Source organism: Eleginops maclovinus, chromosome 17, assembly GCF_036324505.1.
Source record: "Eleginops maclovinus isolate JMC-PN-2008 ecotype Puerto Natales chromosome 17, JC_Emac_rtc_rv5, whole genome shotgun sequence".
Classification (NCBI taxonomy): domain Eukaryota; kingdom Metazoa; phylum Chordata; class Actinopteri; order Perciformes; family Eleginopidae; genus Eleginops; species Eleginops maclovinus.
In genome coordinates this window covers 842,939-986,142 of record NC_086365.1, presented here as the reverse complement: position 1 = coordinate 986,142, position 143,204 = coordinate 842,939, and the positions used below count along the sequence as shown (strand labels likewise).

The following is a 143,204-nucleotide window of genomic DNA, read 5'->3' as shown; positions in this document are numbered from 1 at the left end:
CTAGTTGCCATCCTCACTGCTCTGACCTGGATAGAGGGGAATAGACCAAGGAGTGGAGTGCTAATTGCCTCAGATTCTGCTTCTGCCTTAATGAGTATTGAGAGTAACATGTCGGAGTCCAGACAGGACATTGTTTTAGAAATTGCACAGATGGTGAATGGAATTATAAGTACAGGCACTGATATCAGCTTCCTATGGGTACCAGCACACTTTGGGATAAGAGGGAATGAGTTGGCGGATACGTACGCTAAGAAAGCATGTGTGATCCCTGAGGTCACCTTAGAAATAGCCCACAGCAAGTCAGAGATAAAAACACTTGTTAAGGCAAAGTCCAGGGAGATCTGGCAGAGTGAGTGGAGTGGTGCAGCTACTGGGAGAATGTACTTTGCCATCCAAGGGGTGGTTGGTCATGCTAGACCAACAGCAAGATCCACCAAAGAGGAGGACATTATATCAAGGATGAGGTTTGGGCATTCTGGTCTGAACAGTACGCTATTTGTTTTTAAAAAGCATGCAGACGGAAAGTGTAGTGTATGTGGTGCTACTGAGACCGTGGAGCATGTATTAGAGCATTGTGTTAGGTTTGACCAGGAGAGGCAGCAACTCATCCTTGGACTGGATTCTGAAAGTGTGCAGTTAAGCAGGAAAACAATTCTGCAGATGAGCTCAAGTCAGATGTGCTTTAAGTACCTTTTCCAATATCTAGAAGCCACAGGACTGATTAAAAGGATATAATACCTCCTTTTATTTATTTTTTATTTTATTTTATTTTATTCATTTATTTATTTTCTAGATTAGAGCATTTTCGCCCAGACTCACACTCCAATACGGTAGATGGCGGTAATGCTGCTAAAAAGTTGTTTGCCAACCGCCAATCAAATATATAAGAAGAAGAAGAAGAAGCGGGTCCTCTTATGACGTCACCGTCGCCATCTTGTTAGCGAAGTCCTGGAGCTCTCATCTACGATATTCTATTATGCAATTCTTAGGAGGTTTATCAGTTATTAAACAGGCAACATCAATGAGTGAGAGGTAGAGGCGGTGTGTTTAGTATGTAACTCCACGCGTCCTTCTCCCTCTACTCATATATACAATACAATATTAGCTTTATGCTATCTGAGGCTAAAAACAACATCCTGTAATACTACCGGAAGTGGACAAATATGCTCCGTCCAGAAACAGTGAATTATCTTTTAAAGTTCCGCTCTAATATATTGATAATTTTTCTTACAACTCATAACCTGCTGATATTGCAAATGGTATTGTTATTTAGAAGAAATGTGAATACTGTGGAACGAAATGCTAAGCAATGGTCGGCTAATTCAGCTAACCTGAGCAGACACCGTTAATGTTATGTGGTTAATGCATTGTGTCAATCTGTTCTCTGTAAGCTACTTTATTAAGCTTGGTATATGATGCAAAGTTAAAGTGTCTGCAAGTGAAATGTTATTATGTGTGTATGAGGGATTGTTATAGGATACTGTGTGTAACTCTGTTGAGACAAGAAAAAACAACACTCAATGTGGACTAGTAATAAGGACAATTAATGATTTCCCTGCACCTTTTGTGCAGGCTGGTTTTTTGTTTGAGCTACAGATTGGATTGAGTTGTGCAAGCTGCCTCTGTCTCGCTGCCTTCTGGTTTCCACCTCATCATTCCCCTTCTTCACTACTCACTGGATCTTCAGTCATCATCTCCAATATCTTCAGTTCCCATCCCTCCAACTCACTACAGTCTTCTTCACCTGTCAACCAGGATGGACAGTCTTTCCCATAAAGGGCGGTAGGAAACTTGAGTGCTCTCAAGGAAAAAACTGAAACGTTCACAAACTTTGGGTTGAGTAACCAAAGACTGATTAATACTCACCTTGTTAACAGTGTATACCTTGATGTTTATTAAGATCTCTTTTTCTGTTGTTGTTGGTGTGAATTATTACGGGAAGGATTAGAGGTTTTTATGTACTCTACTGCTCTAACTTAATGCCGGTCTCCTCTTAGAGCCTAGATCATAGATATACCTACAGGGTTGGTGAAACACACACCAGGTGGGTTACATAAAGTGGCGAGCTAGCCAGGAGCCGGGGACTGCTGCAATTAAGTTAGGTTCTACCCAAAATAGAGTCCAGAAAAAAACACTTGAAGTGAACAGATACACTTGTATAGACTTTACAGTTGACTTTTTGTGTAAATTATTGTTAAGACAGATCATAAAGCTTATTAAACTTAAGTATATGATAAAATGGATCTTTGCAACCAGTTTGACGTACATGGACCTAGTTGCCTTTATGTTACAGGCATAAATGAACAGTGCACTGATATAGAGATAACTGACTTCTTTAAGGCTAATGGGAACATTAGGAAAATAGTCAGGGTTCCTGATGTGCCTGATCAGCCAAGAGCCAGAACCCTTGTAGAGTACTCATCAGAGCGGGCAATTTCAAGACTTGATCCTGTAAACCATGGCCAGCTGCCTAGCCCTTATGACCCCAACATTACCTGGCATGTGACAACCATTTGTGAGCTGTGTCAAGAGGAGCTTGGGAGAGAGTTAGCCCAAAAATGCTTAGCTGAACTGAGCACTCTTGCTGGGAGTAGTAAAGCTGGCTTTTGGAATATGCTTCAGCGGCAGTTAAGATCTGTCCAACCTGATGCTGTTCCCCCACTGAGCCCTGATACTCACTTCCAGTTGTCAGATCAACATGTTCCTACCCGTAGTAGTGACAACAGAGCAACTGATGAAGGTCAGCTTGACAATGCTGAGCCAAGTCTAGCTCATCCAGCTTCTAATGCCCCCCCCCCCATCAGCTCTCCCACAAGTCCCCCATTCCTGAGTGAGAGCACAATTAATCCACCTCAAGTCCAGAAGGTTATTGTTGAACACTTCATTCGTAGTGATGCAACACCGTCTAGCTTCAGTCAGAGCAGAGTCAGGACCTTCTCAGGCCGACTTCCAAAGCCAAACGGCGAGGTTGACTATGACGCCTGGCGCACCCAGGTAAACCTTCTCCTACAGCAGGGGTCGGCAACCTTTAACACTCAAAGAGCCACTTGGACCCGGTTTTCACAGAAAAAAAAACACTGAGAGCCGCAAATACTTTTTGACATCTAAAATGAAGATAAGACTGTATATAGTTTGTTATTATTATTATAATTATTATTACTATTATTATTTTACCTTTCCGCTTTGTATAAACAAGTATAGTGTGTTGCTTATGAAATCCATGAAGTGCCGCAGAGAAAAAATAATTGTATTCATGTAATGAACACCTTTTGATTTCTTAAACACTAATAAAAAAACACAACAAGTTAAGGGTCTCTTTCAAAAGAAATGAAAGGTTGAACTTAAATAATACAGCATATATGGCATTATATTATAATACAAACAAAAAATGCCGTGAGCCGTCATCATATCGCCATTGGGCTTTTGGGGTGTGTATCGGAGCCTTGACCTGAATTTTAAAAAATGGAGAAAAAAAGCACTATTTCACTGAACAATGAAAAATAAATATTTTCTAAATGTCTGCATAAATATTTATTTTACCTGGTTAATGGGACTTCTGTTCCTGAACCTCTGCGCACAGCGTCTCCAAATCAGCGCTGTAGGAAGTCACTTTCATCTTTACGCAGGACTGGAAGCTGTCATCAGTGAGGCGTGAGCGGTGTTTGTTTTTAACAAAGTTCATGGTGGAAAATAGCTGCTCACATACATATGTGGATCCGAAGACAGACAGGACTCCAAAGGCATATTTCTTCATGTTTATGTAGGTGTCGGGGAGGCTATTCCATGTTTCAAACACAAGTTTGTCCAGTCTTGGAAGGTTCTCAATATCACTCCATTTGTGATTTTGAGCAAGAGTGGCCTTCTGACGGGAAACATCTTCGAGATCATCTGTCAAGCGTTTGAACTTGGACACCCATATATCTTTGTCGGCTATGTCAGCCAGCTCCAGCTCAAGATCAGGTTGACTTACACCTGCAAATGCAGTCACATTTAACGGTTGGATCGACGGTCAGGGGAGTGACCCGGAAGGACAATGTGTTTTTTTCCTCTCTGAACTCACAGAATCGTTTCCCAAACGATGCTTGCATTGTGGTGATTGCAGAATGCAAATACTCATAATTTATCACCTTGTGAGCTTGTCTGAACTCTCTTAAAGAGGGGAAGTGAAGCAGTGTGCCTCTCTGTAAATCTCTGGCAAACACTGTCAGCTTGCGCTCAAACGCCAACACCTCCTCCAGCATGTGTAGCGCTGTGCCTCCTCTCCCCTGAAGAGTTGTATTTAGCGTGTTCAGGTTAGCTGTCATGTCCACCATGAAGTGCAGCTTTTCCAGCCACTCTGGCTGTTCCAATTCAGGAAAGGTGAGCCCTTTGCTGCTCATGAAAGTTTTCACCTCTCCCAGACATGCAGCAAAGCGTTTTAGCACCTCTCCTCTGGACAGCCACCGGACACTATTATGCAGCAGGAGATCAGAGTACGTGCTTTCCACCTCATCCAGTAATGATCGGAACTGACGGTGATTTAAACCTTTTGCCATTATTTTATTGACAATCTGAATGACAACATTCATGACCTCTGTGCATTCTGGAGGAAAGGTTTGGGCACACAATGCCTCTTGGTGCAGGATGCAGTGAAATGTCAGCAGCTTTCTGTCCAGTGACTTCTGCAGTAAGGCCACAAAGCCCCTGTGTGCTCCAGTCATACTCGGCGCGCCATCAGTAGCCGCTGACACCAGGTGGGTTGTTTTTATTTCTTTGGCTCTTAAACAGTCAAGCACAGCCTCACAGATGTCTTCCCCCCCTGTCTGGCCTTTTAGTGGTATCAACTCAACCATTTCTTCCGGTGGTCCATCGGTGTTCATATATCGACAGAACAGCGCTATTTGCTCAATGTCACTTTTGTCTTTGGACGCATCACAGGCGATTGAGTACGCTGCAGCTGAATTGATGTCTTTAATTTGCTGTTTTGTCATTTTTATGGTCCTGTCTTTGACAGTCTTCGCAGAGAGAGGCATCTCTCAGATTTTCTGCATAATTTGGCTCTTGTTTCCAAAGTCCGCAAAAAGGTGATCTGAAATCTTAATGATTGACTCTTTCATGCATTCGCCATCTGTGAATGGCTTTCCACGCCTGACTATTTCCTGAGCGGCCACAAAACTTGCATAGGTAGTTGAATTTGTAGACTTCATCCATTTCTTGAATTGATTTTTCCTCAGATCAGCTTTTCGCTTCAGTTCCAAAACAGCTTGTTTTCTCTCTTCTCCCTCTGGATATTTTTCAGCAAAGGCAGTGTGTTTAATTTGGAAATGTCTTGCGACATTTGATCTTTTATTGTTGGCAAGTTTCTCACCACAAATTAGGCATACTGGTAAGCCACTCTCGTCTGAGGTAAATGCAAATGAATCTGCCCAGGCATCATTAAATATTCTATTTTCTTCAGATATTTTTCTCTTCTTAGATTTCTCCATAGCCTACCTGGGGTTGAAAGTCTCGATAGATGCACAGCGTCTGGGCGGGCACATAGGCTACCGACTTCCGTGCGTGATGCATATTTTGAGAGACGAAAACTAAAAATAATAATAATAACATATTAATACAATAAAATAATTTTATTTTAATATTTCACGATCACAATAATGTTCAAATTTAGAACTACAATAAAAACGTATCCCTGAACCGCCTCCAAACGCTCCTTACCAAAGCCATCTCTAGAGGGGGAGTTTCGCCTGCAGAATCGGATAAGTATTTACTCAGGCAATTTTGTCGAAGGTGTTGGGACCAGAGTTTGATCATTGGCCTTCAGCTTGAACAAAGGAAAACTAGTCCTCCATCTTTCCCAGAATTACTGTTGCTATTGAGAACGGAAGAGGACCGGCGGTCCGCCAAGATTGACACAATGAAAAAACATCTCGGAGGCACAAAGGCTGCAGCACATGTTCATTCAGTCTTGAGCCTGCCTGAATTTGATGGGGAACCAATTGTCACACTTCCCAAAAAGCCTGATGCAAGCTCCAAACTTGAAAGGGAAGTCGCAGAACTTCGGAAGCAAGTTGCACAGCTAATACACAAAGAGAAAAAATAATTCAAGCGTGAAGAGCCTCCAAGCAGTTAAACAAGGAAGGAAACACCCTTGCAAAGTGAAAGTTTAGCAGCCCTGTGTCACAAATCCCTTGATGTCCCAAACTCCCACTCAACCAAAACCGTAGTTCTGCTTTAAGTGCGGAGAAGATGGCCACATTGACGTAAATTGCACCAATGAACCTAACCCTGGCCTTGTAAGGAAAAAGAATGAAGAAATCCGAGTCAAACGTGACAGATTCTGGGCACGACAGGGAGCCCCCGACGCATCTTTAAACTTGTAGAGGCTCCTGCAGTGGGACAACCAGGAGCTGAGGATGTCAATCAGACAAGTCCCGTAGCAATGACCCACAATTTGGAAAAGGAAACAGGATTTAAATCCCCCGGAAGCGGTGATGGGTTTTCCCCACACCCTACCTCCTGGGCTGGTGTGGCCCACGCTGTGTCTCTACCGTCTCTCTAGGGGACACAAAATGTCAATCCATCCTTGACACCGGATCTCAGGTCACCACCATTTCCGACACTTTCTGTTCCAAATACCTGGGATCCTTTCCCATTTGGCCTATCCATCATCTGCTCGAGGTTGAAAGGGCTGGAGGTCAGTCTGTACCTTATCTAGGCTATGTTGAAGTCCCTCTAACTTTCCCCGACAGTGTTACTGGTGCAGAGGAGCAGCTAACTGCCTTAGCGCTTGTTGTCCCCAAGTGCCAGTTTAACAGCCAAATTCCAGTGTTGGTTGGCACAAATGTTCTGCTGCAAGTCTACCAACGCGGGATGGATCGTGACAGTCCGACCTTCCAGAGGAGGTCAGACAGGTTTGCATCACTCCTCCAATATGTTGCCAAAGCGCACGAAAACAAAAACAAACCTTGTCCTGTGAAGTTGCATGGGAGGAACCCCGTCACCATTCCAGCGGGGCACAGGGTGTGTGTGGTTGGAGATGTCAGGGTTGGGAAAGAACATTCTAGCACATCTTTTGTCTTTGAACCCCCTGAGTCTTTTTCCCTGCCTGGTGGGCTGTTCCTTGAATTTGCACTTCTGAACATCACCTGTAAGGCCTCCAGCAAGATCCCTGTCTTTATCAGGAACACAGCAGACCACAGTGTCACTCCAAAAGTGTATCATAGGTGAAATATCTGCTGCTCAGAGTACAATGCACCTGAACGCCATGGCCATCAAGACAACTTACCCATTGGAGTTGGTCTGCATGGACTACCTGTCCCTCGAACCTGATAGCCATGACACCCGGAACATTTTGATCATCACTGACCATTTCACGAAGTTCGCGGTAGCAGTACCAACGAAGGATCAAAAGGCAAGGACGGTTGCTAGGGCCCTTTGGGAGAACTTCCTTGTCCATTACGGGTTTCCTAGTCGCCTTCACAGGGAAGGGATTTTGAATCCCACACAATCAAAGAGCTGTGTTCACTGATTGGAGCACAGAAGGTCCGTACTACACCCTATCATCCCCAAGGAAATCCTGTTGAGCGCTTTAATAGGACCCTGTTAAGCATGCTTGGAACCTTGGAGGACAAGGACCAACAACATTGGAGAGATTGTGTTAAACCCCTTGTACATGCGTACAATTGCACTAGGAACGATACAACGGGGTATTCCCCATATGAATTGATGTTCGGCCGGCAGCCGACCCTCCCAGTTGATCTCATCCTGGGCACCAACCCTCCCACTGAGACCAGCAGGACACATTCGGAATATGTGCAGAACTTGCGCCAATGTCTCCATGAGAGCTACACTCTGGCAGCTGAGAGCTCCAAGAAAGCAGGAGAGAGGAACAAGCTGCGGTTCGATGCCAAAGTCAGGGCTACTGAGTTAGTTGAAGGTGACCGTGTCCTGGTGAGGAATGTCAGCGTGCGCGGGAAACATAAGTTGGCCGATGGGTTTGAGCTGCCTGTTCACATTGTTGTGAAACGGATTGATGGTGGCCCTGTGTATGTTGTCAAGCCTGAGAGGGGCAGTGGGCCGCACCGTACCCTCCACAGAGATCTGCTTTTGCTCTGTGGGTTTCTGCCTGTTGAGGAAACTCCAGAGCAGGGACCAGGGTCAAGCAAAACAAGGAAAATGGATTTGAGAAGTAGTAAGGTAAGAAGTCAGCAGGCGTAATGTGATGATTCAGAGGGAGATTTGACAGCTGAAGAGGAGGTTGGGCGCTGTTTTGAGGGACCACCACAAATAACTTTGTGGGGGCCTTTTGTTCAGGAAATAGAATATATGCCCAGGAGGCGACCTCTGACCTCACTGAACCCAAATGCTCCTGATTTTGACTGTGGGACCGATAAAGGGATTCTGATTCTGGTTCTGATGTTAATTCTTTGAAGAAAATAGGAAAGTCACAGAACTGGTGGGAACCGCACTTTGAAAATGAAGAAGCCCATAAGCAAAGAAGAGGTTACAATGAGGCACTGTAAGTCTTTGAAATTAGCCCAACGTAAGCATTTGTCTGAGTTTGAATACAATAAGTGCGTCTTGTTGAATTTGTTTTGGAGACTTTAGTTGAATGTGCTTTCTGAATTGGATATTCATTGCCTGAGCTTCTTTGCCTTGTTTAAAGTATTGCTGATGGTGCTGCAAGTGGGGGCCACTTTGTTGCAAAGAGTTGCACCTACACATATCAATGACTGTGATAGACCACTTGTTGAGTGATAGCAGTATATATCAGGTGATGGTTGAGAGTATGATTGTTTACTACAACAGTCATTGAAAGCAATCAAAAATGAGGCGGGGTTGGGTGGATATGTCTGCAGTCAGTCCTTAAGAAGGGTAGGACTTGGCAATAAACAACACTTCCAGTGAGACACAGCAAAGAAGATGTTGGGAAGGAACCCCTTGGAACTCAGGAAAAATCATGACGGAAGAGGCCTTTACTGTAGGATATTGAAGTCTTTGATATTGACCCAACTTGAGCATTGGTTTGCAATTGAATTCAGCAAGTGCTTTCTCGTTGGGGCGGTTGAACGGGGCAAATACTACAGACCATAACTAAACATGTCATTTTGATCACATTCAGATAATCTCTAAGGAAGACACTGATGATGTTTGTCTTCATAAGTGCTTCTCTTTGGGGTTGTCTTGGTTGTGAATATGCCTACAGAAATATTCTTTTACAAATACTCTCCATTAATTTCATGTATTTGTCACCAAAATGATCCAAACAAAGGCACTGACTTGAGTTTAATGCAGTAAGTGCTACTTGTTGGGGTCGTTTTGCTGACCCCTGAAAGCCCCTCAGAATTCATGACTTCAGTCAGCTGGTGTGTTACTTATTGAAAACTTGAGATTATTCTGATTTGGTCCTCATAATTACCTTTACAAAAACACTAACTCTTGTTCATATTGCAGTAAGTGCTTTTGTTGGGGTAGTTTTGCTGACCCTGCATCATCCGTGTGTATTCTCTGTGTTCATATGCACAGTTTGATCTTATGTTATGTCTTAGAAGAAAATAAGAAAGTCACAAAAGTGGTGGGAACCGCACTTTGAAAGTGAAAAAACCCATAAGCAAACAAGAGGTTACAATGAGGCACTGTAAGTCTTTGACATTAGACCAACGTAAGCATTTGTCTGAGTTTGAATATAATAAGTGCTTCTTGTTCAATTTGTTTTGCAGACTTGAGCTGAATGTGCTTTCTAAAGTGAATATTCATTAGCCTGGTAATACCAGCCTGTTTGACTTGGATTCTCTCCGGCATACAGTCTGGAACAGCGTCATTGGATTTGGATTACTCTAATGGTTGGAAACTTGTCTGAAGTTTAAAATCGTTGGCGTTCCCTTAACCAATCACTTACGTTTGGTAATGACGTATGTTATCCGCCGAAGGGCAGGCTCTGACCTGACGCATCCTACTTCCGCTTTCACAGTACAAAACAAATCGCTACCTGCTAGGGTGGTTGTCAAAAGGGCTGTCAATGACATGTGTCGATGTTGTCAATGTAACCTAAGGATTCAAGGGACAAATTGTAACTCGAAACAGTTATTTGGAAAAAAAAAAGGAAGAATTCCTTCAAGCATTGAAACAACCAAGTGGATACCTAGTAGCTGCTCTGCCTCGGTCACCATTGTTGAACTACAGACTAGACTACAGTTCAAACTCGGCACCAACTTCGACGTTATCGCTCTCAACCCCTCCCCCTGTTTACTGATTGGACCAATAGAATTCTGAGTTCCAGTAATCGTACGTAATGAGTTTTTGCCCAGTCTCACTTACAGGAACAAAATGAATCGGGCGGATTTCAGTCTACTGTTGGGTCGTTTGCTGACCCTGAAAGCCCTCAAACATGCTCAGTCAGCTGGTGTGTTATATTGAAAACTTGAGATTATTGATTGGTCCTCAAATCCTTTAAAAACCACTTTGTTCATATGCGTAAGGTTTTGTTGGGGTAGTTTGCTGACCTGCATCTCCGTTTATCTCTGTGTTCATATGCACAGTTTGATCTATTTAGTCTTAGAAGAAATAAGAAAGTCACAAAAGTGGTGGGAACCGCACTTTGAAAGTGAAAAAACCCATCAGCAAAGAAGAGGTTACAATGAGGCACCGTAAGTCTTTGACATTACACCAATGTAAGCATTTGTCTGAGTTTGAATATAATAAGTGCTTCTTGTTCAATTTGTTTTGCAGACTTGAGCTGAATGTGCTTTCTAAAGTGAATATTCATTAGCCTGGTAATACCAGCCTGTTTGACTTGGATTCTCTCCGGCATACAGTCTGGAACAGCGTCATTGGATTTGGATTACTCTAATGGTTGGAAACTTGTCTGAAGTTTAAAATCGTTGGCGTTCCCTTAACCAATCACTTACGTTTGGTAATGACGTATGTTATCCGCCGAAGGGCAGGCTCTGACCTGACGCATCCTACTTCCGCTTTCACAGTACAAAACAAATCGCTACCTGCTAGGGTGGTTGTCAAAAGGGCTGTCAATGACATGTGTCGATGTTGTCAATGTAACCTAAGGATTCAAGGGACAAATTGTAACTCGAAACAGTTATTTGGAAAAAAAGGAAGAATTCCTTCAAGAGTTGAAACAACCAAGTGGATACCTAGTAGCTGCTCTGCCTCGGTCACCATTGTTGAACTACAGACTAGACTACAGTTCAAACTCGGCACCAACTTCGACGTTATCGCTCTCAACCCCTCCCCCTGTTTACTGATTGGACCAATAGAATTCTGAGTTCCAGTAATCGTACGTAATGAGTTTTTGCCCAGTCTCACTTACAGGAACAAAATGAAATCGGGCGGAAGTATGTAGGCTGGTATAGACAGGCTAGATATTAATTGCCTGAGCTTCTTTGCCTTGTTTAAAGTATTGCTGATGGTGCGGCAAGTTGGGGCCACTTTGTTGCAAAGAGTTGCACCAAGAAACATCAGTGACTGTGATAGACCACTTGTTGAGTGATAGCAGTATATATCAGGTGATGGTTGAGAGTATGATTGTTTACTACAACAGTCATTGAAAGCAATCAAAAATGAGGCGGGGTTGGGTGGATATGTCTGCAGTCAGTCCTTAAGAAGGGTAGGACTTGGCAATAAACAACACTTCCACTGAGACACAGCAAAGAAGATGTTGGGAAGGAACCCCTTGGAACTCAGGAAAAATCATGACGGAAGAGGCCTTTACTGTAGGATATTGAAGTCTTTGATATTGACCCAACTTGAGCATTGGTTTGCAATTGAATTCAGCAAGTGCTTCTCGTTGGGGCGGTTGAACGGGACAAAGACTACAGACCATAACTAAACATGTCATTTTGATCACATTCAGATAACCTCTAAGGAAGACACTGATGATGTTTGTCTTCATAAGTGCTTCTCTTTGGGGTTGTCTTGGTTGTGAATATGCCTACAGAAATATTCTTTTACAAATACTCTCCATTAATTTCATGTATTTGTCACCAAAATGATCCAAACAAAGGCACTGACTTGAGTTTAATGCAGTAAGTGCTACTTGTTGGGGTCGTTTTGCTGACCCCTGAAGGCCCTCAGAATACATGACTGCAGTCAGCTGGTGTGTTACTTATTGAGAACTTGAGATTATTTTGATTTGGTCCTCATAATTACCTTTACAAAAACACTAACTCTTGTTCATATTGCAGTAAGTGCTTTTGTTGGGGTAGTTTTGCTGACCCTGCATCATCCGTGTGTATTCTGTGTGTTCATAAGCAAAGAAGAGGTTACAATGAGGCACTGTAAGTCTTTGACATGAGCCCAACCTAAGCATTTGTCTGAGTTTGAATACAATAAGTGGGTCTTTTTGGGGTTCTTGAACATGACTCATGCTATAGACTGTAAAGGAAGATACATGTATTTGAAATCACATTCAGATTACCCTAAAGCAAGACACTAATGATTTGTGTCTTCATAAGTGCTTCTCTTTGGGGTTGTCTTGGTTGTGAATATTTCAACAGAAATATTCTTTTACAAATGTTCGCCGTTTAAAACATGTATTTGTCACCAAAATGATCCAAACAAAGGCACTGACTTGATTATAATGCAGTAAGTGCTACTTGTTGGGGTATTTTAGTTGGCCTTTATGTGTAGTGTGTTAGTTGTACATCAGTAGTCAACTTTAGTAAAAATGCACATTTCAATTTTAGTCTATGTCTTTCCAGATAGAAAGACTGTGTTCACCTCCAAATTGGATCATTATTCTATACTATATTATTTAAAAAGCCTCATAAGAATACATTTTAGAGAAATTTAGTGATACAAATTATCTGCCAATATGTTTTGGAGACTTTAGTTGAATGTGCTTTCTGAATTCGATATTCATTGCCTGAGCTTCTTTGCCTTGTTTAAAGTATTGCTGATGGTGCTGCAAGTGGGGGCCACTTTGTTGCAAAGAGTTGCACCTACACATATCAATGACTGTGATAGACCACTTGTTGAGTGATAGCAGTATATATCAGGTGATGGTTGAGAGTATGATTGTTTACTACAACAGTCATTGAAAGCAATCAAAAATGAGGCGGGGTTGGGTGGATATGTCTGCAGTCAGTCCTTAAGAAGGGTAGGACTTGGCAATAAACAACACTTCCAGTGAGACACAGCAAAGAAGATGTTGGGAAGGAACTCCTTGGAACTCAGCAAAATCATGACGGAAGAGGCCTTTACTGTAGGATATTGAAGTCTTTGATATTGACCCAACTTGAGCATTGGTTTGCAATTGAATTCAGCAAGTGCTTCTCGTTGGGGCGGTTGAACGGGACAAAGACTACAGACCATAACTAAACATGTCATTTTGATCACATTCAGATAACCTCTAAGGAAGACACTGATGATGTTTGTCTTCATAAGTGCTTCTCTTTGGGGTTGTCTTGGTTGTGAATATGCCTACAGAAATATTCTTTTACAAATACTCTCCATTAATTTCATGTATTTGTCACCAAAATGATCCAAACAAAGGCACTGACTTGAGTTTAATGCAGTAAGTGCTACTTGTTGGGGTCGTTTTGCTGACCCCTGAAGGCCCTCAGAATACATGACTGCAGTCAGCTGGTGTGTTACTTATTGAGAACTTGAGATTATTTTGATTTGGTCCTCATAATTACCTTTACAAAAACACTAACTCTTGTTCATATTGCAGTAAGTGCTTTTGTTGGGGTAGTTTTGCTGACCCTGCATCATCCGTGTGTATTCTGTGTGTTCATAAGCAAAGAAGAGGTTACAATGAGGCACTGTAAGTCTTTGACATGAGCCCAACCTAAGCATTTGTCTGAGTTTGAATACAATAAGTGGGTCTTTTTGGGGTTCTTGAACATGACTCATGCTATAGACTGTAAAGGAAGATACATGTATTGAAATCACATTCAGATTACCCTAAAGCAAGACACTAATGATTTGTGTCTTCATAAGTGCTTCTCTTTGGGGTTGTCTTGGTTGTGAATATTTCAACAGAAATATTCTTTTACAAATGTTCGCCGTTTAAAACATGTATTTGTCACCAAAATGATCCAAACAAAGGCGCTGACTTGATTATAATGCAGTAAGTGCTACTTGTTGGGGTATTTTAGTTGGCCTTTATGTGTAGTGTGTTAGTTGTACATCAGTAGTCAACTTTAGTAAAAATGCACATTTCAATTTTAGTCTATGTCTTTCCAGATAGAAAGACTTTAGTTGAATGTGCTTTCTGAATTGGATATTCATTGCCTGAGCTTCTTTGCCTTGTTTAAAGTATTGCTGATGGTGCTGCAAGTGGGGGCCACTTTGTTGCAAAGAGTTGCACCTACACATATCAATGACTGTGATAGACCACTTGTTGAGTGATAGCAGTATATATCAGGTGATGGTTGAGAGTATGATTGTTTACTACAACAGTCATTGAAAGCAATCAAAAATGAGGCGGGGTTGGGTGGATATGTCTGCAGTCAGTCCTTAAGAAGGGTACGACTTGGCAATAAACAACACTTCCACTGAGACACAGCAAAGAAGATGTTGGGAAGGAACCCCTTGGAACTCAGGAAAAATCATGACGGAAGAGGCCTTTACTGTAGGATATTGAAGTCTTTGATATTGACCCAACTTGAGCATTGGTTTGCAATTGAATTCAGCAAGTGCTTCTCGTTGGGGCGGTTGAACGGGGCAAATACTACAGACCATAACTAAACATGTCATTTTGATCACATTCAGATAATCTCTAAGGAAGACACTGATGATGTTTGTCTTCATAAGTGCTTCTCTTTGGGGTTGTCTTGGTTGTGAATATGCCTACAGAAATATTCTTTTACAAATACTCTCCATTAATTTCATGTATTTGTCACCAAAATGATCCAAACAAAGGCACTGACTTGAGTTTAATGCAGTAAGTGCTACTTGTTGGGGTCGTTTTGCTGACCCCTGAAAGCCCCTCAGAATTCATGACTTCAGTCAGCTGGTGTGTTACTTATTGAAAACTTGAGATTATTCTGATTTGGTCCTCATAATTACCTTTACAAAAACACTAACTCTTGTTCATATTGCAGTAAGTGCTTTTGTTGGGGTAGTTTTGCTGACCCTGCATCATCCGTGTGTATTCTCTGTGTTCATATGCACAGTTTGATCTTATGTTATGTCTTAGAAGAAAATAAGAAAGTCACAAAAGTGGTGGGAACCGCACTTTGAAAGTGAAAAAACCCATAAGCAAACAAGAGGTTACAATGAGGCACTGTAAGTCTTTGACATTAGACCAACGTAAGCATTTGTCTGAGTTTGAATATAATAAGTGCTTCTTGTTCAATTTGTTTTGCAGACTTGAGCTGAATGTGCTTTCTAAAGTGAATATTCATTAGCCTGGTAATACCAGCCTGTTTGACTTGGATTCTCTCCGGCATACAGTCTGGAACAGCGTCATTGGATTTGGATTACTCTAATGGTTGGAAACTTGTCTGAAGTTTAAAATCGTTGGCGTTCCCTTAACCAATCACTTACGTTTGGTAATGACGTATGTTATCCGCCGAAGGGCAGGCTCTGACCTGACGCATCCTACTTCCGCTTTCACAGTACAAAACAAATCGCTACCTGCTAGGGTGGTTGTCAAAAGGGCTGTCAATGACATGTGTCGATGTTGTCAATGTAACCTAAGGATTCAAGGGACAAATTGTAACTCGAAACAGTTATTTGGAAAAAAAGGAAGAATTCCTTCAAGAGTTGAAACAACCAAGTGGATACCTAGTAGCTGCTCTGCCTCGGTCACCATTGTTGAACTACAGACTAGACTACAGTTCAAACTCGGCACCAACTTCGACGTTATCGCTCTCAACCCCTCCCCCTGTTTACTGATTGGACCAATAGAATTCTGAGTTCCAGTAATCGTACGTAATGAGTTTTTGCCCAGTCTCACTTACAGGAACAAAATGAATCGGGCGGAAGTATGTAGGCTGGTATAGACAGGCTAGATATTAATTGCCTGAGCTTCTTTGCCTTGTCTAAAGTATTGCTGATGGTGCGTGGGGCATTGAAAATTCAGATCGTCTTATAAACTGTTGTGTTTCGTGGTTGATGTTATAAAAAAAGGAAATGGTTGAATGTTGACTATCAGATAACAATCTGGAAAGATTGAAGTTGAATGATTCAAGCTCTAGTATTAAGCTTAATACTTGGATGTTTGATTGAATTCAATCTTCTTGCGTTTGGGGGGACCATACTAATGACACTAATAACCGACGATGTAGTTTTTTTCTAAACTGGTTGGTGGAATGCTCTTATTAATCATTATATTATCACCAATGTCAAACTGACAGAAGCATATGTGGCTTCTGCTGAAGAGATTGACTGTGTGTTTCTTTTGGTTGTTTTTGATGCCAAATACTACAAAACATATTTCATTGCAAGTGGATTTTTATGTTGGTTTTGGTTGATGTAATGCTAATCATACCTTATTTTCTATGACATAAGGTCTTTTCTTGAAATGCTTTCTGAGTCTTTGATCTTGTTCTGACTTATTGTGTTTATAGTTTGGTTTCTGTATTATTTAATTGCGTAAAATGTTTTGAAATTTTGGACGATGTTATTCTTGTGGTTTTGCTTATTGTGTTATGTGTGTAAATGACAAAATTGTAATGTAGAAAGTTTACTAAATAAATCCTTATTTAATAAGTCTTATTTTGAATTTGGTTTGAATTATCTGATGATTTATTATTCCGCACTCTGATGTTTATTGGATTCAAGTGGCTTGAGTTAATGCCTAACTTTTGAGTGAGATGGAGCCTTAGTATGTAGAATTTTCTACAAGGTTATAAAATGCGTGGTTGCAGTACTAAGAAGGGAGTTGAAAAAAAATTTGAAAAGAAATTGGGAGAACCAGACGACGAGGCTTTACTTGATAGAGTGAACGCCACTGGTTTGCTTAAACCTGTTTGGGGTTGAACGACAAATTGCCATCTACTGGAATAATGATCTAGGAACAGGTTTTGTTTCTAGTGTTTTTGGTGGTATTTAAATAAGTATCAGTATTTTAATTTTCATGACAGAATACATGATTATATGTTTGTATAATTGATTATCGTTGGGTTACTTCAAGCAATGTAATGCATAATTCTGTAGTGAGACTTTGTGGTATCTGATGAATTCGTGATTTTTTGAAAGATTGATGTCCAATTGGTGGGCCACTTTGTTGCAAAGGAAACACCATACAATGAGGATGTATATGATGATAGCGTAATTAGATGTTAGTATATTGTATTTAAAACATTGAAAGCTTTAAAATAGGGGGTTGGTTGGGATTGTCTGATAGTCAAGAAGTAATTGCATAAAACACTTCCATATATCACAGATATTGGGAAGGAACCCCTTGGAACTAGGAAAAATCAGAGGTGGGCCTTTGTGGATTTGAATTTGCTACCCTACAGTGTTGAATTGTTAGCAATGTTGCTATGGGGAGTTTGAACTTGACAAGCAATACCATCAAACAAACATTTGTCTATTCTAACTTTTGAAGACTGTGATGTTGTCTTTATGTTCTTGGGTTAGTGGTTGTGAAATAAGAAATTATTCTTTACAAAGCCATCATTATTTAATACCAAAGATTCAAAAGGTCTGCTTGTATTGATGAGTATAGGCGATATGACTATCCATCGACCCAAAACTTTATGTTGTCTTCAGTTTAATTGGGATTTTTGATTTTACATACTTTTCAAAATACTCGTTCTTAAAGTTTTGTGGGGTATTGCTGACATCCGTTTATTGCTGAGTGTTCATGGTATTTTGTGGACTAGTTGGCATTTACTAATGAAGAAATATGTCATTTTGGCTGTCATGACTGAATGTATATAATGGATTAATTTATATACTATCAAAAGCATAAAATGGTTTAGGTTTCTAGGTAGTCTTTGCAAGTTTGGAATATTAATATGCTTTTAACATTTTGCAGTTCTTTAAAAGGGATGTAAGGAGACTTGTTATTGGTTTGATTTGTTGGCCTTAGCTGGTTGTAGTGAATAAGTAATTATTGAGTTATTTTGAAGCTAATAAGTTACTCGATTTGTCTTCAGCATTTAAGACAGTATTCAAACTTTGGTATTGGTTGAATTTGGAATACTTTTGAATTATAATTCTAGATCTTCTTGTACAAAATCCTATGTTGTATTGCTGTTACGCAAGTGCACTGTCTGTTGGAGCACTATAGACTAACAGTGTACTTATGTAGATTTATAATCTATGAGCAATATATGCTTTTAATCTTGATCTTAAAGTAAGGATATGAATTCTCATAGTATGTAAGGTTGACAATTGAACATAAATCTGAGGAAGAAGGTAGTAGGACTATTGAACTGACATCTGCTTGTAATCGTAATTTACTTGGTTTATGGTCAAATCTAACATATAACATGTCTATTGTATACTTAGATCATGTACTGATTCGTGGCATCTTGTTCTAGTGAAGACAAAACTTATTTGCTTAATTGATTGTACATTTGAAAAATGTCTTTGAAGTTTTTAATGACCATTAGTGTTGAAGATCTGAAGTCAATTCAGTTTGCAGATACTTTGTCTTAATTTCTGATTGTCATGGATCTTAAAAATATTTTTTCATGTTCTTTGGGGTATTTTTCTGACCACAAGGTGTTTTGATATGCATTTTTGTTGTTTAAGATAAAGGAGTTGAGCATTTAATGTAAAGATCAAATTTAATATGCTTAGATAATAAAGTATGTTTTCTGAATTGATATCTTGCTATTTTGCTTTAAATAAATTGTTATAAGGATTTGTTGAAATTGCTAATTCTGTATTGATTGATTTGATTAAGTAAAAGTGAAGTTAAAATGTAACCTATAAGCCAAATGATAAGGGTTTGTGGTTGTGCTATAATTATGTTAAAAATATGTTTAACAAAAGTGTTAAGAATAACTTGGAAGGAAATGATCACTAAAGGTAGATAAATATAACATTAGAAATAAGATTTTGAGATTTACTCAAAACTTGGTAGGAATGTTTAACAACAATGTTTTTACAGTTCTCAAGGCCACTTGAATTCTCAATCATTTGGTTGAGAAGATAAAAATACTTTAAATTAATCAAATTAAAATGACAAATGATAAAAAAGGTGTTATTAGAGATCTTGGGGTTTTACAAAACTTCAAATACCAATCAGTATGTGAAAATATAAAACGGGAAATATTAGGTAATTAAAAGTTTTATAAATAATGCTTAGATTAATTATACGTGATACATCTTGAAACTGAGTATATGAAATATTATTAAAAAAAAAAAATTCTAAAATAAGTGTGTAAAGTTGAATGAAATTTGAAATAAATTATTTACATTATAATTAATTTAGAAAAAAAAATCAAAATTGAGACGCTTAAAGTGAAACTAAGTAGGTTAATACCTTATTGTTGACTTCGCAGATGTCTATGTTTGAATATTATCTTTGTTGTAATTGTTTGATTACTTGTTCTTAATATACTTTTGGTAATAAGCTGTTTGCTGGATCTCGGCTTACTAAGAACCTTATTTGTTTAAATTTTAAAGAACTGGTTGTAAACGGCTTCCTACATCATTGTTGGAATAATAGTTAGAAAGGTGGTCAACTGACTTTCCCCTTTAAGAACTAAATTCCAATGTACGGTAAAATGCAGCAGGTCACTTGTAATGTAACAAGTTCAAATTGTCAACTAACGTATTTGTATAAACATCCTTTCAGTTGACACAGTATTCTTGCATTCTGTATCGATTGTTCCATACCTCAGGACAAACGTAATTTGCGTTAACAGGTCATTTTTCCATTTTGGCCTTAATTCTAGAAAATTTTAAAAGTGCTTTTTTTGGGGGTATTTTTTTTGCTGCCCTTGCTACCGTGTGATTCCGTGTTCAAAATCACAGTTTGATTTATTTAGTTTTGAAGAAAAAAAAAAAAGTCACAAAAGGGGGGGAAAACCGCACTTTGAAAGTAAAAAACCCATAACAAAGAGAGGTTACAATAGGCACGTAATTTTTGACATTTAGCCCAAACGAAGCTTTTGTCGATTTGAATAAATAAGTGCTTCTTGTTAAAATTTTTTTTTGCAAAAACTTGGCTAAATGGCTTCTAAAGTAAAAATTTTTCATTGCTTAATACCACTTTTTGATTTTGGATTCTCTCCGGCTACATTGGGAAAAACGCTTTGGTTTTGGGATTACCTAAGGGTTGGAAAACTTTTGAAGTTAAAATCTTGGCTTCCCTTAACCAATCAATTATGTTGGTAATGACGTATTTTTCCCGCCGAAAGGGCGGCTCTGACCTGACCACCTATTTCCACTTCACAGACAAAACAAATCGCTACCTGTAGCGTGGTTGTCAAAAGGGGCTGTAAAGACATTTCGTGTGTCAAGTAACCTAAGGTCAAGGACAAATTGAAACTCAAAACGGGTTTTTTGGGAAAAAAAAAAGGGAAGAATTCCTTCAAGATTGAAAAAACCCAAGTGATCCCTATTTAGCTGCTTCCCTCGGTCACCATTGTTGAACAAGACTAGACTACGTTCAAACCGGCCCCCAATTTCGCGTTATCGCTCTAAACCCCCCCCCCTGTTACGATTGGCCCAGAAAATTCGATTCCGTAATCGTATAATGAGTTTTTTGCCCAGTCCCCTTACAGGAACAAAATGAAATGGGGCGAAGTTGTGGGGCGGGTAAGACAAAAAAGATATTAATTGCCTGAGCTTTTTTTCCCTTTGTCTAAAGTATTGCGAGGGTGCGGCAAGTTGGGGCCACTTTGTTGCAAAGAGTTGCACCAAGAAACATCAGTGACTGTGATAGACCACTTGTTGAGTGATAGCAGTATATATCAGTGATGGTTGAGAGTATGATTGTTTACTACAACAGTCATTGAAAGCAATCAAAAATGAGGCGGGGTTGGGTGGATATGTCTGCAGTCAGTCCTTAAGAAGGGTACGACTTGGCAATAAACAACACTTCCACTGAGACACACCAAAGAAGATGTTGGGAAGGAACCCCTTGGAACTCAGGAAAAATCATGACGGAAGAGGCCTTTACAGTAGGATATTGAAGTCTTTGGATATTGACCCAACTTGAGCATTGGTTTGCAATTGAATTCAGCAAGTGCTTCTCGTTGGGGGGCGGTTGAACGGGACAAAGACTACAGACCATAACTAAACATGCATTTAGATCACATTCAGATAACCTCTAAGGAAGACACTGATGATGTTTGTCTCATAAGTGCTTCTCTTTGGGGTTGTCTTGGGTTGTGAATATGCCTACAGAAATATTCTTTTACAAATACTCTCCATTAATTTCATGTATTGTCACCAAAATGATCCAAACAAAGGCACTGACTTGAGTTTAATGCAGTAAGTGCTACTTGTTGGGGTCGTTTTGCTGACCCCTGAAGGCCCTCAGAATACATGACTGCAGTCAGCTGGTGTGTTACTTATTGAGAACTTGAGATTATCTGATTTGGTCCTCATAATTACCTTTACAAAAACACTAACTCTTGTTCATATTGCAGTAAGTGCTTTTGTTGGGGTAGTTTTGCTGACCCCTTGCATCATCCGTGTGTATTCTGTGTGTTCATAAGCAAAGAAGAGGTTACAATGAGGCACTGTAAGTTTTTGACATGAGCCCAACCTAAGCATTTGTCTGAGTTTGAATACAATAAGTGGGTCTTTTTGGGTTCTTGAACATGACTCATGCTACAGACTGTAGAGGAAGATACATGTCATTGAAATCACATTCAGATTACCCTAAAGCAAGACACTAATGATTTGTGTCTTCATAAGTGCTTCTCTTTGGGGTTGTCTTGGTTGAGAATATTTCAACAGAAATATTCTTTTACAAATGTTCGCCGTTTAAAAACATGTATTTGTCACCAAAATGATCCAAACAAAGGCGCTGACTTGATTATAATGCAGTAAGTGCTACTTGTTGGGGTATTGTAGTTGGCCTTTATTTGTAGTGTGTTAGTTGTACATCAGTAGTCAACTTTAGTAAAAATGCACATTTCAATTTTAGTCTATGTCTTTCCAGATAGAAAGACTTTAGTTGAATGTGCTTTCTGAATTGGATATTCATTGCCTGAGCTTCTTTGCCTTGTTTAAAGTATTGCTGATGGTGCTGCAAGTGGGGGCCACTTTGTTGCAAAGAGTTGCACCTACACATATCAATGAGTAGACCAGTTTGTTGAGTGATAGCAGTATATATCAGGTGATGGTTGAGAGTATGATTGTTTACTACAACAGTCATTGAAAGCAATCAAAATTGGTTGGCTGTAAATGTCTGCAGTCACTACTTAAGAAGCGTAGGTCTTGGCAATAAACAACACTTCCACTGAGACACAGCAAAGAAGATGTTGGGAAGGAACCTCTTGAACTCAGGAAAAATCATGATGGAAGAGGCCTTTACTGTAGGAAATTGAAGTCTTTGATATTGACCCAACTGAGCATTGGTTTGCAATTGATTCAGCAAGTGCTTCTCGTTGGGCGGTTAAAACGGGACAAAGACTACAGACCATAACTAAACATGTCATTTTGATCACATTCAGATAACCTCTAAGGAAGACACTGATGATGTTTGTCTTCATAAGTGCTTCTCTTTGGGGTTGTCTTGGTTGTGAATATTTCAACACAAAGGTTGTTTTACAAATGTTCGCCATTAATTTCATGTATTTGTCACCAAAATGATCCAAACAAAGGCACTGACTTGAGTTTAATGCAGTAAGTGCTATGGTTTCGTTTTGCTGACCCCCCGAAGGCCCTCAGAATGCATGACTTCAGTCAGCTGGTGTGTTACTTATTGAGAACTTGAGATTATTCTGATTTGGACCTCATAATTACCTTTACAAAAACACTAACTCTTGTTCATGTATGTAATGTAATACACTGTTTTATAGATTGTGGTATCTTTGCTTTTACTATTATTACATAGGCTATTGTATTTCTCCATCAGGGGGCAAACCTTTGTAATAAAGGAGCCTTACAACCGGTTCGATAATGCTAATGTAGCCTGCAATGAAACTGAGTTTGACACCTGCTAGAGAGACAGAATTACCCAATTTGGACACTAGATGTCATCCAGACCTATAAATACAGTCTATGATCCCGACGTCATAAGTTGTTGTGTTTGCGGTAAGCTACTTTTGGTGCATATATGAACATAAAATAAAAATTCAAACACTGATAAAAGAAATATACACCTCAATGTGCAAAAAAGTATAATACATTGTGTGCATTAAAGTAATAATAATAAAGCCTTATTTAACATTTCATACACCTGGTGCTGCTCAAAGTGCATTAATTTATTGGCACACAATACAAATTAAAACAGAACTATAAATTCTCCTCAGATCAAACGGTAAGATAATTTTGGAGACACAAGAGAGGAGAAGCTATGATCAAAACAATTAATACAATAAAATATATAATGATCCGTATTGAAAAAATAAAGGAAGACAAAATGAATAGCTATAATAAATTAAAAGACACTTTAAAATAAAAAAGTTTACTAAAATAATAAAAATGTAATTATAATTTTAGTAATGATTAAAAGATTAAAGGGCCATTTTAAAAGGAAATGGCGCCAATAAAACTGTAAATAAATAATATTAGTATACATCTATAATAAATAAAACAATACATAATAATGACAACAACAACAACAACAACAACAATAATAATAATAATAATAATAATAATAATAACAATAACAACAACAATAATAATAATAATGACTAAATGACCATTTAAAAAGGGGGGTGTCTAATAAAAAGATGTGTCCTTAGCTGTCGTTTGAAAACAATTAGCTGTATAACCGAGTCACAGATAGTCTGACGTTTTTGAAAGCTGGTTATCGAACCTGAAGCCTGTTGCTTCAGCCCTGGAAGACTGCAGAGTCCTCCTGTATTCCTCCAATATGGTCAGGGAGGCGAGCAAGAAAGTTTAACACCAGTTCGATCGTCTCGCTGGTTCTGTGGAGAGAATTTAACTGTGGTTTACTCTATTTTAAATCACAAATGCCAATTGCAGCTGTAATGTTGCAAAACCATATCTCAGAAACAGTTAAAAAGTCTTAATTTTCGGTTTCGCTGAACTCGCTCCCTCCCACTCTCAGCACTTCTCCTTTCAGGCATTGCGCTTTTACGCACAGCCTCTGACACTGTGGAGGAGAGCAGAGCGCCATGAGGACAGTCAGTGTGTAAGAGTGCTGCTGCCACCCCTGCAACAAGATGATCCTGTTGCCTTTTCTGTTGTCTACTCTCTGGGGAGAACCGAGTTGGTGCCTGGAGGAGGACGGAGGCTTCACTACTGACACACACATCCGCCACTTCGCCGTGGCCACCAATACGGTTTACATTGCAGCAGAAGACAGGCTGTACCAGCTGAACCACGACCTGACTTTGGTTCAAAATCTGACCCTCAGAGGGATCCTGACAGGTGGGCGTCAGACGAACGATGCGCAATTTTACCGGGATTCTGAGACAAAGGAATTGAATGCATCTTTCAGCGTCAACATATTGTTGCCGTTTGTTATAAATGGCACTCTGATCAGCTGCGGTGTTATCGAGTGTGGGTACTGCGAGGTGTTGGAACTGAACAACATTTCCAATGTTCTGTACAGCGAGCACATCCAGGTGGGGTCTCTATTGCGCAACAGTTCGTCTGTCGGCTTCCTGGTGAATGAGAAGGAAACAAATCCTTACATTCTGGCCGCCTTACAGCAAGACGAAACAAAATCCACAGGGAGCAGCTGTTCGTCTGTTGCAGAAGAGGTGAACCTTCATAATACCAAACAAAGCCAGCGAGGATTTATTTTTTCTACTGTTGGCGAGCACAATACCCATGTGATCAAACGGGAGGGCAGTGTGCAGTTTGTAGATGGATTTCAGATCAATTCCATCATTTATATTTTCTCCAACTTGCCCTCAAGCAACACAGTCCGTCTCATTTGGCTCGAGGGTAAAGCAACCAAAAAGCAGACTGTGGAGTCTCTGCGGGGCGCGAGACTCAGCCTCTCCAATAATACATGGAAAGGCGGCAGACTCCTCTCCTCTTCTGTGATCCCGGGGGGGGCTCCAGTTCTGTGGAGCGGCGTGTTCAGTGTAGACGGAGGACAGACCAACACCGAGCTGCTTCTGTTTGACATCAGCCCGGATCTAAGCATAAAGGCGGATGAAGATCCGGACTTCTGCAGTGTGTGCAACACAATGAAGTCGGGGAAGTCGGTGGGTCCTTATTAGAGAGGAACGGGGTATCAGTGTGGTACATGTTTCACCCCTGGGAAAAACAATATAACACGACTACTACTATACAACTAATACTAATATTACAAACAATAATGATAATATTAGACATTCATTAGGGAAAGGAACGTTTGGGGCTCTCTGCTGGAGCTGTTACCTCCGCGACCCTGACGGATAAGCGGGAGAAGATGGATGGATGGATATTGAATTAAAGACTTCAAATGTTTTGAGGGCAAATGAAAGATGTATAAGACGCTAAAAAAAACAATGCCAGATTTAATCACATAAGTCAAGTTTCTACTCGATCTCAAGTATTACCAAAAGTAACGTAATACAAAAATATGATTATTTAAAAGTATTTTAAAATGGCATTCTATATAAACTGTATAGGAAGAAAGTACTACAGGTCGTCCTGATCTGATTATTTTATGATTTTATGTTATTAAAGGAAAGTTGTAGATTTGTGAGGCTCTTATGGAGTTGACTGCTTACTGCCACTGCACTCGTTTCACCTACAAAGGTATTAATTCATTATCAGCACATTAGTTAGCATTCCATTTATATACTTAATAAGATACAGTTAGCGGTAACAGTGGCAAATATAGTGGCGACTTATTGGAAATGTAAATGTTAACACATTCTTGTTGTCCATTATTTGTTGCAACATTATTTATTTTTCTTAATTTGTCTCCAAGTATAATCCAAATTCATTTAATCTATAAAATGAATTGTTTTTTGGTGAGCAAACAAGTTTGGGGTATGTCAGCTTCACTCTTTGGACCTGGTAGATATTTAAATAAAGGTAATGTTGAATGGGATATGTACCCAAATAAATGATATGTCATATACAGATCATATACACTTGTTGCAGCTCATGTTCAACGACACTATGACATGTTAACATTTCAAATACATACATGTGATTTACTGCAACTACACCTAGTGACCTAGCAATGCATTTAACTGAGATTGATCGGCAATTTCAAGTGTATATATTCAAAGCTCTGCTCTTCATCAATCAATAAACACCTGTTGGATTCAAGCTTGATGATGAATGTCTTTCAGGCAAAGACATTGACGCCAAAGATGTTGCGGTTCAGGCAGAAACACATGACCTCTGTGCTGGCAGTGAGAGAGAAGGCCTGGATAGTGTTCTTCATCGGGACGGGAGATGGTCAGCTCATGAAGGTGTGTACAACTACTCATATCTATGCTTAGAAAAAGTTCCATCAGGAGAGACTTGTTTTGATGTAACAATATATATTTATTGATAAGAATACACAGATGAAGTAAAGGTGTTTGGTTGTTGTGCGGGAATATCAATCGGGAGGGGGAAAACCGAGCCGTTAAACCCCCCCTGTCGGTCTGAAGACGAGTGGTTTAAGCTTGACGTGAAGCCTGGATTCAGAGGAACGGGAGGTGGAAGGGGTGGAGGTGGGCTGCGTCGAGTCACCTGCAATGACAGCCGTGAGGAGGGGAGATTCAAAGGTTTAACAATGCGCTGTCATTCACTTGTGGGAATAGAGGCGAAGTGATAGGTTTAGCTGGGGAGTGAACGCCCCTGATTTGCTGATTGAGATGGTGAGCGTAGTGAGATGGAAATGCAGTCAGTTCCATACATTTTTGGACATTTCCACAATTTTCATTATTTTGGTTCTGTACACCCTTACAATGGACTTGAAATCAAAAACTCCATATGTGCTTTAAGTGCAGACTTTCAGCTTTATTTTGACACATTAAAATGTGTTGTAATACCTACACCATTCACCTGATCTGGATGTAAATACCCTCAAAATAAAGCTGAAAGTCTGCACTTAAAGTACATATTTATTGTTTAATTTAAAATCCATTGTTGTGGGGTACAGAGCCAAAATAATGAAAATGGTGTCAATGTCCATATATTTATGGACTTGACTGTATGTGAATGACAGATATAAAGACGATGTTCCTGGTTGAACCTGCGCTGAGCTTCAATACTTCAGCAGCACAGATGATAGAATGCATTTATTGTTCTCTTAAACTAACCAGTGTGTTTGCAAATTTACAAATAAACGTCATACATATATTTCCTGAACAACAGTGTTTATTTAATGACTTTACAACTTTGACTATGACCCATACTGTGATTTATTTGATGGGATTGAGTGCAGAAGACATTGGTAATTGACATTTCAGTCTGCTTAGTGATAAAAAAAAAAAAAAATCCCTCTCCTTCATGTGGTCCAACTCCTTGATACAACTATTGTTACGCCACATAAACTCTGTATGCTCCCTGGCAGGATTAAAGACTCAAACATAAGTCTTGTAACACCCCACTGCAACCCGCTGCTGGACACAATACACCCTTTCTTTCTGAGTTTACTTTTGCAAGTTTACGTTAAACCCCCTGGTTTTTCTCCCAGCTATGCAGCTAAGAGAGAAGAATTGCTTTTCTATTGACTCAATGACGAAAATAACACATAAGGTTAAGACCTCTAATACTTATAGAAGATGTTACCAGTCTATCCTTTGGTGTGATTTTAAGCGTAGTGTATAGCTAAATAGAAACCAGAATTGTATGACACAAATACCATATTCAGTTAATTAAGCATTATTTGTATTTATTACACGGCTTAGTTGAATTCTCGATTCTTATTGGTCAATTTGAACATGTGACAGATTGTTAATACAGTAGTACTGACGTCTGTCAAGGACTATAATGACCGTTGTTAAGGAGGATCAAGAAAGAGAAAGGAAAAGAGGTAAAAACACCAGAAGAACACAGACAGGAAGTAAACACTAACAGGAACAGGGTCTGTGCTCTGTAGGGTTTCAGGAATTGTTAGTGGAACAGAAACTGTGAACAGACTTGAACAGTCACAAAAAACCATGTGGGTTTTGCTTCTTGACTCACACATGTACAAATAAAGCTCTGCATGCACTGATTTCTTTTGCCTTCCTTTGGCAGATTTACTTTCCTTTTCCACAAGTTAAACAAACAAATACAAAAACTATAAGTGTACCGCGAGGTCGAAGACTGTCCCGATTCCCCGTTTCCGAGGCTCAGTCCCACCTCTTCCTTATGTAAGGTCTGGTCCCGCTAAATCCAAATTATTCTTGGACTATTGCATTTAATTCAAGTTATAAATAGAAAGAATGTGTTAGGACCTAAATGAATTATTAAATAATAATTTATAATTAAACACAGAAATGGCTCTAACACTGATAATGAGCGTGTTCTTTTCCCCATAATGACCGCCTCGCTGCACATTATCCCTTACATATTTATAATCACAATGTTCTTCAACAAAACACAGGAAAAGGTATAATTAACCAAAACAAGAGTTTGCATAATCCTCATCTCGCTCAGTATATTCATCATGAAATCAAATCTGATGCAACACATCCTGTGCAGGGACAGCACTCTCACTGACATACTACTATACAGAGTTGAGCTGAACTAATCCCTAACCAAACTTATGAGTAGAAAGTCACTTATTTACTCCAGAACAAACCCACCCCCTGCTCTTTCCCTCAAAATATCTTTAGATCCATATCGTTTAACCGTTCAGCAGAAGCACAGCTTAACTGCAGACACTCTGAGAGGCAAGCAAGTGTTAAAGGGCCATTTTACTGCAGTATTTGTCTGTCATTCTCAAGCGATGGGGAGTCAGAACAGGCTAAATAGGTTTACAAATCCAACTTAAATTAAGCAATTTTAAAATGTGAATGCACAACACATAAAAAGATGCTCTTGTCTCTTATCTCAAAGACACAACCAAGAGTTGAGAATGGTGTCGCATCACACACTACAGGGTGTTATCAAACCAGAGGGGGCAAGCAACACCTAATGATATTACGTGATGTGATAGGGAATCAAATGTAAAAAGAATGGAGACCGGCATGGTGCAATAATATGCTGTAGTGATACTTTGCAGCATGGATAAAAAGTAGGAGGCTCAACTAATCTGACTGAGAAAAGTGGTTGTGGAGACAGCCAACATGAGTGGTCTATACTTCAGCGAGTTTAGATATGTGTCAGTACAGTAGCATGCCAGCTAACTATCGCTTGGCAACAGCGCTAACTGCTCCGGCTTATCTCTCTTATTGGCTATTGTTGTCAAACATGTGATGATGTGGTGAAACATGTTTGACATTAATGGAGCACACTCGATAAAACAACTGCAAACAGACTGGGTCTGTTCTCACACCACCAGATCATCTGAGACAAACATCCATACTGTTCTGGGTCCTAGACTAGAATTCCTATGAGGTGTGGCTGGCCTGATCAGGTGATTTCCATAGCCAAAACATAGCTGCATCATAACCTGTGTATGTGTAAATAGAAAAGTAGAGCATCACAGTGGAAGTGACCTGAGGGGACATACTGACAAAAAAAACATACTTTTTCTATATGGGTGTGAGATATTAGTGGTTTCAACACAGCACCACCATTAGGACTAAAAGCATAATGGATGATGGTTTCCCTCAACAACCTAAATGGTTTGGTTATTAGCAAGTGGCTGGAAATGTAAGAGAGGCCTAAACCACAGACCCGCCAGGAAATGCATCTCCTGAAACACCATAGCTGATACAGCCTGCACAGTTTTCTGAAGAAGCTGTGGTGTGAAAGCTGTAGAGCTGAGTAGAAATTCTGGCTTCAAAGAAGAAGCTGAGGAAGTATGATTTTCTGGAAGAAACACCCATTATATAAAAACAAGTTGTATAAACCTCCCAATGTGTGAGGATGTGACAGTTTTGAATAGATTTAAGTTACATGGGAACAAACAGCTGAAGCAGTATGACCTCGGTTAAGATACAGGCTTTTATTTTTGCAGAATCCTGCTGTACATAGTTCGAATTGGAGGCTAAGGTTCAGACAGTTCAGGCAGGAGTGTGTAGAGAACAGTATAGCAATGGAACAGGGCCATCATTAATGTTAGTGATTACACCTACTTTCCATACAAACACTTGCAGAGATTGTTTTATTATAAACTCCTGCGCTTTTCCTCACATGTCGAAGCAAAATGTACATTTTATGAAGCTCAACCTTTTGTCCTGACAATGGTCCAGGTTACCTGGTCAGTCCATGGATGTATAATAAGAACTGGATACAGCGTTGGAGGCGGGGCCTCGTTCATTCCTATGAGAGCTGCTCATTGGCGCATGAAGACAAAATGTCCTGAGATTCTCGAGAGCAAAACGCCACAAATTACCCATCATGCCTGGCTGTCGAGAGCATAGAGCATGAGCCGTTGAGTTTCCCTTTAAGCCCCGCCCCTGACCTCCCAGTGTCGGCTCAGTAGAATGAATGGAGAGAGAAAATAAATCTGGACTCAGCTTTTAGTGCATTTTACAACTTTAAGGACCTACTGTTTTTAATAAGGGCTATACAAGGGTTCATACTGGTTAGTTTATTTAGTTTTAAAAAATGATCCACCGATTTACAGATGTCTTTTTACCAATGTAAGTCAATGGAAAAATTCTTTCTGGCCCGGGTGACGTCACGGACTGACACGGAACTTGTAGTACCCAGAGTTTGTCCACTACCAATATTTTCCTCAAGCTGACAGCTGGTTGCTCTTTGAACATGAATGCCATGGTTTTAAATGAAATACAATTTGTTGCCATTTGTTTGTTTTATATTTTGAGTATTTCCTTTTCTCCAGCAAACAATAAGGAAAATGTTTTAATCCACTCAGTATGGTAAAGGTATGGTTTATACCTTTGATAATTAACAGCACCTCTGTTTGTCAAAAACCTGACAAAGCTGTGTTCCTGTTGTTCAGCTTTCTGTGGACCAGCACTATCGGAGCTCCTGTCCCACGGTGCTCTACAGGGCCGATGACGACCGCAGAGTGTTTCCCAAAATGCATCTTGATCCAGTGGATCTTAAACATGTGTACATGGCATTCCAAAACCAGGTAGGGGCTTTCACATGTATGATGTGTTAAGTGAGCACTGGAGATTATCTGTGTTTAAAAAATGTTGTGTGTTTTGTCCTAGCTGAAGCGTGTAGCCGTGTCAAAGTGCGGCACATACACAGATGTGCAGGCCTGCTGGTCTGCACAGGATCCACACTGTGTCTGGTGCGGGTCTAGCAAAAGGTCAGGAAACACAACACCTGCTCGCAGTCTTGCAAACAAACATAATTATCGTTCTCTTCATTAAAATGTCATTTTCTCTGCCTAGTTGCACATTTGAAGATGACTGCACAGATTCAGACTGGTTATCTATCCCTGACGATTCTCACCAGAAAATGGTTACCTACAAAGTTGTGAAGGACAGCACTGGCCAGGTTTAGATTCTATTCATATTGAACTATAATAATGATAATAATAATCATAATAATCATAATAATCATAATAATCATAATCATAATAATCATAATCATAATAAATCATGTGTGAATCAGTTATTTCTCTTACATTCACATCCTTCTTCTCTCAGGTCATGCTACACATCCACACACACCTGACTGTGGGACAGAATGTGCAAGATAAATTTACCTGTAATTTCTCTACAAGTTCAACTGAGCTTTGTAGCAGGGAGAGCCCCCCTCCAAAGTTCCCACAATGCACCTGCATTCTTTCAAATAGCTCACTTCCTGCTGAAGGTCAGTGACTTTTGATGTAAACATAATTGCAGTGAATTAAAAACCATGATTAATGACAATTTTACAAGATTCCTATAAGATAGAAAGTTAACAATCTGTCTAATTCTTACATAAAAATGTGTGTTGCTGGGACCTACAACCAAGACTTTAACCATTACTGTATAATATTCCCCCAACAGGCTGGCATGTTACAGTTTGGATAAGACTTGGGACGACAGAATTGAGGGAACAACTGAGACTCTCCAACTGCCCTGACATCAGGAGACTGCCAGCGTACGTCCTGTAAGTCCACTGCACACACTTTAGCATATATATAGAAAGATTATTCAATCCTAGAAGATATAGCCAAGAAAGCAAAGAAAAAACACATACAGTATTGCTATGTGTTGTGTCAGGAAAGTATGATTCATATCTAAGTTAACCACACCAGCTTAAAGCCTTTGTCTTCTCTGCAGGTGTCGAGCGTGTTTCAGGGTTGGGTGTGATTGGAGCGGAGACAGCTGTACTTGGGCCAACCAAGGAGTGGGGGATGTAATAATGCATGTTTTTCTTTAACTAAGTCTCCGCCTTGCATTCTTGCATTTGTGCAAGTGATTCATTCTAACAACAATTCACTGAAACCACTGATTTCAAATTATTATAATAGTTTAACTAGTTCGGAAATGCTGTTATTTACTTAGCTCTAACCCAGCCTGAATGAACTTATCATCAAAACAAATTGTCCAATTTTTGTTCATTTTAGTGGAAAACATTATAGTTATTGGAAGCAAGCTGCTTTCGAACTTAGCTATTGAGCCCAGCTAACATTAGCAGGTGCTAAATTCACTGTGCCATCCTTTCCCTCTCTTGCTCTTGTAGGAAAGTGTTTGCCAAAAAATGGAGTCAATGATGAACTTTCCAGTGAGTTTGATGTGTTATAACACATATTCTTCCTCTCATAATACCCTCATGCACATTCAGTGAAGCATCTTAAAGGAATGCAATAAAACAGATTTATCTTTGTGTGTGTTTCCCTGTCAGAGACCAGAGATCTCCTCCATCACTCCCGGCAATGTGTCTTTCTACGGCAGGAACCACGCCGTGCTGTCAGGCTCAAACCTCAGTGATGTGATCAGAGTGAGGATTCAGGGCGACATGGAGTGCATTCCACAAGAGTGAGTCAGTTCAGGAGGGGTATTATGAGCAGAATATTACACACTGATCTGCTCAACAGTATTGGCGGTTCATTGAATAATTATCAAGTACTTCCAGTCCATGTGCACTGATCTCTCCTACAGCGAGGGAGGGCATATACGTTGGTGTGCAATACTGTTTTGCTCCTCATACTTATTCAGGAGATTTCCTCTGAGGTTTTAAGAGAAAATAGGCTTATGTTGGGGTTCACACGCTCCTGCCAATCTGGATTAATTTGGTGTTACAGTCACTCAGAAACCCATTCCTTTACAGTGGAGCAGCTGCTGATCTGTCAAATGTGTGAGTTTTTTGGCATCAACTTACAACCTCTCAGGTTTCGAAAATACTTGAATCCCTGTTATGTGCAAGATTTTAGTTTTTAAGCTATGTTAAAGGCATTATCCATTTCATTGTTCTTTCACCTAAGAAGTCTTTACCATACTTACAAAAGTAGTTATAATTGGAATGGCAATGCCTGAGAGTTTGGGTAATGGTTTTGTTTGGTAACACAGGAAGTGAAAGTGAGTTTGGAGTGAGTTGAGTGTTGAGAAGAGGTATAAAAAGTTGCAGAGGAAAGGGAGGAAATCTGCCTCAACATAAACTAACTGCTCTCTCTCTGATCAGATCTCCTGTGTGGAACAACACTGGCGTGAGCCTGACGTTCCACATTCCCAGTGCAGAAAATAAAGGTGTGGTCAAAGTATGTGCTGTCCTTCCAGATGGTAGTTGCCATGGCAACGCCACAATCACCTACCAGTCATCTCCATCATGCACCGACATCACACCAAGCAGCTCCTGGATCAGGTAAGCCTGGATTGGTTTGCATGTTTGGATCCCAACACGAACATTGATGAGAATCTTCTGGAATCCATTCAAAAATGTTATGATCAGGGGACTCATTTATTAAGCTTTGCGTAGGATTCACGTGAAAAGATGGCGTACGTACAAACAAAGGAAGTGAATATGCAAAAAATATTCTAATTTATAAAACAGTGCGCACGCAAGTCCTACGCCCAGTTTCTCTTTATTTATATAATCAATGAACTCAAAATGCAGCGTAGCTTTTGCAGACTGCAAGTAACGGAGATATTTGCCTAAAAAAAGGCTGTACATTTTTGTTTATTTGGTGGTTTGTGGTCCGGCTGTCGATCAGCTGTGAGCAGCGTCTCCACTGCACCCTGTGCGTCTCACCCCCCCAGCAGAAACTCCATCAACCAGTTAGAGCAGGTGTGTCCAAACTATGGCCCGGGGGCCACATTTATAAATAAGTCCCTGGAGTCATTCTGTTTACTGTCACACACTGCTTCTAAAACAAGCTTTCCTGTTTGCATCTCTAATGGAGTTCAGCACTCTTTACAGTTTTAACATTTACTCACCTCCACATTATTCCTGTTCAACTTACATATACTCGACTATGTTTAACAGTACACACACACATACACACACACACCACACACACACACACACACACACACACACACACACACACACACACACACACACACACACACACACACACACACACACACACACACACACACACACACGTATGTATGTAGTTAATTTGGAAGGTATTTAAATAACAATCAAAGTAATCATTATTGAGACACTAGAATATTAACTATGAACAAAAAAGACCATCGCTGTATTCAGCTCCGTTCAGTGGAGAGGAGTGATGAGGCAACACGGGGTGATAGGAAACATAATGGTAACATCATGGTAATTATAAAGATATAACTATTGATGACATACTTAAAAAAACATTGTGATGAAGTGAGAATAAGTAGGCTATTTTAAGATCTCTGCGAGTGAGTTGTCAGTAGCTCAACAGGGCTAAAACTTATTCTAAGAAACAATGTTTACGGTTCATGGGTCATTTCGTAGTTAAGGACAGCCACTTCCCAAAAACAACGTCTTTCACCATGAGAACACTTCCCTCTGTAGTTGTACTTACTGAAAGTGCCACTTCTGCTTTTGTTATAAAATGTCTTTCCAAACTTTTGCTTGGGTGCAAAAAAAGTGAATTTACTAAAGCTGGAACATAGACATAAATAATATTATAATAATAACAGGACAAAATGTATGTATCTGTCTCTTTTATGTTCAAATCCAGAGGAGATAAGCTTCAATTTAATTTGAAAAAAGACAGAGCTTTTTCCTCCATTATTATTTCACCATCCAGCCATTGAACCAAAACTCAGCCCTTCCTCATATCAAGAGTAAGTGGATGGCATTAGAAAAGAGCTTTTCCTGTGTTAGCGAGCAGTCAAATCACTTCCCAACACACACAGAGGCTGTGTGTCACTCTGCTCAGATAAACTTTCACCACACACACACATTTCGGGGGCAGTCTTTCGTTCTGTTTCTTGTAATGAGGAACCACCATACAGGTTTGTATACATGTAAATGGTCTGCAAATCCATGTGTTCCCTCCAGAGGGAGTTTATCTCCCCTACATACTGATATACACCTGAACATCAGTGGGAGAGGACTCTTTAAAGTAGAGACGCTACATACTGATATACACCAAAACATAATCAGGAGTGGACTCTTTAAAGTAAAGACGCTACATACTGATATACACCTGAACATCAGCAGGAGAGGACTCTTTAAAATAGAGACACTACATACTGATATACACCTGAACATCAGCAGGAGAGGACTCTTTAAAGTAGAGACACTACATACTGATATACACCTGAACATCAGCAGGAGAGGACTCTTTAAAGTAGAGACACTACATACTGATATACACCTGAACATCAGCAGGAGAGGACTCTTTAAAGTAGAAACGCTACATACCAATATACACCTGAACATCAGCGGGAGATGACTCTTTAAAGTAGAGACACTACATACTGATATACACCTGAACATCAGCAGGAGAGGACTCTTTAAAGTAGAGATGCTACATACTGATATACACCTGAACATCAGCGGGAGACGACTCTTTAAAGTAGAGACACTACATACTGACATACACCTGAACATCAGCAGGAGAGGACTCTTTAAAGTAGAGATGCTACATACTGATATACACCTGAACATCAGACAGAGACGACTCTTTAAAATAGAGACACTACATACTGATATACACCTGAACATCAGCAGGAGAGGACTCTTTAAAGTAGAGACACTACATACTGATATACACCTGAACATCAGCAGGAGAGGACTCTTTAAAGTAGAGACGCTACGTACTTATATACACCTGAACATCAGCAGGAGAGGACTCTTTAAAGTAGAGACTCTACATACTGATATACACCTGAACATCAGCAGGAGAGGACTCTTTAAAGTAGAGATGCTACATACTGATATACACCTGAACATCAGCAGGAGAGGACTCTTTAAAGTAGAGACCTACATACTGATATACACCTGAACAGCAGCGGGAGAGGACTCTTTAAAGTAGAGATGCTACATACTGATATACACCTGAACATCAGCAGGAGAGGACTCTTTAAAGTAGAGACACTACATACTGATATACACCTGAACATCAGCAGGAGAGGACTCTTTAAAGTAGAGACACTACATACTGATATACACCTGAACATCAGACAGAGAGGACTCTTTAAAGTAGAGACGCTACGTACTTATATACACCTGAACATCATCAGGAGAGGACTCTTTAAAGTAGAGACACTACATACTGATATACACCTGAACATCAGCGGGAGAGGACTCTTTAAAGTAGAGATGCTACATACTGATATACACCTGAACATCAGCAGGAGAGGACTCTTTAAAGTAGAGACACTACATACTGATATACACCTGAACATCAGCAGGAGAGGACTCTTTAAAGTAGAGACACTACATACTGATATACACCTGAACATCAGCAGGAGAGGACTCTTTAAAGTAGAGACCTACATACTGATATACACCTGAACATCAGCAGGAGAGGACTCTTTAAAGTAGAGACTCTACATACTGATATACACCTGAACATCAGCAGGAGAGGACTCTTTAAAATAGAGACACTACATACTGATATACACCTGAACATCAGCAGGAGAGGACTCTTTAAAGTAGAGACACTACATACTAATATACACCTGAACATCAGCAGGAGAGGACTCTTTAAAGTAGAGACACTACATACTGATATACACCTGAACATCAGCAGGAGAGGACTCTTTAAAGTAGAAACGCTACATACCAATATACACCTGAACATCAGCGGGAGAGGACTCTTTAAAGTAGAGACACTACATACTGATATACACCTGAACATCAGCAGGAGAGGACTCTTTAAAGTAGAGATGCTACATACTGATATACACCTGAACATCAGCGGGAGACGACTCTTTAAAGTAGAGACACTACATACTGACATACACCTGAACATCAGCAGGAGAGGACTCTTTAAAGTAGAGATGCTACATACTGATATACACCTTAACATCAGACAGAGAGGACTCTTTAAAGTAGAGACGCTACGTACTTATATACACCTGAACATCATCAGGAGAGGACTCTTTAAAGTAGAGACCTACATACTGATATACACCTGAACATCAGCGGGAGAGGACTCTTTAAAGTAGAGATGCTACATACTGATATACACCTGAACATCAGCAGGAGAGGACTCTTTAAAGTAGAGACACTACATACTGATATACACCTGAACATCAGCAGGAGAGGACTCTTTAAAGTAGAGACGCTACATACTGATATACACCTGAACATCAGCAGGAGAGGACTCTTTAAAGTAGAGACGCTACGTACTTATATACACCTGAACATCAGCGGGAGAGGACTCTTTAAAGTAGAGATGCTACATACTGATATACACCTGAACATCAGCAGGAGAGGACTCTTTAAAGTAGAGACACTACATACTGATATACACCTGAACATCAGCAGGAGAGGACTCTTTAAAGTAGAGACTCTACATACTGATATACACCTGAACATCAGCAGGAGAGGACTCTTTAAAGTAGAGACTCTAAATACTGATATACACCTGAATATCAGCAGGAGAGGACTCTTTAAAGTAGAGACCTACATACTGATATACACCTGAACATCAGCAGGAGAGGACTCTTTAAAGTAGAGATGCTACATACTGATATACACCTGAACATCAGCGGGAGAGGACTCTTTAAAGTAGAGACACTACATACTGATATACACCTGAACATCAGCAGGAGAGGACTCTTTAAATATATTGGTTTGTCACCAGTATACCTACATATATCCACTAGTGTATAACCACACACCTGCGAGTACCTTCATGTCACACCCCATGGTAAGAAAACGCTTTCTCTGGTAGTGAATGTGTTTTATATGTCCTCTTCTCTGATTGGCTGCTGCTCTGTTTCATGTAGTGGGAAGAGGAACATCACTCTCATGGGTTCCCACCTGGAGCTTGTGGAAGGGGTCCTGCACAGCCACCGTCTGCAGGAAGTCATGCTTCCCAGAAACATCCACTCTCAGGTGGGTCTCTATGTGATGTTCTCTTACTTTAATTATGTCATATCACATCATGTTACATTACACGTCATGCTATAATGTGTTATGTTTGTTATGCTAAAGTATGTCATGTTGTGGTGTTGGTTTACATCAACCAGTGTCACATTGTTTCATGTTTAATGTAGTATAATCCTTATGTCACATTACATTGCTGCTGCAATATTATCAGCATGTCATGTTATGCCCTATACAGATTTTCTTATATTATACTGTGTACAACACAAAATGTGTTTTTAATTGTGTTCAGAATCTCACATATGACGCTCCTGCAGCCGAAAAAGGGATTTCTGCTGTGACAGTGTTTCTGAAAGTAGCCAATGAGAGCTTGGCCTGCTCCAAAACAATTAGCTACCATCCGGATCCCGAGTTCATCAGCTTCACGTCCACAGTGACAGGAGATGGTTTGCGCATCACCATACAGGTAACGCATCTTTTTTAACACGCTCAAACAGAGGACATGAATACACAACGGTCAATGTGTGTCTAATGTTGTCCTTACAGAAAAAGGCGGATGAACTGGCGATAAGGGAAGCAGAGTTATCTGTGTGTACTGTTCAGGGCGAACACCCCTGTGTAATGAAGGACAAAGAGACCAGTAATGAGACGGACTTCTTCATCTGTGAGATCGAAAAGACACCCTTTCCTAAATTTCAGCAGTTAAGGGTAAATCTATTAATACTGAGCCACAATTGAGAAAAAAAAAAAAGAGTACACATGTACTGCTCTCCAAAGGTTCTTTGAAATATATACATATTTTTTCTACAGATAAATTATGGACACAGGAGAGTGATCCTGAACGGCAGGAATTCAATCCTTCAGTACCTGATGCTGCTGGTCCTTCTGCTGATACCCTGCATTTGTGTTGGTAAGTATAGGGTTGAATAATTGACCCACCACCAGCCTCAGAAGCATTGACTGGTGTATCTGAAGCGGAATAAAAACTTTTCTTATTTAATGCCTGCCGCACCAGAGGCATTTTGTTTCTGTGATGTTCGTCTGTCCATCCCATTCTTGCCAACAACATTCCTCAGGATCGCCTGAAGAGAATTTCTTCAAACTGTGGACGGACGTCTCTCTGTTTCAGTGGTGGTGATCATCTACCGAAGCCAACAGAAGAAGCTTACTGCTACGATGAACAGGCGTATGGAAGACCTGGAGCTGGACATCAGGAATGACATTAGACAAGGTCAGAGGCAAACATCACAGAGTCTGTGGTTTAACGTAAGAGAGGAAAAACCAGGTGCTTTCTAAAAACGTTTTCTTTATTACTTATTTTCTCACATTCCCCTTTACATCCAATAGCACTCCAATTTAGATGAACGGTTTCTTTGAAAAGGGGTCACAACATGTATAAGGTATCAATATGAAAACTAAATGTATAATAACACAGTTATATCAATATATCAATAAAATAAAATATGGGTTATATGTAAGGTCATCCTAAATATTACAATAATACAGTCCAATATACTTAGGAAAAATATCCATATACCAGAACATTAAACAAATTACCATACTATATTATTTTGCACACAGTCCAGTTCCTTTTTATGCAGCCTTTATAATCCTTCCATTTCTAATCCCAGTTTCTTCCTATTACATCCACCAACGGTGTCCATCTTTTTTTTAAAGTTTCCCTCTGTAATCGTAGCATATGTGCAATTTTTTCCATTGTATGAATATTTCTTAAAATTTCCAGTCATTCATGTGGGTGGATCTTCTCAGATACCCACATTTGAAGAAAGATAGGTCTTGTGCTTGGCAAAATGACTTTGCACATGTATTACATGTAGATTCGAAAAGGTCTCTTTGGACCATGCTCTGAAAGTAGCTTTATTTTATTAGAAGCTTTTTCTGAACTGTGTTTTTTTAAGACATCTTTGATACCTAGTTAGATTGATACACAGGGTTGGCCGATACTTCTGTGAAGGCTTCTCTTGGTTCCTCCTCTAATTTCACTTGTCCGGGACTCTACCTGTCTGACTCGTTACCTTTTGTAAGCTCCATCCAGTCGAACAGTGTGATTGGTAAACCGGTGGAAGACTCTTATAACTTTTCATTTTGCTCCATCATAAGGTCAAGATTGTTGATGTTTATTAAATTATTTGGTTTATTAACAAATGCCTGTAAAAATAGTCCTCATCACATCTGGCTCATCTGTTTGTATCAACAACTTCTGAATATTCTCATGCTCTCACTCAGACTAAGATAGTGAGCGTGAAGTGACCTGAGGTGACTCAACCTTATGAGACTCTGGTTCCTATGTTTAACCACTTCAGTAAACACACAAACATGCAGTTCCTCTTATGATGTCAGATACCCTTGTTCCCTTTTAAAGTAAAACATGTTGATCCACTGTGGTTGATGTTAGACACCAGTATGTGCTTAAAAGGCCTCCTCTGTATCAGTGATGAAGTGTGAGACCAATGAGTGAGCGGCAGCAGCTTCGGTTCTCTTTCCCTCTTTTAATTTTCGATCTGTTAACTAATGCTCTAACTGGCACAGTGACATATGAATAATCTGTCTCACACACACATACACACACACACACACACACACAACTACACACACACACACACACACACACACACACACACACACACACACACACACACACACACACACGTCTAAATGCGTCTGAGCAGCCTCTCTGAACCGTCCTCAGGTTTTGTGGATCTGCAGACAGAGAAAGCTGACCTGATGGAAAATGTCGGAGCCATTCCTTTCTTGGACTACAAGCACTTTGCCTCCAGAATCTTCTTTCCCGAGGTACATTGTAAATTGTAAAACATGAAACTTATGACGATGTTTCCAGATTTCCAACGTAATGCTTTGTCCCTCAGGACGACTCTCTGATGAGGCTGTGTATCAAAGACATGGGCCAGGTAAGGTTCTCCCCCCCGGCTCTGATTGATGTCGGCACCATGTGTAGCTCTGTCAGTGATGGGTTTTTGTGTGTGACCTGAAATCAGGATGTTGTAAAGGTTCACCTTGACGACTGTTGCCAAGGCTTGTCCAGGCTGCTTCAGGATCAGCTCTTCCTCACATCCATGGTGCACGCTTTGGAGGAGCAGAAGCGCTTCACCATCAAAGACAAGTCAGTGTTTATACTGTGTCAGTCAGCTAGAAGACTCATTGTTTTTGGTTTACAGATTTCTTTAGTCCATTAGTACTTTTTCCATGCTGAATGACTTATTACCCAGAACCCCTTCATGAGCATCCTGCCTGTCACAGTCTCTTCACTTTCATCCTTCTGATGATTCATGGTTTTCTTGTCAGTTGGTAAGTCATGACAGCTGGGTCGAGAAAATAAAAATAAAACCCTTGCATGTTTTTGTAGCTTGTCTATCCACCCAACAGTCCAGAACCGTTAGATCCATCCAATCAGAGGAGCTGAAAATTCAAATACCGCATTGGTTTTGAAAATAGTTCCAGGTTTTTCTGAGTAATTGCTACATCGATGAACATCCTCACCTATATATATTATTTTATATATTTTATCAGATGTGCTCTGGCATCATTGCTAACCGTAGCGCTCCACCATAACCTGTCGTACCTGACGGAGGTGATGGAGGCTCTGCTGAAGGCTCTGACGCAGCAGAACAGCAACACACAACCCAAACTCCTGCTGCGTCGCACTGAGTCTACCGTGGAGAAACTGCTGACCAACTGGATGTCCATTTGCCTTTATGGCTTCCTCCGGGTGAGCTGCTGTTACCTTTTCTGTTCCATAAAACTCTAGTTGGATTTCATTTCCAACAAAAGCTGTCCTTGTCTGTCCTGTGATTATTCATATATTGGTTTCCAGGCCTTGGAGCCCTTTTTTTAACACATATGAAGTTGAGTTGCATATTGATCTGGGCCTGCAGGAACATGTAGGGGGACATTGCCATGCATCAACATATAGCTTAAGGGAGAGTGGGGTAAGATGAGCCAACTTTTACTTATGTTGTCCTCTAGACAATGAAAAACAAGATAGAAGTCAAATGTCAACAGCCTTTACTTCAGGATGTCTTCTCTCAATCAAAAGGATAGCAAAGGGCCATGCAAATATGAATTATATTAAAAAAGTGGCTTAACTTGCCCCAGCTAGGGGGTAAGGTGGTCCGAGTCAAGGGGTACATTGAGCCATCTGGGGGTAAATTGACCAATTGACTGTTTCAAGTTTAAACCTGAAAAAAATATATTCAAGATTCATTCAAGAAGCTTTATTTATCCCGAGGGAAATTTCTCTGCCACTGCCTGCACTGTAGTGACACCTCATCAACATTATAAATCATGTTGCAGGGAATTAATGCCTGTGAAACAAACCTTAGCTGAGCCACTGGATCCTGTGATCTCTTACCTGCTAAACTCTTCTCTCTCCAGCTGTTTGCTACAGGAATGTTGTTTCTGTAATTCAAAGGCCAGTTCACAGATTTCTCTAGAGGAGGCCATGGAACTGGTCAGCAGTTTTTCGATCTGGTCTGAACCTCCTTCTCTCTCCTCAGTGAAGACCCTCTCTGCCTCTGCTGTTCCACTGTACTGTGCCCACTTCCTTTCCTCCTTCCTCTTTATGTCTCTACACAGGGTTGACCTGTTGATATATCTGTCTTTAGCCACTGCTCTGATGGATTCTCCAGCCACGCCATCAGTGGCTCCTCTCTCTCTCCTCAGACTTTCTCTTGGACTTTCTTGGCATGATGCTCTTCTAAGGAGCCAATCTCCTTCTTCAACAGACTGCTCCAGCTCCGCTGTCAAAAGGACAGATACTGGAAAAAAATTCTTGTCTACTGCCATAAAACTTTATAACAACTCACCTCTGGCTGGCAGAGAACTCACTGCTACACTGAAAAAACTAAAACGTTGACTTTTATTAAATGTATTATGTCAACACATTTCTCATAACTGTATGTTAGTTTAAAGCAATAATATTGAGTTTAAATAAAAAATGGTTAGGTTCAACTTAATATTACTGCTTTCAGCTAAACTAATACAGGTAAGTGACATTTTTGGACATAATACATTTAATTAAAGTCAACGTCTCGCTTTTTTCAGTGTACATAGTTTTGGTTTCTCCTCTCCAGTACCATGAACAACCATGAAGATTTTGGCACAACTGCTGCTTATATACTACCATATGTATAAAGGTTTCCTAGACTTGCTGCAGTTTATTGTTTCATTGTTCTTATAGTTCATTTATTAAATGTTTATACTTTCTTCCAGCTTTAAAGATGTAAAGATTGTAATGTGTGTACATCAATAAAGTACCTATCTATCCATCTACAATGTTTAAAACATAAAAACTAAAGTGTGTTAAACTACCGTGAAATAGCATTTTCTACCACAGAAACATAACTTAACCGCAGTGCCTCATGGGGGGTTTAGTTTAACCACTGGCTCACTTTGCCCACAGCCAACAACTGTCTATCTTAGTCCTCATGCTAATCTTTAGCTAACATAACCATGGAAATGGACATCAGCGCTTCACAGCTCTCATAGAATTAGAGTCCTTCATGTTTCACAGTTTTACTCAGCTCTGTTACAATGTTTAAGATATGTACTTTACATCTTGATTTTATTTAAATTTGCTAGTGCTACTTTATGGTAGCGTCTGACCTCCAGTCTACCTGCCATTCATTACCAGGCAGTTCAAACCAGAAAGGACTCAATGTAGAATTGACACAAAGCAAATGTGTGTGTGTGTGTGTGTGTGTGTGTGTGTGTGTGTGTGTGTGTGTGTGTGTGTGTGTGTGTGTGTGTGTGTGTGTGTGTGTGTGTGTGTGTGTGTGTGTGTGTGTGTGTGTGTGTACGTGTGTGTGTGTGTGTGTGTGTGTGTGTGTGTGTGTGTGTGTGTGTGTGTGTGTGTGTGTGTGTGTGTGTGTGTGTGTGGAGACCCTCTCAGTTTCTGTTTTCTGGCTGTGTGCAGGAGACGGTCGGCCAGCACTTGTTTCTGATGGTGAGTGCCATCACGCAGCAGACCGCTAAAGGACCTGTGGACTGCGTGACCGAGAAAGCTCTTTACACACTGAGTGAGGACTGGCTGCTGTGGCAGGCTCATGACTTCCGCTGCCTGGTACACACACACACACACACACACACACACACACACACACACACACACACACACACACACACACACACACACACACACACACACACACACACACACACACACACACACACCAAATTAAATGTGTCACAGGGTGAGTCAGAAGTGATCATTTAGACTTCCCTATTCTTAGTTCTTTTTTTGTCTACAGGACACGCTCTTTTTGTTATCTACAAACTGCATGTTTTCTATACATGCTCACACTTTCTGGAAATGTGCTGCTATGATTTAGCATTTCTAAACATATAATTTTTAGACATCCTTAGTGGGGGGTTAGGGTGTTATGTCAGTGCACGGCGGCTGGTGCTGAACCACTTCCTCCTCCAGATTATATTTTGGCCCTCTGGAACATGGAGAGTACAGCTTTAAGTGTTTGACATTGCTTTATTTATTGCTTTTATTGCAAAAGATGTTGCACAACAAAGACGTTTTGAAATAGTGGACACCACAAAAATATAAATACACATGTCAGATTGTATTGCAGAATAAATCTAAATTGCAGGTTATTCACGTTCAAACATATCAAGCAGAGTTATAAATAACCTCTTATGAATTCTGTTCATCTGACAGCAGGTCAAACAAAAGGTTGTAAATGAGAGATGTGAATGCTGACAAGAAACTAACTATTGGAAAGGCCTGGGTTAGTCCACAGCCTATCGCTCATTTGTATCTATGCCCAAACTTAAAACAAATGTCCAATTTTAGTAGTAGTAGAGCAAGAAGGCTCGAGTAAATAGGTATTGAATAGTTAATAAGAGTACATTTCATAAGTCTTCTATTCACTTTAACGCACTATTTCTGAAGAGGAATAAATGCAGACAAGATATAAACCTGGGACATCAATCTCAGGACGAGGACAAATGTCAGTAGACCTGATTCTTGACGAAACACAGAAACGTTTTTACATATCAGTTTTTTTGGATAAGGATTTCGGTTTTTGTGTTTGAAACTCTTATTCAGTAGGACCTATGCATGCATTTCCCCCACCTTTTAACTGTGACTCCCTAATCTACTGTCTTTAAGAGACTTTAGCAGTGTCAGTCTAAAGCTAGAGTCAGGATACTGCTATCATAGCAAACCTGTGGGATCCAGTAGCACTGTGTCATGGTAGCTTGCCGCTAACAGAAGCTAACTAATATAACTAAGTTAGGCTGAATTTAATCAGTTATTTTTATTGTAACTCAAATTTGTATTGAATTTTCATTCAGAACAAAGAACACTGGTGGTGTAGTGCAGTGATTCTTAAACTAGGGGTCGCGACCCCAAACGGGGTCGGCAAAAACTTCCGTGGGGTCGCAAAATTATTTGTTACTTCAGTCGGAAATTAGCTGTTATAACACCTGGTGAAACAACGAAAAATAAAATGTCAATACAATGAAAATCTGCCTTTTTCTCATTCCTACACGCTGTTAAGAGGGAGAGAGAGAGAGAAAAAAAAAAGTTGCCCAGCTTTAAATGGCGTTTCGAATCGTTTATTGGTCCTATGATAGAAACAATGTAACAATCTGCGCCCACTGTTCAAACTCAATTTCTTCCCGGTTTTTTTACAATACGTCATAGTTAACTCGCCACGTTACTAGCCACGTTTGTGATACTAGCCACTTTTTTAGCCACTAGCCTAGTTATAACTTTCATCAAAAATGGACAGGTGGCTGCTAAAAAACAATGATTTGAGCTCAGAAGTGCCATCTACCTCCAGTTGTGCACCTACTCCTCCGCGATCCTCAGATGGGACAAGTTTGGCCGGTGGTGAGAATAAAAAAGACCCACCAACGAGGCGTCGCCGATACCTGAAAGAATTTCTTAAATATGGATTCACGTGCCAGGTAAAACATGAGCTCGACCACCCACAGTGTGTTATTTGCGGCGATGTTCTGGCACATGAAAGTTTAAAGCCCACAAAAATGAGACGACATCTCGAAAGCCGACATCCAGATGATGCTCAGAAACCCATGACATTTTTTTTACGAAAAGAAGCTGCGCTGCATGGGCAAAAGACCGTTGTGCATAGCCAAGCTACTGTGCCCACCAAAGCCTTGGCAGCGTCATACAAAGTGGCCCACCTTGTAGCCAAAGCACAAAAGCCACACACAATTGCTGAAAGCCTCATCCTTCCTGCAGCAATTGCGATGACCACAGCAATGCATGGTGAAAAGATCGCAAGTGTGCTTAAACAGATTCCCCTCTCCAATGATACCATGTCCAAACGCATTAACGACATCGCTAATGATATGAAATGCCAGCTCATCGAGAGAGTGAAAAACAGCCGGTTTTCTTTGCAGTTAGACGAGTCTACTGACTTGACTAATGTAGCCCATTTAATGGTTTTCATTCGCTACAGTCATGACGGGAAACTGCATGAGGACATGCTGTGCTGCTCTCCGATGGAAGGAAGATGTACTGGTGGAGACATTTTTAACTGTCTTAATGGTTGGATGGAGGAGACAGGCCTGGATTGGGATAAATGCATAAGCATATGCACTGACGGTGCCGGGGCTATGATGGGAAAACACAAAGGGCTGAAAGCCAAGGTCCTTAGCGTTGCACCACATGTCAAGTTCACACACTGCATTATCCATAGGGAGGCCCTGGCATCCAAGACACTTGAACCCGAGCTTAACAATGTTCTTCAAACAGCAATCCAAATAGTGAATTCGATCAAATCGCGCCCTTTAAATTCACGACTCTTCGCCCTTCTCTGCCAGGAAATGGGGTCTGCACATGAATCCCTTCTTTTTCATTCAGAGGTAAGGTGGCTTTCACGGGGCAAAGTTCTTACACGCCTGTTCGAGTTGCGAAGCGAGGTGCGCACCTTCCTCTCAGACGTGCATTCCCCTCTTGCAGACCATCTCACTGACTCGAGATGGTTATCACGTCTTGCATACCTGGCGTGCATATTTGACAAATTAAATAGTCTCAACCTGTCACTACAAGGCCCCAGCACAAACATCCTGACCCTCTCAGACAAAGTGAATGCTTTCACAAAAAAATTGCAGCGTTGGGCAGCCCGTGCAGAGAGTGGGGACTTTGAAATGTTCTCGGAGCTGCACGACTTTTTGGAGAGTGACATGAATGCCAATTCATTGAAAGAGTCAATAACCTGTCATCTTCGTAGTCTCCTCGACAAATTCAATAAGTATTTCCTCACGGAGAATGTAGAGCCTTTTGACTGGGTACGACAACCATTCACCAACTGCTCCTCAAACAACCTGCCATCTGAGCTCGAGGATGCGCTGATTGAGCTGTCCAGCGACCGCACATTGCAGGCGTCGTTTGCCTCAAAAACTCTAGATGAATTCTGGCTGTCAGTTGTGCAGGAATACCCCGGGTTGTCCAAGGCTGCCATGGACATCCTCACGCCGTTTGGATCAACCTATCTGTGCGAAAAGACATTTTCGTCCCTGGCCTACATAAAGAACAAATACAGATGTCGTCTCAACAGCATGGAGGAGAATCTTCGTGTTGCTGTGAGCAGCATCGATCCCCGAATTGACCTGCTATGCTCGCGGAAGCAGGCCCATCCTTCTCATTGACATGGCGTCCGTATAAGAGGAAGTGAGATCGTTCCAATCATACACACTCTCTGTTGACTCTTGACTCCCGTTTGATTTGGACATTTGTTTCATTGCTTTGTTTGTTCCAGTTCTTGTTTGCGTTAATAAATTGTTGCCGCCCAGGCCTTTTCTTACACATTGCCTATTTGTTTTTGCTTGATTGACAGTCGTTACCATGGGTTTGCAATGCATAACGTTGTCCTGGCAACGCGATTTACAGCCCGCCCCCAAACAACCAAACTGCAGATGGCATTGCTGTTTCTTTCAAAATGTATGACTATCACTCAAATCATTGGAGACGCAAACTCGTAAATTAATTCACACAAAATCGTTCCTTTTCCATAAAATAATCGTCATACATTGTTAATTTGTTTGGATTGGAACAAAAAATCGGTTGCTACGGAAACGTGACGTCACACTTACACACTTTTGGGAAAGTGGGGTCACCAAACCTCTCCAGTTTTTTTTGTGGGGTCGTCAGACAAAAAGTTTAAGAACCACTGGTGTAGTGCATAAATAAATCCCTCTCCCCCAGGGTCTTGTCATTGACATTAAAAGACATGGCATGGGAAAAGTTCAATAATAATGATAACACAACAGGAATTAGGTCAGCAATGGGCAATAAAAAGTGTGCAATTCTTGGTAGACATTCAAATTAAATCGAGTCTCTATCATCTTTTATGTGTGTCCAGAAACGCTCCCAAAGGACTATCCTGAAATGATTCAATTCTCGATTCACAATTCTAAAATCAGAAATCTTGAAATATCAACCTATAAATTGCATCAACAACTTATGACACATAGAAGAAAGAGCCTAAGAAATGCCATCATATAATTAATCATGATCTAAACACTTTAAACTTGAATGAGCACTTCACCTAAACAATGTGTTTCACAGATGAATGACTAGAGAAACTCGACACACACTGGACCGTCTCACACTGCAGAGTAACTGTGTCTCTGTGACACACACGCACACTCAAGTGTTATCTTGTTATGTAACACTCTGTTCCATCCTGGGCACTTTGTGTTCCTCCCCTCCCCCACACAGCACTCACTTTATCTGATCTAATAATACACCATCTAACTTACTGCACATTTCCAAGGAAATTAGATGCTGTCCGACGACACTTTGACTGTTACACTCTGCCACCTCAAAGATCCTGCTCTACGATCTCACAACGGAAGAAGAATGACGTCTAAGGGCCCTTATTATTTCCCATGTGACACCGTACATACCATTAGTGCTTATTTCAGTTTTTTTGGACAAATGGAACATACTGGCAGCTGATGATACAATCCTGCCGGTTAGAAGAGAATATCTCGGCACATATACTTAGAGTAGCTTAGGACCTTTAAGACACACTTTTAAAGCTGCTTGTTCAAAGGGGTGCCCACTCTCAGAGTGCACAGCATAGACTCTGGTGTGTGTGAGCTGCAGAGACTATGGTGTGTGTAAGCTGCAGAGACTCTGGTGTGTGTGAGCTGCAGAGACTATGGTGTGTGTGAGCCTCAGTGAGCTTTTCTCTGTCCAGAGGCTGAAGGTGCTGTTTGCTGTGGGTAGCGACGGAGAGCTGAGCGAGCCTCTGGAGGTCAGCGCGCTCAGCTGTGACTCGGTGGAGCAGGTCAAAGAGAAGATCCTGAACACCTTCAAGGCCAAGTTCGGGTTCCCCTACAACACCCCCCTCAGGGAAATCCATATTGGTGAGTGACAGACCGGCTCCTCAATCCTTTATATATTTAAAGAACCTACTAACATCCTTGTCTTTGTGGATGACGCCTGATATTTAATATTCCTCTGTGCGCCGTTCTTGTCCAAAAACGTGAAATACATCACACATCGCACAGTGGGACATATCTTTCAAGAAGCGTCAGAATACTTCCTCCGGAAACTTTAACTACAAGCTATAAAAAAGAGGCCTTCTAGATAAGTGACTGAGCCTCTGATAAAATCTAACTATTGATCATTGATCAAGACACATTTTCTTAAAGTTTATTCCAAAATCAAAAATACATATTTAGCTTACCTTCCTGTGGTGTTATAAATCGATCTACTTTGTTTTGTGTCATTATTTGGAATGAAGTGCTAAAAATATTATTTTAAATGAGCTACTCACACTGTTTAACCGTAATGTGCTTCCCCTTTTCCTCCCAGAGTATGAGAGGGAGGGGTCGTTCATTCCTCTGGAGGAGGTGGATGCGAGCTCTGAGGTCATCGGGGAGGTGACCATGCTGAACACACTCACGCACTACAAGGTGAGGAGCGGGAGGAAAGGGTTATTAAGTGTCCCTGTTGGTGTAGAGGGAACAGAGCTCACTGTTTCTCAGACTCATCTCAGTGAAGGAGAGCCGCCTGCATCAGCTGCTCCTGCTTCCTCCTACAGGAGAGGAGCATACGGGTATTTCCGGTGGTGGATTTCTTTAAAAATGTAAATGATGGCTCGACAAAAACTGGATCCAAAATGTGAATAACTAACCTGTCGTGGCTTATTCTTGTAGGGTATTTAAAACTGTGCCACATTAACAGGACTCTTGACTCACACGTTAAGTAAAACTCTGCATTTCTTTGCCTTCTTTCCGCTGATTTATTTACTTCTTACACAAAAAAATAACTAAACAAAATGATCAGGGTAACGTCAGGTCAAAGACTGTACCGATTCCCTGCTCCGTGCTGAAGACAGTTTTGCACAAGGCTCAGTCCCACCCCTTCCTTATTTAACAGCTGATTGATCACAATAAATCCAAACTATCCTCAGAATATTGAATTTCTCATGCAAAGAATAATGAATATGATGAATTCATTTCAGTTTCAGTTCTACACACGAGTGTGGTTTATTGGTATTTAGGTCACCTGTCTTAGCCTCTCAGTGGCTTAACTCATAGGGAGTTATTGCCGCTACAATTTGTATTAATGGGTTTTACTTTCTCTGAATTTGCTGTATATTTCTTGTAGCTGACTGAGTGTGCTGCGTGTTATTGAGAGGGGAGGTTTCTTCCCCCCGCTGTGACAGTGATGGCTGCAGAGGAAGCAGGCTGTTTCACTTACTCTTGAGTTCAGGCCCTCTGCTGAATGAGGGTTACCAAAACCGAGTGTGTGGCAAACTTATAGGCAATGATTATTTCACAAGGACCATGTGCGATACCGGAGACTTGATTATGATGAATTCATTTCAGTTTCAGTTCTACACACGAGTGTGGTTTATTGGTATTTAGGTCACCTGTCTTAGCCTCCCAGTGGCTTAACTCATAGGGAGTTATTGCCGCTACAATTTGTATTAATGGGTTTTACTTTCTCTGAATTTGCTGTATATTTCTTGTAGCTGACTGAGTGTGCTGCGTGTTATTGAAAGCAGAGGGGAGGTTTCTCTATCACGTTCTCGTTAAAGCTAACAGAGAGCGTTCTACACAAGAGAAGAGAAGTACTGGAGGAAGTGTGGTTCATAATGGCTTCAAAATGAATCGTTTCTACTCTGTGGCTATCATCAGAGAACCATCACAGCAGGAAAACTTCTGCTTGAGATCATAGTCAGGCAAACTGAAGTACAGAGCTGTCTGAAGGAATCAGTGTTTCATCTCATTCTGAGAAAGTAAAGTATTAATTCAAGTAGAATAGAGCAAATGTCAATTGAAGATATTTTCCTAAGTTCCTGAAAAGAAGATGTCTCTGCAACATCCAAACACCTGGACTGGCACACTGGACTGCATCGGGGGGTTTCCTGTTGCTAACACACATACACAAATAAAAACAGACAGTCAAACATAAAAACGACAGCGGCTATGATGTGAATTCATGTTTTCATTTGTACTTTAATTGCCAAAAGCATTTCTGGCCATTTCCCCACGCAGTTATTTGTTCTCATCTCAAGCTGTCATACAGACTTTCCCTTTGTACAAGATGCTGAATGATCATGTTCATCAACCTGTGTGTGTCGGTGTGTGTGTGCTCCTATAGGTTCCTGACAGAGCGACTGTTAAAGTTCTCTCCAGGAAAACACATCCTCCGCTGAGCCCGCAGGGGAGTCTGAAGGGTAAGAGCAGAGGGGGAAACACTGCATGTCTTTCTTAATGCTCTTAATGTCTTCAATTGTTGTAAAGCACTTTGAATTGCTTTGTGTTGAAAGGTGCTTGATAAATAAACCTGCTTTGCTAACACTTCGAACCGTTTGTTCGCACGCTCTTGTCATCATGAGAGATAAGTGTGAAAGTTATACCTCTGAGACTTGACACGGAGAAAACACGTTTATATTTAGTTCTCTTCTATTCTTTTCAAAATGCTTATGCAAAATTAAAAAAGGCTTATGAGTAACTGTTGCAAAACTAAAAATAATATAGTTATGTGTGATTAGTAAGAGAATCAAAGCATATATTTAAATGTATTTCCATTGTATGCTACTTTGTACTTTTACTCCACTACATGTATTTAGTACCTTTAGTTACTTTACAGATCTGGATTAATGATGGTAAATAATCAGCCCTTAAATCAGACTGTAGTTCAACTGGAGTAAATCCAGCAGCTACCCTGCAGTATACAAAGCCATTCAAACTAGCTGCACCTTTACCAGCTCTGAGAACACTTTAATGATCAATAATTATAAAACACATCAGAGATATTATTCTGAAATGGACCAATCAAACAATGACTACTTTTACTGTCGCTACTTTAAGTACATTTAGATGAGAGTACTTTCTACTTTCACTGGAGGAACATTTAGAATACTTTTACTGTGACAGAGTATTCCTACACTCTGGTACTTCTACTTTACTCAAGTACAAGATCTGAGTACTTCTACTTTACTCAACACACCCCCACTCAACACACACGTTCAGTAACTCATGAAGGGTGGCTGATAGAGGATTTGTTTCTTCTGCACCGGATTACGGTTTATGTCTCTTTTCTCTCCTTTAGATGATGAGAACTTCTCTGGGAAATACTTTCACTTGGTGAGTAGCGTGTAGTGTGTGAGCTGCGGTAGATCATTTGAACACACAGACTTAGTGTTTTTAAACCGCAACTTTGTGCAGATCGATCCTGATGTGGACGAGGACCAGAGGAAGAACCCAGGGAGGAAGAAGTTAAAATTAAAGGAAGTGCACCTCACCAAGCTGCTCTCCACCAAGGCAAGAGGAACCGTCTCCTTAACGCCCAATTTAACTGACATCTGAGTCTGTATCGCACACCACTTCCCCCCGCTGTGACAGTGATGGCTGCAGAGGAAGCAGGCTGTTTCACTTACTCTTGAGTTCAGGCCCTCTGCTGAATGAGGGTTACCAAAACCGAGTGTGTGGCAAACTTATAGGCAATGATTATTTCACAAGGACCATGTGCGATACCGGAGACTTGATTAAAGAAGTAACACTGTACACTATATAGACAAAAGTATTGGGACACCTACACATTACACCTACAGGAGCTTTTATGACATCCCATTCCAAATTCTTAGGCATTCATTTGAAGTTAGCCCCCCCCTCCCTTTGCTGCTGAAACAGCCCCCACTGTTCTGGAAAGGCTTTCTACAAGATGTTGGAGTGTGTCTGTGGGAATTTATTTTATTATCATCCAGAAGAGCATTTGTGAGGTCAGACCCTGATGTTGGACGAGAGGGCCTGGCTCTCCGTTCTAGTTCATCCCAAAGGTGTTCAGTGGGGTTGAGGTCAGGGCTCTGTGCGGACCAGTCCAGTTCTTCCTCACCAAACTCATCCAGCCAGGCCTTTATTGTCCTTGCTTTGTGCACTGGGGCACAGTTACGCTGGAATAGAAAAGAGAATGAGTTGGTAAGATGAAGCATTAAGAATCCCCTTCACTGGAACTAAGGGGCCAGGGCCAGGCCAACCCCAGAAGAACATCCCCATATACCCGAGTGTCCCAATATTGTTGTCTATAATGTAGCTCTGTAATCTGTTGGTCTGGTCTGGGAGGAGATGCTGTGGTTCAGGCAGAGGGTGACTCAGAGTGGGGGTTCTTTCACTGGAACATTTCTGTTCGGGCTGATTACGGGCCCCCCAGATGGTTCCTAGAATAACCAATTAAAAGAATGGATGGGGAGACAGGTAGAGAGGATGATGGGATTTAAGGGATGGGGGAAGGAAGGGGATGCAGGAATATGGGGACTGGTGGATGAAGGGATGAAAGAGTGAGGACTGAATGGATGAAGGGGGACAATGGGAGGAGGGGTGAAGGGGGTTTGGGTCGGGATAAGGTACATGTATGTGTGGACGGAGAGGGAGGGTGGGTTGAGAGAACAGAGACAAACGGGGACTGAAAATAAAGACTCAGCAGTGATTAGAGACGGGGGGAGGTGTGCTCCTGAAGATAACAAATTAATTCAAAAGGAAACAAAAGACAGTTTCATTGCTTCTCTTTTATTGAGGATGGGAAATGAATGATTGATGGTACAGCGTTATGTTGGAATGTTCAGTTATGACAGAGGAGAGGGGATCTGAACATCTCTTTCTACTGATGACAGCAGGAAGTGACATCACATGCTTCTCTCTCTCAGGTGGCCGTGCACTCGTTTGTGGAGAACCTGTTCAGATCTATCTGGGGGACGACAAACTGCAGAGCCCCGCATGCTGTCAAATACTTTTTTGACCTTTTGGACGCTCAAGCAGACTGCATGAAGATCAGCGACCCAGATGTCCTGCACATCTGGAAGACCAACAGGTATTGTTTCAAGGTTTCCAGGTTTTATTGGTCATATGCACAGCATATACAACGTATATGTTGGCAATGAAAATCTTATATCCCATGCTCCTCCAACAACTCAACATACATGGTGCGAATAAGATAAATAAAATAGTGCAAAAAGAGAGAAGAATATTTACAATATCAACAATAAAGATTTGAGGATGTGAAATATATACATATGTGGAATACATTGAAAGTATTTAAATACTTTACACTGTTGAATGAGGAGGTATGGACAGATGCATATATTATGTATAACAGATGTATATGGCAGATATGTATAATATATAGATATATGTGTACTACAAATAGATGTGAGTAGACATTCACAGAGCCCAAGAGTTCAGCAGGAGGATCCGGTGCTGCCCTGTGGACCGGGGGAAAAGATGGAGCTTTCCTTTCTGACATGTCCTTTTGCTGCTTCGCAGTTTGCCTCTGCGCTTCTGGATCAACATCCTGAAGAACCCCCAGTTTGTGTTCGACATGCAGAAGACTCCACAGCTGGACAGCTGCCTAACCGTCATCGCTCAGGCCTTCATGGACTCCTTCTCCCTCAGTGAGACCCAGCTAGGAAAGGTAAACTCATCATTTACCACCTGACACCTTCCTTTGCCTGGTGAGCGTGGCAGAGGTGGAAGTAACCCTATATAAAGACAAGAGAGGGTTTGCATCTATGAAATCATATCTTTAATACCATTGTGTTCCAGCATACACCAATCAACAAGCTCCTCTACGCAAAAGATATTCCCAAGTTCAAACAGGAAGTAAAGGCTTACTACAAGCAGATCAGAGACCAGCCATCAATCACAGACTCAGAGTTCAGGGAGTTCCTGCAGGAAGAGTCAAAGGTAATGTCCTTTAGTACAGAATCGTGGCAGCATAATGGCCAGTAGAGAATGGATGATTCACCAGTTTGTTTTTATCGTAGAAACACGAGAACGAGTTCAACGAAGCCGTCGCTCTCAGAGAGCTCTACAAGTACATACAGTGCTACTTCACAGAGGTGAGTGCATCAGGCGGGCTATCACTCAGTGCCATATCATTTCTTTGTATATATGATCTGTTATATTAATAAATGGCTAAAAAATAAAAATAAATAAAAGGTTTTAAAAAATAAAACATTCTTTATTGTTTTTCAACACTGACAGTAAATATGACGGTACACAAACAGCACAACAAAATGAAGTACATTAAAAGTCACACTACTAAGTTCTTTTGATGCGTCAAATCTGTATTTATGTTAGGGTCGTATACGTTTTAAAGCCTCACTTATTTCCATATGATCGACTATATTATCTCCCTTATTATTCTGTATGGACGTAATGGATCTTTCAGTTTGGAATTGTTTAATGCGACACATCAATATCTTTCCAGGCCTCTGCGAATGGAGTTCTTAGACGATGCCACACTGATGATGTTGAGGATGTTAAGTGTGACTCGTAAATCAAATGTGACGTCAAACAAATGAACCCTTTATTTTCTAGTTTTCTGTAATGTATTTGAGAAAGGCTGGAAGTAAACCATCACAGCAAATAATTTAGCCAGCTCAGGCATAAATGGTACACTTCTGATCAGATGTTTTATTTTCAACAACGCTCAATAATGGGCTAGAACTTTGAAATCAATTTTTAAAATGTCTATGATGTTAATCCAATTATAATTTAACACAGTTGTGTTCATTTTGAGTTAATTGATGAGAACAAGTTTAGGCTACTTGGTGCAAAAACAAAAAAAAAAGGAATTCATATTCTGGGAAAATACAGTAATACATTTAAACTGTGTATACGTTTTATATATAATCCTTTAAAGATAATCAATTGTACTGCAGGAAATACAACAGTTATAATTCAGATTATAGTAACAGGGTTGGAAATCAATGCTTATGTTAGCTTTACCTGCAGAATGTGATGCTACTGTCATGGTGAGGAAAACCCCTCGATATTCAACTTTGAAATGAACCCGTTTTATTCTGATTATTTTATATGAAAAACAAGGAGATGGCTTAGCTTTAATTTGATTTGATGATGATGTCATTTCCTGTTCGCTATTTGCATCAAAGTGTTTTCACTTTCACTTCCGCCAACCTCAGCAGTTTGGGACAGGGTTGGGCACACCACCACTGTGAAGTTACTGCTATTTATAATATGTTTATCATTTACCACTCTGCTTTGACCATTACCAAATACATTTATCAACATAATAATAGCCCAAAAAAGATGGTCGCCATTAGGAGAGCTATTTGATATATTTTGAAAACACTTTTTCTACAACTGCATTTCACTTCGAATTACATGATATGTCCTAGGTGGGACAGAAAATGTCCTCCAATTCTGGAAGGACCCTTTTCCACAGGGGGGTTCTGCTTCATGTGCATCACCACTGGCTCTAGTGTTCTCACTTTGTTGTGGGATGTATCGTCGATGTTGCAGTTATTTCACACTAGTGCAACCAGAGGTCCCAGGAGGCGGAGTGCAGGAAGGAAATGAGATTTCAAAGCTTTCTTCTGCTTTTTTTTTTTAACACTGTTGTTTCCTGCTCTCATGAGCAGAAAAGCACAGCGCTGCTTTATACGAGCTCTGCAGTCAGCTTTCTTACTATGACTTGACGGATCAATAGTCTGAAAATGACTATGACCCAGAGAATTTCCAAGAAAGAGACACTGTAGTGGTAGAGAATGTAAATAGGGGGAGGTAAAGGGGTGTGACAGGAAGTAAAACATTACATGGTTGGAATTGAAGCTGGGATGTTGCTGTAATTTGGAGTCAGAGAAGCCCCGTGGCTAAGAAAAGGTTTTTAATACTTCTTTACTGTCTTTCCCACAGATCAAAGAGAAGCTGAACCAAAATGGAGCCCCTTTGGAGACGATGGAGCAACTATACCATGTTAAGAACTCTTTTGACAGACTGAAGAGCTGCTCCTGGGACTGAGCCACAGCCTTCTCTCTCTCACATGAAATAAAGCCCTGCTGGACTCTGCGAGGTTCTTGCCATCTATGAAACGAAAGTGATGTGCAGACAGCTCAGTTTATAAAAGAGGTGCCTTTACTGAAATCAAAATCTAACCAACACTGTTACCCTGTCCATAAGAACCATTCTGTTCTGAGGTCCAGCACAGAGCCTGCTCTTCGTACACAGATTTGTTGCCACACAGTTGTGTGGTTTTTAGATCCTGAGTCATCTTGAATAAGTCAGAACCACTGATGTCAGAAAAACTTTATCTTCAAATCATTATTTTCAGTACAATGAATTGGCAATTCACAGCTTGAGGAGCCTTGTTATATAAACCGCTGTATAAAAAGCTTCAGAGCAAAGTGTGTAAACAACAAACTGTTATTACAAAATGCAACCCTGAGGAGTCATGCTCACCTCTGCATGAAGCGGCATTACCACGACAGAAACACACCTGGCATCTCTCTCTATTTTAAATAAATAATGCTTCCATTAATATAAAACTCTGCTGGAGTCTGTGCTGTGACTCAACATGTCTCACAAACGCAGTTCCAATGGGGAGTAGTGTAGGGGGTCAGAGGTCGAGCTGGGGGGTGGGGGCCCTCTGCACCAGAGAGCCCAGGTCCTGCAGCTGCTGCTGTTGGGCGCTCTCCAGGTCCTCCAGCCGGCGGCGCAGCAGAGACAGCTCCCTCTGGTGCTGCTCCTCCTGCAGAGCACAGTTTGCTGTCACTACTTAACCACATGAAGCCCCGCCCCCCCCCCCCCCCACACACACACACACACACACACACACACACACACACACAGTGCATGCATTGTTATTATGCAAGGGTCATTGATCAAATTTGATTTTCACTTTTGGCTTCTAACGTTTTTAAAACTAAAAGCAATTCTTGTGCTGAGTGCCCCCATGCTTCCTGTTCACTCATTTGTCACGGCCCGTCTCTGTGTCGGTGCTGGCATAGATCAGCCTCTTCATTCTGCACTCATACTGAGCCACAGATGTTTTTAGGTTTGGAATGTACAAAATGTTCAGCTTACGCTACATAGTAACTTTATCGTCAGAAATGTTTCTTGCATCACACAGCTGCAACATGAACACATATTAGAGCTTTCCAATCACTGGAGACAGAGACCCTTCAATGCTAACTTGAGCTGGAATGAACAGTGGGGCTTTCTCCAGGATGCTGCACAAAAGAATGCTTCAGCCTGACCTCATTGGGTCATAATTAACCCTGCATCTGGATCTGATAGACACTATTCGCTGCTCAGGACCTGGCTAGGCGACACGTGGGACAACGTTATGATTTAAAGTGTGACGGTTGGCGGAGTCAAAGTTTCCCAAATGGTTGATCCACAGTCTTTGAGCTGATTTGCATGAGGAGGAGTAGTTTGGACTTAAAAGTCACGGACAAACACGTAACAAATCACATGTTAAATTCTGCAGTGCTGTAGTAGAATCTTGATCACAGGTCTACTGCCAACAGACATCTGGCTTTTATTGATATTATATTCAGTGAGGTTTTACGATCATGGATAAGAACCAAATACGTCACACTTACGTTGGAGGGGAGAGATTCACTTTAATGTCGAGCATGGTAAATAAAAATTGTAACAAGCAGTACCGCTGAGCAAAGGGACTAGAACCACACACTTGTAAAAAACACACTTTATAAAGTCAGTCCACACTAAACACTTTATTTGACCTTACTTTAATGACCATCTGTTCTCTGTTATTGATCACTGTGAAGAGCAGGCTGACCATGGATGTATAATAAGAACTGGATACAGCGTTGGAGGCGGGGCCTCGTTCATTCCTATGAGAGCTGCTCGTTAGCGCATGAAGACAAAATGGCCTGAGATTCTCGAGAGCAAAACGCCACAAATTACCCATCATGCCTGGCTGTCGAGAGCATAGAGCATACGCAGTTGAGTGTCCCTTAAGCCCCGCCCCTGACCTCCTGCTCTCGGCTCAGTAGAATGAATGGAGAGAGAAAATAAATCTGGACTCAGCTTTTAGCGCATTTTACAACTTTGAGGACCTACTGTTTTTAATAAGGGCTATACAAGGGTTCATACTGGTTAGTTTATTTAGTTAAACAAAATGATCCACCGATTTACAGACGTCTCTTTCCCAATGTAAGTTAATGCAAAAAGGTCTTTCTGCGCCGGGTGACGTCACAGACTGATACGGAAGTTGTAGTACCTGCTGTTTTGCCACTACCAATCTAGGGCGTTTCCCAAAGTCAAGGAAGCATGCTCAACTGCCGTCCTGTTAAGGACGCTACGTCATAGAGCACCGCCAAGCACCGTTCCAATGTCGAGAACACTCAAAAACTTGCGCCCTTTGTTTTTGAGAGTTCTGAGAATTTTAAAGGATGCATCGATGGATCCTCAGTGAGCAAGAATACCCACAATCCTCTACGTTCACGCTGCGCGGTGTATTTGAAATGGCGGAATCCAGGCAGTACACACTCAAATGTAAGTGAAGTTAGTTTAAAGCTTTCACAAATATTTTGTGCCGTATTAAGTTATTCATATAATGTAAATGCAAAAAATGCATTAAGCTGAAAGACCTGTGCGATTACGTTTTTGCAACGTATGGATATGTATTTTACATGAATTGTATGCAACGTAGCTATAAAGAAACTACTGTCGCCAATAACAATTTCAACAATTAAAATATTAACATATTTACCACTGGCAGTGCCATGATTACAACTTAGCCTCCTGATTTTGACGCAGAGATGTAAGGATCGCGAGTTAATGAAGAGAAAGGAAAGGATTTACAGTGTTAAAGACGCTTGCCCGCCACTGTTACTCGATTACCGATTAGTGCGCATTTCCTGACGGTGTAACATAAACTAATGATTATTTACGTATATATATGTATGTTTGTGTTTACTCTTTTTTTAGGGACAGCCCAGCAAACTGAGACTTTTGTGCGCCTGAGGGTGGGGCACAATCATTTGTTTACGGGGGGGGGGGGAAAGATACGGCCATTAATGCTATCGGTGAGAAGCTCTTGCGGGATTAAATGTTGTTAGACAAATGCACCAATAATTTGCAATGTTTGTAATGTACCTATGTAATTGTAATGTATATCATTTACTTATATGTTGATAGCACTTTGATTGAGCAAATGAGCTTGGAAGACCAGGTCACTCCAGTGCAGGCAAAAAAGAAATAGGACAACCTGAAGAGTAAATATAAGGTGAGGAGCAAGATGGAAGCAATCATTAAAACATATATTTTACTTTGAGGTGAATATTGTTTTACATGAAGTGCCTTCTTGCTGTGCCACTGTAGGTATAACAGGGAAATGTTAGATTGCTGGTAGACTAGTTGTTTTTTTATTGTAAGGAATGCAGGACGGCAAACGAACCGCGGGGTCATGGCGTTGGTTTGCCATCATGGATGAGCTCCTCGGCCGGTCAGCGGCAGTCCCCATCCCTTCCTCCAACTTCTGAGACCGTTCGGACCATTTTCTCTCTCTCCTTGAGCGCCTTGTTGAAAGGCAATAGAGTAATAGTATTATAGAGTAATAGTAGAGTAATAATATTATAATAAATATATACGTTTATCCAAATTGACACGTTCCTTCTTTGTCTTTTTCCTCCTGCATAATAGTCATTTACCAGTGTATGGTTAGAAGCGCGTAGTTTAAAAGCGGAAACGCAGAATTAAAAAAAAAAAAAAAGTAGTGTAGTGAAGTGTGACATCAACACGTCACCTGCTGCTTCTGATTTGACTTGAGAGTAAAGAGAGATCTTAGGTGTTCTAAACCCTTTGCTGTTGCTGCATGGCATTCTGGTCTACTTCCTGTGTGCTCTCTGAGTTTTGTCGTTCATTAGCTGGCTGCTGGTAATGCTTACTGGTATGTTGGTCTGCTGCCCCTCAGACCCGGGGGGGAGGAGAGGGGTGGATGCGGAGGTCAGGAAGGCGGGGCCGGCGCTGTAGGGAGCCTGGACACCCAATAGGAGGCGTCGGAACTCGTTGTGTCGTCGCTGCAGCTCCTTCAGCCGTCTGCTGAGGGGAGGCTGCTCATCTGAGGAAGAGGAGCGTCTGACACAGGAGGGGACATGACACACACACACACACACACACAAAACACACACACACACACACACACACACACACACACACACACACACACACACACACACACACGTTAACCACGCCTGCCAGCCATTAAGCCGGTCTGCATCTGGAATTCTCAAACGCTTAATTACTTATATGGATGGTTCAGAAGAAGAACAATAAAATTTCACCATAAAATAAACTAATAAATAACCTTTGTGAACCAATAGTTACAGGTAAAAAAAACAGTCTTCATTCATCCAGATCCTGGCTGCCTGTTGCTTTTAGAATCAATTTTCAGATTTTATTACTGACTTCTCAGACCTTGAGAGGCCTCGCCCCAAGCTATTTGTCTGACCTTTGAAAGCCCTACGCCCTATCCCACACTCTGAAATCCTCAGAGGCATCGCTGCTGGTCTATCTGAGGTCCAGGTCCAAACACAAAGCAGAAAGCAGAAAGAGCCTCTGCCGTCAGAGCTCCTGGACCCTGGAGACAGAGGAAACCAGGGCTGTGTGTGTGTGTTTAACTTACTGTTGATAATTGTCGCTCTCTGTGTATTTGTATGTGAAAGCATGTTGTAGCTTTGTTTTGAAAGGTGCTATATCAATAAAGTTTATTATAAAAAGCTGTACTTGTTGGCTGCAGCAGCCCCCAGCTCCAGCTCCTGGATCCTGGCCTCTCGCAGCTGCAGCTTCTCCTGCAGCCTCTTCTCTCTGTTCTCCGTCTGCGCTCTCCTCTGAACACACACACACACACACAGTTATTGTCTAACCTCTTATGAATTCAGAGGAGGTGTTACACAATTAGGATTCAAATGTTGTAACTGTAATACATTACAGCTACAGAAAAAAGATGTAATCAGATTACAGTTTCATAAAAATAAAAAACTAGGGATTACTTCCTGGGTTACAATATTAAAATGCAAAAATTAAGAACGATATACTACAGTGAGCACACCGTTAAACACTTCACCAAGAGACGCAACCGGAGCTAATCCTCCAGACTCTGGTTCACCGAGGGGGACAAACCGAGGTGGACATCTAGCCAGTTATTGACCTCGGGGGGCGGATCAGCATCACTGTGAAGTGCCAGCTTTCTCTGCCAGCTGTGAATATACCCTCTTAATACAAGGGATCTACGCTAATGTTAGCTAACTAACATCAGCTAACCCATCTACTACTACTGATGTCAGTTTAGGACCATCTAAATTAAGTTTGAGTGTCAACTGTGGATAGCATACTTAAAGTATATCTATGTGTATAAATACCGCTATTAGTCTGACAAGTGATTATCATAACAGAGGACCAGGACAAACATTATAGCCCAACAGACATGACATTAGGCTGACAATGTTAGCCACACAGATATGAGTTAGTAAAGTAGCGGACGAAACATTGCTTGCTTTTATACTTATATATATATATATATATATATATATCAAATTCCGTATTGGAGTCAAACACTTATTAATATGTATTGCAGGGTTTCCGTTAGAAAAAAAATCTGCCGGTCAAAGTGACCGGCCGAGGTTTCACCTTCCGGACATTTTGATAACACCACGGTCAAATATTCCATCGTTCCTAATTAGGCTAGTGTAGAAACATTTGAAGTAGACTAGTAGCTTACAAAATGACAATTTGACACACAAAAATAATTTAACACATTTATTGGCCTTACTTTCAAATAATTACGTGAACACTTATTGCGCAAACGACCCCATGCGTTATTTGCACGAGGTGCGCGAGTTAATTTTAAGAGACGTATCTGATGAACCAATCATCCTTCCATATATATCAAACAAATAAAAAATAAATACAAATATTTCTATTTAGTTTAATAAACTAATCCCCCTTACCCACATACAATTAAGACTTTTAACAGCCCAACAATAGGCTACACGTAAGTTATATCAACGGTCTTGACGTGCACCTGATATGGTGCGGTTTAAGTAACATTTTAAATTAATAGGCATGAGGCCATCAAATTATTCATAGGCCTACACTGCCTCGTAGCCTATAATTACACTACTTTTTACGGTTTTTGGCAGTGTTGAGATTGGCAGCTGCCGACATGAAATCGAAAGTTTGTAATGTCTCTCCACAACTTGCGATGCGCATAAGGCTACTGTGTTACTACATTAGACTTAGCCTAAATGGTAGTATTATTCTGAAAATCAAATTGAGTTAGATAGAGGGATTATTAGTCAATTTCAAACGGACACTTTGACCGGTGAGATTTCATTTTCTCGGACATTTATTTTTTTTCCCGGCCAATGTCCGGTAATTACCGGACAACGGAATGTCTGATGTATTGGTACTTCCTGAACTGCCCTAGTGAAAGGCATGTTTATCATTTTAAAAACCCTGAGAACACCTGGTTTCTTCTCTTTTAATGTTACATTGTTGTGTTTTCTTCTCTGTTATCACAATACAATTAGTAAAAGCAATCTTATTGATATTTATTTTCTATTGTCTTTATTTGCATTGTTGGAGCTATAAATTGCGCTGTATTATCTTATGGTTAATCATTTGTTTAATTGCTGTTTTGTTCATAGTGAATATATTGTTTTTTTATGATATTTAGTGTTGTTATAGAAGTTAGTTAAATGAGCTTCTATGCTTTTATTTTGAAGGCATGTCTGAGCACCTGGTGTAATTGTATATATTGGAGACAGGTGGTGGTGGGAGCAGAGCACCAGGTGGCACATCGATTTTTACCAGGTTGATTCAAGCGACAAGGAGAATCATAGGAAAGTTTTAACAAAAAGAATGATTGGAAACTGTGTTCTTTCTTAAATGATACTGGATAATGCAGATAAACGCACACATGGTGACTCTTGCCTGGACTTGGATCCTTTTCCCAGCATAAGTTTCCCTATCCGGTGCAGTTTACTTTTAAGTTAATTTCCTGTTACAGCTTCTAGGATTTTTGGCTGCTACATACTTGATGACATAGTTTCAGTCACCTCCCAGACCCTGACTACACACAGCAGCAGTACCTTCTTCTGAGCGGCCGCCGCCCTCTGCAGCTTCTCTTTGACCTGAGAGTATTTGTGCTGCAGCTCAGTGTCTCGCTCCTGCAGATTGTGCTTCTCCTCCAACCACTCCACCCGACGCTCCTCTACCAGCCTGGAGGTGTGACGGCACACAGGGAGACCACACATAAAAGTGTTTGTGGAGAGGGGGCATCATCTACATTACATTTCTATATGTTGGTAACCCTCTATCCAAAGTAATAATAATAAAAATACACTTTATTCATATAGCACCTTTCAGGCAAGATGCAGCCCAAAGCGCTTTACAGAGCAAGACAAGATACTAAATAAATAGATTAAAAAACAGTGATAGCACTAAAATTACCCCACATTAAAAACATGGGTCTTTAATTAACTTTTAAAAATTCCAATGGAGTCTGCTGTTCTAAGATCCAGTGGGAGGCTATTCCACAGTTCCGGCCATAGAAACAGAAAGCAGCCGTACCTCTCTGCCTCCTGCTGGCTCCTTTCGGCCTGAGCTCGAGCCGTCCTCACCTCCTCCCTCACTCGGTCCAGGGTCTCTCTCAGGCGCTGGTTGGCCTCCATCAGGTCGCTTTCAGAGTGAGACAGATTGCCAAGTTGGACTCCTAGCTCCTGGTTCTGCTGTTGGGTCATAAAAAATAAATTAAAAAACACATTTATTTCAGTCAGAGCCCCCCCCCCGTGGTTGTTTAGGCTGGTTACCTGCTGCAGGTCAGCCAGTTCTGCTCTCTGTCTCTGCAGCTCTTCCTGCTGGGAGCTCTGCTGCTGGAGTCTGCCTCTGAAACACACAACAGTTCATATGGCACAGACTGTTAGAATGAGAATAAACTTTAAATGACATGCCATAACAAAGAAAAACAATTCTTTGTATGACTTGAAAAGGAACATCGTATTCAAACAATACTCACACTGTGTTTTTCATTTAAAAGGTCTCCTATTATACCCTTTTTAGGGATATATTTCAGATCTAAGAAGAGAGTTCTCTACCGGGAGAAACTCAGCTAAACGCTGCCGTGATTAAACGCCATATTATGTTCCAAACCACATCCAGCATTATCTCTGATACAGTATGGAGGTCAAACGTTTCTCTCTCTCGGTTTACCACAAGGACAGGACCTTTATATTACACACAGTCTCTCCAGAACAGCATTAGCTCTGAGGGTTAGCGATGCTTGCTAATGTAAACACAGACTATATTAGACAACTTCCAGAACACGTAGCGCATTGTTCCTGATACAGCACATAGCTTGTTCTTTCTTCAGTGTTTACCACTAGAACAGTGACATTATATGTATTATATATAACAACTTTACTCTGAGTCCCTGCAGACATCCTGCTGAACACACAGACACACAGCTGGAGGGGGGGATGATTCAGCTCCAGACTGTATATGGGAGACGATAAATTGGGACGTGTCACGTGGGCGGGACATTGCCAGGAGTTCAATGTAAAGCCAGCGATGTGGGTAAGGGGGAAAAGAGAGAGGGTTGTATTTTCTGACACTTGTGAGTCTCCTTACACACCGGGGACACATATTTATGTATAAAAGACATCAAAAAGTGCACTTTGCATAATAGGGGATCTTTAAATAAAGTATAACACTGCAGGAACATGCTCACATGTTATTTTTAGGAGCAATTGAACACAAAACGTGTATGTGTACAGACATTAAGGATAAAAAGGCAAGTGGGAGATTATACAACACTTCAACGTACACACAGTGATGGATTAATCTCCCAAACTCCAGTTTACGTTCTTCTAAATGTGTTCCAGAAAATAAACCGTGGCCTGTACATGGATGTTTATTGCATGTGAAAGATAAGTAAACCTTTAGGAAGGCCATACTGTCCCCTCTAAGCTAGAGAACATCAGGTGGATGTAACATAGAGGATCCTGCTGACCTGAGGCTGTGCAGTTCTCTGCGCACAGATTCCTCTGCCTGCTGCGCGCTCCGGATACGCTCCTCCCATTCCTCCTGCTGGCCGTGCTCTGCCGCAGCCTGCAGCGCTCTCTGCTGCTCCAAAGATGCAAGGCGGCTCTCCACCTCCAGCCTCATGACAGAAAGCACAGATGAGTTGCGGAGAGCAAGAGTAGAAATTAGCTTTCTGATTTTGTACCAATAAGTCATTTATTATTTCTGTATTGACGGCGGCTTCTCACTTTTCCTCGTGCAGGACGGCAGCTTTTCGGAGCTCCTCCTCACGGGCAGCCTGCACCCTCCTCACTATCTCCCTCTCTTTCTCCACCAGCATTTCTTTGTGTCTCTCTGCAGAAGCCTTCAACAACTCCACATCTGCCTGCAGACCTGAGACACACATGTTACCATGACAATCTGAGGGTGGGGGGCAGGCAGGTTGATGTTAACAGTCATACTGATTATGGATCCTGTGTTCTTCTGCGGAAACACATCTGATCTAAGTTCAGGGGGTCTGAGAGATAAATACACTCTTACCCCCGTGATAAAAGGAAACAAATACTGAGCGCAACTTTAACTCTGGCTGCAAACATTCAGGACTACAGGACTGCTTTCCTTCCTGAGACAGGAGGACAGATGAAGAGACAGAGGCGCAGGGTTTTGCTCTCAGACTCCCTGCTGATACAAACGCTCCCACTTATGAAATCAAATAATGGTCTGAATAAAAACAATCATTTATACCTGTGTGTGTGTGTGTGTGTGTGTGTGTCGTACCGTCAACCTGCCCCAGCAGTGTCTCTCTCTCTCTCTCCAGCTCCCCTTTAGAGCGAGCACACTCAAACCTGGTGCTGTCCACCTCCAGCTTGTGGGAATGCTTCAGGCTTTCAATCTGAGAACCAAAAAAAGCTCATATTAATTAATCCACTTTCTCATGCTTCATCACGTGTGGGTGGAGAAAAATTGGATCTTTGGATTTCAAAAATAATCTTTGAAAATGTCACCGGGCACAAATCATTCCCACTAAACACAGATTTGAATTCACAGTTGAAAAAAAGGGATTTTGATTCATATCAAGGTTTCAAGTGCTTAGGAGCCCAGACAGTGCTGTGTGATGACATGTGGGGGAGTCAGCGTACCTGTCCGCTCAGAGAGGTCCCCTCCCTCTCGGCTCGGTGCAGCTTCCCGCTCAGCTGGCTGTTTTGCTCGTGTGTGAGGTGAATCTCGCTCTCCATCCGCTCCAGCTGCAGACGCAGAGACTGCCGCTCCGCCTGTCACACCGGCAACAGTTAATCACATCCAGCAAGCAAACAAAAAGCTCACAATTATAGGTAAATACAACACAAAATGTCTTTATCTTACCAATAAACAAAAAGATAAATACATAAACAACCTCAAACTAAATCTTTCATTGAATAAAGCTGTTCATGGGGTTAATATTTCTTAAATAAATTTAACTGGTCTACATAAATACTTGTAGTGAAAGACAGATGGAGAGAGAGGATCCCAAAGAAGCGGAGAGAAGATGGGCTACTGCTCATGATATTTCTGTAAGTTATGAATGAATTACTTTGTCATTCCACCCTATCAAACTATTTGGAAGAGCGTTAACAATCAAAGCAGAGAGCAGCGGCCTCACCTCCAGGGACTTGACGGCTGCCTGACTCTCCGTCAGCTGTCTGATCTGGATGCGCTGGACATTCTCCGCCTGCTGGCCCGAGTTCTCTCTCTGGGCACGGAGCTCCGCCACCTCCGCCTCCAGGCCCTTCAGCCGCAGGTGGAGCTGAGCCTTCTCCCTCAGCAGGGCTTCCACTCGTTTGCCGTCCCGCAGCGAGTCTGAACCGTGGTACTGAGCAAGCAGCTCCTCTCGCTCCTTCTCCAAACGAGACATCTGACAGCAGGAGGGGACCATGGAGAGCATCATCTTCTGATCATTCCACACTAAGACTATTTAATAAGAGCACAAACAACACACTGACCTCTGCCTCATAGCGGATCCTCCTCTCCTCCAGAGTGCGAGCGTGTTCCTCCCTCTGATGGTCGAACTGGGACTTGAGGAAAGTGAAGTCATACCGCAGCTTGTTGTACTCAGACCTGTACTTCTCAGATTCCTGGAAGGGAAGTGTGTGCACAGATTTAATCACACGTCTCATCAGTGAGAGGAGGAGGAAAGCCATCAGCAGACCACATGGAAATCAGCTAAATCTATCCGTCAAAAGCCCCTCTGTGTCAGCCTCCTCACCATTGCTACTGACTCTGGCTTTTCGTTCTCCAGGAGAAGCCATTTATCTAAAAACAATTTCCATACTGACATGATCTATAAGAGTACACATGAAATAATTTGTTTTTAGCACTATTTCACTGTTTAGTGTTTTATTCAGTGTATGGTTAACCACACAATGTAGAGTCTAAAAATTGGAAAAACATGATTTGATCTGCATACAATTTATAATGACGGGGGGACTCGTACACTAGACATACTGTTAGGGAAATAAGTGTTCGATCCCCTGCTGATTTAGTTTATTTTAACAGGGAGAGACAGAATATCAAAAATAAAATCCAGAAATGTACATAAAAAAAAAAAGATATACATTGATTTACGTTTAATTGTGGTATAAGTATTTTATCCCCTTGCAAAACATGCCTTAGTTCTTGGTGGAGAAAACCTTGTTGGACAGCACAGAGGTCAGATGCTTCTTGTAGTTGGTCACCAGGTTTGCTCACATCTCAGGAGGGATTTTGGTCCTCTCCTCTCTGCAGATTCCTCTCAAATCCTTAAAGTTTGGCGGCTGATGCTTGGCCACTGGAAGCTTCAGCTCCCTCGACAGATCTTCTATGGGATGGAGGTCCGGAGACTGGCTAGGCCCCTCCATCGCCTTAATGGGCTTCTGATTTATTGACTGTGGACAGGTGTCTTTTACCCAGGTAATGAGTTGATATGATAAGTTTTTTCTTAAAGCGAGAGGACTTATTTAACTGTCCGTGGCAGCCAGAATTCTTGTTGGTTGCAAGGGGATCAAATTCTTATTTCCCCCAATTAAATGCAAATTAATGTATATCTTTTTTTAATCTACATTTATGTATTTTTTATTTGATATCCTGTCTCTCACTGTTAAAATAAACCTACCATAAAAACTACAGACTGTTCATTTCTTTGTAAGTGGGCAAACTAACCAAATCAGCAGGGGATCAAATACTTATTTCCTTCCCTGTACCTTGTAGTAAGGCTGGGGGACTCCCTCCTAGGTCGATGTTAATACAAAGAAGCTGGATTTTTTTCCCAATCATGCAGGAACCGTAGTGCTGGTAGTACCATCAGGGCTTGAGACTAAAAGGGTCCTTTAGTAAAAGAAAACGTGTTTGGTATGCAGCAGTCTCACTGTGATAACTGGATGTGTTGTAATTGGCAGAAGGAAAGCTAGTTAAAGTTAGCTGTTAGCAGCCACTAAGGATTTTGCCTACTCAAGTTTGTAGACCCTGACATTGCTACAATACATCTGTTCAGAAAGAGAAAAAATGACTGACCTCCTCGAGTTTATTGAACCTCTCTCTGACCGGAGCCTCCATCTCCTGCTGCACCTGAGCTCTGAGCAACTCCAGCCGCTGGGGCGTCATCACCTACTCGGTAAAAAACACACACACACACACACACACACACACACACACGATTACAGTTCAGTTGCAGGGAGGTAACAAGAATGACATCCGCACCGAGGAGCGCCACAGAACGCCTCAGGAGGTCTTTTCTTCCTGTGGCCATCAAACTTTATAACTCCCCCCCTTATCCAGGAAGAATAATTCAAACACCATGTGCAGTAGTAGGTTAATGTCATCATTTCATACCATGAACAGTTTTTCATTTAATTTAATCCAGTACGATGTACAATTAGTATTAGTATTTAGTATTTTACTGAATGTGCAATATGACTTGTCACCATCACAGCTACTTATTCTCTATGTGGGGCACTGTTTCACTTTACACTTAGGCCTAGTATTTTGTATGTTTGACTCATTGTGTATTGCATATTTTACATGTATCTGTATTCTCTGTTTTGTCATTCTGGATCAACCTGGCAAAAAGAATTTCCTTCGGGACGAATAAAGTTCTATCTAATCTAATATTGTGGTTCCTTCCGCCAACCAGTGAAATTGCAGCTATAACCCATGAGTCATCACTTCATCATTTTATTCTACAAGACATTTGTGTGAAATTGTCAAATTACTAAAATATGATTCTAGTCATTGCCAAGGACATGTTCCGTGTGGTTACAGTAAACTTGACTTTTGAAAATTCTTAATGATACATTAACGGCTGTCTCCAGCACAGAGTATTTCAACCACAACACACACACACACACACACACACACACACAGACACACACAGGTTTCCATCAGTGAGACCCCCAGCCTGTTCTTGGATCAATCAAACAGCAGGAAAAAATCTCTCATTCAAACAGGTTTCAGTGTGTGAGACTCCTTCACAGGCTGAGTGTACCTGCAGTCGAAGTTCCTCCAGCTCCCGGGTTTTGTCAAGCAGGTCTCCTCGGAGCTCGGCCAGCAGCAGCTGCAGTTTCTCCTGCTGAGCCTGTCGGTCAGTCAGCAGGCGCTTCAGTTCTCCCTGCGCCCGGGTCAACTCCTCCTGCAAGCTGCGAGCAAGATCAGTGTCAGTGCTGTTGTTGATGGTTATGGAGAGATGGTTTCTTTACTACTGCAAACACACAATGTTCATAAAGTAATGATATATGTTCTCCTGCGTTTTTATTCAGTGTCTTCTCTCATAATTCTTACTCAATTAAATTCAAGTACTGTCAAAAGGTCTTAACAAGTTCATATTAGATCAGTTTTACCTGGTGTGTTCAGCCTTCAGTGTTTTGTAGTTGGTCCTGTGATTTTCGGACTTCATCCTCTCATCAATGAGCATCTTCTGCAGCTCCATCTCTGCACTCCCCAGCCCTGCAGACAAGCCCAGCATGGCTGCAGACGTCCCCATCGCAGGCTCCAGGTCTGGAATGAATGGTGCCGACTGGCCAAGGGCGGAGGAGGTCATTTCGCCTCTGCAGCAAAGAGCCAGAGACAGGAGGAGATAAAGAAGGCTTTCCAAACCGAGCAAGAGAACTGCTGTGTCTTTATTCAGAAAATAAATAGGGTTGTTATCAGTCACAAACACTCCCTGCCAATGTGGTGAGGTGCTTATAGAGGGCAAAATTAGGCTTGCTTTGTTGTCAGTAAGTTTCCATGGTGGCATTAAGAAGAGTCCCCTAGCTACTTGTTCATAATCACAACCTCTCAGCAGAAAGAGAGGCTCAGAATCCTCTCCAGTGATTAGTCTGCTCCCGGCTGCTGTGGATAAGCAATCTGTGATTGCAACTTTTGAACCACTTTAGCCACTTAACATAAAGCACCCTGTCTCATTAACTGTATAAAGCTCTATCTCTTAACACAATGAAACTACCGTCAGCGTCCTATTATCCCAGTGTAACCGTATTACTGCTATAATTGAACCTGTTACACCAGCATACACTATAGTGTCATATATACACTTCAAAACAATCCGACAATAAAGCTGGGTTATGTTAGATTCCCAAAGTAGAGATATGGTAGCCTATTTAACTTAATGTGCACTGACTGTTGTTATCGGGCTCCATACATTTGTATGTCAACCCAGCAGCGGTCCGTTAGCCTGAACTACACACAGACACACAGCAGCCGGTGGATCATCAGCTGTGATGTGCTTATTGTGACTACGGGTGTATCTTAGTGCAGTTATAACTGGCGTCCCAAATTCGTCTCAAGCGTTGAGTTGTTTTTAAATGTCCCGCGACTTTATGCTAACTAGCCAGCTAACATTAGCTACTTACGTGCGTTAGTTATCGGACAGTCCCTCCTCCTGACGTTTCTCATGCAAAGTCTGAGCAGTGTACTTTAGACGCCCACCTATAAACACAATTCAGGCATAAATTCTTAATAAAAGACTCATGAAATCCATCCACAGAACCTAAACAGCTACCCAAACCGGAAGTAGGCTGGAGTTAGTAGCATTAGCCTGACACGGCTAACGCTGTGTAACTCATACTGTTACAGACTCCAGCAGCTGAAAGCCTCTTTCCTCTGTTGAACTATCTTTTCTGCTTTTTGCCAGCCAGTGTTATATATCCATGGTGTTTGCTAGCTAATCTGTAAACTACAAACTGTGGGATGATGGGAATTTTTTAAGTAAAGCAATTTATATCTATATTTATGTATTAACTGATAAATTGCTTATTGTAAGCATTAACCTCCATGTCTCTACATTGACTGAATTCATTCAGCATTCAAATTATTCATACATTTTAACTATGTTTCAGTAACCATAATTTCTAAAATGAAGTTGCAAAGCCATCCTGTTAATTTTAACTCGTATTTATTGTACACAAAAACTGTGCATCCTGCACCCTCCTCAGTAATAAACAGCATAATACTATCTAAAACTGCATGTAAAACTTTTGGTTACTGCTTAAAAAAGACTTATTCCAAGACATATTTTTCAACTTTACAATGTATTTGTCCTCGCTTCAAACACACTCAGCTGCTTACAGAAACTACTTTTAAAACGATTATCTGTGGCTAAAACATCATCCAATTTCATTTTATGGACAAGATTGATACAAGTTTACCTCCAACACAATTCACCTCTTAAGGTTGCTAATAAGTCTGCAGCCTAACCAAGGAATGTTAAAAGGTGGAAAATGTGTTATGTGCATGTTCTGACCATGTCCTTCAGTCTCAACTTTAAATCTAGTTGTTTTCATCAGAAAACGTGTTAAATAAGTAAGGGAAATGGTCCTTTATGAAAGTACAAGAAAGGAATACTTTTTTTGCAACTAACATGAAGAGATAAAGCACTGCTCAATAATGTGAGGTCCGGAGGAGAGGCCTGTAATAATCCAAAATGCGGGCTGATGGAGAAGGGCAGGGAGGAAAATAATATTGATACTTTGTGCCAACTAAAAAACGAGTTGGTCAAGCCAAAGACAAAAAAGGTTAATTACAAATCTCTGACATGAAATGTGACATTTTGTATACCTTTAATTAAAACCAGCAACATAAGTTGTGCTCTGCTCTTTAGCTGCAGTCAATGTCATTTTTTAAATTTACAACAGACGTAGAAAAAACATCCTTAACATTCTGGTGGTGGTGGTGGTGATGAATACATGTTAACAGATCTTATAAGATCTTAAACTCAACCTGAATCATAGAAAATGATCCGATTAAAAAACCAGGGCTAAATAACAACAAGATGTTCTTTCCGATGTACAGCTGATGCTGTCAGTTTTAAATCTTTTACTCTTTTGGTTGGGTTAACATCTTATTTCTTATTACAAAATAATTCTTTAACTAAAATACCCAAGTGGTCAAACTTCCTATGAAAATGTATTTACAGGGAATAATTAAATACATACAAAATAAATTAACAAAACAGTTTAGGAAATATACAACAACGCAGTGACGTACAATCGCCAATTTCCTGAGTAAACATACAGTCTTTCCAAAAACGGGTGTCATTGGTCCTCACACTCAGCTGGAGCTGTAAGAGAAAATGGAAAAAGCAAGAAATAATTGATTAAAAATGTCAAATTTAGCAAGAGAAATGAAGAGTCTTGAGCTGACTGGTTACCTGTCAGCAGCATCCAGGTCAGCCTCAGCATTGATGTCCACTTTGGAGGCAGACCCTCGCAATTTAATGGGATCTAAAACAAAGAAACAGGTTGAATAAAGATGGAAAAACACATCATTCAATTTCAAAAATGAGTAGGAAATAAGCTCCAGACCCTGCACCTTGGATCCAGCGGATCTGCGTGGCGGGGCCGTAGCCCTGCTCGTTCTTAGCAGCTATGCGGAAGACCACCGCTGGCCGGTTGGAGGCGGAGCAGTCGATCTGTGCATTCTCCAGGTGGGTGGAGCTGACCGAGCAGGATGTCTTGGTGCCGCGGTATATCCTGATGAAGGCCATCTGACCCGGACGCTCAGAGCTGGTCGAGCGGCTCTTCCTCACTGCCATGTACATGGAGTACTCCAGGATCCGGCCTGATGGGGAGGGGGGGGCGTCCCACGTGATGTGGACTGAATCGTTGGCCTGTGCAAAAACAGTGTTTAAGGGGGCAGCTCTGTCCTAGTGTATGCAGGGTTTCAGTGCGAGTAGGACTGTCACGATAACACATATTGCTGGACGATAAATTGTCAATTATTGCGATAAATGATAATATTGTCGTTTTGAGACCATTTTTCAACTAATATAACATAATGGCATAATAATGCAAGTACATCCTTTCAAAGACCAATACATTTTTATTTCTAAAGAATATTTAACATTGGAATACGAAGACATTTTAAATATCCAAAATAAATACATTCTGTAAGCAAAAATTGCACTGAATTACACACAACCAAAAACAATAAATAAAATGGACTCTCAGTCTCTGTTAGCAAAAATTGCACTTCAATAAATATTGGGCTATTAGGCTCAGACGTAAAGACTGACACATTCCTTAACAGGCAAAACTGCCAATCCATTTAGAACCTTTGTAAACTAAAAGTGCAAACTAACAACAAAAACACTCATATGAATAAAAGCATATGCATCAACCTGCCATATGCAAATCTGTATATCCGTAGTGGCAGAGTAAAATGGGATGTCTTTGCTCTCCTTTAGTATGTCGTCTTTCACGCTGTTGTACAGTTGTGGAATTGCTGTTTGTGACACGTATGTTCTCCCAGGCAATTCGTACTGGCTGTCAAATGTTTGCCGCCGGCCTTTCGATGATATGAAAGGGCAGCATCTCTTTAGCGAAGAAGCGAACTACACTGGCTGTGAGTGCGCGCCACTTTGCACTGCCCTGTTTGAATTTTGGTTGTCGACTAAATGCCCCAGTGATTGTGGACTGTCGGGAAGACTGAGACTCTGTAGCTTCAGTTGTAGTTTTTTTTCCCAGCTGGGAAAACTGCATCGGATGATTATGCTTTAGGTGCAGATGCATGTTTGTTGTATTGGCGCTGCTACTGTTTTTACAACAAATGCAACTGGCTCGTTTAAGTGTTTCACCACGGTCATTCGGTTTGAATCCGAAGTGCTCCCACACTGCAGCTGTCGCATTCGGCTTTGAAACCAATTCCATCTTTGTTTTTATTCTTCCAACTCTCAACTAGTGTTTCCTCTGGCTTGCTACTCCTCACGGGGCTGCCATGCTGCACTCTGTGGTACGCGCAAGGGGCGGGACCCCGCCTCCCCACACAGAAACAGACTGACTGATGAGAGGGTTCACGTGAGAGACACGAGGTAAAACAAACAAGCATGCAAATAGAACTTATCGAGCTCATATTAATTTATCGTACGATTAATTGATTTATTGATTATCGCGACAAGCCTAAGTGTGAGTATCCCAGATGTGTCACCTTAGTGATCCTGACAGCAGAGGGTGCTCCGGGGAAACCCGGCAGGCAGGTCTTGAACTCGCTGACCGGGCTGAGGTCTCCCTGGCCAAAGCAGTTGATGCCTGCAACTCTGAACCTGTAGGTCTGCCCTGGAGCCAGCTCCTGCTTCTCTCTGCTCTGGTAGTCCTGAGGCCCAGGACACTTCTTCTGGAGGGAGGGCTGATGGGAAAGCAAAGGATATACAGAGGCTGTGTGGTGAGACCTCTGGGGTGTCCCTGAGAAACTAAACATGGTGCAGGTGCCCTACAAGAGCTAGATTTTGCGGAAACATTTCTGTCAAATAGTATCCGTGTTTATTGAGCTTAAAGAGAATTGAAAAACGTTTATGAATGTTGCAGCTGCAGTCCGAGTAGAATAGTATTAAAAACTATGTAATGATTTAGGAAAGAAGGCTGACTGGTAAAACAAGAATGTGCTACATTCATGTCAAGAAGAATTTTCTGTCCACTACTAGCGATCACACCATATGGAAGTGAAAGCCGCGCTATGGTTATTAAAATGTCTTTATTGAATTTGCAATAAAATGTCGATTCATTGTGATGAACAATTGTGAGCTCAATGTGATTACCATTTGAAATTGTGCAGCCCTAAAAAAATCGCCTGGTCTCAATTTAAATGTGTCAGATTTCAACAGATGTAAGAGAAAAAAATGTTTTGTATATTGACAGGATAACAAAAGCCATGTCCACAATATACAGTGGTATGCAAAAGTTTGGGCACCCCTCTGAGATTTCATGACAATTTGCTTTTCCTTTATAATAGAAGATCACAGCAACAACATTTGTTTTCCTACAAAGATGTAGACGTTTTAGTGTTTTCCAGACCAAAATTCTTAGGGTAGCATTACATAGTTTTATTATAATAAAATAAAATGCAAAAAATGGGATGTGCAAAAGTTTGGGCACCCTTATAAATAGCATTCATTTCAACACCTGTACGGATTTATAGCTGACAGGTTGCTGCACAAAATTGCTTTGATTAGCTCATTAGACCTTCAATTACAAAGACAGGTGGAACCAATCATGAAAAAGGCTATTTAACATAGGTAATAGCTGGCTGTGCCTGGCCTAGGTTCTTTCTTAGGGAGTGGCAAGATGGGGACCTCAAAACAACTCTCCACTGACCTGAAAGCTAAGATAATCCAACATTATAAATTAGGAGAAGGGTACAAAAAATTATCTGACAGGTTTAAACTGTCTGTCTCCACAGTCAGAAACGTAGTTGTGAAATGGAAGGCCACAGGAACAGTCCGTGTGAAGGAAAGATGTGGTAGGCCGACAAAAATAGGGGAAAGGCACAGGCGAAGGATGGTGAAAATGGTCACAGAGAAGCCACAGACCACCTCCAGAGAACTACAACAACATCTGGCTGCTGATGGTGTAGTTGTTCACCGTTCCACAATCCAGCGTACTTTGCACCAGGAAGAGCTCATTGGAAGGGTGATGTGCAAAAAGCCTTTCCTGAGTGTTAATCACAAGAAGAGTCGCATGAGGTATGCAAAAGCACATCTGGACAAGCCAGAAGCATTTTGGAACAAAATACTGTGGTCAGATGAGACCAAGATTGAGTTATTTGGTCATAACATGAACAGGTATGCATGGCGAAAAAAACACACTGCATTCAATGAAAAGAACTTGTTGCCCACTGTAAAATTTGGTGGAGGATCTATCATGTTATGGGGCTGTGTGGCTAGCACAGGTACTGGAAAACTTGTTAAAGTTGAGGGCCACATGAATTCCTTACAGTACCAGGAGATTCTTGACAAGAATGTTCTAGAGTCAGTCACAAAGTTGAAGCTACGCCGGGGTTGGATTTTTCAGCAGGACAATGATCCTAAGCACCGATCAAAATCCACCAAGGAATTCATGCAGAAGCACAGGTACAATGTTCTGGAATGGCCATCCCAGTCCCCAGACCTTAACATCATTGAAAATGTATGGATTTATTTGAAGAAGGCTGTCCATGCACGGAGGCCAAGAAACCTGACTGAACTGGAGACGTTTTGTGTGGAAGAATGGGCCAAAATACCACCTGCCAGGCTTAAGGGACTTGTCTGTGGCTACAGGAGGCGTCTACAGGCCGTTATTGCAGCAAAAGGAGGCAATACTAAATATTAATGGAATTATTTCTTAGGGGTGCCCAAATTTATGCACATGCCTATTTTTGTTTGAATGCACATAAACATGTTTCTGTTTGACCAATAAAAGTTATTTCACTACTGAGATGTTTCTGTTACCATAAGGTATAACATATGTTAAAATGAAGTTGCTGCTTCAAAAGCTCAGCAAGTGACAAACTGATGCAGTGGTTTTCCTAAGGGGTGCCCAAACTTTTGCATACCACTGTATATCAAATAACAGTACAAACAGTTCTTCAGTCAGTTTTATTTAATTTAAGTTACCTCCTTAGTGTTTGGTGGCCGGCTGCTGCTGGCTGCAGGCGTCTGCTCGCTGTCTGCAGGTAGATAGTAATGAGTGGCCTCACAGAACAGTGTTCTGAACACACCGACATCATACCACACTGCCTCCTCTGGGCTCTGCTGGACCTGGAGGAGAGAGGTCCGTCTTAGTTTACACTGAGCCAAGTCACAGCTGATGATTACTCAACACGCGTGTCTGACCTGACGGGAGAGATCTGAGGTGTTGTTCCCTGAAACTGGCGGTTTCTCTGTGGAAGTAAAGGAAGCCCTCGGTGAGTTTTACTTCACATCATGCTGCAGTGTGATTTGACTCCTGAGCTGGAGCAGCATCATTACCTGAGGGCTGCTGAGCTGGGCTGCTGACCTCTGCTGATGTGTCCGCTGCACCACCTGCAGCTCACAGAGAGACAGCGAGAGAGAGCGCGAAAGAACAACAGGTGAGCGGATCAAAGCCAAACAACGGTAGCTTCACTAATGCTGGAGTGAGACGGCAGAACAGACCTAGTGTGTGGGAAGGAGAACCTTACTTTTTACATTTCATGTGTAGCAGCAGGGCTCCTGCTTTTCCTTGCTGTGTGAAGCATTTTTTGTTTCCCCAGTCACAATTTAAAAATGATCAAAGCGTGTTTGAGTGAAACTCCCCAAGCAACATCACAACCTCAAAGCCCTCTCTACTGAAGCCATAATATGTGGCAGTTTCAGAGAAATCACATTATATCCCTTTGCTTACAGCATTGTAAAATGTCGCAGCAGATTGAATCATACCGCTGCATCAGGACACATTTGGATGCAGCTTTATTACTTAAAGCATACCTGTTGCATATTTTATTATTCCTGAGAAGAATGAGAGGAAGCACAGAATGCTTCAGCATCACTCAGGAGCAGGACTTACTGCAGTGCTTTGTGTCGCAGTCCTTCTCCGGGTCCCTGCCGGCACTGCTGTCTGCATCTGCTCTGCTCTCAGAGGACTCCTGTTGTTGTGAACCAACCTGAAGTTCATGGAGAAAACGCACAACAAAGATTTTCTTTCAAAATAGGAAGATTTGCATCAAAAAAACTGAGTAACAGATTCATGCAGGGTTTTGTTTACTTGATGATCTGCAGTGGATTCTTTACGCTGCAGCTGGCTTCTTTCACTAGGCAGGAAATGGTCTGCATTCATAAAGCGCTTTACAATACATGCTAGCATGTCTCAAAATAAAGATTCTAAATGTTAAGAAATATAAAACAACAGCACTGACATGTCTGTGGTTGGTCTACAAGCTGACTGGCTCTACTGAACACAACTCTTTATAGTTGCTAGTTGTGGATAGTAACTGGTGCTTTTTTAGGAACCACCTCAGTTGAGGTTCCAAGCTAGCTAGGACGATACTAAAAGGTGGAGTTAAAAGGTTCTACCTGTGCTGACGTTTCCTGTTCTTTATTAGTGGTTCCTCCAGCTGCAGGTCGAAGGGACTGTACATCTGAAAGGAGATTCAAAAATGTTCTTAGCAAAGTGTGCATCCTGATGATAATGCTGCAGGAGGTAAACCTGCTCTTCATCCTCTGTACCTGTAGACAGTCCCTCAGCCTTCCGGTCCAGTCCCTCTGTTCCAGTGGGAGGGACTGCTTTGGCAGGTGGGGGTGCAGGCTGGATCTGAAGGATGTAGCAGTCTGCTGCTGCCAGGGGGCGCCACGCCACATGTAGCATGCTGACAGTAGACTTGATGAGTAAGGGGGCCTCTGGGGCAGCTGGTCGCTCTGAGGACAGAATATGAGAGTGATGAAGAGCCTCTGCTTCCTAATGTTTGCTCAGCTCTGAAGGTTGCATCACAAGGACCATGGTGGGAACTTGCAGACTTTCTTAACAGCAGGGTGTCCGTTCTCACCTGTCTCCAGGTACCACAGGTCCTTACAGCAGACCTGGTAGTTCCAGCTCTTGCGGTACCCATCACGGCCGCTCCAGAAGTAGAGCCTGGACCCCACGCTGGCAGCACAGTGTCCGGCCCGGGCTCTGGGCCGACAGGCGTACGGATCGTCACTCTGTGGCCCCTGAATGTGCAGCTGGGATTCAGCATTGTCTTGTTGCTCTGGACCAAGATCCTGCCAGCTCATAGTGTCTGAGATAGAAAGGGCATCAGTAACGGACCTCTGAACGAAGCACAGAGCCCAAAACTGTTTCCTAAAACAGTCGGGCTGAACGTGGTGTCGACAAAATCCTCATGTTCAAATAGGATGTAAAAGCAAATGTTGCCAAGAATGACCAAACGAAAAGGCTCTCAACCCTGTGTGGAAATCAGGGTAACGCACTCACCTAAGTTGAGCACACTTAAGGAGTCACTGCAGATCCACTCAGGTTCTACCGCAGTGTTCTGGTAGGGCTCTGGGGCAGGAACCCAGCCTCCAAACACAAACATCCTGCAGACACAGAGGCTCTTTGGGTCAGCTGTGATATACAAACTACACCTCTGCTTTAACAGAGACATGACACCAACAATGACCAATCCCTTACTTGTTTCCAATAACACTGGCAGAGTGAAGGCTCCTGGGAAGTGGTGTGGAACCTCTGGTTTCAGGCGTCGACCAAGACATTGTGTCTGAAGAAAGAAGAAAGATAATATTAAGGAACTTTCTCAAACTCGCAGCTAGTCAATATTATCTTTCAAAGAGATATCCTACCAAGGTCAAGCTGCCACAGGTCGCCTAACCGGGATCCTTGCATCCCTCCAAAGATGTAGATCTTCATGGAGCCGAGCCCAGTGTAGGCGACCGCCGTGTGGGACTCTCGCGCTGAGGGACCACCACCCTTTGTCTCAGGAATGCTCCAACCTCTTACTCCCGTTAGAGACTGCAGCTCCAGCTCATAGAAGTCCCCCATGTATCTGAGATGGTCAAAAGTCAGAGAGTGTACATCAAACTCCGTCATTGTGGATTCATTCACTTTGGACTTCACTATTTTAATGTTTCATTAACGTAATTATTACATTAGAAAACAGTTATATAATATAAACGGTGATAAAACAGTAATATAACATGAATGATTAGTCGCTTTCCTGATTTAAACACACGAATAGTAAAGTAAGAAGTCCTCACAACTACCCCAACTTGATATCCATATATGTCTCAAAAACAAAGCTTTGTGTTAGTTGTTGTGTTTATTCTTCTGTACCTTGGCACATTGCCGTTGGTGTCTTCACTATCATTGGCCAGCCCTCCAAACAGGTAACACTTATTCCCCACAACAGTGAGGCTGTGTCCGATCCGGGGACAGGGGGGCAGGCCGTTCCTGGGGGCCCTGGGCTTCAGCTTCTTCCACAGCCAGCGACTAGCCTGAGCCGCCGTGATGAAAGGCAACATTTGAAACGTTTCTTCACTCAAGCAACATGGTTAGAGTGTGGACTGACTATTTGTGGGGTCATTACCTGCAGTTCATAAAGGCTGTTGGTGTATTTCCCAAACTCCACCATGCCCCCAAAGACCAGAATCCGAGTCCCATCACAGACAAAGCCATGGGCAGCACAGCCGGGGGGGATGTCCCCCCTCACTGCAGGCAGGAACCACTGCTTTGAGACTAGACGAATGCAAAAGTCAGACACTATAAGATCGAACATCCTGCTGAGTGCTGCAGTTTACACGTCTGATAGCATACATCCTCTCTGGGACACATGTAGCTCTGTTAAGAGTCATCACGGTCAGTGGTGGAAATTTTAGTAAATAAGTACATTTACTCAAGTATTATATGTACTTTACATGAGTATTACATGAATATCATTTAACACAGTTACTAGTTTTGTACATATAAATGCTGATGTTATAATGCAGTGTTGTACTACTAATCTCCACAGTGCTTTACAGATCTATATTTGGTCCACATCAACACACTAATTTACTCTTAGAAGTGTAAAAACAGGGTAATATGATAAATAACCATAATAATATGTAAAAGATCAATTCTGTAACTATTGATACTTGAAGTACACTCAGCGTATAATACTGTACTTTATATTATTCTGAAATGGGACTTTTTGTACTTTAAGGACATTTTCACGCTAACACTTTTGAACTTTTACTTTTAACATTTTGAAATCAGGACTTTACTTGTAATGGAGTTTCCTAAGACCGTAGTATTTGTACTAAGTAAAGGATCTGAATAATTCGTCCAACACTGTATTACTATTTACCTAGGTGGTATTTTAATTTCCATTAACTTTGTAATTATTTTCCAGTTTAATGAAACCCTGGAAAAACCTTGTTGCTCTTCATTTGTTCTTCGGGTTAACTCCAACAGAACAATAATGGTTAACCCAGAGTACCGTTAGTGTAAGTCATTTATGGGGATTACTGAAGCTAACTAGTGATGTAAAGAGAAGCTGCTGCCAGATGGTTGATTACAATAAGAAGATCCGTATTCTCGAAATCATGCTAAAATTTTGGAGGACCTTTTAAATCGCAACAACAGTTATGGGCTGGCTCAGGGCATGCTAAAAAACATTAGCCTGCTAGTTACTGTCCAGCTAACGTTAGCTTACCAGTGTTGTAAACATGGAGGTCCTCCGCTATCCCTTCGTTTCCACCCCCGAACACAACTATCAGCTCCCGTATTGCAACTGCTCGATGTCCGTGTCTGGACCGCGGTATCACTCCTGCAACTGAATGAACTTTCCTCCATTGCGGCTCCTCTGCATCAGTGTTCATTTTCCCCCGTTGGGAGCCCGAAGTTTGGCGCTGTTGACGTTTCAAAGACGTGGGCGGGGCGAAGGAAGCCCCGGGATATTCAATCAGATAGGAAAAGGTAACGTCTCACTCTGCCTTATTTACCGGATAGCAAAATCTAAAGGCATGTAAGGTGATTATACTACTACAGACTAGTTGGTTGAATAAATACAGGAAAAAAGATAAAACGGCATTTTATTGAAGAGATAACTTTTTTACTGACTACATTAGATAACTCTGGTGATATCACCAGGGTTATCTTGGTTACACTTGGGAAATAACAATGCAGAACAAGTGCAAAGATAAAATGATGTGTATGCAAAGACTTACAAAAGAAAGGATACAAGATGGAGCTTGACCACTAAACTTGGGTCATTTGAATCGACCATTGTATTTAAATGTGTCTTTTTTGTTTTTAAATGTTAAAGGTGCAATGTTTTCCTGTCAATTTTAAAATATGATGGACACATCAGATGTTGACATGGCCTTTGAGCCCACAACTGACATGCACAGGATAAAAAGCATAGTCCATAGTGCAGAGTTGGTTCAAACAGATATGTCTCACTTACAGTGGGGAGAACAAGTATTTGATACACTGTCGATTTTGCAGGTTTTCCCACTTACAAAGCATGTAGAAGTCTGTAGTTTTTACACTTCACTTCAACTGTGAGTGACGGAATCTAAAACAAAAATCCAGAAAATCACATTGTATGATTTTTAAATAATTAATTTGCTTTTTATTGCATGACATAAGTATTTGATCACCTACCAACCAGTAGGAATTCGGCTCTCACAGACCTGTTAGTTTTTCTATAAGAAGCCCTCCTGTTCTCCACTCATTACTGGTATTAACCTCACCTGTTTGAACTTGTTACCTGTATAAAAGAGACCTGTCCACACACTCAATCAAACAGACTCCAACCTCTCCACAATGGCCTAGACCAGAGAGCTGTGTAAGGGCATCAGGGATAAGATTGTAGACCTGCACCAACAACTGTTGGTGCAATTATTAGAAAATGGAAGAAGTTCAAGATGATGGTCAATCTCCCTCGGTCTGGGGCTCCATGCAAGATCTCACCTCGTGGGGCATCAATGATCATGAGGAAGGTGAGGGATCAGCCCAGAAATACCATGCAGGACCTGGTCAATGACCTGAAAAGAGCTGGGACCACAGTCTCAAAGAAAACCATTAGTAACACACTACGCTGTCATGGATTAAAATCCTGCAGCGCACGCAAAGTCCCCCTGCTCAAGCCAGCGCATGTCCTGGCCCGTCTGAAGTTTGCCAATGACTATCTGGATGATCCAGAGGGGGAATGTGAGAAGGTCATGTGGTCTGATGAGACAGAAATAGAGCTTTTTGGTCTAAACTCCACTCGCCGAGTTTGGAGGAAGAACAAGGATGAGTACAACCCCAAGAACACCATCCCAACCGTGAAGCATGGAGGTGGAAACATCATTCTTTGGGGATGCTTTTCTGCAAAGGGGACAGGACGACTGCAGCGTATTGACGGGAGGATGGATGGGGCCATGTATCGCGAGATCTTGGCCAACAACCTCCTTCCCTCAGTAAGAGCATTGAAGATGGGTTATGGCTGGGTCTTCCAGCATGACAACGACCCAAAACACACAGCCAGGGCAACTAAGGAGTGGCTCCGTAAGAAGCATCTCAAGGTCCTGGAGTGGCCTAGCCAGTCTCCAGACCTGAACCCAATAGAATGTCTTTGGAGGGAGCTGAAAGTCCGTATTGCCCAGTGACAGCCCCGAAACCTGAAGGATCTGGAGAAGATCTGTAAGGAGGAGTGGGCCAAAATCCCTGCTGCAGTGTGTGCAAACCTGGTCAAGAACTACAGGAAACGTCTGATCTCTGTAATTGCAAACAAAGGTTTCTGTACCAGATATTAAGTTGTTTTTCTGATGTATCAAATACTTATGTCATGCAGTAAAATGCAAATTAATTACTTAAAAATCATACAATGTGTGTTGTCTTACATTCCGTCTCTCACAGTTGAAGTGTATCTATGATAAAAATTAGACCTCTACATGCTTTGTAAGTGAGAGAACCTGCAAAATCGGCAGTGTATCAATACTTGTTCTCCCCACTGTATGTCAAGCACACTGTTCATGTCAAACAGTGAAGACACCTCGAGGGAAAAAGTGGGTACAGCACATTTTCGGGAGAATATACAACACGTTTATATTGTGCGGTTCATCGTCTCAAATATAGAGAATCTTAGGATGTCTCTTCGTCTGTCTGTCTGTCTGTCTGTCAACTACTTAAATCTTTTTTAAATGGTGGTTGATTTGAACTTGCAGCCAAATTATTTTTAAAAAATGTATAAGAGGTTGTTAGGTGATCTAATGCAAGTATAGACTACCAAAAACAGAGAGGGGAAATATTTTTGAAATACAAGACAATACAATACACTAAGAAAATAAAACAATTGATTAAAAAATTAAGCAGATTTATTTAGGCAGCATTGTCGCACCTTGTTTAAAGGGTCTTGTTTTTTGGGTGCATGCGTGTGTGTGCGTGTGTAGGGACAGGAACCCCTCCCGGTGAGCAGGAAGAGGGTGACGTCATTTGTCATTTGGCTCCGCAATGTGTGTGTGTGTGTGTGTGTGTGTGTGTGTGTGTGTGTGTGTGTGTGTGTGTGTGTGTGTGTGTGTGTGTTTACACAGACGGGAATTCTGAGCCGAAGGAAGTGCGCCGGTTCTCCGTCTGCGCGTCCTAACTTCCTGCTCTGGGTTGGACAGAGAGGCTGCAGACCCGCTCTCAGACAGCAGCAGCATGGAGCCAAGACACCTCAGACGCACACCGCTGTAGACTCAAACACACACATCCCAGACGGACAGAGGTCCACAGCAGGGTAGGTACACGTTTCCATTTACTTCCATTTAACTTTTTCCAAGTGTATAGGGACGCAGGCAAACTGCTAATAGTTGTTAAAGTATTTGCTAAAACCTGCATGGTTTCAGACTTACTGTCAACCTGAAATCCACATTGAAGCTGCGCGTAAAATGTTAAACCTGTGCGTAAAGGTGGTGGAGGCCGTATGCGTTCTCTGCTTCGGCACAGACACACGCATATAGTTGTGACTTTCAAAAACAAATCAATAAAATAGGTTAATGTACGACCTGCTACATGGGAAAAAATGAGCCATGGCTCCTTTAAAATCTAGTTGTAGACTTTCTGGTTTTGTCTGGACCTCGCAGAGTAATTGCCATGCGCTTCCGGATTGAAGCTGGCAGCAGACAACATCTTGAAAATGAGTCACTGGTGCAAAACAAAGAACCATTTCAGCTCCAGTAGAACTCCCCCCAACCCCCACCCATACACATACTTCCAAAATAAGAAAAAGGTCCAGAATATGGAGGTACAATTATATGTGGCTTCTTGGTTTTGGTTTGTTTCTGTTGAACTGGAATTGTTAAGTGGCTTTAATGCACGTCTGATACATTCACGTTTGAGGAAGGATACCTTTTACAGTAAACTCACAAAGACAGAGAGAGAGAGAGACTTGTAAAACACTGGCTCAGTAGCAAACCACTTTTGCTCTGAAATTCCAAAAATGGACACTTCCTCCTGTCCAGATCTGATCATGATAACTGCAGGTGAACACAGATCAAACACAGTCTGACAATAGTATGTCGTAGATTAATTCTCCATATGTTTTGTGTGTGTGTGTGTGTGTGTGTGTGTTCCTGGTGGTTCCCAGTGACAGGACGTCCTACCTCCTTCAGAGGGAAGGACTTTCCCCGGGAAGACGCCCCTTTAGCTGAATGACAGGAAGTCCTCTTTCTTTAGACAGCGACAGCACTACACACTGCTCCCATCACTTAACACACACACCCAGGCAGGAAAAGGAAGCAGTTGAGGTTGTGTGTGGCGATGGGTCATTGTTTGCACCACACACTCTTTCCCTTCTCTGCTGGGTGGTATCCTGTAGACAATGAGAAAACCAGGGAGGCCAAGTGTCTTTTCATATTATAAGACATATGTTATAAGGGTTGTTATAGCCATCGCTTCATGTTCTCCAATGTTCTCCACTTGGCTCATGGTTGCCATGAGGATATTCTCACAGAAACAAATAAATCTGTTTCTGATGACTTCTTTGTTGTTTGTGTTTTGGCAGCATGTAGTTTGTATATTCCTTCTAATAAAGGAAGATTAAATGAATTAAATCAAAGTGATGGAGAGACAAAGAGGGTGGCGGAGGCAGGGGAAGAGAAGAAGAAGGAACCCTTAATGGTCCCTCAGAGGGGACATTTACATTCTGTATTTGACCCATCTTTGTGTTAGGATGGCTTACAGGCAGACACATCAATCTTCACTACATATTATTATTATTATTATGATAATAATACGTCTTTAGGAGGCAGCCAAAGTCTCTTGAGTCCATGACATGAAAATTATGAGTTCATATGTAGGATATAAATTCAATATTTTGTTCACATACTGCAGTCAGAAATGTTGGTGTTGTTTATATGATTACATGCTTTGTCCAATAGTCAATTCTGATCCGTCAATCACAACATTATGGTCTGTGTTTATCACCAATAGCAGAGACCTGCTATGAATAACAGAACTGTTGGTGTGGACATCCATCCTTTGTGGGAGAAACTTATTTTGTATTTATTTATTGGGTCGAAGTATTGATTTATGTAGTGTGTGCTGTGTGAAAGCACAAACAGAGAGTAAACAGACACATGCTGAGAGGAAACTGCATATTCAAAAAACCACCTATATGAAAGAATTCCAAACCTCAGTGCACAACAACAGGTGTTCATCTGTGGAGTAACTGTAGTGATGAGCTGTTAACTGTGCAACTTTATTTAAACAAACAAAACTGTTCAGAAACCAAATCATAAATGGTTATGAGCAGGACCGGTGATTTAGGGATTATTATTGTCTTTGACCATTTTGGTTTACCTGTAAAGATTATTAGATTATTTTTTTGATTTATGATTTTTTTTAACGAATCAAATATCAGGAATGCTGACGACTATCAAATGAGTTTTGATTTTGAAGCCCCTTTCTGAACATGAAAAGAAAGCCAGCATAATGCAAAATGTTGAGTCCTGCATCAATAGTTTATTTAGTTTTGCTTTGTTTTGTTTTATGCTGCTGCAACACAGAAAATTCCCAGTTTGGGATCAATAAATTACCTCTAATCTTATTGTAACTTAATACTGCCCTCCTACCCTCCTTTCTTTCTGTGTTTCTTAATATGTCTTCCATGGCGTATGAATCCCTTAACAGTATAAGATGAAATTGTTTTAATATATAAAAACATTTCATAAATACCATGTTAATACATATAAAGTCCCTCTCAGTTACTTTGTATTATTCTGCAAAAAATGATTTGCGCAATGTCATGCAAGACTGAACTCCTTGATTTCAAAGTTTAATGCTGCAATAATCAATATTTCCATAATAACAATGATAGAAGTGTTGTGCACATTGACAAATCAGTAGATGATTATCACCTAACAACATGCCTCATCAATATAAAATTTGAATGAAAAGTTGAACTTGTGTACATTTTTGTGGTCATGTTTGAGCACACACATTCAAATTGTATATTGATGAGCATGCACGTGATAATGGGCGTGCACGTGGGTATGGGTGTGCACATGGCCATCTGTATATGGTCGGAGGTGCATGTAGGCATGTGAAAAGCATAACATTCTGGACCCTGTAAAAAAATAAAATAAATCATAAGCACACATTAAAGTTAGTTGGCATTAATAAATACTTGAATGAACATGTCAACTTATATACAGTACAACAACTTGTATATACAATATTTGTGCTGTAAAGTATTCTATCTAGTTCTCTATTGACTCTCCTCTTGTTTGTGGAGTTGCTTCACTGAGTCCTGACTCTCCTCTGCAGATCGCCCGTCTCTCCGGTGTCCCCTCTGATGGAGAGCTCCATCACTCTCTGGCAGTTTCTGCTGCAGCTGCTCATCGACCAAAGCCACAAACATCTGATCTGCTGGACGTCCAACGACGGCGAGTTCAAGCTGCTGAGGGCAGAGGAGGTGGCCAGGCTGTGGGGGCTGCGCAAGAGCAAGACCAACATGAATTATGACAAGCTGAGCCGAGCCCTGCGTTACTACTACGACAAGGTATGCACCGTGCACGTTTTAAACTATTGCACTGTCCTGGGTTTGGTGTTTTATCTACGACCTTAGGGCCATGGTCCCAACATATATTAAAATAAGAAACCGTGTCTTGTTCCTCTGCAGAACATTATAAAGAAGGTGATCGGCCAGAAGTTTGTCTACAAGTTTGTGTCATTCCCTGAGATCCTGAAGATGGACCCTGCAGTGGTGGAGTCGGGCCACAGTGAGGAAGGCGGGGGTGCCATGTCAGAGCCTGAGGCTGAAGACGAGGATGGGGGTGGGAAGAACAAATACCTCCTCTCGGGCCTGTGTTCCTCCTTCCCTGTCAGCTCCCTGCAGCCCCCCTTTGAACCGCATCATCCCATCAAGACAGAACCCCGAGCCAATCGCAACAGCGACCACTCCTCCGTCATCAGATTCGTAACAAACCGTGGTCACTCCTCCCTGCCCTCCACCCCACCCCCATCCTCCACTGAGACCTCTGATTTCTCCAGACCGTCTCCTCGGCAGGCCCGTTCTTCCTCCTGCTGTTCCTCCCCGCCACAGAGCCCTGCCCACAAACAGTGGAGGGGGCAGGGCCAGAGCTCAGAGACTGATGAGTTCGAGCTGACTGCTCAGCCTCTGAACCTGTCCTCCGGTCAGAGGGAAAGGGAGAGGTCACAGGGGGCAACAGAGAGGAGTATTTTGGCCAATAGAAGAAAACACAAAGGCTTGGAAATCTCTGCCTCCTCTCTTCTGCTGACAGGAAGTGACCTTGTCTCTCTTGCCCTGAACAGCCCGGCGCTGCCTTCAGGCTCCCTGACCTCCGCCTTCCTCACCACACAGGTACAACATCACACAGAACATGTTCCACATTCACACAGCTGTCCTGTAAGACCGGAGGTTTCAGCAAAGACAAGAAGATACTTTTTGTGAATGAAGAAAGTGAAGCTTGTAGAGAAGGAGAACATGGAAGGAGGTGAGCTGGAAGAAGGGAGGAGGTGAGGAAGAAGGAGGTTAGTAGCACCAAGTTTTCATGAAGCTCCAGATTCACTGACAGAAACACACTGACCAAACCAAGTCTGTCTTCATGCAGGCCTTCAGCTGACTGAGCAATGATAGGCTAAATCAATCCTTTTCATGTGATTAAGTGTTTGCAAAGAGCTGTTGGTTAGTGTCTACAGCCTCTTATTCTTTTCCAACAGATGCCTGTATACGGAGCAGAGTTTGCGGTTAGCTGGATAGCTTCAGGGTTAAAGTTTTCCGTACTACGACTCCGGTTCGCTTCTTATTGGGTTAGATCTCGATGGTAACTTATGCTGAACACCTAACTTGATCCGGGATAGGTTACGTTTGAGATAAGCACTTCCAATCAGAGCTGTGTGCGGAGTGTAAAGCCATAAGACAAACTCCAGGCTAAGGGAAACAGTTTACTGCCAAATACAGGGAAGAAAGCTAGCAATCAATTGTTGGACAGTGATATTAGAAACCTGTTCATTTATGCACTCAAACAGTCAGGTTTTTGCTGTTCTTCCTGCTCTTTGCAGCTGCATGTTTCCTTTATACTGGATTATGTGTTAAACTCATGTATGTTTAAAGTTCAACTTCTTATTTGTCTAACATGACAGTTTACTCTTCATTATGAAGTATGACGCTCCACTGTCAGTACGTTTCTCCATGTTTCTGATTGGTCAAATGTTGCTAACCCCCGCCCCTTTCATGTGAACTTCATAGCCGAACACAGAATTTTGAGTTGATAACCAGCGTCGTAGGACCGCTAAGCGAGATCTCGTTTGTTAGGTTTAGTTAAGATCAGACCACTCAAACAGATCCAGGGTCTGTTGGACTGGCTTCATCATACAGGCCTCCTGACTGATGTGGTTTTGTTTTTAGTTCCGACCAGAGGTGGTAGAAGTACTCAGATTTTGAGTAAAAGTATTAGTACTCAGATCTTGTACTTCAATAAAAGTAGAAGTACTCCGATCTTGTACTTGAGTAAAAGTACAAGTACCAGAGTGTAGGAATACTCTGTTACAGTAAAAGTAGAAGTACTCAGATCTTGTACTTGAGTAAAGTAGAAGTACTCAGATCTTGTACTTGAGTAAAGTAGAAGTACTCAGGTCTTGTACTTGAGTAAAAGTAGAAGTACTCAGGTCTTGTACTTGAGTAAAAGTAGAAGTACTCAGATCTTGTACTTGAGTAAAGTAGAAGTACCAGAGTGTAGGAATACTCTGTCACAGTAAAAGTCCTGCATTCTAAATGTTCCTCCAGTGAAAGTAGAAAGTACTCTCCTCTAAATGTACTTAAAGTAGGGACAGTAAAAGTAGTCATTGTTTGATTGGTCCATTTCAGAATAATATCTCTGATATGTTTTATAATTATTGATCATTAAAGTGTTCTCAGAGCTGGTAAAGGTGCAGCTAGTTTGAATGGCTTTGTATACTGCAGGGTAGCTGCTGAATTTACTGCAGGTGAACTACAGTCTGATTTAAGGGCTGATTATATTTACCATCATTATCCAGATCTGTAAAGTAACTAAAGGGATTAAATAAATGTAGTGGGGTAAGAGTTCACCAGTTACCTCTGAACTGTAGTGGAGTAGAAGTACAAAGTAGCATAAAATAGAAATACTCAAGAAAAGTACAAGTACCTCCACATTGTACTTAAGTACAGTACTTGAGTAAATGTACTTAAGTTACTTTACACCATTGGTCCAGACCTTAAAAAGTCCCTGTAGTTATCCCCGTTCATCAGCAAGCACCTCATGGTGGTTACAGGTGTCTCTTGAGTCAAGTCAAGAGCTCTAGTTCACAATTCAGACACACTCCTGCTGAGTGGTCCAAGCAAAGAAAAGTTGAGATACTAAAATTACCTGAGAAAAATAGAACTGGGAAAACATATTTCAGAAGCACACCTTCGTAACAGTTTAGAGAAATCAGATCCCAAAATATATTTGTTAATAATTTAACTTTTAACAGAAGTATGCTCAAAGGAGCATGTGCAGCCTTTCTAAAGACACTTTTCAAGAGGAGTTTGAGCTGAGAGGTTCCTGACTGCTGTAATAGAACCAAGAGTCTTATGTGTCCATGAAAGAAACAGACAGAAAACCAAACTGGCCTTAGGCAAATATGAGGTGACAGAGGAAACACGAGACCGAAGAAAATAGATCTCATGAACTGTGTACGAGCGGAGCTTCCTGAGCCGCAGTCTGCTGGATCAGTCTGACTGAGAGTTTTACTCCTCTCTGGACTTACTGCCAGAATAAACATTTGTCTCAATCATTTCCAACCTGGTTTGTTCATACTATTTTCATTATGGTTTTTGTCAATGCAGGCTCCATCTGGTCTGCTGCTCACTAGTTCTCTGCTCTCCAATATCCATTTCTGGTCAAGCCTGAGCCCAGTGGGACCCCTCAGCCCTGCACAACTGCAGAGCCATGCCCAGTTCTTTCAGGTAAAACACACACACACACACACACACACACACACACACACACACACACACACACACACACACACACACACACACACACAGTATTGCTGCACATGTGAGGGCCAATCCCTGTGAGTTGTTGAATGCTTAGACATTCATCTTTATTTAATATAATGGAACACTCTCCAGAGTCTCTGATTTATTCTCTTTCATGTATGGCTCTCCCCGTGCTGTGACCTTGTCGTGGTGGAGAGGCTTGCGTGCTTCGATGATCCTGTTTTCAAAGGTACCCCAACACGACGTTCTTCTCCTAACTGGTGACATGAATGCCAAAGTGGGAATAGACAATTCCAACAACGAGAGGGCAATGGGCAGGCATGGATGTGGTTAAAGAAACAACAATGATGAACGCCTTGTTGATTTCTGCATGAACAACAACCTGGTCATCGGCGGTACCATCTTTCCACACAAGAATATCCATAAGCTCACATGGCAGTCACCTGATGGTAGGACCATCAACCAAATCGACCACATTATCATTAATGGTAAATGGCGCAGGTCACTGCAAGATGTTAGAGCTTACCGGGGTGCAGATGCCCATAGCGACCACTACCTAATCGCTGCCACCATTAAACTCAAGTTGAAGAAGTCAATCCCACAAGGCCACCGGCAGAAGAAACTGGACATTATTAAACTCCAGTATCCAAAGAAAAACAAGGGGTTTGTGTTGGAACTGAGAAACCGCTTCAGCACGCCAGAGGCTTCCTCTGAAATGGAATGCTATCAAGACCATATACTCTGAAACAGCACAAAAGGTCCTGGGCTTCAAACAGAAAGGGGCCAAAGAATGGATATCAGCCAACACCTGGCAGAAAGTTGAAGAGAGGAAGCAGCTGAAAGCAAAGATGCTGAACACCAAGTCCCAACGACTTCTTGAGAAAGCCAAGATGTCCTACAAATACAAGGACAGAGACGTGAAGAGGAGTGCTAGGAGAGACAAAAGGGTCTTTGTTGAACACCTGGCAAGTGAAGCCGAGAAAGCTGCAGCCTATGGAAGCCTGGGCACAGTGTACAAAATCACAAAGCAACTGTGTGGCAAATGTACAAACCAAACTACTCATGTTAGGGACAAGAATGGCAACATCTGTACATCAGAGAGAGAACAAGCAGCCAGATGGGTCCAACACTGCCAGGAAGTACTCAACCTCCCTGAGCCAGAACAACCAGCCAATATCACAACAACAGAGGATATCCTTGAAATCAACACCAACCCCCCTGACCATGCTGAGGTTAAAGCTGCCATCCAAGCCCTGAAGAGTGGCAAGGCATGTGGCATAGACACTATCCATTCTGAGATACTGAAGGACCTATTCCAAAACATTTGGAACAGTGACACCATCCCTGAAGACTGGTCCAAAGGTTTATTGTCAAAGTCCCCAAGAAAGGCAACATTAAGAACTGCGACAACTGGCGTGGAATCACCCTTCTGTCTATTCCAAGCAAGGTGTTCTGCAGAGTCCTTCTCAACCGGATGGAGACAGCCATTAACACCAGGATAAGACAGGAGCAAGCAGGCTTCAGGAAGGGAAGAGGATGTATGGACCAGATCTTTGCTCTGCGTAACATCATAGAGCAGTGCTTGGAATGTAACTCACCCTTCTACATCAACTTTGTGGACTTCAGGAAGGCCTTCGACAGTGTCCACCGAAACACCCTATGGAATACCATCAAAGATCATCTCAATCATAAAAACATTCTATGAACTTTTGGAGTGTCATGGGAAATGACCTCAAAGAGTGGTTCTCCGTGCAGTCTGGAGTGAGACAGGGGTGCATCATCTCGGAGGATGAAACCCTCTTTATTAGTCACATACATGCACACAGCAGAGCACACACAGTGAAATTGGTCCTCTCCATTTAACCCATCCTAGTACTAGGAGCAGTGGGCAGCTATTGTGCAGCGCCTGGGGAGCAATGGGGAGGGGGGATTGGAGGTGTCCGGTGCCTTGCTCAAGGGCACCACAGCAGGGCCTAGGAGGTGAACTGGGACCTCTCCAAGTACTTTCCATATTTCAAGTCTGTTCGGGGACTTGAACCAGCGACCCTACGATTCCCAGTCCAAGCCCCTACTGACTGAGCCACTGCTGGCTCTAAAACACAAGTGATGTGTGTCAATTCCATCCCCACAGCATCCATCCTTGTTAACCACTTGAGGTTGTGGAAGATTTCACATATCTGGGCAGTCTTATCAGTAAGGACAACGGGGCATCAAAAACATCAAAGCAAGGCTGGGAAAGGCTCAGGATGCCTTCTCCCAACTCCGTCCCATCTGGAGATCAAAACCATACAGCCTTAAAACAAAGATGCTCCTATATAACAGCAATGTAAAGTATGTTCTACTGTACGGTTATGAGAGCTGGCGAGTTGTCCAAACAGACATGAGGAGAATGGAAGTGTTCCATAATGGATGCCTCCGACGACTATGGCAGATCTTTTGGCCTAATAAGTTCTCCAATAATGAACTGTACAAAAAAACAAGAAGCAGGAGCATCACCAGGAGATTACGCACAGACGCCTGAGATGGCTGGGACATGTGTTGAGGATGGAGCAGGACCACATTACAAAAATGGCCTTAAGATGGACACCACCAGGTAAAAGAAAACCTGGGAGGCCCAAAACCACCTGGCGCAGAACTGTGACACAAGAGCTGGAACAGATGAACCTGTCGTGGGGAGAGGCCCAACATGCTGCCAGGGACCGAATGCAATGGAGAGAGCTCATTGAAGCCTTATGTCCCATAGGGGACGAAGAGGAGTAAGTAAGTAAGTATGTATGTATGTATGGCTGGTAAGCAGTAAATAAAGGTGTGTTTTTGGATGTCACCTCCCTATGTTTTCTTTTTGTGAGTCCAAATAGACACCTGGTTCAGGTTTAGAAAATGCAAGGGCTTGGCTGAGTGGGCAAAAGACTCGCTCATCATTAGATATATTAAAGGTCACCTACTATGCAAAATGCACTTTTTGATGTCTTTTACAAATAATTATGTGTCTCCGATGCGTAAGGACTCTCACAAAATGTCAGAAAATACAACCCCTCTGTCTTTTGCTCCTTACCCACATCTTTAAAAACGGTGGTACAAACGAGCTGATCCAGATTTGCTTTAGTTATGACGTAATAAGGGAAATGTGGGCTGGCTTGACGTTGAACTCCTGGCAACGTCCCGCCCACGTGACAGTCTCAACCTATCGTCCGCAATATACAGTCGTGAGCTGAATCCCCTCTGCAGCACCTCTGTGTGTGTGTGTGTGTGTGTGTGTGTTCAGCAGGATCTCTGCAGGAGGGACTTGTTGTATATATAATACATATAATGTCTCTGTTCTAGTGGGAAACACTGAGAAGGGTTTCAGAAATAATGCTGGATGTGATTTGGAACATAATATGGCGTTTAAACACAGCAGCGTTTAGCCGAGTTTCTCCCGGTAGAAAACTCTGTTTAGAGGAGAGATCATGACGCTCCAAAGGGGCGCGGCCAGCAGCAGCTAGTTTATTTAAAGCTACAGTCACAGAATCAGCACTTCAGGAACAGGGCTGAAATAGAGGGGGATGAGGCATGCTACAATGGGGGAAGTTTGGTATTTTGAGCAAAACACTTCACAGACATGATTTGTATAGATATGATTCTATAATATATTGTTCAAATATAGTATAACAGGAGACTTTTACATAACGCATCCTTGCTCTAACAATGAGAAATCACTGGATTGCAACATATTTACTCGAGGCAAGAAAAATATAAATATGTATAACTTGAACTAGTTATTCTTGAAGTCAATGGGAACTATTTGGTAAAGGTTTATCATCAATAAATGTTACCCTTCATCTCAGAATTAATGTTAACTATTGACTCAATGTATGTTTACATAATTACATCAGTTGATATAACTTTTTCAAATACAAAACTACAAATCGAAAACACACTTTACTCTGCTCTCATGCCAGGTTTCAGTGCTCACTATCCTGTGGAAAAAGAGCAATTGCTTTAATTTATTAACCTTTCAGAGAAAACTGTGAGTGGATTCTAAATCTTTGTCTGTGTGTGGATTAACTTTATTAACAGACAGCCCCTCTGTTCCATATGCAGTCACTCCACACTGCAGACTTACCTCAAAGGTTGTTTTCTTTTTACACAGTGTGTGTGTGTGTGTGTGTGTGTGTGTGTGTGTGTGTGTGTGTGTGTGTGTGTGTGTGTACATGCGTGCGTGCGTAATTCACCACGTCCCAGGGTTTCAAAATAGGTCACAGATGTTTCCGTTCTAATGTGGACAAAAAGAGGGGGCAACTTCCTGTTGGCTAAGGGGAGCAGACAGGTTGGTCAGGAGCCCCTCCCATCTAATCTCTGACACACATGCGTGCGCACACACACACAAAACTGAGTTTTCCAATCCAGTTCGTCCTACAAATATCACTGTAATCTTAAAATGTCCAAACACTCATCATTTCTAACTCCTTCATACACTAGCAGTCCAATGCATTGCCACTTTGTTTTTTGTCTGAAGTGCCGAAAGAATTGTTTAAGATGAAAAACCAGGTTCCTTGTTCTTCATCGAGCTGAAGTAGGAATTTAGTTCTGCCAAAATATAAACTAAAGATGACGGATGAGAAGATTTATTTTTAATTAAGAACTGATGGAAGAGGATGAGGGCTACTTTTTAGAATTCTGACTTTAATCTCAGAAAAAAAAAAAGTGTTTTCATTTTTTTTTAAAGTGTTGAATATGATCTGTGAACCTCTGATTCTATCCCTACAGTTCCCCTCGCTGCTGAACGGACACCTCCCTCTGCCTTTCCCCAGCGTGGACTCTCCCTCTCCTCTGCAGCTCTCTTCCATTTCCCATCAGTCCTGATACCAGCTGGAGCTAGCAGAGGGAAGTGGGCCACATCAAACGTCAGCCTCAGACCCTGACCAGCTCTACCTGGAAGCTGTTCTCGCTCTCAGCAGTATTTGTATACTTATAGAGACATTTCATTGTGTGTAGTGTGGACACTACACTGTTGTTTGGCATTTTCTTTCAAGCAAAGACATTTACCAGAGGTCAGACCTCATTTCATTTTACATGGTTTAAACTTCAGTGATACAAACTGGTTACTATTTAATCAGTGTTTCCCTCTTACTCCCCATGCCCTGCTAACATCCTCACATGGACCCATCAACAGGGATCGACGAATCTATATAATTTATAGACTCTAGTACATCTTCCTCGGAAACAAATGAACTTCCTTGTCTTTTTTTGTTTGATACCACTGAGGTAAACTGTCTGGAAGCTAAACATGAAGTGTCAGCCTGGGAACAGGAAATAGACTGGTTTATCCTGTCCAAATGTTGCAAAATGTAAACACAGCAGCACAACTAATTCATATCTATGTCAATTGTCAAGATGTTAAAACAATCATTTGTAGTTTTATAAGTGACTGAATGTTGTAACCCCTCCCTGGCCAAGGTATGGACAAATTACCTCTGTAAAAACTACAATGTGTCAAACCCACCTGGTGTTAGAATGCCATGAAATTCACAAGCCTGTTAGCTACCAAATATGTACAGTTTTGGATGTAACAACAGTCAGCTATTGTCTCTCCCCCTCACCTAGCAGAGCCCTGCGGTCTTCATGATGTTTTCTGTATGGTTTTGACTGTGAACCTTTTTTTAATCATGTTTGTTTCAGTGAACTTGTCAGCCTTGTACCAGCTGTGCCTTCAATATCGTGTGACATGTAAATGTACAGTATTATTCTTTATACCAGGTTGTGAAACATTGTAATTAAGAGAAATATATTCTCAGTGATTTGCTTTTGATTTGTCTATTCAACTGTCAATGTTTTGGAATAAATGGAATTACTTTTCAAAATAACTATATAATTGTTGATGCACACCAAACTGCAGCAGAGTCTGTATTTATAAAAATAGTTTTGATTAGAAATACTGCCAGTAGCCTAACCTTCCATGCCTGGTGCACGTGTTCAGAGATAATGTAAAGACTCATTTAGGTCATTAATACATTTGAAAACGTTTGGCAGCTTGACAATTATAAATATATTTTGTATTCCCCTGAAATATAAATGTGTCCGTGAAAGCTCCCGGTTCTTAGTAAGCTTCTCCTCGCCGGCCTGGTAGGATCTTCCCGTGCACTGTGAGCTCCAGCAGGATCAGCTACCTGGCTGACACTTAAACAGTGATAATGCTCAAAGCCACGCTGATGCTATCCAGACGGGGACCTCCAGCTGCTGACCCGGGTCCACTTTCAATTGCTGTTACCAGATTTCCACCATGGTCTCCCCTGTTTTCCACCGTGTCCGTCTGCGCCGCGCCGAGCCGATCAATCGCGGCCACTCAGTCTTAGTCTCACTTAGTCACTTAGTCAATGGGTGTGACTCCACCAGATGCGCCGCATCGCGTTTCAGAAGCGTCTCGGCGCTGGGCTCCGCTAAAAATACGCGGCTGGTCTATTTTCAACGGAGACGCGAGGCGTTGCAAAGCGCCGGGCAGGAAGTGGAACGGCCAGTCTCTGCTTCGGTTCTATGGCAGCTCTGCTGCTTTTTGGTGATGTACACAAAAAGCAGCACATTTACAGTTGTAATTTCTAAAAGAGTGTCATTTCTAGCTGAAAATTCCCACAAATTCTTGTGGTCAACCTTACTTTGTTTAGATGACTGGGATCATGCTGTCAGGAGGAACAGGAGGGTGGAGGCAAAGTCCTGTGTGGACACAGGAAAGGAGGACAAAGGGAGGCACATCATTGTGATGCCAATTTTTTTTACTCACAACGGTATATCTGCACATCCTTGTGTACTGCAGTAACTTAGTGTTAAAAGTGCAAGCAGCAATTTCTAAACCTTTTGTAAACATGTAACACTGTTTATGTTCGGCTAATATGATTCTGTTCAGGTGAAAAGAAAACACCAGGAGGAAGAGAAAAGAAACAGAAGCCAAAAAAGCCAGGACAAGTTCCGCATTTGAAGACTTCCCTTCCTCCTCCACCCAGACAGAACCCCCCATTCCACGGCCTAGTAGTTCAAAAGGCACCAGTCCATGGCCTAGCCCACAGCACTCCCCTCAACAACAGCCAGATGATGGTAAAGTTATGCAAGGGAATGATGGTTAAAAACAAATACCAATAATTATATACTGCAAGTCGAAAAGACTGAGGTTTGAAACAAAAACACATAACCAAAATTCTTATCTTGTACTTTCTGTAGATGACTCCCTTCCATCCTCACCAGCAACACAACTCTTCACAGACAATGATAGTAAATGTATGTATGGGAATGATGACGTATGATGAATGATGATGACATACAGTTGTGCTCATAAGTTTACACACCCTGGCAGAATTTGTGAAATACTGGCCATTTCTTGGAAAAAATGACTGATCATGCAGAAACTTTTCTTTTATTTAGGGATAGTGGTCAGGTGAAGCCATTTATTATCACATAATTGTGTTTGCCCTTTTTAAATCATAATGATAACTGAAATCCCCCAAATGGCCCTGATCAAAAGTTTACATACCCTTGAATATTGGCCTGATAATATACACACAAGTTCACACACACAGGTTTGAATGGCTATTAAGGGTAACTTTCCACACCTATGACTTGTCTGATTGTAATCACCTGTGTTTTTTGTGTCTGTGTATAAATAGTCAATGAGTTTCTTAGCTCTTGAGAGACCCCTGCACATCTCATCCAAGCACACAGGCAACTTCAGCTGAAATACAGGCTTCTCTGCGAGAAAGTGGTGTGGCTGTTTCAAGATGCACAATAAGGAGGTACTTGAACAACAATGGGCCTTACGGTAGAACTGCCAGAAAAAAGCTATTACTGCACCAACGCCATAAAACAACCACACCAGTTTTCTGCAAAGAAGCCTGGCTGAAATCATTGTTGGTCTACGTGACCGTGGCTTGCTATCAACAGACCCCCTAATTTTCCACTATCAGAGTTTGAACACTACTGATTGGCATTTTCAAAGCTTTGGATATCTTTTTATACCCTTTTCCTGATTAATAAAGTTCAACTACCTGTTGTCGTAGGTCCTTTGACAGTTCCTTTGCTTTCCCCATGGCTCAGTATATAGTAACAAACACCACCACGTGTAAAATACAATGCAAATACTTGCCTTAACCATGGTTGTTTGCTTTCCTTAGATTTCCCATCTGAACCTAGTCGGTGGGTCCAATCCCGGGGAGTGTGTGAGGAGGGTGTTGCGCTCTGTGGCCTCAAATTTTGTGTGGAGCAGCTACAACGTTCGAGGAAAGAAGGGGAAGCTGCCACTGCTTGGCACAGCAGTGGGCAGTACAATGAAACGTAAGTCCAAATATGTGCAAACAAATCTATTTTGCTGTTTCAGCTATTTTTCTACACTTTTAAGAAATAGTGAGAATTTGCCCCTGAGTGTTGGTGATACACCCATTTTGGCCCTGTGATTCATGGACTAATATGCTTTCAGAAAAATATAGTATCTGTAAGCGTTTACCTGAAACTAACATCACAAATTGAATCTAATGATCACGGATTCAATTTAATTAGAGGCGATCATGAAATGGAAGCTGGGGCTGGAAGAGATAGGATATGGAGCTGCTGATAGCCAAATTCTTAAACATGCCCCCTCAGCCCACTCCAAAAGTTTGAAGGTGAGTTGAAACGAGAGAGGCATATGCAATCCCTCCAGCAGATCAATTATACGAACATGCCCACTGACTATTAGGGAACAATTTTCATATTTTTGTACACCAACACAAAATGATGCAGATCCATGCCCTACTTTTTAAGCTTATTCACAAGAGTTACACCTCGTCTTCAAGACAATTTTGGCCAGCAAGGCTAACCTTTGTGGCGCTCGCAACAGCACCACCGTTTCCATACCAACACTATTGTCACAGTGCTCGTTTTAACTAGCGAGCCGGCTAGTAGTTAGCCAGTCAACCAATGAAGCTTATAGCCAAAGGCGCATGAAATTATGTTTGGTATTGTGATTTTACTAGCATACCAGCTATAGTCCATGAGCCACAGGGGTCGTCACTACCACTCGGGATGGGATCGTATATTTCAGAAAGCTATGCATCGCTGGAGAATATTTTTGTATGTTAGCAACTTACATACCTCCCGCAAGTTGCAGACTGCAGCTTGCTTGCTGAGCAGGTTCTTCAAAACACAAAAGCTGGTAATCACGAGACTAATGGATGATGGACACCTTCAGAGCAGAGATAACAAGTTCACTAACAAATCTCTGTTGCAATACAATAGCTTCATGTTTGGTTTAATCCAGGTTTAGTGTTTTTTTGGCCGATGAAATTAACATCACATTAACTATTTTCGTTCGGTTCGCTTAACAATTAAATCCTGAACAGGTCTACTTAGGCAACTAAATATTCTAGAGCTAGTTGACAGACAGCCGGCCAAACAATACTGCCGGGTTAATAAATTGATAAACTATCCAAACGCTAAAAAGTTAAACTTAAATAACTTACGGGCTAAGAATAAGAAATAGGTTACAACTAATAAATAAGATGCCAGCCAGTCACAGTGAAGAACAAGCCTGGATGCACTCAACAGGCAGGCTGTCAGCTGTCTCCGCATTGAATGTCGGGCAAGACACAAAGTCTGGCGTAACTTCAGCTATTGGCATAATCCTATTTAAGTTTTGACGAAATGTAAAATGGCATTTGACTGAATGTAAAATGAATATAAATGTATTCACCTGTTCTCTTCTCTTTGGTCTTCACAGGGTCGGATGGAACGGCAGGTGGAAGATCCCCAAAATGGAAATTCCCAATTATTTTGAAATAAAACTATAATAAATGGATATGTGTTAGTTAGTGTACAGCTGTCTTTTCTTTTGAATAGGCTTGGGGTCAACATTAGCTACAGCAACCAGCCAAAATGCAGGTAAAATATGAATGCGATACTAGATTTTGGGGGTTCGAGGGCAAATGAGGACTGCACCATGCAGATCCGCCCTAATGGCGACGTTATGGCAACATTTCTCAAGAAGGTTGCTACAATATCGCCAGTATGTGTTTTGGTTGCCGCGATGTCGCCAGGACGTGTCGGTTACGGAAGTGCAACGTCGCCAAGATATGTTGCGGCAACGTTATCGCCTCTTTCACCTGCACGTATCGGCAACGTTAGAACTTACGTGGCGGCAACATACGTTTGGTCATAAAGTTCGGACTGTTGTTGCTTCCTGTATCTAAAGATAAATAAAGAAAGAAAGACAGAAAAACACAGAATGAATGGCCTCTCTCACAAATCACCATCAAATAGTGCGCAAAAATAAAATGAAAAATCAAACTTGGTTACCTGATTTGCAACCACACTTTGAGCTTGGGTACTCTCAGTCACTGGGGCGGTCTCATCTTGTACTGGAGCAATTGAGAGTGGTGGGAATGAATTCATGGATATGGCAGAGGATGTGGATGCCACCTGTTAGTACACAGAAAATCCAAATGATCTCTCCTTCAGCAACACACACACACACACACACACACGTACAAAAATTGTTATCCAGGGAATGCAACTGCTCAGACATCTCACAGTGTAAATAAATACAGCTTAATACGTATTAGAAAAAGACAATAAAACACTGTTTATATTTGTATTTGCCACTCACTCATCACTACAAAGTGCATAGCGGACATAACAAAAATACTTGCGCAATCATTTTAATATGGACCTGATCTGAACCCATATTTTCCTTAGCCACTTGTGAGGTCTCATCTACTGCTGGAGCTGCTGAGAGTGGTGGGAATTTCAAAGACAATAAATTCCACAAATCAAGGCATCCAAACTGTGTTATCATATTTTAAGACACAACCATAGTGTTGCCAAACCCCAAAAGTAAACCTGTATGCCTACCACAGTTGACCTAAGATCATTTGTTTCTAATAAGTTAACAGCTTTAAAACTAAACAAACCCTACACTCCTAAGAACATTGCACATGACCGAAGATAGAGCCTGGTCTCACTCCCAAGGGCATCACACATTTGAGCCTCTGGGCATTATGAAAGAACATTAACATACGATATATGGTGTAGCTTAGCCTCTGAATGCACTACCCAGATCCTCACACTAACCCTAACCACCATTGACTAACTGCAAGAAAATGCATTAAAGAGTAAACTGCTCTACAATATTTCTTTAAAACAGATGCTAAATGTATTTTAAGTCAAATGTTTCCCAATATAAAGACAGTATAACAAATGGGACCAGACAGGCTCAAGCTATCATACAATTCAAAGCAGCTCATTTCTACAGTTTTCTTTGCAAGAAGGTTAGATAATAAAGTGTAAAAATAAATGACATTCAATTCTTTGGTGCTTCAATCTCGCATTTACCTAATCCAAGTTTAGCCAGTTCATCAAGTTCTTTTGTGGGGGACAGAATACCATTATCTGGCCCTGGAAGGAGGAACACTTTTGCTTGCCAAATAGGGTTTTCCCTGCAGCCACCAGATCCTCCTGTAAAAACAAATACATAACTGTGTCAGCACTCATTGTTGGCTAAAATGTTTCCAGCATGTTACCAACTGTATTCATTGGCATTAGCCTACTTTGGCGTTATGGGGGGTATCTAAGATTGGCAACATGCGATCTTTGCCATGCATTTCTAATTACAGCATGCTATTCTTGAACTTCCTTCACTTTAACTCCAAGTTGAGAAAAAAATTGTATTAGTTTAGGTTAGTGAGTTCTTAGGTTTTTTTTTTTATTTGAGCCCCTTCCCACAGTAAAAAAAAGAGGAAAAAAAGCCATGATAGCCTGTAGGTACTGGTTTCAGGTTGAAACAGTAACAGGTAAATTAACGTTTAGCTTAAATATTTATGAGGCTGGTGCATTAGGCCAGTAAATTAAGCTGCAAATAACTTTACAGTAACGAAGCACGATACATCAACCCAGCAAACAAGTTAGGTTAAGTTACCATATTATTTAACAGCTACGCCAAACTTCTGCTAGCACATTCGCAATGCTAATGTTAAAAAAGAAAACTTTACCCCGAACTCGCCGGCGAAATAGTCTTCTTGTTGTGGAAAGTAAAGCTGAATCATCATTTCTCGCTGCCAGCTCCTGTCTTGCACGGGCTGCAGCATTAAGAAGACCATTTAAAAGTCCTTCGCCCTCCGGCTGCTCCGACATGGTGCTAATTAACAGATAAGTTAACAAAGGTATGTGATTTGAACAACGACAACTCGCTCCGCTCCCGCCTAAAGGAGGAGGCGGGCCTATCTGCAACGTCATTTCACCTAGTCAAATCTCCAGTTACAGATATCTACAACGTCATTTCGCCTAGTTAAAACTTAATTTAAGATATCTGAAAATGAACATGTAGATATCTTGAATTAAGGTGAATTAAAGATATCTTGAAATGGAATTATGACTAGTCAGAATCAAATTGTAGATATCTCAAACTGGAATTACAGATATCTACAATTCAGTTGGAGATATCTGTAATTCACATTGTGGATATCCGCGACTGAGATATCTGTAATGAGAAACTCCATACACATGAATGGCAAAAGTGACGTCATTTGTCCTAGAGGGAATGTCTTTGTGGATATCTGAAATGACAATTATGGATAGGAAGAATGTAGTTGCGGATATCTGAAATGTTAATTTTGACTAGGCAAAACTGAATTACAGATATCTGCAACACATATCCAGTCTAGCTATTAAATGTTAAAAGGGCTTGCCATAGTCGCCCACTTTGAGCTTCATTACAGCTCTTCACAAACCTATGGGTGACGTCACGGATACTACGTCCATCGTGGCAACAGGGGCCAGTGCTAATGCTCACCTGGGACCCCCCTATGATAAAGATGTATTGCTATAGCAGTGGTGCGATAGGCGGAAGTAATGTAACTCAGCATTCTAGTCGGACCCCGTAGAGCGGTACACCGCCACTGGCTGGCTGAAGCGCGCAGAAAAACAACAACACTCGTTCTCTCTGACCGGAAGCCGTTTCCTTTTTACTTAAAGAAAGATTCAAACTTAGGAGTTGAGAGACTAAAAATCACCAAAAATGGCAGGATATTCTTCCTGTAATGTGGAATTCTAGAATAGAAACTTCACTGCCATCATGGATCATCCCGGTAAGGTATGAAAGGAGGAGGTAGAAACATGAGGGACACTCAGTGATGGAGGGATATTAATAAGGCTGGTGAGACCCCAGCAGCCTCAGCCTGTGAGGAAAACTAGCCTGCAGGAACTTCAGACAGCTGAAAGATCAAGGAAGCTTTGGGCTGCTTCGAAGAAGGTTCTAGATCAGTGGTACTCAACCTTGTCCTAATCAGGAGCCACATTGACGAAAAAATATTTTTGCAAGAGCCACAATCCAAAAACGCTCCTTTCCTCCCTGAAAGCATTATGCATTTGAGAATATGGATCATAGTAATATGTTACTAAGGAATGAAAAGCATAATGTACAGTGCAATAACTGTGATTTATTATTTTCACTGCAACCACAAAACACACATTGCTGATCATCACTGCCCATTACAACAGATAACAGACAGCATGTTTACTGATCATCACAGTCCATATAACAGCAGATTATAGACAGCAGGGGTTGTCAGAAGAGTAATGTTGTACTTACTTCACACTCAATGTGATTTCTGACACTCCTTCTGCCACACAAGTGATTTGAAGTCGGGCTCTGTGCTGGAAACGGCGATCCGAAGGGCCTCTGTTGTGTGCTGTTTCGGTTGCGACATTTTATTTTTGAGAGCGCAGAGAATGCTGCTTCACACCGGTATGTGGACGGAAACATTGAGATGATGCGTCTTGCCAGTCTGGAGATATTTGGTAGATGCCCCACCAGTTTCCAAAAGTCCACGACATCTGTAATCCGAAACTGAAGCTGAAGTTCATCTGAGCTCTTTAACTCCACAAACTCCATTTGAAGCTGCACAAGTCCGAGCTGGTCGCTTATTTGCTTCATTTCATTGACCTCAATCAGGAATGGGTTTTTCACAAGTAAAAAAATATTGCTATGGTCCTTGAAGTCGTGGAATCTTGATGTGTAGTTTTGCTTGAGCTCAGTTAGCACGTCACAGCATTGTGATTGACAGGGCAGGAGAGCGTCTGCATGCATCGCCATCACTTTCTGCACGGTGGGGAAGAAACGGTAATCAGAACCATGGACACTTCGTTCGAGTACATCCAGTTTGTCAGAAAATACTCTGACAGCCGTGTAGAGCTCATACACGGTCTTGTTTCTTCCCTGCATCTTGAGATTAAGTTCGTTCAAGTGCTGCGTAATGTCACACAGGAACGCAACAGACAGCACCCACTCTTCATCATCCAAAAAGGAAAATCGGGAAGTCTCCCCTTGGCCGAAAATGAAGGATTTCAGGGGTTCAAGCAGGTCCATGAAATGTGCAAGCATACGTCCTTTAGACAGCCATCTGATCTCGGTGTGTAACACCAAATCTCCATAGTGAGTGTTAAACTCCTCACACAGCAGTTTAAAATTTAGGTGGTTTCTTGCACGGGCCCTGATATAATTAACCACTTCGATTACATTTGCCATCACTTCATTCAGACATTTGAACTTAGCAAACAAGGCTTGTTGATGCACAATATAATGGTATGAGAAAATACCCTCAGCAGCAACCCCGCCACGGCTCCGTTCCTCTTACCAAGCATCGCCGGTGCGCCATCTGTTGTGAATGCTGTGATTTTTTCTGGTCCAATGTTCAACTTTTCTAATGTTTCCAGCACAGCGTTTTTTATTTCAATGCCCGTTGTTCCATTTTCCAGTGAAACCATGTCAAGCAGTTCTTCTGTAATGTCAAACTTACTGTTGATGGCTCGGATAAAGATGAGTAATTGTGGCGTGTCATTGATATCCAAGCTTTCGTCCATTGCAAGGCTGACAAACTCAGCGGATGACAGTTTGTCCTTAGGAGTATGTGCAATGTTCTCTGAAATGTTTGATGCCCTCCTAGCTACAGTAGAATCCGACAGTTGATTTTTTTTTGCCTCTCGTTCCAGGTCTTTTTTCTCAGGAAACAACGTTGAACAAGCCAGCAGTATGCAATCCTTCACCATTTCTCCATCAGTAGCTATATGGCTTCATCTGTTTCATCAGTTCATGTGTGATTTTGTAGGATGCCTCTGTCGCTCTTTCACTCGTATTAGTGTGGAATACGTTTTTTTGAGCAGTTCGGTTCTGTTTGAGTCTCGCCAGCTTTTCCGCCCTCAGCTCTCCACCTTTCGGAAAGTCGGTGCTGAACTTCGGGTGTTTTGTGTCGTGATGGCGCTGCAAATTGGACCTTTTAAATTGTGAAATGACGTTGTCACAAAGCAGGCAGATGCATTTTCCCGAACCGGTGGAGACGCAGAAAAACTCGAGTTCCCAGTCCTCCCCAGTTTGATATTCCTCTTCATATTTTCTTTTCCTATATTCCTTTGCCATTTTTGCGTAGTGCTGTATGCTAGTTTTCCCAGTGTGACGGAGCATTTATCTCGCGCACCTGCAATCAGAGCGGGAAACCTGAAATCATTTGTGATTGGTTGTTCAGAGGGAGGGGGGAGGGGCGGCTTAATACACGTGACTTGTGAGTGATAATGAAATGTTGATGAATTCTGCTGACAATGTTTTTGTTTTTCGTTTTTTAAAGATTTTTTGAGATTTTTATTTTTTTTAAGTGGGACTTAAAAGAGCCGCAACTAGTCTTAAAGGAGCCGCATGCGGCTCGCGAGCCGCGGGTTGAGTATCGCTGTTCTAGATGATTCACAGCAGTTTGAGGACGCACATAAGTGACTTGGGGTTAACAAGAACCAGGGCTTGTTGCCAGCTGAGGAGGTTGAGAGGCATAGCTTCTCTTTGCATTCACTAGTAGAGCTATAGGAACATGTAACAGCCACAAGAAGGTGCAAGTCTATACAATAAGAGAACAGTGTCAGTTTGATTGACAGCTGTGGTCTGTACACGGGGAAGTTGCATGTAGGCCTATATCCTCTGTGTTTATCCATGTATTTCCTCCCTTTGTGTGTAATGTGTGTAAACACAACCGAGTAGGGAAAGAAATTTCCCTGTAAGGGATCAATAAAGTATTTCTTCTCCTTCTCCTCCTCCTTCTTCTTCTTCTTCTTCTTCTGGTGCATGCTGGGAGATTTTGGATTGTGAGCGGAAGAAAAGAGCGACACTTTATAGGCCTACGTTACATTTTTCCGTTTGTGCTTGTTTATGGGTGTTAGTTTAATATAGTTTATCGGTGAAAGTGTATTTTGCTTAACTTTTGGGTCTTTTGGTGGTGGTTTTGCGGGCTTCTCCTGCCGGTGTCTCGCCGGCCGGCGTCTGGCGTCATGGTAAATGGAGACTTTGCCAAACTCACGCGGAAGTACGGCATTAAAATCTCAGCCGGCTTCCCATGCACGGTGGAGGACATCGGGCTGGCTGTGGGAGAGAAGGTCGGACACAGCAGCATTAAGTCCCGACCCTGGCGCGGATGAACAGTGCAGTCGTGATCTTTCTGGACCAGGTGGAGAAGGTGAACCGCGTTATCGAGACGGGCATCACGGTGAGTGAAATGTTTGTGCGGGTGCAGCCGCTGACACTCCCCGCAACCAAAGTGGTTCTGTCCAACGTCCTTCCCTTCATAACTGATGAGTTCCTCAGCAGAGAGCTAGCCAGACACGGGAAACTTGTTTCTCCGGTGAAGAAGATGCTGTCAGACAAGTCTATATGATACTGAACAATCGGAACGCGGAGCTCAACCTCCGTTTTCACGTTAAAGTAGATGATTATGACTACGTGATTTTTGCAACCGCGTCAGTTATGAAGTGTTTTGGTTGCGGGGAAGCCCTTGATTGTTTCCACCTGTTCCCCATTACCTGGTGTATTTATTGTCCTTGTCGCCCTTTGTCCTGTGCCAGTTCGTGTTTGTTCATGGTGAATTTCTACCGGAGTCATTAAGCCACGAATACGCCTCAGAGCTTCGAGCCGCGTCGTGAGTTAGTTGCTTTTGTTTTTTTCTGCTCCCAGTGTTTTTTCCTCTTTAACCTCCTAGGACCTGGCGTACACATGCGTGGACATCACATTTTTGGTCATATGACCACAGTCGTTAATTCTGCTGAACTGTCGCCTCATGGCCAAGTATGTGGGCACTTACACTGCCATCTGGTGGTGTCAGAAGAGTACAACACACTACGGTAAGAATTAAAAATGGCGGCAAACACAAGGGATAATTCAAGTGGCAGCTCCAAACACAAACCTCGACAAGGTAAGAAGTCCTATCATATTTCAAGGCTTTTTCTGATTTAGATATTTATCAAAGCATTGTACGTTTGTCATGGCATGCAAATTTGACAAAAAATGTGTGAAAATAACAATTTGGTATGCTGCTAAACATGATGTACACGTATGTGTACATAGGGACTTAAGCTGGGCATACACTGTGCGATTTTTGGCCCGATATCGACAAGATTTTCACTCGTGCGACTATTTTGGAGATCGGGCCGAGTTTTGGCTCAATCGTGCGTCTCGCATCGTGTAGTATACATGGGGTAACGACAAACGATTAAGCCCTCCCGACCACCTCCCGATCGATCGGATGAAAATCAAACTTGTTTGAAATTCTGGTCGCCCCTCGTGAGGCTCTCGCACAGTTGAAGCAGTTTCACGAGCCGATTTGCCTCATCCTGTCACACTACGCATGCGCGAACATAGATACGGAAGAGAAAATTGACAACAGAAGAAGAAGACAACAGAACAGCATGGCAGCACAACGCGTGAACTGGACGCCGGCAACGGAGGGTCGGCTTGTTGAGCTATGGCAGGCACATCCCTGCTTGATGTGGCTTCACAGTCCTACCATGACCGCAACAACAGGGATAAGAGTTGGATGGCAATTGCAACCCAATTGCAGCTGCCTGGTAAGTTTTTGTCCGGACTAGCAATTTAGCAATGTGGATAACAACTGTTATCAATAACTGTTGTTGGTGGTGGTGGTGTGTGTGTGTGTGTGTGTGTGTGTGTGTGTGTGTGACTCAATTTCTTTTAAGTTTATGGGACCATCGAAAATGTATAGATGATTAGCAGATAATAATGTTAGCAGTACATGTAGTAAGAATACATCATACAGTATGTTAGCCTACTTTTGCAGTGAACGAGGTAAAAACGAGGGTGGCATCACTGCGGACGCAGTTTGGGAAATTGATCAAACCCAAGCCCAGTGGCAGTGGGCAAAAAACACTGACCCCCAAACAGCAGTGGATACTGCAGCATTTGGACTTTTTGAGGGTCCATGTCGCGCACAGATCTACAGAGTCCACTCTGAGAGTAAGTTTTAAATAAAGTAAAGTCTAGTCACTTTATTTATATAGCACTTTCACACAACATAATTGATCCAAATCCAAAAGTGCTTCAAATAAAAAGAATACAAAAAAGTAGGCTAAGAATATGTCTGTGAAGATTCTCATTCATCCAGGTCATGGTATTCAGCTGCAGTTGTTTTAAGGTGCTATATAAATGAAGATGAGTTCAGTTCAGTTAGTTAAGGCAACTGGACTTCTTTTTGGAGTTGAAGACGTTTCACCTTTCATCCAAAAGGCTTCTCCAGATCTGGTTTGGAAATTGGAAACCAGGGGAATAAATCTCTGGATCGTGGGTGGTACTGTGACCTGCAGACCACTCCCCTCATCATGTGACAATCATAATCATTTTCCCATGGCAGTGCTATGTCTAAATTAAGTTACTCCTGCTCACATTGTCTAGGTTTAGTGGTAATACAATGAGAAATTGGTATTTGACCTAAACAACACTGTTAAGATCTTAACTTGTGTGTAATCACTTTCCCTGTCTGCTTTCTGCACTGTTTCCTTCAGCCTGGGTCGGAGTCGGAGGACACAAGTATTACAGAGGAGGGAGAGGAAGACCAAACCACAGTTGACATTGACGCAGATGTCGAAGATGTCACTTCGAACATCAGTAGTCCACTGTCAGAGCCCACGGAAAACCCCAGTCCACCAGTCAAAGTGTCAAGTGGTCAGTCTAGCAAAAGACCTCGAGTCCAGAAATCCAACTCAAAATTTGATGAGCACAACCTTGAAATGGCCAAATTGTTCGTGCTTCAGCAGGTCCAGAAAACCTTATCTGGTTCCGATGCTGATTCAGAGGAACGGTTTGGCCAACAAGTAGCATCAGAGCTAAGAAACCTTACCAATCCCGCTGTACAATTAAGGGTAAGGAGGAACATTATGAACTTAATTTATGATGCTCAGGAGACAGCGATCAGCCAGCAGGGCAGCGTTCCTGGAAATCTGTATGGCAGCCAAGCACAATTTCCAGGTACACAGGTTAGGCCACCTTTATACCCCATGCTGCACCCCTATCAGGTCCAGTCAGCCCCCCAAAGCCACCAGGCCACAACCCAGCCAATGTCATTTTTGTCAATGCTGAACACTAGTCAAGACTAGTCCAACAATAACACCCTTCCTGTGTTCTTTCACTAAATTTACATGTTCTTTATAAGTCACTAATGTGAGTTACCAACTACCTCAATGTTGTTCTTTGTGTTACTGGAAATATTTTTGGATTTATTTATAATTGTTAATGAAGAAAATCATTTTGTTTATTTTCCCCACAGAGGTAGATTTATTTTTGTAATAATGAAGGGATGTGTTTAATGTTTCTGTACATAGTTTTTATACATGTTCAATAAACAAAGAGTAATGTTTCTTCAAATACAGAAGTGAACTGTCATTTTATAATAACACAAAAATAATGACTTGGTAACTTTTCTCAGACAATTTGGTTGTCTCATCTCCTACACCATGCCTTCTTGCCAAGACACACTCCCTGCAGGTGTCTGAAAGTAGCTGCAAAGGAGGTCCCGCTGCATTTTCGCTTCCACTGAAGGGTTTCTTGCTCGTCCCATCGCAACTGACTGAAGACCTCCCTCCCGTCTCCATGCTCCTTCAATGAGCCTGTGGTTGGCATCTTCTGTGTCTACATACCCAGGTGGTACATAGGCATCTGATCTGCGTTGCCGCAGGAAATTGTGAAGACACATGCAGGCAAAGACAATCTTCACAACCTTGTCAGGTTCCAGGCAGATTGTGGTTCTGAAAACTCTGAAGCGGTTTGACAGAATTCCGAATGCATTTTCTACCACACGTCGTGCTCTGGACAGGCGGTAGTTGTAGATGCGTTGGTTGGTGTTGAGGTTTCTGTGGGGGAATGGCTTCATGAGGTCAGGGCGGAGAGGATAAGCCTCATCACCAACCAGCACATATGGCATCACAGCGTCAGTGCCTGGCAGGGTTTCCACAGGGGGGAAGTTCAGGGTGCCTTTATCCATCGCCTCCCTCAGGTCCGAATGCGCAAACACTCCTGCGTCTGACACCCTTCCCTGTGTCCCTGCGGACGCGTAGACGAACTTGTAATTAGCATCCACTACAGCCATGAGAATGATGGAAAATTGTGACTTGTAGTTGTAGAACAGGCTTCCGCTCTTGGCAGGGGGTTGGATGAAAATGTGTTTGCCATCTATAGCCCCCAAGCATTGGGGAAACTGCCACTTATGGTAAAAGTCGCTGGCAATGGCCTTCCATTCGGCATCAGTTGATGGTGTCTGAAGGAAGTACAAAGTAATACATGACATTAATCTGGTGAAATAATGTTTTCAAAAACACTTTGAGTTCTTTTTTTTTTTAATTTCACCTTTCATAAAGACAGTATAAATACACAAAGGACTCAGCTGATTTAGGTGAGAAATCATTGTGCAAGTCAACCTTTCAATAGTCTGACCATGGGTAATGTGATGTTCTGTATGATTTTAGATTATTATTCCCAGTTAAATTTACCTTCAAGTAATCTTCACGCAACACAGAGGTAAGGGCTGTGCATGTTTCCATGACGATCCTGCTCAGTGTGGTGCTTCCAATCCTATACTGGAAACTCAACGAGTTGAAGGTCTCGCCTATCAAAATGGAGAAAATGTCTATAGTGTTGTGTGGATTTAAATGTTAAAGGTGGACAATGAGATCTTGCCTGGTTTTTAGTAAATTTTCATTTTTGTCTAAAATCGTAAGCATCTCCCTATGATCAGCTTGCTGCCTGCTCCCAGAATACATTGTGAAAAAGTCCGGTCTTGGGAGACAACATGGGCAATGAGCAAAGTTGGGGGACAATAAGTAAAGTTAATTTAGTAGTGTGAAATTGAAAGTAACATTTTGTTTGGTGTTTACGTGGAATATCAACAGAAGTGACATCATGCAGGATCTCATAGTCCACCTTTTAATGTAAGGGAAGATGAACATCGACAGATTTTAGTATGGATTGAGAATAGAATCTAGTAGGTGGTAATAGTACCTACATGGATAGAAAGAGGTGTAGTTGGAGGTGCCAGCATAACTGATGTAGAAAGGTGAAAGTTGTATGATGTAGTAGGGCTGACCTCAAATAATCGATTAATCGTTGGTCGACCAAAAAAAATACTTGTCGACCAAATTCCATTGGTCGATTGGTCGCAGGGGAAAAAAGCCGCGTCTCGTCAAAGGGCTTCCGGGACTTTTAATTTGAAGGGCGTGACAAGAAAGACGTTAAACGGTTTTGATTTGTTTGACAAGGACAGCATCGACTTATTTGGCTATCATGTCTGGAAGGAGCTCTAAGATATGGGAGCATTTCGAAAAGGATAGAGATGACCCAAAGAGGGTTATATGCCAAATTTGCAGAAAAACATTTGCCTATCATTCGTCCACGACGAACATGATTTACCACCTCAAGAATGTAAGTAGCTTAGCCTACTAGCCTAGCTATCCTATGCGATGAAGTTAATGCAATTAGGCCTATTATAAATATATATAAATTATAAATAATACATTGAATTAATAAATAATGAATTAAGTACATTTAGTTTTGTCGCTAGTATTGGTAAGGCTAAATTATCCAGCTCACTGGTTAACTTATTATTTAAATCTCTACAGGCGCATCCACTTTATTGCAATCTAGCCCCCTCCACCTCCACGTCATCCTCATCATCCTCCTCATCCTCCTCATCATTAACGCAGCAGAAGCTCACAATGAAAGCCCCTCTGTCTGAAAAAAGGAAGAGAGACATAACTGACAAAATAGCTGACTTCATAGCGCTGGACATGCGACCTGTGAATATCGTCAGTGGTGAGGGATTTAAAGATCTAATTAATTGCCTCGAGCCCGGATACAGCCTGCCAAAACGTGAAACAGTGATGCACGCGATTACAAACAAATACAGCACAATAAAACAAACACTCCAGGGCAAGATCGATAACTGCAAAGCACTCAGCTTCACAACAGATGCATGGACATCTAACCAGATGGAAAGTTACATGACGGTCACAGCGCATTTTATTTCGGATAACTGGCAACTGCATTCATTCGTGCTGGAAACGAAAGAGTTGGGAGTGAGCCACACAGCTGTCAACATAGCAGAGCGACTCAGCGAAGTCATGGCAGACTTTAAAATCCCCGCGGAAAAAAGGGTCGCTCTTGTACATGACAATGCCGCGAACATGGTGCTGTGCGCCCATCAGTTAGCGCGTAACCCGTCCTGGGGTAACGTCCAAGGAGTTCGTTGCGCAGGGCACACTTTGCAGCTGTGCATCAATGCGGCTCTTAAAAAAGATCCCATTTGCCGTGTCATAGCAGCTGCCAGACGTCTTGTTGGACATTTTAAGAAAAGTGCCAAGGCTACAGCGGCTCTCACTGAAAAACAAACACAACAGAACGTGGTTGAACACAAACTCATCCAGGATGTCTCCACGAGATGGAACTCCACTCACTGCATGTTGGAGCGCCTTCTGGAACAGAGGTGGCCGGTCACCGCTGTACTTTCCGACCCCGTTAGCGTTACCACACACAGATCTGACCGCGATTTGGATCTCACCACGGTCCAATGGAGGATAACAGAAGACATAGTGTCGGTGTTGAAGCCGATGGTCACACTTACAGAGTTGCTTTCACAAGATCTTAATGCATCTCTCTCTGCCACGCTGCCCATGCTCATAAACATGAAAAGACGTCACCTGTTGCTGCGCGAGGATGACAGCGCGGCCGTGACAGCACTGAAGAAAACACTTGGTGAGGAAATTGACAAGAGGTGGGAGCTAAACAAGGAGCTGCAGTCCAGCATTTACATCAAAGCTGCTGTCTTGGACCCACGCTTTAAAAGCTTATCGTTTATGGAGGAAGAGAAACGCAACCAGGCATACACTACGGTGTTGGATTTAGCTGAGAGTCTATCTCCAGCAGAAGAGCCTGCCCAGACACAGCACGCCAGTGGGGACGACAACGAACCCGGGCCTGTACCACAGAAGAAAACAAAAAAGAATGAAAAGCAGGACGAAATATCCATGCTGATGGGTACAGATGAGGAGCTGCAGACAGAAGAACAGAACAATGAAATGAAATGGTACTTGGAGGATAAAACAAAAGTTGAGTCGGGACCGCTAGCATGGTGGCAAAAAAACGAGGAGCGTTACCCGAAGCTGGCCAGAGCAGCCATGCGTATTCACTCCATCCCATCCACGTCCACACCATCGGAGCGCATCTTCTCTAAGGCCGGCTTCATTGTTAGCAAGACGCGGAGTTCACTTCTCCCTGACAATGTGGACAAATTGGTCTTCCTTTCTCACAATTTGAGAAAACTCAGAGCCGAGGACAAATCACTGTGAGCTTCAGGTTTTTTATGCAAGTCTACCTCGTTGGTCTGTTAATCTGCACTGTCTGTTTCAAATTAGGCCTATTTATTAGTTTAGGGCTATTCATGTTTGCCTATTTTACAGCAATCATATTTTTTTTCGTTATGTACATTTCCAAAAGAAACGAAAATAATAATATGTTTTTTTTTTTAATTAGTTTAAGGCTGTATTATTATTTTTGGTTTTGTTGAATTGTTGCATCATCATTCAGTACGTGTGTGGCGCCTGTTTAAAATAAATAATCAGAATGTTCAAACTCCGTCTGTCTTTCTGCGAACGTCGGGTTTTTTTCTCACTCTCCGACTGAGAGAAGAACTTGTGTAGGCTATAGGCCTAGTGTTTAGATGAACCAGGAAACATTTTGTTAGTAGTCACACAAGGTTACTCCCGGCGTTAGTGGTAAATGTGAATAGATGCGGTAGCCGGGCATTAAAGGTAAAACTTCACAGATGTGTATCCCGGTCAAAATTGTAAAAAAAAAAAAAAAAAAAAAATTGGGGGGGGGGGGGGGGGGGGCGATTAGTCGATTAGTCGGAGTAAATGACGACCACTGGTCGACCAACAAAATCCTTGGTCGGGGACAGCCCTATGATGTAGTGTGGTTGTATGCAGTTGCATGTGTGAACTTGATTTTTAATATGACAGATAGATGACCTTGCCTCACTTTCAACCTTTGAGTAATAGGGAGCATATGTCAACACACTTGCCTGTTGCCAAAAATCTAAGGGTAACAGAAAGCCTCTCCTTAGGGCTGATGGCCTTCCTGAGGTGAGTATCCTGCTTCACAATGTGAGGAGTAACCCTCTCCAGAAGAAAATAGAACTCCTCTACAGAAATTCTGAGGAGGTCCCGAAAACCCCTCATATCATCAACCTATAAAACAGAACACAGGCGCATTATAGATGTTAGATGTCGTTGTTAATTTAAGAGTCTGATCAAAACATTTAAATGTTGTATAATAAGACAAACTGTCAAAGTAAAACTGATGCCTCCATCACATCAATAAGATTGTTTGCATAGTTCCTCCCCCTAGACAGCTGCAGTCATTGGATAGACCATCACATTTCAACTGTATTGTATCTACTGTAGGCTACCCTAGGCTACTACAAACACAGAACAGTAGAAAGTCAGTTAAAGTTGACAGAACTATAACAAGTAGTCTACTTATGGATTTATTGACTGACCACGTTGGTGTACACGAGCTGAAAGGGTCTGATAGGCCTAATGTGCTATTATAACAATTTACTTACCTCCAGCTCTCGTTGAAGAATTGACAGGCCATACTGCCCACGTCTACCAAGCCATTTCCTCGTCCATACACGTCGCCGTCGTCTTTTTTTTTTGCTGTCTGCACACAGAATGGCACAAATTGCCAGAGCAACGCGCTTTTCTTTGGTGAGTAGCATCATCTCAGGAAAGCATCTGTGAGAATCCAAGCATCTCCCACTTCCGGCTTCTTCTTCTTGCAATTCCGGTCAGTCCGACCGAGTCCGACGTGTCGTGTAGTGTGAGCAGCCAGATCGCATCAGACCATCGGATCGTACAGTGTGAGAACGGGAATCGTGAGCTGCGACGTTTTAACCCTTGCGATTCACTCGTACAGTATGAGCAGCAGCTGAATACCGCGATTCCAAAAATCGCACAGTGTATGCCCAGCATTAGGTTGGTCAAAAATGCTAATATGTTAGCAAAAATGTGCACGAGTAAAATAGCTTATAGCTAACTCTGGTGCAGCTAAAAAGCTGTACATTGTCCCAATGAAATAAATAACAATTAAATAACTAAATACATACATAAATACATAAATTAGTTGGGTTAAAAATGTTAATATGCTAGTAAAAATGTGCCTTGCTATAGCTAATAGCTAGAGTTGTTTATAGCTATCTCTGGTGCAGTTGAAAAGCTGTCCCAGTGAAATAAATAACAAAGAAATACATACATATATAAATGACATTGGTTTGTATTTGATTTTTTCATGTTTTTATTTCCAGAGCGTTTTTCTGTGCAAACAGCATTGGAGCAATTTTGGCTAAATGATGGAGACAACTCAGATTTGGAAGACTTGTCTGACAACGATGATCCCATCCTGGATGCCAATTACCAACCCCGAACACAGGAGCGAAGCAGCAGTGAGGATGAGGATGACAGTAGTGATGATGAGGACCCCATTCCTCAGCCCACTGAGCACAGCAGAGGACGTAAACGTCTCCGTGGTGCAAATAATGGTTAGCCAAGACCCAGTGGATATTTGTTTATTTTAGGCAGGGCCTAAGGGCTAGGTGAAGGATAGGAAGCAAAATGCTTATTTACAACACTTGTTGACAGGTTCAGGGACAGGAACAGATACAGGTTCATCCCTGCAAGTCTCAGAATCGACCTGAATGCGCATCTATTGATGAGCAGATGATTCCTTTCACAGGAGCCTGTCCATGCAGACAATATCTGCCAATGAAGCCAAACCCAGTTGGCATCAAGAACTTCGTTTGTGCTACAGCAGATGGCATTGTGCTGGACTTTGATCTGTATCAAGGTACAGGTGCACTGCTTGAGCAGGTCGAAGAAGAGGTGGGCCTGGGGTTGGGAGGCTTAGTCTTGGCTCGTCTGTGTCAAACTCTGCATCGTGGCACTAAAGTGTATTGTGACCGGTTCTTCACAAGCATCCGAGGTGTGGAACAAATGATGAAGAAGGAGATGTACATTACTGGTACAATAATAATGAAGAACAGACTCGCTGGCGCGAAGGAGAAGCTACCCTCTGACAAAACCATGAAAAACACAGGAAGAGGTACCTCATCAGAACTTTCCACTGAAGACGGAAAGTTGTGTGTAGTGAAGTGGTATGACAACAAACCAGTATTGATGATGTCTGTTGTTCATGGCACAGAGCCTGAAGACACCTGCCAGCGCTGGGACAAGAAATTGAAACAGTATGTGACTGTCTCGCGACCAAGCATTGTCCGTGAGTACAACCTCAAGATGGGTGGAGTGGATTTGATCGATAGAATGATTAGCTACTATCGCATGAGCGCCCGTACTAAGAAGTGGACGATGCGGATGCTAATGCACTTCACAGATCTGGCTTTAGGTAACAGCTGGCTACTCTACCGCAAAGACCTCGCAATATGTGCTGCACCAAAGAAGAGCATCATGCAGTTCCTTGAGTTCCGTACAGAAATTGCTACGACCCTCTTGGCCCAGCATCACGGTCAAGGAAGCCATGCAGACCTCTCTGAACAGTCAGAGGAAGAAGACAACTCAAATCAAGGGAACAAACGTCCTGTGACGGCAGTGCCCCATGTCTCGGTCCGCAGGAGGGCGAATGCCCATCTCCCAGAGATGATCAGCCTGAAGAACGCGGCGCGCTGCAGGGTAGCAGGCTGCACTGGAAGAACCCGAGTGCGTTGTGTGACCTGCAAAGTGTTCTTGTGCTTGCAAGGCGATCGCAACTGTTACACAGCCTTTCACACATAGACACACATACACTGCAGCACAACACACACACACACACACACACACACACACACACACACACACACACTGCTGCAATGCAAAATTTCACATAACACATACTGTAACTGTGACTCTCCAAAGGGGGCAAAAATGTTTTTTTTTTCTTCATTTTGTTGTGTTTTTTCACAATGATGTTCAAAACACATACAATAGTTGAAAGTTGAAAAAACTGCTGTGTTCAAGGTTGAAATAAAATAGTTTTTCACTCTATTACAAAAAGGTGACTTTAATGTGTTTTATGGAAATTCAGACCGAGTGTCCACATATGTGGACATCATTTTTCTCTAAAAGTACATCATGTCAAAAGATGATACTTAGTTTTTATACTTATCAGGTTCCAATAAGCCCAAATAGCAAAGAGAAATAAAAAATGCATATAAAAAAACAGCTCGGGTCTGAGTGATTTTGTGTTGATGCTGTTTTTTGTCCGTCATAGTGGATCTTTGGGTTGAATAAACCTCTTTTTGTTAAAACCGGTGTGAGTCGTGCATTTGAGTTCAATCCCGTTTTCTCAGTCGTAACAGTACGAACTGGCCAAAACATGAACTCAGCCGACTCTGAACAGCTGAGAGCAGCTATTCCCTCTCAGGGAGGCCGCCTCGCTCAACAGAAGGATCAGTTAACGGCCATCCAGGCGGGAGTATCGCGCGTCACGGACAGTCAGAGAGAGTTGGAGTCGTCCATAACCACCCAGATTAACCACCTGGCGGGGCAGATCCATCAAATGCTCACTCACCTCAAGGCTGAGCCCTTACTCCCACCTCCATCCGGACCCAAAGCGGATTCGGATCCGGCGTCCGCTTCCCACACCGTGTCAATCCGCCTGGCTCCGCCTGAAAAGTTTTCCGGGGAATCCCATGACTGCCGTCCCTTCCTAGTGCATTGCAGCCTACATTACAGTCATCTACCGACAGCTTTCCCCACGGAGAGATCCAAGGTGGCTTTTATGGTTTCCCATCTCACCGGACGAGCGGCTGCGTGGGCTACAGCAGAATGGTCACGTGACTCGCCGATTTGCGAGTCTTTGGAACAGTTTACGGACTCCCTGACGAAAATTTTCGACCACACGTTTCCAGGCAGAAAAGCAGCCCGGGCCCTTTCCAGGTTACGTCAAGGAAAACCCAGTGTGTCAGACTACGCAGTGGAATTTCGCACCATTGCGGCTGATAGTGGCTGGAATTCTTCAGCTTTGTTTGACGCCTTTATTTATGGACTTTCTGACCCTATTAAGGATCAGCTGGCGCCTTTGGAGCTGCGTGTGGAACTAAACTCTGTCATTGCCATGTCCATAAGGATTGACAACAGAATTGCTGAGAGGAAACGGGAGAAGGACGGTGCTGCACTACCAGATTTCCACCCTAGAGGGCACCCCTACCCTTCCCACTCTCAGGAGACTGCCATGCCACGTTCCTCTTTCCTTCTATCCCAGAGCTCAGCGTCCCCCAACAAGGCACAGGAGCCAATGCAACTAGGACTGCCAAGCTGTCTGCGGAGGAGCGGCGGCGGCGCCTGCTGGAAGAAAGATGTTTTTACTGCGGTCCAACAAGGTCATCTTCTCTCTGGATGCCCGGGAAAAGAAGGGGCTCGCCAGTGAAAGGGAGGACACTGGTGAGCCGTCTTTCTGCAGCAGAATTTCCTCCCCGGAAATTAACCAACATAAAGGTAATCTCCCGAGAAAAATGTAGCGCTCAAAAAGGGTTCATTGACTCTGGGGCTGACGAGAGTTTGATGGATTGGGGATTAGCTCATGAACTGAGACTTAAAACTGAATGTTTGTCGTCCCCTTTAAAAGCCAGTGCCCTGGATGGCAAGCTTCTATTTCACATCACACACAAGACTGAAGCTGTCACTATCATGGTTGATGATTGTAACGGATCCCCGTATATAACTGGTTTGAGTCTTTACTGCTGGTTCAAATTTACTGTTTTATTTTCTCTTGTTCAATACTACATTCCTTATACTTTCAAACTATCACCACCGTAAGAACTGTTTGGCCTCATACGGGTCCATTAAAACTATAAAAACCTTCTATTTTACACACGTACATCCGTTCGTGACCAGATCATACACTGTACTAAAAAGTTACACGCTAACAAAGTGACGTATGATTAACATTTTACCTTTCAAAATAAAAGTCTATAGGAAAATGAATGGCATAAGGCCTGTATAAAATTCTTAAACTAATTCCGTGTTCACAATTATGCAAATAAGTACAAATTAAACTAAAAATGAATTATACCTTCATGGGGTTATTTACAATGATCATTGTGAACTCATGTCGTTTCACCTGTTCAACTCTGCTCAACATCCTCTCATCCTAGGTTTTCCCTGGCTAACTGTTACGTCCCCACTAAAGTCTAGGGGACCTGGAGACAGTAACACACGACAACCAATTAATGAGCAAGTCAGATTAAATGTAGACAGACAATGTTTATTTCTAATAACTAAAGAATGAACAACAACTGTTCTTCAGGTGAGGAGGAGACAAGGGAGATTGTGCCAAATAAAAGAAATAAATATAACAAAAACCAGGCCTATCTCTACATATATCTTCTGAAACACACTCAAACAAAAACCCTCACTTCCTGAACTACTAATAATTGGACAAAGCAAAATACAGGGGTGGCAACAATCCGCTAACCTAGTGTGTCTAACATATGTTATCTACGTGATGAGATGTAAAGCTTACCCCAAACGTACCTAACTCCTCCACCTCCCACCACACACACACAGTCACAACATATAGCACAGGATACACAATTGTCACAGTAATTTAACACGCAGTCAAATTGAGGCTCTCCAGTCAGCAGCAGGCCCAGCAGTGACCCCCAGAAGGCTTCCTGGTTGTCTCCTTTATGGCTGGTCCTGGGTGCTGATTGGTCAGCTGAGGGGGAGAGGAGCCAATCAGTCATCAGTAGGGCTTTGACCTCGAACTTCGTTGTTCGAATATAATTCGATTGTTTAAAAAAATAAAGAAATTCGAACGAATTTTAGGGAGCCCTTAATATTCGAACCTATATGGGAATTATTTTTTATTAGTGTTGTTTTCAATTCAGATTCCAAGGTTTTTTTCACGCCTGGTGAAGTAAAACCGCGAGCTCATTATCAAGGCTATTATTGGTCATCTGGGCTCCTGTAGACCTATGACGTTGGCATCCTCCTGGTTCGCGCAATCGCGCTTATTTTAAAACAATATTCTAAAACAATGGCCGCGCCAACGACAACTACGCCTGATGAGGAGGTCGAAATCCACACCCCTGACCATTTAAAAAGTAATGTGTGGCGCTTCTTTGGGTTCCCGACGAAAGAGGGGAAAATTCTGAGTAAGGACAAAGTAATCTGTAAAATATGTAGGACCAAACTCGTATACCACACGACGACCAGCAATTTGAGAGCCCACCTGTCAACACTTCATCCCGGCAAGCTGGAAGCGGAGGAGGGGGAGGGATCGGGGACGAGGCAGGTCAGAATCGACTCCATGCTATCACCACGAGGCCTACCCTATGCCCGTCAAAACAAAGCGACAGATTTGCTGGCACGGTTTGTTTGTGAGGATATGAGGCCCATTAACTTAATATATGGGAGCGGGTTTCTAGCTTTCGTCCACGAGCTAGAGCCAAGGTTCAAGATCCCCTGCTACAGGACCATGAATAATAAAATAACGAAGCTGTACGACACAACCAAGGGTGGCATAAGGGAAATGCTTCAGGGTGAAAACCTCGCACTGACAACTGACGGGTGGAGTTCTTTGGCTACTGAGTCATATGTTACGGTAACAGCCCATTTCATCGACGAGGACTGGGAGATGAGAAATGTAGTCCTGGACACGTCTGAGCTTCAAACTGCTCACACAGCAGCGAATGTCTCAGAATGCATCGGCAGTATTCTACGAGAGTACCACATAGAGCTTGAGTCTGTGCTTGCCATCACTACAGACAATGCACACAACTATGTAAATGCTGTAGAGAGGCACTTGGGGATCACTGATATCCCGTGCATGGCTCATACAATTAATCTGGCAGCGAGAAAAGGGCTTGCACAGCGTTCCGTTGCAACATCAGTCAGTCGCCTTAAGGCTGCTGCTCAGCATTTTAAGCACTCCCCTACAGACAGCTACCTCCTGGAGGCCAAGCAAAAGCTCCTTGGTATGAAACCAATCCAGCTCATCAACGACTGCCCCACCCGCTGGAATAGTACATACGATATGATCTGTCGAGCAGCTGATCAACAAGCCCCGGTTGCAGCAGTGATTATGGAGAAGAAACTCAGCCGTCTGGAGCTCACCAGTGTGGAGTGGACGCTAATGGAGAAGGTCAGTGACGTTGGCTATATTGTTAGGTCTAATAATATTATGTCCCTAATGTTGTTAATATTACTGTTGCAAACGTAGTAACACGTAAGGCTAGTTAACGTTAACTAAGTTTGTGTGTTTTTTTTTTTTTTGTAACGACACCTAACTGCGCTAGCTATCTAACTAGTGGCGCTAGGATAAGTTAATATTAATTGTGTGTTTGTCCCACAGGTGAAAGACGTGCTGAGGCCCTTCAAAGTAGCCACCCAGGCGCTGTCAACAGAAAACTACCCAACAGCATCAGCGGTCCTCCCCCTGCAGTATGTGCTTCTGACCCAACTGAAGCCCTCCACCGATGACCCGGCAGGAGTAAAGGAGATGAAAACCATGATGTCAACTGATCTGAAGGCGCGATATGGCCCCGACAAACATGCATTCTTGCTACTGAACACAGCCAGCTACCTCGACCCGCGTTATCACCAACTGGTTCATTTAGAACAAGAGTCGCGGCAGGCAGTGCGAGATAAGGTTCAGAGGGAGCTTGCAGAGGTCAGCGAGGAGACATGCGAAGAGGATGGCCAAGATGAGAACGCCACGACTAGCGACCCTAGGGAGCAGCGCAAGGAAAAGAATGCACTTAGCGCGATGGGGGACCTCTTTGGCGATGTGTACTGCCAAAACTCGGCAGGAGCAGGAGGTAATAATGATGTTATTATCAATAATAAATTATACAAAACGTTTAAATTATCGAGTGCCTTTCATAACAACTCAAACTCTTACCTACATTGGAAATATAAAAAGTTTGTATAAAATGTAGCCTAAACAACACCTTAACAAAAACTAATTGATTTTTAACAGCCAGACCGAGTGAAGATGTGCTCCTAAGAGAAATGATGGCCTACGACAGTGAGCTCCCACCCCCGTCTGACAGCAACCCGCTGTCCTGGTGGAAGGAGAGAAGCCCCAAGTACCCCCATCTCGCTAAACTGGCACGCAGCTACCTGGCAATATGCGGGACATCCGTGAGGGCGGAACGAGTATTTTCCACCGCGGGAAACATAGTCACAAAGCAACGCTCTTCTCTTGAGCCAGAAAATGTGAATCACCTTGTGTTTTTGGCGAACAACTTAAAAAATTCTGCAGCCAGATAGCCCATAATGGCGACGAGTTCTAATTTAGCCCTAGGCTACATGTTTGATTGCCCTGTATCTCGACGTGTTCTCAAGGTGTTCTACATTCACAAAGTGCCTTTATTTTTGGTAATTGCGGTCAGATCGCTTAACAATGTCAGTAATGGCTGGCCATAAGGTAGGGTGTGCTTGTTTTGAATAGCCTATTAGGGCCTACCTTTATTTATTTTGTCTTTTCAGTAACCTACTTAGCCTGACTGGCTTATTTTTTTATTTATTTTTGATGAGAACAGTGGATAAAACTGTTTGTGTTTAATCCAGAGTCTGATAATAATACAATTAAAAAAACCAAAACAAGTGACTGTGTTTTTCTTCCGAAAGCATCATTGACTGACTAGGTGCACGTCACGAAAGGTTCCTGTAAGCTCGTGTATTTCCGATGGAGCGTTAACTGTCATATGTGGGACCCACACTAATGTTGTACATATTACGGACACCCGCCATTGACTGATACACTGCCCTCTGGTGGACAGAACATCGAACTGAAGTGTGATACTAATATTGGTCTTACTGAAGACATTTAATGGTCAAAATATTATTAATAAATATTCGAATACATTCGAACTTTAATATTAATAAACAAACGAATTTCAAATATGATTTTTGGGCAAAAGTCAAAGCCCTAGTCATCAGTCAGAGATGCCCAGGCAGGTACTGATCAGCTGCTGATTAGCTGTAGCGAATGACAGGGAGTAGAGAACAGAGCAGGAGGCAAGAAACAAAAGTACAGCCTGCCCGGCACGTAACACCCCCACACATATAAATCCAAACAGTATGTTTGGACCTGACACTAACCTTTACATAGCACAAGATAGTGCATCAGCCAGAATATTATCGGCTCCCTTTTTATGGCTTATTTCAAGGTTGTAGTTCCCAACAATCAATGACCAACGCATAAGGCGTTGATTGTGATTGTACATTCTTGCAAGAAAAGCCAGGGGATTATGGTCAGTATATACCTGAATAGGTTTGACACTGGAGCCAACATAGACCTCAAAGTGCTGCCCGGCACGTAACACTAACCAAGCATAACCCTTATGTTGATTGGCGGTCAGGTAAAATTAAGGGGTGGGGGCAGGATTGCTCACAGGATTGTTTTAAGCGTGTGGGAAACATGGCAATACGAGGGGTTTCTGAGGAGTGTAATACCGATTGGGTTGCTAATACGCAACTTAGCCTGGACCGCAAGACTCAAACTCCAGATTTAACTTGTGTTCCCCCCTGTTACCATGACCTGGCCAAGGTATTTTGTAAAGTGAGCGCCACCTCCCTTCCTCCTCACAGGCAGTATGATTGCGCTATCAATCTGTTACCTGGGGCTCCGATTCCGGTAGGTTATACTCCATCTCAGGTCCTGAGAAGGAAGCTATGAAGGAGTACATTGACACATCTCTTCGTGCAGGTCTGATCCGCCCCTCTTCCTCCCCGGCTGGGGCGGGTTTTTTCTTTGTGGGGAAGAAAGACAGATCCCTTAGGCCCTGTATTGATTATTCTCCTTTAAATGACATTACGGTTAAGAACAGGTACCCTCTCCCCTTCATGACTACTGCTTTTGAACAACTTCAGGACTGTAAAATGTTCACCAAGTTAGACTTGCGTAATGCCTACCATCTGGTGAGAATTTGTGAGGGGGATGAGTGGAAGACTGGATTTAACACACCCACAGGGCACTGTGAGTATCTTGTCATGCCATTCGGACTCACCAATGCTCCAGGAGTTTTTCAAGCTCTCATTAACGATGTTTTAAGGGAGCTCTTAAACTCGTTTTGTGTTCGTATATCTTGACGATATTCTAATATACTCACCTGACAAAGACTCTCATGTTCACCATGTACGTCAGGTCCTCCAAAAACTCCTAGAGAACAAACTCTATGTGAAGGCAGAGAAATGTGAATTTCATACTGAGATTGTATCCTTCCTAGGTTTTATCATAGCTCCCGGTCGGATCCAGATGGACCCGGCCAAGCTCAGTGCGGTGGCTAAGTGGCCTACGCCAGACAACCGCAAGGGGGTGCAACGTTTTCTGGGCTTTGCTAACTTCTACAGGCGCTTCATCAGAAATTTCAGCACAATTGCCTCTCCCCTTCATGTTCTAACGTCCCCTCAGGTGCCTTTTGTGTGGTCTCCTCAGGCCGAGGAGGCTTTCTGTCATCTCAAGGAGAAGTTCACCTCAGCCCCCATCCTCATTGTCCCCGACCCAACTCGTCAGTTTGTGGTAGAGGTTGATGCCTCAAATGAAGGGGTGGGGGCTGTCTTGTCGCAGCGGTCCAAAGAAGAAAACAAACTCCATCCCTGCGCCTTTCTCTCCAAGAAACTCTCCTCTGCAGAGCAGAACTATGACGTGGGGAACCGTGAGTTGTTGGCGGTAAAAATGGCTCTGGAGGAATGGAGACATTGGTTGGAGGGGGCTCAGCTCCCTTTTTTAGTGTTGACCGACCACAAGAATCTCGATTACATTAGGAAGGCTAAAAGACTCAATTCTCGCCAATCAAGATGGTCTCTGTTTTTTAACCGTTTTAACTTCACTCTGTCTTACAGCCCGGGGTCCCAAAATGCCAAGCCGGATGCCCTGTCCCGTTTGTTTGACCCCGAGCCGGTTGCCAAGGAGCCTGAATCCATCCTGCCACTGAACCGTGTGGTAGGGGCGGTGACTTGACAAATAGAATCTGAGGTGAAGCGAGCTAACGGTGAGAGCCTAGTGGTACCTAGTGGTTGTCCGCCAAACCGTCTGTTTGTGCCTGTTACTGTACGCCCACAGGTCATACATTGGGCTCACTCCTCACTGCTCACCTGCCATCCTGGGGTCAAGAGGACCATATTCGCTATCAAGCAACGTTTTTGGTGGAGATCCATGGAGCGTGAGGTTCGGGAGTATGTGGAGGCCTGTCCTGTCTGCGCCCGCAACAAGACATCCTCCAGGGCGCAGATGGGTTGCTCCAGCCGCTCCCGGTACCCAGCCGGCCCTGGTCTGAGATATCTGTGGATTTCGTCACTGGGCTCCCGATGTCAGAAGGTAACACAACTGTACTCACGGTGGTGGACCGTTTCTCTAAGATGACTCATTATATTGCCTTGCCCAAGCTGCCGGCAGAGACGGCAGAGATCATGATGACTCATGTGTTCTGTATCCATGGTTTCCCCAAAGATATTGTTTCAGACCGGGACCCGCAGTTCATCTCGCGCTTCTGGAGGGAGTTCTGCAACCTCATCGGGCATCGGTGAGCCTGTCATCCGGGTACCATCCGGAGTCCAATGGCCAGACCGAACGCCTTAATCAGGAATTAGAAACTGGGCTCCGCTGCCTCATCTCCCAGAACCCTTCCTCCTGGAGCAGGCTTCTCACATGGGTAGAGTACGCCCACAACACACTCCCCACAGCCGCTACTGGGTTAACTCCTTTCCAGGCTGCCTATGGGTATCAACCTCCTACCTTCCCGGACCTCGAGAAGGAAGTCACAGTCCCGTCTGCCCACGCCCTGGTTCAGCGCTGTCACCGGATCTGGTCCGCCACCCGCAGGGCCCTTCTAAGGAGCAGGGAACGCATGAAGGTGGCGGCAGATCGGAAGCGTCGGCCAGCTCCGGTGTACAGGCCTGGCCAGAGGGTCTGGCTCTCTACCAGGGACCTGCCCCTGCATGTAGTGTCACAGAAACTGGCACCTAGGTTTGTAGACCCATTCCCAGTGACCAAAGTAATTAATCCTGTCTCGGTCCGCCTTTGTCTCCCCAGGTCTCTGAAGGTTCATCCCACTTTCCATGTGGGACGACTGAAGCCGGTAAAGGAAAGCCCTATGATTCCCGCAGCCAAACCCCCTCCACCCCCCCGTATGCTTGACGGCGGCCTGGTCTATACGGTCAAGCGCCTGTTATCGGTACGGAACAGAGGCCAAGGGAGACAGTTCCTGGTCGACTGGGAAGGTTATGGACCAGAGGAACGCTCCTGGGTCCCATCAAGATTTGTCGAGGATCAAACTCTCATTGATGACTTTTTTCACCAGCACCCTCAGGTCCCTGGGCCGTCAGGAGTCGGCCCTAGAAGAGGGAGTACTGTCATATCTCGGAAAATTATGTTAAGTTTATTTAAGTGTTTTGGTCTTGTGACTTTTCCCTTTATTTTTTAATTAACCATCCCTCTCGTTTCAGAATCTCTCTCCTGTGATTGTTCGCCCCGCCCCTGATTGTTTCCACCTGTTCCCCATTACCTGGTGTATTTATTGTCCTCGTCGCCCTTTGTCCTGTGCCAGTTCGTGTTTGTTCATGGTGAATTTCTACCGGAGTCATTAAGCCACGAATACGCCTCAGAGCTTTGAGCCACGTCTTGATTTAGTTGCTTTTGTTTTTTTCTGCTCCCAGTGTTTTTTCCTCTTTAAGAGTGATTTTGTGTTGATGCTGTTTTCTGTCCATCATAGTGGATCTTTGGGTTGAATAAACCTCTTTTTTGTGAAAACCGGTGTGAGTCATGCATTTGAGTTCAATCCCGTTTTCTCAGTCGTAACACTTTTAGAATGCAGTTTCTGCAAAGGTATCTTACCGGCCCAGCTGATTTGGTGTGGAGAGATCTGAGCAGCTGCATTCTAAGACGCGTGAGTAACCTGGGGCTGGATGCTGCTCTGTTTTTAACTGATTTAACCAGTCTAAAGTTAAGTGGGCTACCTCCTTTTTATCAGGGTGTTTTTAAGTCTTGGGCCCTTTTTAACCATAAAAGGTGTCCAAAGACTGACTCTCTGCACTGGTTGTTAAAAGAGCCTCTGATTCATGGAGCCAGACTGGACGTTAGCAGCAACGAGACACCAGGATTGACGGTGGCGCTGTGCAGATCTGAGACCCTGAGCCTTCAGCAGGTGGTGTATGCAGTGGGGCCAGAGCTGAGCGATGCCCGGGCCTTGGGCTCTCTGCTAGGGCTACACTCTGTCCGGGTGGCCCAGAGGATCCTGCAACTCTGGAGCCGGAGCCTCTGCACTGAGGAACAGAGACTTAGAGCTACGGACAGGGCAGAGCCAAACCAGACCCAACAGACCTTTTCCCGGAGATATATCTGAGCCCAGGGCTCGGAGAGCTGACGGGCCCCCTGCTCAAGGTTGCAAACCCAGAGAAAATGACCATACACAAAGCTGACAAAAAGACAATATACATGAACATTGTCAAAAGCATAAACAAAAGTGGACTGAAGGACAGGGCCTCCACTGTGTGGAGCACCAGACTGGGTGCCGGAAACGGACCAGGCCCACAGTGGAGGATTCTGTACAAACCTCCTTTAAAAAAACGTACTGCCGACCTCCAGTGGAGAATTTTACACGGCGCTATCGCCTCCAATTCTTTTATCTCCATCATTAATCCTGCTGTTAGTAACGAGTGTCCATTTTGTGGTTTTAGAGAGACTGTTTTCCATGTTTTTACAGAGTGCCAGAGACTCACAGGTTTCTTCTCTCTTTTAACATTGGTTTTTAGTCTTTTTAGTAAAGCTTTTACCGAGAGCGTGTTTAGCATGGGGGCTCCATACAGAAAGACAAACAAGGAAAAGTGGCAGCTCCTAAACTACCTCTCTGGTGAAGCAAAAATGGCTATCTATCTAAGTAGGAAGAACAGAGTGGAAAACAGGAAGGGACAAGAAGCAAAAGCGATCTGGCTGTGCAATATCAGAGCCAGACTCTGGCTAGAGCATCGTTTTTATAAAAACATCGGGGACTTGGAAGCTTTCAAACAACGTCGGTGTTATAAACACATTGTATGTTCTGTTGTTAAGTTTTTAAGGCATAGCTTTTTTATTTATTTATTGTAGGTAAATTGATTTTTATTGCACAATAAAGCACTTTATTTGAGGTAAATATACATTTGTTAAACATGTAATAAAGTGTTTTTGCAAAAGTCAAAAGTCTTCTTCTTCTTCGTTGGTGGTGTGAGGGAAGAGGAAGAGGGGTTTTTGAAACTTTATTTTTGGAACGTTATTTCGTTCTTTTTTTTCTACTGTGTTTAATTGTATGATCATTGGTTGGGTTATTTGTAGTTTTATAAAGTACGTTAGTTGGTTTTCACGGGTGGTTTTCCCGTGCCTCGTGGCGGGGATGTCGTCCTCCGGGACGCCATCGGTGTCTCTGAGACACGGAGTGCGGTTGGTGGCTCAGGCCTCCAGCACCGTGGAGCAGGTGCTGCTGGCTGTGGGGGATCAGGTCGGTCATGAGTGTTGTGAGAGAAGAAACCGGGACAGTGGAGTGTGGTGAGTGGAGCTAAAAATGTGGGTACAGGTAAAAGGGTGGAGGATACCGTAGCAGGACAGGTGAGGACTGGTGCTGTGAGACAGGTGGAGGCTGTTGACACACAGCAGGAGCTGCCGACTGGCTCTGATCAGCAAGAAGAGCCGATACAGGCTCCAGAAAACAGTGAGGTAGCAGAGGTGGACACAGAGGGTGAGGGGGATTCTGACAGTGTTTCTGTTGCAGATAGTGTCTCTCAGAATACGGATTTATATTCTTTGGAAGAGATTAATGTGTTTTTGAATGAGTCTTTTGGCAAGTCAGTGGAAGTGAGGGATTTTTTTCCTGACACTAATAAGTTTCTTCAGACAGTGAGCACTCTCCAGAAAATTGTAGGGATGGATCTGTTGGATGAAAAGAAACGATATCGTCTCAGGAAACATGTCACTGCTATGAAAAAAGGTGCAAGAGGAAGCAAAAGAGGGAAGAAACTGAAAAAGTCTAGATAATTTCAACATGATCATGCAACACTGGGTGTCTCTTCTCTGCTGTGTGTACCTGTCTGTTCTCCTTCTCTGCGTCTTTCCTCTAATGCAGGCTTTGAGGGTTGCTTCTTTAAACATTAACGGGGGTAGAAGTGCACAGAAAAGGGCTTTAGTGTCAGAGGTTTTCGATCAGAAAAAATTAGATGTGATCTTACTGCAGGAAACTCACAGTGACAGCCTGAATGAGACAGACTGGAGAATGTGGGGTGGGGGGGGGTCAGTATGTACTGAGTCATGGCTTTAACCTTAGTGCTGGGGTAGCTGTTTTATTCTCCCCCTCTTTAAATGTTAAGATTGCTTCCAGCACAGAGATAGTGGCAGGTAGAGTCTTGATGGTGAAAGTGGAACTTCTACAGTGTATTTTCACTTTTATTAATATTACGCACTCAATCAAGGCCCTGAACGCTTATCTTTGTTTCAGGTACTAAAAGACACGCTAGACACAAGTGCACAGGGGGAGTGTGTTATACTGGAACGCTTGCACCAATGTCACTTTAGACAGGTTAGAGTGATTTTACATGTCTGCCTCTTTTATCGCTCGAGCAGTGAACTGTCACATCCAACCTGTTGGTTTCACAGATCATCATCTAATTTCCTTAGATTTGGTTTTATCCAATGCAGAAAAACATAGATCGTTCTGGCACTTTAATGTAAAAATTTTACAAGATTTCAATTTCTGTGAGAATTTTAAATTGTTCTGGATTAACTGGAAATCAGAGAGAAACTATTTCCCTTCCCTGAGTCAGTGGTGGGAGGTAGGAAAGGCTCAGATTAGAGTTTTCTGCCAACAGTATACATTCTACTCCACTGCAAACATTAGAAGGGCTGTAGAGCAGTTAGAGAGGGAGACCAGTGAGTTAGAGAGGGTGTCTGTTGAAAACATAGAACAGTCCCTCCTAAAAAAACAAAAACCTGTTTTACTTCCATGAGAGACATTGATGCACCAACAACCTTTTTCTTCAACCTGGAGAGGTCTGTGGGCCAAAGTAGGCAGATGGTATGTTTACGTGTTCCAGATGGACAAGTAACCTCTGAACCTGCTGAGATGAGGAAACACGCAGTGTCCTTCTACACAGACCTGTTCAAAGACGAAGGTTGCGATGTGGAAGCTGCTGATGAACTTCTTCAGGGTCTTCCACAGTTGAGTTCAGCAGAAAGTGACCCCCTGGGTTCTGACATTACTCTGGAGGAACTGACCTCTGCAGCGACACAGATGGCCTCCGGCAAGGCTCCAGGCATAGACGGCTTACCTGCAGACTTTTTCAAACACTTCTGGAGTATTTTAGGACATGACTTGTTGGACGTGGTTAAGGAGTCCTTTGGAAAAGGGGCTCTTCCAGCTCCCTGTAGGCGTGCGGTGATTTCACTGTTACCTAAGAAAGGAGATTTAACCCTGCTGAAGAACTGGAGACCTGTGGCCCTGTTGTGTACAGACTATAAGATACTGTCAAATGTTTTAGCCAACAGGCTGAAGTGTTTTGTTGAACTTCTTATTTGTACTGATCAGACATATTGCATTCCTGACAGATTCCAGGATGTGGCTGTTTGAGGAGCCAATGTTTGATAGTGGTTTTTTTGTGGTTGGCCATTTGACAGGGATCTTTACAGAAAGACTGGCTGAAGTGACAGGTGTTCGGTCAACCGGAGTTTTGCAAAACTTGGTAGATGAGGTGTGGCAGTCGCTGTCGCCATCCCACCGGACTTTCGCTCGGAATACAGATCTAGCTGACCAGTGGAGAAAGGGATACGAATACATCTTCCCTCCCTTGAGTGTGGGTTCTGCGGTGGGGGAATGGAGAGAAGAGGAAGGTTTCCTGCTGTCCCTGAGGACTTTGACACTTGGAACTTTCAGCTCCTGCAGTGGGAAGCAGCTGTACTCTAGCTGTGTAAAGGTGCTCAACCTCATTTCACTTGCAGGCATCAAGGAGTTGAGGTGGACAGATGTGTTTGGCTTGGGTTTTTCCCCTCAGGGCAGCTGGCGTGTCCTGTATAAGTCTCCAGTCGAGAAACGGATGGCTGACATCCAATGGACAATTATACATGGAGCAATTGCCACAAATAAATATAGAGCACATTTTGACCCAGGCACAAGGGGGGGCTGCCCGTTCTGTTTTATGGCAGAAACATTGGAACATTTGGTAGTGTCCTGTCCCCGATTGGCTGGTGTAAAACAAATGGTACAGGAGTGGGTGGAAGGGTTAGGGGAGGTTTTCTCCATACCACTGTTTGTCCATGGCCCCAAATACACCCTGAAAAAGAGTAAATCTCTAGCTTTGTTAAATTTCTTGTTCGCTAATGCTAAATTAGCGATCTGGAAAAGTCGGAAAAATCCACTTGCTGGAGTGGGATGGACAGATGTAGTGCTCTGTCTGAGGGGGCTGGTGGCAGCGCGTCTGAGGGTGGAGCATGCATACTACAAACTGACCAATAATCTGCAGGGTTTTTTGGATGTGTGGGCTGTTGGGCAGGTTCTGTGCTCACTTGGGGAGAACAACTCTTTAGTGCTGAATTTTTAAAAGATGTAGTTTGTAATAGTGTGTGTGGTCTTTTATGGGAACAATGTTTAAATAATATTTATTTATTTATTCATGAAAAACTGATGATTTTAATGGAATGTATTGTTTTTCTCTGACTTTTGTTGTGGAAAAAGACAAATAAAGTTGTTTTTAAAAATCAAAAATCTTCTTCTTCTTCTTCTTCTCCTTCTTGTAACGAGGAAAATTCCTAGACAGTTCTCCACTGTAGGTGAACCTGAATTCGGAATCACATCTCCCCGTGATTACGTTTTCAAACATAATATCAGAGAACAGCTGTCTCTCTCTTGGTTTCTCTGCAGAGTATAATCCATTACCAGTTAGTAGCAAATCTATCCCGGATGGCATCTTTCTCTTTGGTGGATGAAAGAAGTATAAAAGAAAAGTTCCAGAATGTGCCGTGAAGTAAATGGCGGACCAGTATGATAATGTTAAGTGTAGGTGGGACTAAATATAATTTGCCTGCATTTGCCAAAAGCATCTGTTTTCCAATTCACTTATTTGTTTATGGAGTTCTAACAAATTCAAGCATAGGTGTATTAAAAGGAAAATGTAGAGAACTTAGACATTGGCTACTTTGTGTGGCAGGATGCATATGGCCAAATCCATCAGATGTTAATAGTAGACTGTCAATAGTAGAGGGAAATAGAAAGTGCAACCATAGGTTTATCTGCATTTGCTGCTGCCATATTCTCTGCATGGCTGGTCTCAGTTGTCTTATCTATAGTGTCTGTTTCTAGAAAAATGCATGTGCCATACAAGCCTAGAAGTGCACTGAACATCACAGCACAAAGCATAACATGCCGAGTTGTCATGCTTTGTATTTGCTTCCCCACTAGAGGGAGCCATTGCACACAGAACCACCCCGGGGCCCCCAGACATCAGCACCAACTGTAGCTGCAAAGAGATTCATCTCTTTACTGAAATGCATCAGGACTGAAGGTTCTGCTAGGAATGGCTTCTGTCAGAATCAGGAAGCTTAAATACAAAGGATTATTTAAATACCATTAGTCAGGTTAAACATGTCTACTGTAATTCTGTTTATATGATGCAAATGAAGTGAATTGGTAATTGCTCTTTGATAAAGTTGGGTTTCCGACAAGAGACAAAAAAACAAAGCACCATTATCCTAACCTATAGAGATCGAGCCTCAAATACTTCTCTCTGAATACAACACCTTTGGGGCATCCTCAATTGAGGCAGTGAGTTCTCTCTTTGAACGGTACGCAGATGTCATGTTCTCTGTTGTTAAATGTCTCGTAGGGAACATGTCTGATTGATTGTATTCTAGCTTGAATGCCTATCCTTATCCCCGGTGTTTAGGTTTAAACATCATTCCTTGAATTTGAGTTGCTAATTATAACCGAACTAATGTGAGCAACTGGACATTTTGACTGGAATTTTGAGCTCAGAATCAAACTTATGGAATTTGAATATTTAATTGAATAATAGGCCCTTGAATATCTGTGTACTACGGTGGCCCTGAAGTGCAAGTCAACACAACATTTCATAAAACACTACATAATTTCAAAGATTACAAAAAGGGTATTCGTTTAGGGAGAACACTCCTTGTTTGTGATTGGACAGAGCTAGCTGGAGAAACACTGCTGTGTAATTCTTTCATTCACTGCAAGGTGGCATCCCCACTTTGATGGGCCTTTCACGTGCCCCACATGACTTTTGCTGTGAACCCTTTGAACCCTGTGAACCCTTCCCAGTCATTTCTACCATGGTAACTGCGAATAAAAGGAGGAAGTTGACAGTGAGACCTCCGCTTCCAGGAAAGATGGCAATTACAATATATCTTCACTGAAAATCGAGGAAATTTTGTTTGCCTAACTTGTCAGGAGATAATTGCCCTGTTAAAGGAATTCAATGTAAAGCCACACTTCAAGACAAAACATGCTAACGCATATGACAAGCTGACAGAGTGACCGTACAAAAAAAGTGAAGCAACTCCAAGATGCTCTGGCAACACAACAGTGATTATTCACGCAGGCCTGTGAATCAAATGAAAACATCACCAAAGCAAGCTACAAAGTGGCCATGTTAATAGCTAAACATGGCAACCCTTTTTACAGAGGGTACGTTTATCAAAGACTATGTTGTGAAAAGGGTGGAGAACATTTGCCCCGAGAAGAAGCAAGAATGTATTAATGTTTGCCTGGCTCGTAACACTGTGGCTCAGAGAACTGAGGACATATCGTCAGATCTTCAGAGACAATTGGGGGACAGTGGAGTGACTTTTGATTATTTTTCATTAGCCTGCGATAAAAATACAGATGTATTGGACACTGCACAGTCAGTGAAGATTTGACTGATCTGCAATGAAGTCAAGCTTTTAAACTCCACTGTATAATTCACCAGGAGGCTCTCTGCGCCAAACATCTCAAACTTGGATCATTTTATAAAACCAGTGGTAAAGGCAATCAATTCTATTCACTCTAAAGCGCTATCTGTCGTGATCCTTGTTTTATGTCTGTTGTTTCCTGTTTATTTTGAAATGTTTTCCCTCTTGTGTCACTCGTTAAGCTTCACTGCGTTTCCCTCCTGTCCCTGATTGTGTCATTGTGTTCACCTGTTGCCCCTGTGTTTCTCCTCCCCTCTCCAGCTGTGTCTTGTTTTGTGATTAGCCTTGTGTATTTAGTCTCTGCTGCCCTTTTGTCTCTTGTTTGGTTGTCGTCGTTTCCCACCTGCTTTAGTCCATGTTACCTGCCTGTTCCTGTCAGTCCGTCTGTCTGCTCCTGTTCCTGGTGTCCCTCTGTCCCCTGTTTAGTGTAGGTGAAGTTTTTTTGTTTTGTTTAATAGTACAGCTTTAATTTTAATAAAGCTTGCCTTTTGTTTGGACCCATACCTGCCTCCCTTTGTTATACTGCACTTGGGTCCTGTTACCACAACCCTGACAGTACAACCGAACCAGAATGGACCCAGCAGTTTTTTCTACGAAAGAGCTGTATGAGCTTACAGACACTCTTGAGTGCATTTTTTGGGGACTGGAGGAGAGCCTCCTCTTACAGGGCCAAGGAGACTGGCCTAATAAAGGCATGTTTAGAGGTGGCCAACAAGCCTTGGCTAAAAAGCTTGTTGCCAAAATGGCTGAGGCAGCCCAAAGAGACATCCTCCAGCCACCAATCCCTTCTTAGGATCCTGCCTGGCCTTTGGAGGTCCACGGAGCCTACAACAGTCTGCTAAGGGACGCAAGGCCCGGCTACCAGCCCGCGCTCCTGCAACCAATCCTCCTGCAGCCAAGCCTGTCCTATCGCCTGTCCAGTCGACTCGAGCCTCGTCTGTCCAGTCGACTCCAGCCTCCCTGTCCAGTCGACTCCAGCCTCTCCCGTCTCATCACAGGTTCCGCTGACTTCTGATCCTCTCCCGTCGAGGGTCCCGCCAAAACCTGCTCCGTTGGGGGTCCTGCCGTCACCTGTTCCGATGGAGGTCCCGCCAACACCTGCTCCTATTCCGTTGGGGGCCTCGCCATCATATGTCCTGTCGGGGGTCCCGCCAACACCTGTTCCTGCTCCGTTGGGGGTCCTGCCATCACCTGTTCCGATGGGGGTCCCGCCAACAACTGCTCCTGCTTCGTTGGGGGTCCTGCCGTCACCCGTTCCGATGGGGGTCTTGCCTACACCTGCTCCTGTTCCGGTGGGGGTCCTGCCAACATCTGCTCCTGTTCCACCGGGGGTCCTGCCGTCACCTGTTCCGATGGGGGTCCCGCCAACACCTGTTCGTTCTCCGGTGGGGGTCCCACCAACACCTGTTCCTTCTCCGCTTGGGGCCCCGCCTTCACCTGCTCCCTCGGGGGTCCTGCCAACGCCATCACTTGCTCCCTCGGGGGTCCCGCCGACACCAGTACATGTCCCGCCGACTCGAGCGCTTGTGTCGTTAGTGGTCCCGCCACCTTCTGCCCGTCCTCCAGAGGGGCCCCATCACGGGTTCTGTCGCCCTAAGGCCCGTCCTGCCACCCTAAGGCCATCCTGGAGCATGGTCCTGTCCTCCTCCATCCCGTCCTCAAGAGGCGTCTCGCCGTCCTCTAGCCCGTTCTCCAGAGGCGTCTCTCTGTCCTCCAGCCCGTCCTCCAGAGGCGTCTCGCCGTCCTCCAGCCCGTCCGCCAGAAGCGTCTCGCCGCCCTCCTGCCCGGCCCCCAGAGTGTCCCCGGGCCCACCTGGTCTAGTCCATGTTACCTGCCTGTTCCTGTCTGCCTGTCTGTCTGCTCCTGGTGTCCCTGTGTCCCGTTTAGTGTAGGTGAGGGGTTTTTTTGTTTAATAGTACAGCTTTAATTTGAGTAAAGCTTGCCTTTTTTTTGGACCCATACCTGCCTCCCTTTGTTTTACTGCACTTGGGTCCTGTTACCACAACCCTGACACTATCCCAGAGTCGGCGCCAGAGCAGATCTACTGGAGGGGCATTGGGTCATTGGCGGGGGGGGGGGGGGGGTTTGCTTTTGTGACATTAAAAACTCTTTAGCAACTTCGAACTCAGCGTCAATTATAGTCGATTGTGACAGATCGAGAATACGCTTCACAGCTGGTAGGAGGGGCATCAATGACCGCTAGGGGGGGCACGGCCCTCGAATGCCCCCCCTTAGCACCGGCAATGCACTATCCCATCGCCAGTTTCAGCTGTTCCTGCTTGACACCCAGGCTGAATATGGAGACGTAATATATGACAATGATGTGAAGTGGCTCAGTCGGGGGTCAATCTGAAATTCTGAATGTTTTGAATGGTAACATCTAGCACTATTAACAGTAAAAAGGAAAAAAAGATAGATAAACGGACAGTGAAAATTGTGTATTTGTATGTTCAGTAAATAAAGTTGATGTCAGGAAACAATGCTAAGTTCTAATTAAGTTTAAAACAGTGTAATTGCTACTCCAATTTATCTCCGCTAGCTTACATAGAAGAGCTAGAAAACTAACATAGAAGAGCGTGTGGGAAATGTACATTTTGCATTTGACCCATCCTTGTGCTAGGAGCAGTGGGCTGCCATATGTACGCTTATACAGGGACACCTCGGTAGCACTTGGTCTTTCGGGGACTTGAACCAGCAACCTTCAGGGTCCCAAGCCAAGTCCCTATGGACTTCACCACCAATGGCCACTCTATCTTGGTACTGTTAGACTTGAAAGCTGCTTTCGATACCATTGACCACAGCATCTTACTACAGGGATTATAACCGTTAATTGGCATAAAGGGTACTGTACTAAACTGGTTTAGGTCATATCTCTCAGAACGGCTTCAGTTCATATCTGCGCATGATGAATCCTCAATGGAAACAACACTCAATCATGAAGTGCCGCAAGGTTCTGTCCTGGGACCCATTTTGTTCTCTCTATATATTTTGCCATTGGGCAATATTATAATATTTAATACATTTTCATTGTTATGTGGATGATACACAGCTGTACCTATCTTTCAAGCCAGGTGAACACTCTCAATTAACAAAACTACTAACTAAGAATGCCTGTCAGATATAAAAGCATGGACAACCTGCACATATTTATTAAACACTGACAAAACTGAAGTCATTTTACTTGGCCATAAACAAATCTGGAATGAAGCATCAATTAACATTCCGACTCTTGATGCTATTACCTTTGCCTCCAGCTCTACAGTAAACAATCTTGGCATTATCTTTGACGAGGGTTTGTCCTCCACGTCACATAAAAAGCACCTTTCATGGACTGCCTCCTCTGACACATCGTGACTCAAACCGATGCAAAAAACTCATTCATGCTTTTATAACATCTATGCTGGACTACTGCAACTCCCTTTTATCAGGCTGTCCCTTAACATCCATTAAAAATATTCAGCTGGTACACAATGCGGCAGCCCGTCTACTAACAAAAACAAGGAAAAAGGAACATATCACTCCAATTTTAACAGCTCTCCACTGGCTCCCAGAAACGTCTTCTTCTTACGTACAAAGCACTAAATGGAAAGGCAGAGTCGGCGTCAGAGCAGATCTACAGGAGGGGCAATGGTTCAGCAGTGGGGGGGCACTGCCGTTTGATAAATATTTTAAAAACAAAATGTGTTTTTCTTTATTAATAATAATAATAATTTCATTAGCAAATTTCGTTTTTTGTTGTTGCTAATTTCTATATCATGTCACTCAGGGAAGCTACACCGGGCACATAACTGAAGCGTTCCGTTCGCGACACTTAAAAAACAACAACAACAGATTACCCACCTCTGACATGTCAGAAATAGTTTTAAATGCACCTCCAGAAAACCATTTAGTAGGCGGTAGGCTGGTTATATACATATATACATTTAGACAACCTCATCATCATAAACAGGGCCCTGTACAACATAGCTATATTAGGTCTAGGTAAAATGACCGGACGTTATCGGCTGACATCACGACATATGGCCTAGGCACGCATTCGGGCAGCAAGTAGCCTAACAGACAAGCCACACACCAGGCAGAAATGTCATAAGCCCATGTATTTTACAGGCAGCCGAGTATAAAACACAAATGCAGATAGACCCAGTAAACGTTAATCAACAATTCACCTGCTTAGGCCTTATCATGAAAGCCAGGGCTGGCTTCAACAAGTGAAATTAACAAACAACAATGTACGGTCAGAAGAGCTGCAGGCGACGAGTGTTGCTGCTGAACTTTCGAAGTACTGTGTCCTTCCATTCGCTTGTGCATTTGCAAGTCAAGTCTTTTTCGAATGCAAGTTGTACCAACCGGGCCTTTCTCTCGTGTAACATTGAGCGTCTGTGTTCCGAAAAAACATTTCTCAGAGTGGAGAATGAATTCTCACACATTGCTGTAGATGCACCAAATGTTAATGCATGTTTAAAAGCAGTCAGCACACTGGGCATGGCAATCAGATGGTTGTGGTACTTTGAGATGATGTGCTGTATGGTCCAGTCTCCCTCCATTGCTTGCTTTTGTGACATTAAAAACTCTTTAGCAACTTCGAACTCAGCGTCAATTAAAACTGATTGTGACAGGTCGAGAATATGCTTCACAGCTTTCACATCAAGGAAATGATCACCTTCAGGATTTAGTGCTGCAAGTGCACTTGCCAGTTGTGAGTTGCGCTCGCTGAATCTACGCTCCAGTTCCCCAACCACCAAATCAATCGTGTTGTAGTACAATCTCCGAAGTTCAGTTTCGCAGTCATCATCACCTCTGGCTCTGTATCCTCCTGTAGGCCCCATAACGATGTAACCATCCATCCGTGTGTTCTCTGTGCGTCTCCGTTTGGGCCCAGGTCTCAGTGACTCGCTGGTGGCTGTGGCAGTATCCAGCACCTGCTTAAACTCCTCATCACAACGCAGTTTTTTAACACATGCTGTTGCACTCGCCACAACACTTAAACCCGTCAACAAGTCAGTGTCCTCTCTCTGTAGAAGCTTGTTCGGTGGATCCAATAGAGAAAGGACCCTGTGGGTTAAGTTGACAAGGAACATGAAACTTGGCTCAGACACCTCGCGTAGTAGGCCAGTAGCTTCCATTCTCGTCACTGCGCCATAGTTCAGCACTGTGTCAGCATCGGTCAGAATCGATTTGATGTCATTGAAAGACTTACGAATGACTGAGACAGTGGCAAGATGCCCTGTCCATCTCTGCTCCAGAAGACGTTTAAGCTGAACACCTTTGTAATGCATAGCAACCGTTGGCGTCCTACAGAATTTGTAGAGGGAATTGCAAACCTCAAAAAACTCTGAAAGTGCAGACTCTGCAGACATGACATGGACCACAACCAAATGCAACTGATGGTTGAGGCAGTGCACATACGGAATCTCACGTTCAAGTCTCTCCTGTAGAATTTTCTGAACACCACCACGTTTCCCCGACATAAGCGAAGCTCCATCATACACCTGACTCAGAATTTTTGAGGTATCCAGGCCAACCGTGTTCAGCTCTGTGAGAACGGTATCAGTTAATGTCTGTGCGTCACCTTTCTGACAAGTAGCGATGCACAGTAGACGCTCTGTAACTTCGTATGAATCATTCACAAACCGAAGCACAATGGAAATATTTTCACATCCTGTGGGGTCACGCGTTCCATCAACTTTCAAAGTATAGTAGGAGTCACCAACTTCTTCCACTATAGCCTCTGTCACGACACTACTGAGTGTTCTTATTAGTTCATTTTGCATATCATGACAGGTGTAAGTGGCATTGCGAGGGATTGTCTTCACGACATTAGCCAATTCAGGATCCTTGTGGATGGTATAATTAAGCATGGAAAGGAAAAGTTCAGACCCCCCCTCCGACATGTCATCAAAAGCATCAACCTTCCCCCGTAGCAGCAACTGGTTTCCAACCAAGAACCCAAATATATCGATTAGTGACGACACATAAT

At 42.5% G+C, this 143,204-nt stretch overlaps 7 protein-coding genes across 16 annotated transcripts; 3 read left to right on the top strand and 4 right to left on the bottom strand.

Moving 5' to 3' along the window:
* The first annotated feature begins 24,128 nt into the window (after positions 1–24,128).
* Positions 24,129–57,783, top strand: plxnc1 (plexin C1). The gene is made up of 31 exons (XM_063905914.1): positions 24,129–25,208; positions 26,292–26,414; positions 30,995–31,129; positions 31,212–31,312; positions 31,398–31,503; positions 31,656–31,821; positions 32,001–32,103; positions 32,277–32,352; positions 32,680–32,721; positions 32,842–32,975; positions 33,619–33,798; positions 38,334–38,442; positions 38,726–38,899; positions 38,980–39,141; positions 39,244–39,343; positions 39,563–39,664; positions 41,144–41,247; positions 41,322–41,363; positions 41,451–41,575; positions 41,983–42,181; positions 44,387–44,533; positions 49,659–49,827; positions 50,279–50,379; positions 52,076–52,151; positions 53,030–53,064; positions 53,146–53,241; positions 54,621–54,784; positions 55,237–55,384; positions 55,516–55,656; positions 55,737–55,811; positions 57,631–57,783. Exons 1-31 carry the CDS (start codon positions 24,213–24,215, stop codon positions 57,733–57,735), a joined length of 4,536 nt encoding a protein of 1,511 aa, XP_063761984.1. The 5' UTR covers positions 24,129–24,212; the 3' UTR covers positions 57,736–57,783.
* On the bottom strand, positions 54,463–72,818 carry cep83 (centrosomal protein 83). Of its 6 annotated transcripts, XM_063905919.1 has the most exons (16): positions 72,620–72,818; positions 71,613–71,819; positions 71,261–71,411; positions 70,291–70,383; positions 68,745–68,876; positions 68,405–68,656; positions 67,905–68,036; positions 67,543–67,657; positions 67,014–67,158; positions 66,755–66,904; positions 65,556–65,631; positions 65,317–65,474; positions 64,836–64,965; positions 62,470–62,573; positions 61,632–61,821; positions 54,463–58,462 (listed from the first exon to the last, which is right to left on the bottom strand). In XM_063905919.1, exons 1-16 carry the CDS (start codon positions 72,664–72,666, stop codon positions 58,331–58,333), a joined length of 2,214 nt encoding a protein of 737 aa, XP_063761989.1. In that variant the 5' UTR covers positions 72,667–72,818; the 3' UTR covers positions 54,463–58,330. The 6 variants fall into 6 exon arrangements, 5 of the variants coding, with proteins under 5 accessions (XP_063761989.1, XP_063761985.1, XP_063761987.1 ...); XM_063905915.1 differs by having other exon boundaries at positions 65,317–65,631; XM_063905917.1 differs by having other exon boundaries at positions 65,317–65,631; positions 72,624–72,784.
* Positions 72,819–73,148: 330 nt separating this feature from the next.
* hcfc2 (host cell factor C2) lies at positions 73,149–83,940 on the bottom strand. 2 transcript variants are annotated; one of them, XR_010167851.1, is made up of 17 exons: positions 83,161–83,940; positions 82,054–82,202; positions 81,801–81,961; positions 81,311–81,513; positions 81,144–81,228; positions 80,946–81,049; positions 80,521–80,751; positions 80,204–80,392; positions 80,051–80,115; positions 79,545–79,641; positions 78,989–79,042; positions 78,854–78,900; positions 78,635–78,778; positions 76,195–76,392; positions 74,574–74,878; positions 74,420–74,492; positions 73,149–74,329 (listed from the first exon to the last, which is right to left on the bottom strand). XR_010167851.1 is itself a non-coding variant. In XM_063906083.1 (17 exons), the coding sequence occupies exons 1-17, from the start codon at positions 83,324–83,326 to the stop codon at positions 74,320–74,322; spliced, it is 2,274 nt and encodes a 757-aa protein (XP_063762153.1). In that variant the 5' UTR covers positions 83,327–83,940; the 3' UTR covers positions 73,149–74,319. The 2 variants fall into 2 exon arrangements, 1 of the variants encoding a protein (XP_063762153.1); XM_063906083.1 differs by having other exon boundaries at positions 74,581–74,878.
* A 2,034-nt stretch (positions 83,941–85,974) lies between these two features.
* LOC134879163 (ETS domain-containing protein Elk-3-like) lies at positions 85,975–102,748 on the top strand. Of its 4 annotated transcripts, none has more exons than XM_063905508.1 (6): positions 85,975–86,214; positions 89,244–89,478; positions 89,599–90,300; positions 92,788–92,907; positions 101,082–101,241; positions 102,662–102,748. In XM_063905508.1, the coding sequence occupies exons 2-6, from the start codon at positions 89,272–89,274 to the stop codon at positions 102,721–102,723; spliced, it is 1,251 nt and encodes a 416-aa protein (XP_063761578.1). In that variant the 5' UTR covers positions 85,975–86,214; positions 89,244–89,271; the 3' UTR covers positions 102,724–102,748. The 4 variants fall into 4 exon arrangements, 3 of the variants coding, with proteins under 3 accessions (XP_063761578.1, XP_063761580.1, XP_063761579.1); XM_063905510.1 differs by lacking the exons at positions 101,082–101,241; positions 102,662–102,748 and adding exons at positions 97,168–97,252; positions 97,693–98,789; XR_010167803.1 differs by lacking the exons at positions 101,082–101,241; positions 102,662–102,748 and adding an exon at positions 97,693–97,790 and having other exon boundaries at positions 89,599–90,470.
* Positions 102,749–112,558: 9,810 nt separating this feature from the next.
* On the bottom strand, positions 112,559–118,275 carry LOC134879242 (uncharacterized). The gene is made up of 4 exons (XM_063905639.1): positions 117,870–118,275; positions 117,327–117,492; positions 113,743–113,858; positions 112,559–113,510 (listed from the first exon to the last, which is right to left on the bottom strand). The coding sequence occupies exons 1-4, from the start codon at positions 118,026–118,028 to the stop codon at positions 112,704–112,706; spliced, it is 1,248 nt and encodes a 415-aa protein (XP_063761709.1). The 5' UTR covers positions 118,029–118,275; the 3' UTR covers positions 112,559–112,703.
* Positions 118,276–118,284: 9 nt separating this feature from the next.
* On the top strand, positions 118,285–120,132 carry LOC134879241 (piggyBac transposable element-derived protein 3-like). The gene is made up of 2 exons (XM_063905638.1): positions 118,285–118,844; positions 119,039–120,132. Exons 1-2 carry the CDS (start codon positions 118,595–118,597, stop codon positions 120,088–120,090), a joined length of 1,302 nt encoding a protein of 433 aa, XP_063761708.1. The 5' UTR covers positions 118,285–118,594; the 3' UTR covers positions 120,091–120,132.
* Positions 120,133–138,065: 17,933 nt separating this feature from the next.
* LOC134879496 (putative per-hexamer repeat protein 5) lies at positions 138,066–140,576 on the bottom strand. The gene is made up of 3 exons (XM_063906044.1): positions 140,549–140,576; positions 138,902–139,099; positions 138,066–138,787 (listed from the first exon to the last, which is right to left on the bottom strand). The coding sequence occupies exons 1-3, from the start codon at positions 140,574–140,576 to the stop codon at positions 138,066–138,068; spliced, it is 948 nt and encodes a 315-aa protein (XP_063762114.1).
* Positions 140,577–143,204: the final 2,628 nt, after the last annotated feature.

Coding starts and splice junctions, on each gene's coding strand:
- plxnc1 (XM_063905914.1), top strand. CDS start 24,213: ATGATCCTGTTGCCTTTTCTGTTGTCTACTCTCTGGGGAGAACCGAGT. Junction 25,209..26,291: donor CAATGAAGTCGGGGAAGTCG/GTGGGTCCTTAT, acceptor AATGTCTTTCAG/GCAAAGACATTGACGCCAAA. Junction 41,364..41,450: donor GTATCAAAGACATGGGCCAG/GTAAGGTTCTCC, acceptor ACCTGAAATCAG/GATGTTGTAAAGGTTCACCT.
- cep83 (XM_063905915.1), bottom strand. CDS start 72,666: ATGAGAAACGTCAGGAGGAGGGACTGTCCGATAACTAACGCACGTAA. Junction 71,412..71,612: donor CTGAAGGCTGAACACACCAG/GTAAAACTGATC, acceptor TCTTGCTCGCAG/CTTGCAGGAGGAGTTGACCC. Junction 68,877..70,290: donor GGTTCAATAAACTCGAGGAG/GTCAGTCATTTT, acceptor CTTCCCTTCCAG/GAATCTGAGAAGTACAGGTC.
- hcfc2 (XM_063906083.1), bottom strand. CDS start 83,326: ATGAACACTGATGCAGAGGAGCCGCAATGGAGGAAAGTTCATTCAGTT. Junction 76,393..78,634: donor GGCCACCAAACACTAAGGAG/GTAACTTAAATT, acceptor CTTTCCCATCAG/CCCTCCCTCCAGAAGAAGTG. Junction 74,879..76,194: donor CTGCTGTCAGGATCACTAAG/GTGACACATCTG, acceptor GTTTTTGCACAG/GCCAACGATTCAGTCCACAT.
- LOC134879163 (XM_063905508.1), top strand. CDS start 89,272: ATGGAGAGCTCCATCACTCTCTGGCAGTTTCTGCTGCAGCTGCTCATC. Junction 89,479..89,598: donor TGCGTTACTACTACGACAAG/GTATGCACCGTG, acceptor GTTCCTCTGCAG/AACATTATAAAGAAGGTGAT. Junction 90,301..92,787: donor CCGCCTTCCTCACCACACAG/GTACAACATCAC, acceptor TTGTCAATGCAG/GCTCCATCTGGTCTGCTGCT.
- LOC134879242 (XM_063905639.1), bottom strand. CDS start 118,028: ATGATGCTACTCACCAAAGAAAAGCGCGTTGCTCTGGCAATTTGTGCC. Junction 117,493..117,869: donor TTCTTCAACGAGAGCTGGAG/GTAAGTAAATTG, acceptor TCTGTTTTATAG/GTTGATGATATGAGGGGTTT. Junction 113,859..117,326: donor CCTTAGATTTTTGGCAACAG/GCAAGTGTGTTG, acceptor CCATTTTGATAG/GCGAGACCTTCAACTCGTTG.
- LOC134879241 (XM_063905638.1), top strand. CDS start 118,595: ATGTTTTTATTTCCAGAGCGTTTTTCTGTGCAAACAGCATTGGAGCAA. Junction 118,845..119,038: donor TCTCCGTGGTGCAAATAATG/GTTAGCCAAGAC, acceptor TTCCTTTCACAG/GAGCCTGTCCATGCAGACAA.
- LOC134879496 (XM_063906044.1), bottom strand. CDS start 140,576: ATGTGTCAGAGGAGGCAGTCCATGAAAG. Junction 139,100..140,548: donor GAGGAGGCAGTCCATGAAAG/GTGCTTTTTATG, acceptor AACGGGACACAG/GGACACCAGGAGCAGACAGA. Junction 138,788..138,901: donor GGAGAACGGGCTAGAGGACG/GCGAGACGCCTC, acceptor GCCCCTCTGGAG/GACGGGCAGAAGGTGGCGGG.